Source organism: Cololabis saira, chromosome 21 (genome assembly GCF_033807715.1).
Source record: "Cololabis saira isolate AMF1-May2022 chromosome 21, fColSai1.1, whole genome shotgun sequence".
In the NCBI taxonomy this organism is placed as follows: Eukaryota; Metazoa; Chordata; class Actinopteri; order Beloniformes; family Belonidae; genus Cololabis; species Cololabis saira.
In genome coordinates, this window is record NC_084607.1 from 30,549,943 (window position 1) to 30,694,121 (window position 144,179).

General features: G+C 42.2%; 4 protein-coding genes across 8 annotated transcripts; 2 read left to right on the plus strand and 2 right to left on the minus strand.

Moving 5' to 3' along the window:
• Positions 1-8,996: 8,996 nt before the first annotated feature.
• On the minus strand, positions 8,997-23,050 carry mcoln1b (mucolipin TRP cation channel 1b). 2 transcript variants are annotated; one of them, XM_061711723.1, is made up of 13 exons: positions 22,896-23,050; positions 21,358-21,605; positions 20,174-20,335; positions 19,924-20,080; positions 18,621-18,702; positions 18,433-18,529; positions 15,016-15,115; positions 14,832-14,938; positions 14,483-14,632; positions 14,248-14,349; positions 13,179-13,301; positions 12,897-13,103; positions 8,997-10,532 (listed from the first exon to the last, which is right to left on the minus strand). In XM_061711723.1, exons 1-13 carry the CDS (start codon positions 22,942-22,944, stop codon positions 10,395-10,397), a joined length of 1,722 nt encoding a protein of 573 aa, XP_061567707.1. In that variant the 5' UTR covers positions 22,945-23,050; the 3' UTR covers positions 8,997-10,394. The 2 variants fall into 2 exon arrangements, with proteins under 2 accessions (XP_061567707.1, XP_061567708.1); XM_061711724.1 differs by having other exon boundaries at positions 21,358-21,600; positions 22,896-22,996.
• Positions 23,051-26,549: 3,499 nt separating this feature from the next.
• Positions 26,550-31,194, minus strand: LOC133421923 (trafficking protein particle complex subunit 5-like). The gene is made up of 3 exons (XM_061711725.1): positions 31,146-31,194; positions 29,172-29,444; positions 26,550-28,431 (listed from the first exon to the last, which is right to left on the minus strand). Exons 2-3 carry the CDS (start codon positions 29,439-29,441, stop codon positions 28,135-28,137), a joined length of 567 nt encoding a protein of 188 aa, XP_061567709.1. The 5' UTR covers positions 29,442-29,444; positions 31,146-31,194; the 3' UTR covers positions 26,550-28,134.
• Positions 31,195-32,719: 1,525 nt separating this feature from the next.
• Positions 32,720-39,038, plus strand: pglyrp6 (peptidoglycan recognition protein 6). The gene is made up of 5 exons (XM_061712319.1): positions 32,720-32,878; positions 34,657-35,484; positions 36,874-37,084; positions 37,822-38,116; positions 38,434-39,038. Exons 1-5 carry the CDS (start codon positions 32,812-32,814, stop codon positions 38,446-38,448), a joined length of 1,416 nt encoding a protein of 471 aa, XP_061568303.1. The 5' UTR covers positions 32,720-32,811; the 3' UTR covers positions 38,449-39,038.
• A 2,751-nt stretch (positions 39,039-41,789) lies between these two features.
• Positions 41,790-94,037, plus strand: wizb (WIZ zinc finger b). Of its 4 annotated transcripts, none has more exons than XM_061712315.1 (17): positions 41,791-42,077; positions 42,563-42,738; positions 43,041-43,200; positions 43,514-43,589; positions 45,029-45,177; positions 45,264-46,823; positions 47,767-48,183; positions 51,392-51,805; positions 56,276-56,410; positions 58,362-58,901; positions 60,072-60,506; positions 60,592-61,089; positions 63,825-64,400; positions 64,500-64,711; positions 84,699-84,939; positions 87,002-87,161; positions 89,346-94,037. In XM_061712315.1, exons 2-17 carry the CDS (start codon positions 42,631-42,633, stop codon positions 89,659-89,661), a joined length of 5,997 nt encoding a protein of 1,998 aa, XP_061568299.1. In that variant the 5' UTR covers positions 41,791-42,077; positions 42,563-42,630; the 3' UTR covers positions 89,662-94,037. The 4 variants fall into 4 exon arrangements, with proteins under 4 accessions (XP_061568301.1, XP_061568302.1, XP_061568299.1 ...); XM_061712316.1 differs by lacking the exon at positions 41,791-42,077 and adding an exon at positions 42,356-42,373; XM_061712317.1 differs by lacking the exons at positions 84,699-84,939; positions 87,002-87,161; positions 89,346-94,037 and having other exon boundaries at positions 41,790-42,077; positions 63,825-64,125; positions 64,352-64,400; positions 64,500-64,683.
• Positions 94,038-144,179: the final 50,142 nt, after the last annotated feature.

The following is a 144,179-nucleotide window of genomic DNA, read 5'->3' on the forward strand; positions in this document are numbered from 1 at the left end:
ACCACTACAGATGCTAATTATTATTATTATTACAGTTGCCATTGGAAAAGCTTAAAAATGTGAAATTTAAATACTTGCTTCTTTTGAAATTCCAGTCCAGACCAAAGAAATTTCAATTCAATTAAATTGTATTTATTTGTAGCAGAAGCTGTCTCTAGGATCTTTGCAGACAATTGGAAACACTATTGAATTGCATCAGAAATCATGAAATTGAACTAATTGAACTATTACTGGTAATGAGAGGAAATAGTTCAGCATTTTGGGAAAAAACATGCAGCATTTTGTTTCAAAAGTAAACTCCAGCATCTCCATTTCTAATTCTTTTCCGAACTAAGAAAAGTTGCAGTTCCTTGACTGACCACTAGGGGCATGAAATGTTAAACTGGTCTCCTTAGCTAGATTTCACATCCATGACAACTATACAAGGGGTGATTTTACTTTTTTGCTAAAATTATATCGAGCAATACATTTCTGTATAGTAAATAAGGGGAGTGGACTTTTGTTTGGCAGCTGGCCTAGCGCTATCATCACTTCGTCTTCAGTCATCATCATGCTGTGAAGCTTCACTAATCACCCAAATGCAATATGGCATGACCCAGTACAAGGAAAAGGAGCCTTCAAAACCTCTACTCAGAAAACCACACAGAGGTTTATCCAGTAATTATAGTCCATGTCTTCACCAGGTTAGCTTGGCATGAACAATGGAAAAACAGGTGACAGTTGGCCTTTCATCATGAAAAAGTAATAAAATTCAAGTGGTATATATTATTGTGTTATCAAAAAAGGCAAAAAAACATTTAGAAAAGGACAATTCCCGATACTTCATGAAGCTGCTACTATCTGTCATACTATTAAAGGTTCTTGTTAATGTTACAAATAGTTGATAACGTTTCAGAAACAGTAAGATTATATATTTATAATGAAAGGAAAGGTTCAGCTGAGGTTAGATGTGTTGTGATATTTTAACCAATAGTAAACTATTGATACTGTACATAACCAGGCAACTTTTTTTTAATATCAAAATTAAGCAAAAGAGGCAGACATATGAAATAACACCATCAGGCCTCAATTGACAAAGCTGAACCAGTGCAAAAGATCTGATTTGTATCTGCAGGAAAAGCAAATATAATAATGTTATAACATGGTATTTGTTTACAGTTCTGTTCAAGACTTTATGTATGTAATATGTAAGTATATAAATGAGCTTCTCTGGAAGTCTATTGGAAGCAGGACACATCAGCACCCACGGGTGGGAATATAATTAAACGGTCCCTGTTGTAGCTGTTTCTGAATAATCTGATCAGTTATTTCTGAGAACTGCAGTTTCACTTATTGCAACTGGAACATCCGCTGTTGGAATGTCTGTATTGAAAGTCAGAGAAACCTCACCTTTCTAAGTTACCATAACTATGCAGATGACACGCAACTCTACATCACAATGTCACCAGGTGACAATGACCCCATACGAGCGTTGAGTAGATGCACGGAACAAATCAATGAGTGGATGAGACATAATTTTCTTCAGTTGAACATGAAACAAAACTGAAGTAGTTGTTTCTGGCCCAAAAAGAAGACGGTTTAAGAGTCAGCACACAGCTTCAATTATTACATGTATAAACCACAGATAAGGCCTGAAATCTGGGTTTAGTCATTGATTCTGAGCTGGACTTTTAGAGAAACATTAAAAAACAATTCCAAAGTCGGCCTTTTTTATCACCTGAGGAACATCTCCAGGATCAAAGGACTAATGTCTCAGCAGGATCTGAAAAAACTCCTCCATGTGTTTCTCTTCAGTGGTATTGATTATTGTGACAGTGTCTTCACACGTCTGCTTAAACACGTCAGTCAGACAGCTGCAGCTGATCCAGGCTCCCTGTATCTCACAGAATACACTAATACTCCTGTTTGTTTAGAAACCGCTGAAGGGTTTAGGACCAAAATACATCAGAGACATGTTGTTGCCATGTCAACCATCCAGACGTCTCAGGCCTTCTGGTTCAGGTCTGCTTTGTGTCTCCAGAACCAGAACCAAACACAGAGAAACATCAGCTTTTATGCTGCACAGGAAACCGCAGGAACGCTGAAACCCTCAGGTGCTTTAACACCACGCGATTAAACAGTGTGATAAGACATCTTGAGCATCCTCATACTTTACTCTGAGAAACTAAAATAAGAAAAAAACACAATCTAACATGAAAAAGATGTTAAATCACAACATTTATTTTAAAAGCACATACAGACAATGGAATAGAATCATTCACAACAGCTCTCTCTTCCCCTAACGAGTTACGTTTTACTGTGAGTCCCTGAACGGGGCATTCACCAGACAGCGCGCCATGCTGAAAATTGAAAGGGGTGAATAGCGAATAGCAAAGGAACTCTTCTTTCTCTAGGAACAGCCAATCCCCTCCCTGGCTGGGGGATTATTCAAATTAAGGATGATGTCATCTCTTGCAAGTCACCCTACTCTCTTGTCCGAGTTTTCTACCAGTTGTCTGTTGCCCTCCCCCCAGGCCCCCCGCATCCCTTTCTCTCCACTGTTCAAACTCTTTTCTTCCATTCTCCACGCCTGACTACACACCCATACACTCACACTCACTTTAAAAGTGCACTAGCGTTGCCCTGCGTGCCACAAGTAGCAATAATACTGTTGCACCTCAGTGTCCATCAATGCATTTCAGACCTGTTGATTGTAAAATGAGGAATTAAAACTGTTTGGGTGTGACTGTTTAAGGTCTGCCGTCTTGAAAGTCACATTTCCACCTTCAAGACTGAAATCATGCACCTGTCTTCATTTCCAGTCCAACAGATCTCAACCTGCAAGATCCTAACTGTGAAATGAGCGTGCTTGCCAAGCAAGAGACAAAGACGGAAAAAATGAGCAGCACATTTACGTTGTGTCATAATTAGATGGAAAAGAGTGTTGTTTCAACGCTGCAAAAAGCTTTTGTCTCCGTGTGCAGCGTTCCTCTCCTCTCCAGAGCAGGAGCTTTTCACCAGAGACAGTCTGGGTGGGCACGCCGCCTGTCTGCCTGTCTGCCTGTGTGCCTGTCTGCCTGTCTGCTGCGCTGCATGCTCAGCTCCCAGCAGCCGCCCGCCCCTGCCTACATGAGCCAGGCTTTTGTGTGCTGCTCTGTTCTGGATGGGCTTCTTTTCATGTCAAATCTGTGGGGCACTCAAGTGCAGCACTGGGAAGAATTACATCTGTGTTTATTGTCGGAGCTCCAGTTTTGGACGGCTACTGCACAAATCTGGAAATGAACACCAAACCGTGCACCTGACTGAGGGGAATACTGAGGTCTTATCTGCTGCTCTTTCTTTATCTCCTTTGTCAGGTTTCCAGAGGAAGCTTTGTGTGCACACCCCCCCCAATCAGACTGACCTTACGCTGCCCAGCTAGTTTCCTGCACTGATAAACCTCAAATAATTGAGCCCCTTCTTGTTGCTAGGTGTTATCTGCCCTTGAAAATGAGCCTTGTCTTTTTTAAACCTTGTTAGAGGTTAGGTTATATCCAGTACTCGAGTTGTAAAAAGAAATCAGGGGGGATGGTGGATTTTATCATACGGGGACAGATAATTTGTGCTGATTACAAATAATATAATATATTACAAATAATAGCAGTGACCAAAACACCTGCAGAAATACTGCAGGAATGACATAGCAGCAGTTAAATGCAGCCTTCTGTAAGCTTTAAATATCCACTGGGCTTACATCAAATACATCAAAACACAACAATAAAAAACAGTTTTCTGAACTTATCAATATGACTCTGTCCTTCACAGGATAAGTAAAATGGATCACTGCAAAAACTCAAAATCTTAACAAGAATATTTGTCTTATTTCTAGTTAAAATGTCTCATTTTAGTAAAAATAATCTCATTTCACTTAAAACAAGACTCATCACTGGAAAAAACAACAATTTTCACCTGTTTCAAGTAGATTTTCACTTGAAATAAGTAGAAAAATCTGCATGTGGAACAAGATTTTATTGCATAAGATGATAAATCTTGTCCCACTGGCAGATGTTCCTACTTATTTCAAGTGAAAATGTATTTAAAAACAGGTGAAAATTGTCAAATAAGTTATTTTTCTGGTGTTATTTTTCTGGTGATGACTAAATGTTGAAATAGCAGTAAAACCACATTCATTGATGAAATGAAATAAGGGATGGAAAGGGGGGATGGCAGTTTTACAGGGGGGATGATTTGGACCGTTTTTATTTTAGGGGGGGATTCCATCCCCCCTCATCCCCCCTCAACTCCAGTACTGGTTATATCCATGGGCAGGAGAGGATGTTAAGATGGCTCCCAGAGAGCACATGTGCAGGTGTTTTTGCGGCTGAACAAAGGTGTTTTTCTGGGACATTCAAGGACCGCACACTTGAGGCTGATGGACGCACTGGCACGGTCAACAGGGCGCAACAAAGAGAGGAAGGCAGGTTTTTTTCTCACAGGCGGTGGTTAGCAGCAGCGGAGACAGGAAGGGGCAGGGCTGTGTACCCCAGCGCTCAGTTTCCGTGTTATTTATCTCATTGTTTTTTCCCTTCGGCTCGCAGTCCAGCTGGGGCAGCCGTGGCACAAAAGCACTGGCGCTCGCTCAATCCCCCAAAAACCCTGGCCTCCAGTCAGGAGTCTGCCACCTTTCACCAACTCTCGTACGAGCATTAGTGATCCAACCAGCAGCAGATACAGGCCCTGCGCTGCTTGTGTTTCATTTATACCAAACGAGGAGTCGGATTCCCCGCAGGCCTGACTCTAGGAGAGCTGGCAACTGGGAGACACGCCCTTCACGTCCAACACTGAGGCTGATTATCACGAGAGGCCGCACCACGTGCAGCACTTCACACTCAAATGGCTTGATTGTTATTGTATCAGAAATGGGGTGTGAGTGAGCTGCTAGCATGCAGATACAGGTTAGCATGTGCAGCTGCTGCTGCTGCTCTCGGCGAGCAGCGGGAGCTCCCCGAAGAACACAACATCCCAACACGGCATATCATTAGCATGCAGGATGCTTCTGCACTCCCTGAACAAGGAAGCCAGCAACAACCTCATTAATGGACCATAATCGTATATTAGAGTGTGTTACTCTGCAGTATGTGGGTCAAACGTGTTTTTCGCTGACTGTTATGATGATTTTAATGCAGATCATGAATCTTGTGGTATCAAAATCCAGATCCCAGCAGGTTTTTGTTCTGTCGGGGACTTCAAAGGCTGTTTCTGAACGTGCCAACTAGGAATGGGCGATATTTTACCGTTCACGATAAACCGTCACAAAAATTCCCCACAGTAAGAATTTGTCATCTCGCGTTTTTGACGTTTTTTTTGACGTTTTTGTGTAAAGCTGATTTATGGTTCTGCGTTAAATCGACGCAAATCGACGAAAGGAAGGAAGGAAGGGAAGAAGGAAGGAAGGAAGGAAGGAAGGAAGGAAGGAAGGGAAGAAGGAAGGAAGGAAGGAAGGAAGGAAGGAAGGAAGGAAGGAAGGAAGGAAGGAAGGAAGGAAGGAAGGAAGGAAGGAAGGAAGGAAGGAAGGAAGGAAGGAATGGAAGAAGGAAGGAAGGAGAGAGCAGGAGGAAAGAAGGAAGGAAGGAAGGAAGAAGGAAGGAAGCAAGGAAAGAAGGAAGGAAGGGAAGAAGGAAAGAAGGAAGGAAGGAAGGAAGGAAGGAAGGAAGGAAGGAAGGAAGGAAGGAAGGAAGGAAGGAAGGAAGGAAGGAAATGAGCTAGAAAGAAAGAAATATATGAGCCTGAAAGAAAGAAAGAAAGAAAGAAAGAAAGAAAGAAAGAAAGAAAGAAAGAAAGAAAGAAAGAAAGAAAGAAAGAAAGAAAGAAAGAAAGAAGGAAGGAAGGAAGGAAGGAAGGAAGGAAGGAAGGAAGGAAGGAAGGAAGGAAGGAAGGAAGAAAGAAAAGAAGGAAGGAAGGAAGGAAGGAAATGAGCTAGAAAGAAAGAAATATATGAGCCTGAAAGAAAGAAAGAAAGAAAGAAAGAAAGAAAGAAAGAAAGAAAGAAAGAAAGAAAGAAAGAAAGAAAGAAAGAAAGAAAGAAAGAAAGAAAGAAAGAAAGAAAGAAAGAAAGAAAGAAAGAAAGAAAGAAAGAAAGAAAGAAAGAAGGATAAATTCCCGTTGATGACGTTTTTGTGTGACAAACATGGCGGATCATTTCAGTTTTGCAGTACAGGTGTACTAACTTAATTGGTTTTTATTAATTCAATTTAATTGGTGTAGTTTAGTAGCATTTAGTATCTTTTAGAGCAGTGTTTTGGGGGCTCCAAAGACTGAATGTGGTGATAGATTTATAGTTACAAAGGTGGAGTTGAATTGGTATTTTTTTTATCGTAATTTTTATCGTTATCGGGATAAATGCCAGAAATGATCGTGATACATTTTTTAGTCCATACCGCCCATCCCTAGTGCCAACTGAATAATTGAAGTGTAATCCACACAATAAGTTTTCTCCTTGACTGTTGAATCAGCTTTAACCTGAAACATCAGACCGGCTGGTTCCTCTCACTTTAACAACTTCCCCGCTGTCTCTCGTAGCATCCGTCCTCCAGTGAATAATGCATGCAGGTTCTGAGTACGTTGGATGGTGATATTGCTCCAACTGATGAGTAAAGGACTGTACGCGCATCGGCCTTGATCTCCGTCGTCTTTGTGTCCACTTGCATAATCAGCATGTACTCCACTTCCACTTAGGTTGTGTTGAGTAGAAGGGCAGTGCTGGATAATGGCCCACCTGAAGGTCAAGCGCCGTGCTCAGGATGGTTAATCGTTAATGAGGGTCATATTTGACCCCATCTCCTCAAAGTGCATGTGTTTTTCCTCTCTTTCTCTCTCTCTCTCTTCTTCTTTGCTTTTCTTTGTATTGATTTCTTATGATTGGCTTCTTGAGGCAGCAGAGAGAGCATGCTCTCCCCATCTAGTGGCGTCAAATGGTACCAAAAATAATGCAGCAGGCGCATGAACAATAGAAAAACCAAAAACGAGTAACCGGTGCCACGTGAGATCAATCCTTTACCGTGCAGTTTAGAAAACACCTACTGCCAGCTCATCACTCACCCAGGAACGGAGATGAAACTCTGAAACATCGCTGGCTTATCACTTTATTTGATGGTGTTTTACACAGTTTATGATTATAAGCATGATATATTGTCCTTTAAAGATGACTAAAATGATAAAGGATGAGTCTTATTAACGAGAAACAACATGCGAGTCGTCACTTTTTGTGTCTGTGTTTCAAAGTTTATTTATATGACGATTACATTCATAAGAGAAAGAGAATCTGTACAGAAAAGAGGCTGAAAACCTGCAGGAACGCCAGACAAATTCATTCCCTTTGAGCTATTAATGGTTCCCTTTCAAAATAAGGTGTATATAATGTACTACTACCAGTACTATTCCTCAAACATCAATGTAATCCACTAGCGGTTACCCTTCTGCCTGCGGCCTCAGTTTCAGTGCAGCGACATCATCATGGATGCATTTCACATGTTAAATAAAACACAGATTTAACGTTCACAGCTGTCTATGGTGCTTAAGTGCAACCTAACAAGGCAGAATACAGATATGAACAAAACTGGACTTGATAATGACACAACTTTGTCCAAAAAGATAGTATAGTATGATATGAACTCTTTGGAAATAAATGTGATCTGATCACCACCTAAGTCACAAATAACTTAATAACTTAAAACCATAACTGCAGGGAAACGTAAGTGAGCCCTTGCAGGCTAAATCTGGTCCAGGCTCCTTCAGCAGCAGAGACGTCCGGATCCAGATCCAGATCCAAATCAGACCTCCCAAATAATTAAAACTTTTGTGTTTAATCGGTCCACAAAGGTGTGGCAAACTTCCGGCGAGCCTGAAGTTCTGTGAGAGCCGTGGCTTCCCCTGCCGTCGGTAGAGTCACCAACAGAGGCTTCTGCCAGTGTCAGCGACCTCTTAAGCCGCTGGCCGCTCCCCGCGGCTTCCTCCATCTCCTAGGGATTAACTCTGCCCTGTGTCTGGGGAGTGGACTTGGTCGGTTGCCCACTTCTACGTCTAAGAGTCGCCACTAAACACTAAACACTAAACACTCCAGCCTCATGCAAAAACGACCATCCTTGATCTGAGGAAGTCTCCTCCTCATGAGTCACGGTTCACATCAGCAGATGTTTCTTATTACTCCACTGTTCTACGGTATTATACCGATGAATGGTTCCTATTGCACGTGACTGCAGGCACAAAAAATAAACCTATGTGGTGTTAGTGCTTGTTTATGGGATGCAGAAGGAAAGGAAACCGTGAGATGCCGTTGACCCTGCGGCTGCGAGAGCTTTGAAAGATCGCTGCACTGCAAAAACTCAAAATCTTACCAGGAATATTTGTTAAAATTAGTTAAATTTTTTTTTTTTTTTTTTTTTCCCCCGCTTCCCAAGTGCATAATCTTTATGTTTTTTAAGTTTGGATGTTGGTGCCCATGCAAAAACAAAGATGTGGTATATAAAGACACATGCTGTTCAAGTAGGAGTGGGTACGGTGTGTATTTATGTGAATATGTGTCTATATGCGAGTAAGATGTGGAAACTAACTGAGCTGTCAAGATAAGTAAGGGTGTGGGTACATGTGTCTATGTGTGTATACTGTATTTATGCTGATTCTGATGTCTTATTAACACCCAGATCTCCCCCATGTTATATGTGTTGTGCCCAGTTGGCGCATGTATGTTGTTTTGTTTCAAAAGAAAAATGAATAAAAAGTAAATTACAAAAAAAAAAGAATTAGTTAAAATTATTAGTTAAAATGTCAAATATTTAGTAAAAAAAATCTCATTACACTTAAAACAAGAGTCATTACCAGAAAAATAACTTGTTATTTGACAATTTTCACCTGTAAATTTTCACTTGAAATAATCTTGTTCCACTGGCTGATTTTTCTACTTATTTCAAGTGAAAATCTACTTGAAACAGGTGAAAATTGTCAAATAACAAGTTCTTTTTCCAGTGATGAGTCTTGTTTTAAGTGTAATGAGATTTTTTTGACTAAAAATGAGACATTTTAACTAGAAATAAGACAAATATTCTTGTTAAGATTTTTAGTTTTTGCAGTGTGACCCTGTGCTGCAAGAGCTTTGAAAGATCGCTGGTCTCAGAGCAGAATTTCCTTCCTGGTTTTCAAAAACTCAGTGGAGCAGAAGATACTTTACTGAGCTAATGTTAACTGTGCTCTGCCTGGGATGCAGCTTGTTGTACGGCATTCATAAGATATGAAATGATAATGTTAAAAAAATAATGTTACACTGGCAGCAGGAAGCTACAGTAGCCTAACCTTAACAAGTCTGCTTCAAATCACATATTTCTGCCTCAAAAATCACATATTTAGGTGTGCATTAATAATTTTAACAAAATTACTAGTCTCAAATCAACAGGATAAAGAATATGATTAAATAATTGGCATAAAAACAAGCATCTACTCCTGGATTTACTGGCCTCGGCCATTTAAACGCGTCATTGTTGAGCAAAGTGTGCTTCTCTTAAAACGTCCCAGCCCTTCAAACGTCAGCTTACGTGATTCAGAGCTCGACTTTTCTCTGGAAACATAAAACCCTCCGTCTCCCAGTCACCTGACTCCTTAGAGCAGGAACAGTTCATACATATTGATGACCAACTGGTTGGCTCCGGGGCTCGTCCTTCCTCGTGCAGCCATCTTCTCCTTCCAGCCGCAGGAAGGCAGGAACAAAGGAGACGAGGAGCAGGAGCGAGCTAATTACCCTGAAGTGGAGGCGCTGCCGTGGATGGAGATGCTGATTAAGCTAATGCATTCAAACATCAAGATAATGGCTATGGTTTGGTTGTTTTTGTTCTCCATCCTGCCCGGCTGACTCTTGAGCCTTTTCCAACCACCGTCCAGGTCCTCCACACTGCATTATGGCAATTTAAATCATCAAGTGGCGCCAACGTCACCGAGGTGAACATGTGGACAATCGCAGCCTTGTGCAAGGTGCATCGTTCAAGTGAAGAGCTGCCTTCATTCCTCTCGGAGGAAGTGTTCACTGGCATTCTGCGCTTTAGTCATTTACGCCCTCACAATCCCCACATTTCAGGCGGAGACGATAAATTATTCATAGGGCACAAAAGCTGAGGCAGGTGATGTGGCTGGAGACCGCGCCGGGCCGTCCACCGCTCCACAAGACATTTTAAAATGCAAAATTTAAATGCGGGCACAGAGGACAAAGTGTTCCAAGGTCGGTGGGTTCAGTCTTCCGGCATTTACGGTGCCTGCTGAGTGGCTGCAAACAGTCAGTGGAGTGGAAATGTGCTGCTTTAAAGATAGAGGATCCAAAAAATAAATAAAAAGGAAAAAAACTTCAAAAGTGTCTTGATGTTGCACACACACATGCTGCACCCGCGACGTCGTCCTCAGCCGTCGCAGCAGCAGCAGAACAAGGAGCACGACGGCCCCTCGGGCCCCCGGAACTTGCCGGAGCTGGGCGTGTCCGTGCACTGGGCGATGAACGCGTGCAGGTCTGTGATGCGAACCTGCTCCTGCGTCTGGGCCTGTGGGAGGAGAACAAGGGTTACAGAGAAAACACGGCTTCTGTGCTGATCCGACAAAACCCAGAAATTACGTAAATGTGTCCAAGCTTTAGATTCCTAAATACAAAGTGTCATTATTGGATATATTAAAGGAGGTGTATTATACAGGTTGTTTTTTTTGCAGTTTTGTAATGTAAAGGGTTTTGAATACAGCCTAAAAAAATCCCCTCTCCCCTCACTGGAGGACTTGCACAACAACCGCTGTATTAAAAGGCAGAACAGACCACAAAGGACACTCTGTGAGTGCACCATGCCCTCAGGTAGACGGGACAGAGCAATAAAAACAAGAACAACCCGTTTTAGAGACAGTCTACAGCTGGAACAAAACAAACTATAAACTGATATGAGGGATTGTGTGCATGTGTAGGCTATTTTTTTTAAAGTATTTATGTGTTTTAATCAGTTATTTGTTTTATTTTGTGTTGTGTGAAAGGGGTTTATATACTATATTTATCTGTTCCTTTTTTAGCACTGACTGATGGCACTTTTAATTTCATTGTTATATAACAATGATCAATAAAGATCTAATCAAATCTAAGGTAGTTTTGAAGGTCTTAATGAAATGTTTGTGACATGCTTTGGTCAAATTAGAAAAAAGAAGATACAAGACAGAAACTCCCTTTTTAAGTGTGTCTTTACAGCTCTGTTCATCGTAAGATTCAGGGGGTGGAATCTCAACCCTTTTATGGTCTAGAATTAAGACGTAGCTACCGCTAGCATATTTAAATTTGTTTTGCAGGTACACCTCGCTGGAGCTCATGAATATGCTCAAATGTCTGTGGGAGCCAATCAGACCAGTCTATCCTTGTAGAGGAAGTCTCTGGGCGGGTTTAACACCGTTAAAGGGGAGTTTTTCCTTTCCACAGTCCCCTGGTGCTTGCTCAGCACGGGGGACTGTGTCGAATAAAAGTGTTGATGATATCTGTAAGAGCCAAAATGAATGTTTTGTATTTTGTTCAGTTGCTATAGTGACACAGGTGTTTGCATTTTCCTACACCTACAGTAATTGCTTCGGGGTGTGGTTGGATGTTATTAAACAGATATGGGAGTGCCTGACAGGTAATGGGGTGAGGGGTTTTTGCTAACTGTCCGTCTTTTTTTTCTTTATCATAGTCATTCATAACTACCGTCATTCGTCACCCGTAATGGCCGTAGTTAATTGTCATGAGTTTGGAAAATAAATACAAAAAGTGGGACTCATTGTGCCTTATTTAAGACGCGTCACAGTATAAAACCTACTCAGCCATCAGCGATTGTGTTGTGGGATCGAGGTCGCTACAATATCTGTTGCTTTACTTAGCAATTGTTGTTGTTATTTTATTGGCTTTGTATTAATTGGACTACTTTTGTACGAGTTGAACTGTATTGTTGCCATGAGATTACATTTGACAGAGAGGTGACGTAATCTGGATGGAAACAGTGTCGATGGCTGCAGCTGAGTGTTAATGGTCATTTCAATCAGCTTTGGCATCCACAAGTTAAAGATTCAGACCTTTTATTCACCGTCTCCCCTCGCTCTATCAAACTCTTCCCCACAACTCACTCTCACTCACTCTCCCGCTGACTCGCTTCCCGTGAATACGTCACCTTTCTTGTTGCTCTGACTGGTCGTAGCACTAATCACCTGCGTGCAAAGGCAGTTTGTTGCCGGCCATTGGATGGGAAGGCTTATTTCTAGTTAAAATGTCTAATTTTTAGTCAAAAAATCACATTACACTTAAAACAAGAGTCGTTACCAGAAAAATAACTTGTTATTTGACAATTTTCACTTGAAATAAGTAGAAAAATCTACAAGTGGGACAAGGTTTATCTTCTCATTACAAGCAAAGAAATCTTGTTCCACTGGCAGATTTTTCTACTTATTTTAAGTGAAAATCTACTTGAAACAGGGGAAAATTGTTGCTTTTTTAGTTTTTGAGTCATGTCTTAAGTGTAATGAGATTTTTTGACAAAAAATTAGACATTTTAACTAGAAATAAGACAAATATTCTTGTTAAGTTTTTGAGTTTTTGCAGTGTAAAGCTGTACTCACATCTGAGGTGCAGCAAATGCAGCTGGACGTGAAATTAAGTGGAGATAAAGATGGGGAAGCTGCTGCTGGATGATTTTATTCTGACAAGACTCTGTGATGTCACAGGACGGTTCAGTGAATGCTCTACTTTTACGTGGCCCCAAATAAAGACACAAGTTATGGATAGGTCTTGTCTGTGTTTGTGTCAACCACAAAATCGTATCTCCACTTTAAACGGTACTCCCAACCACTGGAGCTGGTGGGCCAACATACTATAAAGAGGTAAGGAAAACCAAGTGTAGGCTGAGACGTACCATGATGGTGTCGTAGGCCCCGGTGATGAGGGCGATGAAGAGCGACAGCACCATGTAGATGAAGAGAGAGATGAAGGTGTACAGGTACACCTGGCTGAAGGTCCACACCAGCGTGCCGCTCTGCTCCATCTCTGCAAACGTCACGAACATGTCGTCCCCGTTGATGAGGGAGAACAGGCACTCCGACACCTTGGACAGGGAGCGGAACTGCAGAGAGGGAGCCGTGTTACCCAGAGGACCTTCAGCCGGTTACTGTCACGTTACGTGAGAACGTTATGGTACCTTGGTGTGATACGGGCCCAGCACGATCCACCCGCAGAAGCAGTAGCCGAAATAAATAGCAGCCGCACAGCAGCAGAAACGGATGACGTTCGGAAAAGCAGCTCTGAGAGTCACAATCAAGATCTGTGGAGGGAAAGAAAAAGGAAATAACTGCAGCACACACGGGATCTCCTAAAGCCGGGGTCCGTCTGCAACCTTTATTATCAAAAGAGCCATTTTGCCCCCACTTCTACAAAAAATTAATTGTCGGGAGCCACAAGAAATAAGAGATTTTAAACGTTTTCATCTTTTATTTATTTTAGCTGTTACAACCCCTAAATATAACAACAGAAGTGGAGTGTGCATTTGTAGGCGTACTTTGAAATTCATTAAACTGTGAACTGTAGGACTATTTCAGTCTACAGGACTGTCTCAGAAAATTAGAATATTGTGATTTTCTCTAATGCAATTACTAAAATAAAAATGTCATACATTCTGGATTCATTACAAATCAACTGAAATATTGCAAGCCTTTTATTATTTTAATGTTGCTGATCATGGCTTACAGCTTAAGAAAACTAAAATATCCTATCTCAAAAAATTTGAATATTCTGGGAATCTTAATCTTAAACTGTAAACCATAATCAGCAAATAAAATAAAATAATAAAAGGCTTGCAATATTTCAGTTGATTTGTAATGAATCCAGAATGTATGACATTTTTGTTTTTTTAATTGCATGACAGAAAATAAAGAACTTTATCACAATATTCAAATTTTCTGAGACAGTCCTGTATATTTGTGTAAAAGTAAAATAAAAACTACCCAACTTTAATATAAATAAAAAATGTAGCTTAGCAGCTTAAAAAATAACTCAACTCAAACTCCAAGATAACTGCCCAACAAAATAAACTAATAATATGACTAAAAATTAATTCAGAAATATAATTTATTTTTGGGGCCAAATGGAGCCACCACAATGAGAATGAAGAGCCGCAGGTTGCAGACCCCTGTTCTAAAGATTCTTCTTTCCACAGAAAAATAAGTCAAAACAGGAGATCCACAGAGTGAATGTTGAATTTCTCCACTCACGTTGTACTTCTGAAAGAAGCTGAGGTAGCGGATGACGCCCACCCACACCAGCAGGGTGGAGGTTCCCAACAGGATGCCGCACAAGTCATACGACGACAAGCTCTGCATCACAACAGAGAGACATCCTTTTTCAAGCTGGAAGAGGGAACTGATCCGAGACTTTACAGTTTATCGCAGTCTGACGTTCCTGCTAAGGGCAGTGAACAATATCACCGGCCGGCTCCGCCGCCGTTACCTTGGACTCGATCCCAATCTTGATGAAGCTCCCGATGATGGTGAACAGGTCGCTGACGATGAGGAGGATGTACCAGCCGTTGATGAACTCCATCCTGTCCCCCCAGCTCACGCTGCGGCCCAGTGTGTGTTTGAAGAACTGCACGTACTCCTGCAGGAGGAGAAGGGGGGAAACTCACATCAAAGCTGCGTTTTCCAATTAGATCATCCCAGCAATGGTGTGACAAAGACCCTGTCATGAACAGGCAGTGATGAAACAGAGCAGATTTAGCTTTTGTGCACTTGAAATGACAAGATATCAGTCGTAAATGAAATGAAAAGGTGCAGAGGTGTTGGTGCAGCATCCTCACGTGCTGCAGGACGATGCCTCTGAGGATGGAGCGGCCGCACAGCAGCAGGGACAACAGGCACACGATGGCCACCGCCACGTCGAAGAACTCCCGCGCGTAGCTCTCCGCTGGAAAATAAATAAAAAAAGTCAGCTGAGGGATAACTGGGAGTGACATCCGGCCCACACACCCACCTGGGACTCACCGTGTCCGGACACGTTTGGATCTTTACACTCTTTAATGGAGGCCAGGTTCTGCAGACTGATCTTGACCTTGCCGCTGTGCGCCCTGTTGTCCATGACGATCTGACGGCACAAACGAGAATCAGTTCATCAAATAACCACTAGACATGCATCCGTCTATTCTCTTGATTAGGGATGGGAATCGAAAACTGGTTCTTGGTGAGAAACGGTTCTTGGTGAGAACCGGTTCTTGGTGAGAACCGGTTCCCAGTGTTTCAATTCCTTGGAATCGGTTGCCTTTTTTGCAAACGATTCCCTTATCAATTCCAGTGGGCGCGAATGACGTCACCAGCAGGAAAACATGGCGACAAAGCGGCATTAACGCTCGAAGGTTTGGTTACATTTCACCAAATCGGATGACAACAGGGCGACTTGTTGTTCTCCACAGCTGGAGACACCAGAAATCCAGAAAGATCGCGTATCCTTCCTGAAAAAGCAGATATGCTTATTTTTCTGCAAAAGAATTGTTAATTCTTCATAGTTGATGCACAGATCCATTGGACTTGAGTTGATTGTATTTGTCACTGGCTGACGTGGTTTTATTTTTGAGTGCTCAGCTCAGATATCCCTTTAAAAAGGACAATTTTAATTTCTATTAGAGAAAAATATTTATTTTATTATTATTATTTTAGATATTTTATCAAATAATTTTGTGGGGATCCCCTGGCACCATGGAGGAGCCCAAGGCTGGGGGCGTCTTAAGACCTGACTGTTGACCTCACTTGTATTTTTTTGTTCAAAGATATAAAACAAAGTTGATGCTAATCGACCTGTTTTTCTCCTTTTTTCCAAATGAGAATCGATAAGAGAATCGATAAAGAATCGAATCGTTAAACAGAATCGAAAATAGAATCGGAATTGGAAAAATCTTATCAATTCCCATCCCTGCTCTTGATATAATAACACCAGGTCGGTTTATGCAGCATCAGACAGCTGATTTTAAAACATTAAAATGTTAGTTTACCATTATTAACAACAAACTACCGGGTTGAAGCCCAGTTTTAATTCAGACTAGAGACGACAGTGAATCTATTTTTCTTTTTAAATACGTCTTTAAATAAATGTCAGTTAATCTTCTCTGGGTTTTGGTGCATTATTTCTTCTTTTTCTCTAGTGTGACATGTGTAACAACAGCAGCCTCAATGTTCTGGTTGATGATGAAAATGTTCCTCCAGCCTCTGGTGTGACCCGCTCTCATATCTTTCCCAGCAGGGTTTTGGGGCCAGAGCAGCAGCAGTTTTCCACGATCTGAACCCATGACCCTTTTCTGCACTTGGTTTCTAAAACAAATTCTAATTCTGCCATATACACAGATTATTTGGGGATGTATGAATACCATCAGCCGTAGATGGGTGTTACTTCCTGAAAGGATTTTGACTCCCTCTGCTCCCAGAAGGATTATTTTAATTACCTTGAAACCCTGATGGGAAAATGGAAAACAACAACAAACAAGACAGAAGATCATCCATCATTTAAGATAGGCTGTCTATTGTAAATTATTTAACTTCTAGTTAAGTATTTGCAGTACGTGACATTCGTTAAGGCCTCTGGTTCATCACTTGAGTCTTTTCTCATAAATATGTAGGCAGAGTTTTCTGTTTCTACGTTGGCGTCTGCACACGCTGAACAACTCTGAAACATTCACCAAAGACATCTGACACGACACTTGTGTCAACAGTTGCAGCTTCTGAAACGATCCGCATTGATGCTTATTGTTAAAACAGAGAACCCTACTGTATTTCTGACTTTAAGAGAATTAAAGTCGGGGCCCCCGTCCCAATTCTCCCCCTCGCCCTCGTTTTCTTCACTACCCCTACATTTTGCGCGTTCCCGTGAAGGTAGTGGTGCCAATTCCTCTTTTCACCAAGGGGGAGGGGGCATAACGAGGGCTAGGGGCTGAGAATAGCCCTTCACATCAAAGGATTTCACATGCTGACTTCGCGAGCGAGGGGGTATAAACATTTCCCAGAATGCTTTTTGTCGTCATTTGCGGACTGAATCCAAAAAAAAAACATGGCGGACATTTTCTTATTTTTTTGTGAATAAAATCAATATTTTGAGTTAGTTTCTGCATAAAAATGCGTTTTGATTACATTTCTAGCGAGAAATATATATTTTACTTTCATAATATTCACTCAGTGAATGTACATAATCCTTTTTTTGTCCGTTGTTCGCGAAGATCGCGCTGGAATAAAGGCTGTTAGGTTACGCCGTAGGCTACTTAAGCTACGCCGTGGGCTACGTAACCTACGCCGTAGGCTACGTAACCTACGCCGTAGGCTACGTAAGCTACGCCGTAGGCTACGTAACCTACGCCGTGGGCTACGTAACCTACGCCGTAGGCTACGTAACCTACGCCGTAGGCTACGTAAGCTACGCCGTAGGCTACGTAAGCTACGCCGTAGGCTCTGCGTCGATTTGACTTGCCGACCGAGGGCAAACAGGCAGACTCGTCTCAGATTGTGACCGAGGGAGCAAGCATTTTTTTGTGGGAAATAGAGTAATAGAGAAATAGAATAATCCTGTGACTCGTCCGATTTGTTTTGGATTTCTGATATAATAGTTTTCAGAAACCACAAAGCTGTTATCTGGGTGGCCCACGTCTGAAGGGAGACATTAAACGCAGCCTGACCACCCACTCTGTCTGACCTCAGTAGAAAACACTTACAAGAGATTTAAAGTAACCATGTTCAGGAAATTATAAAGTCCCTTAAAAATATATATGTTTATGCTCTGGGTTGTTTCTTTGAAATGTATCCATTTTAACATGAAGGTCTCAGACAAGACTGAAGCATACTGGTGTCACACAGACTGGAGATGAGACTTATCTCTGACGGACGAATAAGTTCTGAAGCCAAACTTTAATACTTTACAGAGTCCAAGTATATTCATTTCTCATGGGATTTGTGTGGGAGCCTTGGCCACTTGATTAAACCAAAACTGCTGAGAGCAGCAAAACAATAGCCTTGGCCGACTAAATGTACAGACTGGTAGTCTGCTCAAAAAAAGATTAACACTGATCTTAAAGATGTTTTTGTCTACTAGAATTGTAAGAATGAATCATCCTTTGTGCCTTAAAATCATTATGCTTGCTTTGTTTCATCATCATTCTGCATCGAGACACCTGATGTATGCTCTGACCCTTTTGCAGGCAACTGTTTCATTAAATCTACTGAAATTTGGATCATTTCTCAAGTCTTATTGTTGGTAACTTAGACACCCAGTTTCAGTCCAGTTATTCACCTAGTTGGAGTGTTTGATGGGTTTTTCCACAACAATTTGTTTCTTCGGTTTAGAGTTGTCGAGGAATGACCCAGGTTTGACTTTGTGAAGCCAAAACTAGAAAACATTTCTTTGTGTGCCGTACTGAACTGGCTTACTGTGATGGCGAAGGTGTAGCAGTCGGGGATCTCATTGTTTATGATGGTCTGGATGTTGATGGCCTTCAGCTGGAAGTCAATGGTCACATTGATCAGCCTGGAGGAGAGATTGGTGACACAGAGACACTGTCAGAGTCAGGTAAAAGCTTCCCTGTGTTTGGTCTGTAATGCTAAAACAGATGTCTGACTTGTAAAACTGGATGGTGAAATTCTTGTAGTCGCCGTGTCCTGACGCAGAACCGTACGTGGCCGGGTCCAGCCCGATGCAATCTGGAAAATTAAATCAGAAAATAGCCATGAAGGAACTGAAAGATGCCACGTGGGGAAGCCGTAAATGTTTCTTTCCACATCACATGGACCTGGTGTGACATTTCTGTACTTCCTCAAATCAGTTCAGCACAATTTCACCGACTCTGAGCCAAAAGTTAAGTTTAATTCACTTCACTTTAACCACAAGACTTGTCGTGCACTGCCGACGGACAATCTCTGCCAAATGGGCAGGTGCATGCAAATAATTCCTTTCCCATGAAGTTTGCTGCTACGTCTCACAGCTGGGTTTTTACTGATAGCGTACATTTCAAGCTTTTGACTAGGGCGCAGTTGCAGACAACTCCTGACATGCAGAGCAAAGGAACAGTCGTCCCCTGAAGGGCCAGATTAACACCGGAGGAATGAAAAGCTGCAGTTTAGTTGTGCAGGGAATCATCTCAGGCAGTACTGGAGTTGAGGGGGGATGAGGGGGGATGGCATCCCCCCTGAAATAAAAATTGTCAAAATCATCCCCCCTGTAAAACTGCCATCCCCCCTTTCCATCCCTTATGTCATTTCATCAATGAATGTGGTTTTACTGATATTTCAACATTTAGAGTCATCACCAGAAAAATAACACCAGAAAAATAACTTATTTGACAATTTTCACCTGTTTCAAGTAAATTTTCACTTGAAATAAATAGAAAAATCTGCCAGTGGGACAAGATTTATCTTCTTATTACAAGCAAAAAAATCTTGTTCCACTGGCAGATTTTTCTACTTATTTCAAGTGAAAATCTACTTGAAACAGGTGAAAAATTGTTGTTTTTTCCACTGATGAGTCTTGTTTTAAGTGTAATGAGATTTTTTTACTAAAATGAGACATTTTAACTAGAAATAAGACAAATATTCTTGTTAAGATTTAGAATTTTTGGCAGTGATCCATTTTACTTATTGTATATTGATAAGTTCAGAAAACTGTTTTTTATTGTTGTGTTTTGATGTATTTGATGTAAGCCCAGTGGATATTTAAAGCTTACAGAAGGCTGCATTTAACTGCTGCTATGTCATTCCTGCAGTATTTCTGCAGGTGTTTTGGTCAGTTCTACTATTTGTAATATATTATATTATTTGTAATCAGCACAAATTATCTGTCCCCATGTGATAAAATCCACCATCCCCCCTGATTTTCTTTTACAACTCGACTACTGATCTCAGGAGGGAAAGACAAGGTCCTCGTACCGGTCACAACGCGTGGGTCAATGTCAAACGTGTCATTGACGGGGTCGATGGTTCCCTTCCTGTAGTAGCGCTGGCAGAGAGAGAGCGCGCTCCCTCCCGTGCCGACGCCCATCACGTACGCGTACCGACCCAGTGCCATCTGGGGCAGAGCCAAGTACTGGAGAGGTGGAGATGAGAATCAGCAGGAGGGTTAAAGCGGAACAACTGATTTCAGATCTGACTGCACTTTAAACGGCGTAGTTGGTACTACCTGCTCGATGGCAAACTGGATGTGGCTGTACAGCTCCATCTGCGTGTGCACAGCCTGGGGGGCGTTGTCCTGGTAACCCTTCAGGAAGAGGTGCCTGAACGCTGCCGTGTTTTCCTCTTTGAATGTCACCACCATCTGGTTGCTCAGCCCGAACAGCACCAACTTAGAAAGCAGAGAGAACAAGTGAGCTGCAACATTCAGCTGCAACATTCAGGCAGCTCTGAGGCCCAAGCCACAATCACAAACCGAGACATTTTATACGCTAAGAAACCAAACAGAGTAATTCTTACACTCTTTTCCGTTCACATTTACTTGTAGATGGTGTTTAAAACTCAAGATATTGACTTTTTTTCCCTCTCCAATTTAGCACTTTAGGAATTTATGAAAGAAAAGAAAGATTTGAATTCAAACAGCTGCTGTCAACAGATCCTTGATGATTTAGTACTAAAGGAGCATCTATTTGTGACCCTTCTGCATTTTAAGCAGGAGGTGACGGATGCCTGGACCTCTCTTCTCATGCTGCTGCCCCCAAAACAAAGACTTGTGGAATTTGATGGATGAATTCATCGGTGAAAGGTTATCCATGAAATGCTGAGTCTTGGAGGAGCAAAGATGGACAGAGACTCTCCACTTTATTAACAAGTGCGTCATAAAAATCCTAGAAATGTTTAAAACCATGTTCCTCAAAGCAAAAGTGGAAGAAATTTTAAATTTGAATTTTCCCTTTACTGTTTATAATGTTAAAATCAAGGAATCTGGAGGAAATTGTTAAGGTATATAGGAGTTTTTCATGCATAAAAAGGTACAAGGACACAAATCGCTGGACACCAGGGATTTTCTGATCCCTGAGAAGGTGCCGCAGCAAAAAACACTCATGGCTGATATAATTTTACGGGATATCTTTGGGAATCCGTCCATCTACCTGTTATCTATACCTGATTCCTCCTCTACGGAGGAATGAGGGTTTAAGGTTTTATCCATGTTCTTGACAAAGGCCATCTGTGGTAGTGTATATCAACAGATGAAATTAAGTTGACGATAAAAAAAACTAAGATAATTTGTGTCTTTGTGGAATGCAAAGAATTTTACTGCAACTCAAAATAAATGTAAGAATCCCTGCATGGTCAGTGTGGAGATGGTACTGGTATGGTGCTGATGTGGACTGAATGGAAGTCGGTCTCCACCTGCACGGTGACGATGAGGATTTTGAGCAGCTGCAGGGCCAGTTTGAAGGGCTTGCGCCCCTTGGCGTGATATTTGTCACACGGGCTCATGAAGAAGTACTTGAGTTTCCTCCTCAGGGCCTCCTCCTCTTCCTCCTCCAGCTGCTGGTGCAGCTCGGCTCCCACCAGCTGGGTGGGACGTGGACCCCCGCCGCCGTGCACGCCCTGGGATCCATAGCTGGAGGTGGAGGAGAGCAGCCGGTCCTTCTCTGAGAAACGCAGACAGAACAGATGCACTCAAGGGAGGAAGAACTGTGTACGTTGATAAAAGTTCTTGTAATGTCCGTGTGTTGATGTACAGTACTGTCTCAGAAAATTAGAATATGCAATTACAAAAACAAAACCTTTATTATCAAAAGAGCCATTTTGCCCCCACTTCTACAAAAAATAAATTGTCGGGAGCCGCAAGAAATAACAGAGATTTAAAACGTTTTCAACTTTAATTTATTTTAGCTGTTACAACCCCTAAATATAACAACAGAAGTGTAGGATGCATTTGTAGGCGTACTTTGAAATAAATTAAACTGTGAACTGTAGGACTATTTCAGTCTACAGGACTGTCTCAGAAAATTTGAATATCGTGATTTTCTGTAATGCAATTAAAAAAACAAAAATGTCATACATTCTGGATTCATTACAAATCAACTGAAATATTGCAAGCCTATTATTATATTAATATTGCTGATTATGGGTTACACCTTAAGAAAACTATCTCAAAAAATTTGAATATTCTGGGAATCTTAATCTTAAACTGTAAGCCATAATCAGCAATATTAAAATAATAAAAGGCTTGCAATATTTCAGTTGATTTGTAATGAATTCATCGTGTATGTCATTTTTGTTTTTTTTAATTGCATTACAGAAAATAAAGAACTTTATCACAATATTCTAATTTTCTGAGACAGTCCTGTATGTGTGGAGGGTTGAATGTGTCTAGATATGTGTTTATTTTATTTTATTTGTTTTTATTTCATTTTATTTTTTTAAATTTATTTTTATATATGATGCACTGACTGGAGAGCACTTTTAATTTCGTTGTACCAGGTGAAAATGACAATAAAGATCTATTCTATTCTATTCTAACTGGACTTCAGTGAAGAGTCAGGTGGCACCAACAGCAGACTACATTTCCCATAATGCCCTCTGATCGTAACAAATATTTTCTTAATAAATGAAACACTTATGTTGGGGGGCTGAAAAAGTGATATTTCTAAATGGATCTGCAGCTGTTCGTTTATATTCTGGGATTTAATGTTTCATATTCTGACGCAGTGGAAAAATAAAAACAACAGCGCCGTCTTTTTAGGCTTTGATCCACCTGCACCTGCACCTGCGCATCCCAATAAACGAATGATCGGAGTCGCAGTAGACATGACGTTCATACTTTAAATCACAGCCTGGATGAACAGATGAAATCCACCAAATGAGAAGAGCCAGTAATAGAAAAGCTGCATTAGTTGAACAGAAACGGACACAAAGACAGGAGGAGACGGACCGACCTGTGGGGGGGATGCTGTCGGGGATGGAGGTGCGGGTGGAGGATGCCATGCTGACGGGAGGACCTCACCACGCCGGGGACAAGCCTCTTCACGGCGTGTTAGGGTTCATGGTGAACGGGCTGAAGGAAAGATGCTGGGAGTCGCCATGGATGAATGACACACTCAAGCCTGATTTATGGTTCAGCGTTACATCGACGCAGAGCCTACGCGGTGGGGTGCGCGTCGCCGCGTACCCTACGCCGTAGATTCTGCGTTGGTGTAACGCGGAACCATAAATCAGCCTTCATAGGTAAACACACCACAGCTTCCCCTCAACCACGTGACAGGTCACGTGACCGACCCGGGCCGAGCCTCTGCTGCTGGGAAGAGAAAACCAAAACAAAGGGCCCAGGCTTTCTGCTATTACTGTTTTATTTAATGTGATTGGTTAAATAAACTGTGAAATTAAGAGTAACACCATATCAGTAAGATATTTTAGTTCAACTGGGTCATAATCTCTATTTACAATTTAATGCAAAGTTTCTTTCTGAGGATATGAGGATGTGAAACCCCAGGTAAACCCACTCATTCAGGATTACAGGTGTCTCACATTATTGTGGAGAAATTACATCCTCTAAATGAATGAATGAATGAATGAATGAATGAATGAATGAATGAATGAATGAATTTTTATTTCGAATATTCACATATGTTCGAAAAAAAGGAGTAGGAAGAAGTATACACTTTTTGCTAGTTCCTACCCCTTTATAACTCGGATTTATAACTATGGATTTACATTATTGCTATTATTATATCTACACAATATCCATATAAATATAATCTATATAAATACTACGTAAACATGCCTATTATTACATAATTATCCATATAAGTATATAGAAAATACAAATATTATATAAATCTATATAAATATACACTATAAACTACATAAATATCCCTATAAATATATATGTGCTACATACCCAATAAATATATAACATATATTACATAATTATAACTATCCCTCTCAACAGATAATATATACTACATAAATATCCACATAAATATCTAAACATATGTTAAGCAAGTATAATATACAATTTTTCCCTATTTAATTTGATTCTCACACTCCTCATTAACCCATTTCCTCTTCCATATACCTGTTTATAAATAATCTTTTGTATTTCTTTTTAAACTGATTTATGGTATTACTTTGTTTCATTTCCTGCTCCAAACTGTTCCACATCCTCTAAATGTTCCATCGGTTTGTGTAAACAGTTTATTGATTTGTTTAAACTGCGACCAGAAGCTGTGCAAATCAGACTAAATTAAACCTGCTCGTACAAACAATTATACATTGATGTATGCAGAGCAAAAATACACTGCATATGTTCACACAAACATTACATATGCACATAAATATGCACAAACTCACACACTTTCTTGTTTGTTTAATGTCCTTCTTTAACTATTTTTTTAACATATTAATCAATATCATCAACAATTCTGATGAACTGATAATATGAATATGGTATTCATTATCTGTTATTCTTTTTTGCCGGGCCTCAGATCAGTGTTGGACTGTGGGGGTTCGGCTGACTCCCACTTTTTTTGTTCTTATCTACACTTTTTCATGAAGTCTAATAGGCGACTTTTCAAAACCTTTAGGAACATTTTGAAAGATGTATGACACCCTCTCACGTCTAGAGACTATGAGCCAGAGTTTTGCTAACATGGGGGACCTGGTGCACTGCAAAAACTCAAAATCTTAACAAGAATATTTGTCTTATTTCTAGTTAAAATGTCTCATTTTTAGTAAAAAAAAATCTCATTACACGTAAAACAAGACTCATCACTGGAAAAAAAAAACAAGAATTTTCACCTGTTTCAAGTAGATTTTCACTTAAAATAAGTAGAAAAATCTGCCAGTGGAACAAGAATTTTTTGCTTGTAATAAGAAGATAAATCTTTTTTTTCCTACTTATTTCAAGTGAAAATTTACTTGATAAAGGTTAAAATTGTCAAATTTTGTCAAAGTTATTTTTCTGGTAATGACTCTTGTTTTAAGTGTAATGAGATTTTTTGACTAAAAATTAGACATTTTAACTAGAAATAAGACAAATATTCCTGGTAAAATTTTGAGTTTTTGCAGTGTGGGGTCACTATTACGACAACCACAACCAGACTGCTGGATGAATCCAAGCACATCAACGCTGCTCACTGGCTACTCACACAAACTGAGAGGACACAGTTTGCATGAGACAGGCCTAAAGACTTGTGACAATATCAGACGAGTTTGTTTCTGTAATAACGCCAAGAAGCAGAGGAGACTACTTCAGATTTTCACACTTCACACCTCGGTTCACTTTCAAATGTTCTCATTTCGTTGGCATGAACTTTAATATTAAGATGCTAACTGAGGCCTGTGGATTGTGAGTCATAGCTCTCAGGGTTTCTGTGATTGATGTGATGTGATCTTTAGTTTGACCTTGCTGGGAAGTTCATCCGTGGAAACCCCTGCAGCTGTCTTAAACATTTTCCACTTGTGAATAATCTTTCTCGCTGAATGTTGGACCCAAAGTTGTTTGAAAACGGCCTTGAAACCCTTCTCAGATTGATGAATAGCAGCAAACGTTTTTGTTCAGGAACAATGCCGATGTCTTTCCTCATTGGAATTGTGTCAACATACACACGTGAGCGCTCCAGACCTGTTTTTATAGAGGTTTGTTCAGCGTGCTTGCTGAGGATCACGTGCATTTGTTTAGCAGCACCTTCTCAACTTCTCTAGAAAAAGTAAAAGACTACATAGTTTTCACACAATAGTTTTATATTTTGGCATAGTTTTTCTTTAATTAACAATGACACGGTTTATTATACCACTTGTTGTTTATCAGATGTTATATTTTCTTAAATTTATGGCTTGATGAAGACAAAATAATAGTGGACAATGAGATCCTAGAAAAAAAAAAGATTGTCTACTTTCTTTTTAGCGTCTGCATACGAAGCTTATGTGTTATATATAGGACAACATTTCCCATAAGTCCTCTTTTCTGGGGTCTTATGACATCACAGGTTTGGTTGCTATGTCAGCATTTAGTAAACTTTTAGGTATTTAAAGTTTTTCTTGTCTTTTTCAAACAAAAAAGGGTTCAAATAACATCCTCAGTGCTGACCTGCTTGTAAATCTTCACTAGAACCCTGATTTTGTTGGATCACATGGGAATGAGTGTTTTTATTGCTCATGTCAAGTCATCTTTGTTTGAGTTTGGTAAAATCACTTGCTTTCAGTCTTTACAGTAAACTAAACTAAAATTGGACAACTGCCAAACTTCAGTTGTCTGTTAGTTAACCACAACTCACTTCGGCAGTAGTGAAACTAAACACACAAAGTCATTGTACATTTCTTCATTCCCCTTTCTACTTCAAATTCAACATAATTCAGAGTTAAATAATACAATTTCCACATTTATCTGACAGCAGTAGCATCCAGTTACTTTACTATTGGATATTGGTTTACACAAAACATGTAAAACTTTACAAAGTTTTACATTTCACAAGAACTACGTGACAAAAAAGTTCAGATAAAATTATTTATTTAATAAAATCACTCTTATACAATTTAATTATGATTAGTTAGTTGAAAGTCAAATGGGCTCAAAATAAGCTAAATGTAAACAAAGAGAACCAATGACAACACTCCTTTTACATTAATCAATAAATAATCATCGTATAAGAGGTTGTTTTCTTCCATGAAGTAGAGTTGGAGCAATTTTTCATGGTAATAATGTGCTTGTTTGTAGGTAACTCTTATTTAAGGACTAATTTAAAGAATTTAGGGACTTTTGCAAAGAACAGAATTCTTGTGTCCAAAGAAATGTCTGTATGTTATATAACCAGCTATAATGACGCTCTTAAACTTTTTCAGTGAATAGACGGGACTGATCTAATCCAAAACTGCTGTCAGGGACAAAAACTGAAGCAGTTCCTGCTGTTTTTACCTTAAAGATGGACGATGTATAGACAGTATTTACCATTTTCCGCTGTTTTTTCACTTAGAAAAATAAAAAAAATCAATGCATCTTTGTAGGTTTTTGGCTATACTACAGCCTCATGTAACCATGCAGAGGACGTCAAAAACTAAAACAACATTTAATACAATACTCTGGATCCAAAACATGTCAGGCCGAAATTTTGAACAATATCCGTTCTTGTCTTGGGACGACTTTGATCCACCTGACCGTGTATAACTTCTATCAGAGAGCCAGGAAATGCCACAGAAGACCCGTGTGACACAGAATACAAAGAAGTGGGTATAAATAATAGATGGATGGATTGACGACAGAGGAGTTAGTATTACCAGGAGCTACGTATCAAAATTAAACTGGAAATGAGAAAGAAATGGACCGGCCCACTTTCATTTCCCTCCTGCTCAGTCTGCTGAGGTTTCACTGGGAGAGAGAAATTACTTTGATCCAATTAAAACAGTCATAACTTCTAAAACACAAGCCATTTATTTATTTTTCATTTGCAGATTGTAAACTTCAGTAAACGCTCCACATTCACATGACCCTGATGAAGAAATGTAATAATCATACACATGAACACGACCCAAACTCTTTACCCACAACATCAATGTAGTTTACAGAAATGACAGCTGTGGTTTAACTGGAATGTAACAGAAAAAAAAAAAGGTTTTGGACCTCTGAGACCTAATCTCTTATTAATTATGAGCATGAAGGCAGATTTTTCTTTTTTTTTTCAATTAACATTATTAAAACTTGAAATCAATTTTTTGTCAAAGACACCTTAGTGGACTGTTATTTTGCTTAGCTTCCAGTTTTATTGCAGTTTCATTAAGATTTAAGGTTTTTTTTTTATTAATTTGTTGTCAAAAACAGTATAAAATGGTGTAAAAAAAATCAGGTGAACTTTGAAGAAAAAAAAACAGTGTGGGCGGTCACATATATTTTATGTTTTATGAGCCGTGTCTGATGTAAATAGAAAGTAAAACAACTTCTAACCACTTGAGGAGGTATGAAAAGACAGATGCATACAACAAACTCGCTGAATATTTTTTTCCTCTACATGATGCTAAGCACAGCACGGTCATCCATGAACAGAACCCCCCCCCTCCCGTCCCCGTCTCATCAGTTCCACACACACAGATCCAGTCTCCGTCTCCTGCAGCAAACACCAGCCTGCACCGGGAAGACTTCTCCTCCCACGCTGATGCCCGCCATCGCTCTCTCCCTCTAGTCTCTTATCTCCCGTCCAGAGCCTTGTCCCGGGCTATCACCGACTCGTTGAACTTGATCATCAGCGTCGTGCCTTTATGCCAGTGGGCGGTGACCTTGGCGGGGAAGCCGCTGTGTGTGAGGATCGCCTCCACCACGCCGGCCGTGAAGGCGGCGCAGTTCAAGCTGCTGTTCTCTTTGGGCACGGAGATGTACGTGTTGATGAGCGGATCTTTTTCTATGATGTAATAAGTCTTGTCGTCGTCGTTGGCCTGCTCCAGCTTGTCCGCCTCCTTCCCAAATAAGGACTTCCACACATTAACCTGAAAGAAGTGAAACAAACCTGTCAGTTTCACTACAAAGTCAATACATTTTCTTTTTTTTTTTTAAATTTTCTTTATTATTATTATTATTATTATTATTATTATTATTATTATTATTATTATTATTATTATTATTATTATTATTATTATCCTCACATCTTACATTACACAGCTGGTGTACAATTGGTTTACAATTATTGTCAGGGAGAAAGAAAAACATCAGCATGTCAAAACATAGCTGTTGCCCTATAGTTGTGTAATGTTGAAAGAAAACCTGCGTACATTTATATTTTTTTAAGGAAAAACGAACAAACAGAACTAACTAAAAAAAAAAAGGAACAATGATGAATCAAAACGGGATGTATGGGCTTGTAACAGCGACTGCATTCAGTTGTAGGGACCAAACTACAATATTATAAGGGTTTGAATATACACACACATAAAATTATGTACGTATAAAACGCATAAAACCTGGCAGTCCTTCAAACCAACAGGGAAATGACCGAGAAAGTAAGTGGGTGGAGACAAGAAATTTAGTTTCTAGGTAATTGTGACTTTTGTATATAGGAGACCCATTTTGACCATGACCTTGTGATTTATCCATTTGTAGCCGAAGTGAGAAAGTAATCCTTTCCATTTTATATATTTCATTAACAATATCAGTCCATTCCTCTATTGTGGGGGAGTCAGGATGCAGCCAGTGACGTGAAAGTCAATACATTTTCAAAAAAGTTTCCCACCTTGATGAAGAGCAGCATGTTGAGCACTTTAGTCTCCCTCTTCCCGTTCTTCTCCCGCAGCACCAGCACGTCCAGCATGCTGGCGCCCACGCTCTGGCCCATCTCTGCCAGGCGCGTCTGCAGCTCGGAGACCGAGTACACGCGGCTCTGGCAGTACTGCACCATCTCCGAGAACAGCAGGGCGAAGGCGCTCACGCTCACCTCCGTCTTGGGCCGGGTCAGGGGTCGCTCCAGGATGGTGGACTTCCCTCGGGTGAACCGCGTGTCCATTTTCTGTTGGAGAGCAACGCCAGACACCGCTTTGCATCAGCAGACGCTCACAAGCATCACCACAGTTGATCTTGATCACTGGTCATTGGCATCATTATGCCCAGTACTGGAGTTGAGGGGGATGAGGGGGGATGAGGGGGGATGAGGGGGATAGCATCCCCCCCTGAAATAAAAATGGTCCAAATCTTCCCCCCTGTAAAACTGCCATCCCCCCTTTCCATCCTTTATGTCATTTCATCAATGAATGTGGTTTTACTGCTATTTCAACATTTGAGTCATCACTAGAAAAATAACTTATTTGACAATTTTCACCTGTTTCAAGTAAATTTTCACTTGAAATAAGTAGTAAAATCTGCCAGTGGGACAAGATTTATCTTCTCATTACAAGCAAAAAAATCTTGTTCCACTGGCAGATTGTTCTACTTATTTTAAGTGAAAATCTACTTGAAACAGGTGAAAATTGTTGTTTTTTCCAGTGATGAGTCTTGTTTTAAGTGTAATGAGATTTTTTTTTACTAAAATGAGACATTTTAACTAGAAATAAGACAAATATTCTTGTTAAGATTGTGAGTTTTTGCAGTGATCCATGTTACTTATCCTGTGAAAGACAGAGTCATATTGATAAGTTCAGAAAACTGTTTTTTATTGTTGTGTTTTGATGTATTTGATGTAAGCCCAGTGTATATTTAAAGCTTACAGAAGGCTGCATTTAACTGCTGCTATGTCATTCCTGCAGTATTTCTGCAGGTGTTTTGGTCAGTGCTATTATTTGTAATATATTATATTATTTGTAATCAGCACAAATTATCTGTCCCCATATGATAAAATCCACCATCCCCCCTGATTTCTTGCCCACATCACTCTGGTGACTTCAGCGCTTGATAAAGACGTAGCTGAAGCAGTCGCATCACCTCATATTTAACTGATATTGGTTTAAACTGATGATTGCAAGGATTTTTTGGCTGGAAGATGTGAACAGAGGAAACGTGGAAACTGGTAAAAAATAATCCTGGACCAGGACAGACTCCAGCTCCCAGCTACCTTCAAACTGAGTTTAATAAAGTCCCAACACTCTGATAGGAAACAAAAAACGTAACCTTTCTCAAACATAGGTTATGAAAAAACAAACATATGTTTTGGTGTGTGGTTGAGATTTCCAAGGAAGACGCGGTATATGAACGCAACAGTTTCTGATGATCTAATAAAAAACACGAATACTAAAGATAAAGGTTTTAAATATTGAATTAGATCACATTTTATAATAACATTAAACTTTTAAGAGCAAGCATTCATGTTGCAAACTGACGACCCAGTCGTAATGCACCACTAGTTTGATTTAAATCAATAAAACAATAAAACAAATTTCGTTAGACTCATTAAACGCTTCTTCCTGTTTCAAAATCAATGTATTTGATCACTTTTAACATCACTGCATTTTACATATTCGAATACGCCACGCTGTGGCAGATCCAGGAGATATTTGGAGCAGCTGATCGATTATTGTATGTTTTTATTCTCTGATCCAAACAGCTGATCGATGACAGCTGCTGCTAACGATGCTAAATGCTAAGCGGTGCCTTTAAAACAACTCTGCATGGAGGAATCTAGGACTATAATCATACACTTTAACAAACACGCACCAAACAACCTTTTGTACGACTTAATTCTGTTTGTTAATGTCATGTATTTGTGAAATGAACCAACCTGATCAGATTAAGCAGCTCCTGCGGTTCCTTCTCTTCCTCCTCAGGCAGAAACAACAGGGATTAAACTGCACTCCGCCCCCTGGTGGAAGGAGGCGGAATTAACGTCCGGGATTAAAGTGAACTCCGCCCCCTGGTGGACGGGAGGCGGAATTGACGTCCGGTATTCTGCCAATTTCTGCTACCTGCCGAGAAATGCTACTTTTTGGTTCTGCGCATGCGTACAGTGGATTTTCAGTTTGATTGGCACGTTCATGATTTCTTGCACGATGTAAAATTGATAATATGGGATGTTCAGTATTTGATCCTTCAAAATACACGACCCATGACATGAATTGCATTACACTTTGTGAACATTATACGATAAAGAGGGAAAAAAACAAGAATTGTTTCGCTTTATTTGATATTCATTCAGTCATTGGCCTTTATTTAACCAGGCAGGTCATTAAGAACATTCTTACAATGACGGCCTGGCAAGAGACAAGGACCACTTGTGGGGAAAGGAAGTGGTTTAGGGAATAAAACACAGTAAAATTGTAGCTCTACAAAGGTAGAAAACCATTAGCATTTTTTGGGAAAGGAGCAGAAATTGGCAGAACACCGGATCTTTTTAACTTATTTTGTATTTATTTTTTACTCTTGAGAAGTTTATTTGTCATTTTCATTTGGGATACATTTTTAACCATAGTAGCCTATATATTTAAAGAACATTATCAGAGTATACATTTGATGAGTACAACAGTTAAATGCCAGTTGAACTTTATAACCCCAACTGTGGCACCAATCCAACGTCCACTGTGACTATTTAACCCCTGTTTCTAAAAAGTCAGTATGTCAACTTCAATTTCCCCCAGCACTCCTTCCTCAAAAACAAAACATTTATTCTTTAAATGAGCTGTCAAACTGAACATTGCCTTATAATTCTGGTTCTTCCATTACTGATTACAGTAACCACATATTTGACATTAGTTATCTCTATTTAGACTCTGCTGTAAATTTTCCATCACCCAGAATACATCTGCTTCCTGTAATTCTCGTCAAGCAGCTGCTGCAAGAACCTATGTGGAACTTTTCCATTGCAGTGCAGGTATAGCTGTAACAGCAGTATCTGTGACAACACAGACCATAAATCTTGTCATCGTGTATTCTTTGTGAGTGTGGAACCCTCAGTGTGGGGATATACTTCTGTCACTGCTACCACAAACCCATGATTCATGGTTCTGGGACTTCCTCAGTTCTGCAGCCTGGCTTTATTTATTCCAATAATTAATCAGAACATATCTATTGCCTCAGCGAGGGCTGCCACTGATTTGTACAGTGCCAAACGGATTTCCACCGGGTCATATTTCCAGAAATTTGCTTTCACAAGTGCCGGATTTATTAAAGACAAAAATTACATGACAGCAATTTATTTCAGAACCTCTGAATTTCTCCAAAATGTCCAGGTTGGTCACATAGGAAGTCCTTGAGGACAGCACGCTGCTCATATTACAGGTGTTAGTTTCTCACGTGGCGTCGTTGGATACGCCAAGTGTTTAAATGCAGGCGCAGCCTATTCAAAGAGTATTTACAGCTGTTACTTAACCAAACACGGCGTCTATAAATGAGAAGGAGGGAAGACGGTGCACACATCTGAAGCTGGGATTGGTGTGCGTCTGCGGCTCAGGATGGAGACGGTCTGGTGGAAACTAACCCTGGCTCTGCTGATGCTGGCGGTCAGCACGCTTGCAAAAGGTAATCACGTCTGCTTTCTACAGGAGTGGGATGTGTTATCACTCAGGGCCATCTACGCCAGTGGTTCCCAACCTTTTTTCCTTGGGGCCCCCCTACTTGTGTCTAAGACCAGCCGGGCCCCACGACCCGTACGTACTAGCACCAATAGAGTAAAGTTATTCGTTACAAGCCTTTAATTGAAAAAATTAACATTAATTATGTTTTTTTGATACATTTCTCTTTGGTTTACCCTGTATACAGATGACTTTGTTTTTCTCACCTTCATTTTGTGTCACCAATGTATAAAATACGCACAAAAAATAATTGCAAGGACATAAAATAATTTCTGAAAAATGTCTCTTTTAATATGAGAGCAACATTTTTTTTACATTTTTCCTTTAACAACCTGTCGGAGTAGTAGTATGATTAAATGTTGAATAATGATATAATAATACGTTTTTATCCTGATAAATAACTTAGTATTTTAAAATTTAAAGTGGGTTTATACAGACTTGGATTACTGTATTCCATTAGGTGTGTTATTATGATTTTTTATTTATTTAACATGTGCAAATATAATTTTTACAACTGCATATCCTCAAAGCAGACAAAGTTTCACGCCCCCCCAGAGATCTCTGGCGCCCCCCCAGGGGGGAGGACCCCAGGTTGGGAAACACTGATCTACGCGTCCAGAGCAAATACAAACTTTTAAATGTGTTTTTTCTGTTGTGTGAAATCAGAAAACTACTTTAAAGACTGTTCTATTGGAAATTCACACAAACTCAGACAAGAGGCAGATTGGGCTGCTTACACAGGAAACCAGGATCTGCTGAATCAGATCAGTAACAAGAGCATTATTGTTCAGGGCCGTGTATCCCTCCACAACAGCTCTCCCTCTCTCCGACAGACACACCCATGAGCTCAGCCGCAGCAACGCTTCCGCCTCAGAGCTGTTGTAGACGCCGTCTTAGCAAGACCTTTGACCAAATGCGTCTCCAAAGCCTGCATCATGCATACAGCATACAGCATTACTGGTGCATCAACGTTGTGGAAGTGACCCACCTCATGTACATACCATCACAGCTGCAGGATTTGAATTTCTAAAGCAAACATTTAGATTGAGATGATTACGTCTGGGCGTTTTTCCAGGTCTTTATTATCTGTTGAGAACAAACACTGCGGCAAAAATTGTAGCGTAGCTCTGCCCCCTCATAGACATTTATTGTGTAGGAAGTTCATGAGAGAAGATCCAGTTAGGTGGAGTTTTGTTTTCTCAGAAAGACTAAGGTGACAGTTTCTAAATGTACCCATGCAGTGTGATTTACCAGAGAGAGAGATAATAGAGGAAAACATGTTCAGAATGTGTTGGTAAAGTTTAGGACATGTGGACTGTTTCCCAAGCTTAAAGGAGATATTATGAAACCAAGGTGTGAGCATACATGTATGTTTAGGTGTAACTGCACGATGTCGCTTCTTAGCAACCACACTCGACTCTGAAAACCTTTCATTCACCGACACGTTCAGATTTTCAGGGCTCTGTGACATCACAGACCCAGATCAAAGGATTATTCAGCTACTCCATCCTTAGATTCACCTAATTTCACCTTGTGCTGCACCTCTGAACTGGGTGGTTTGAAGTTGTTAGGCTGACTTTAAAAGCTGCACGCTCGTTTAACCTGCTGATATCAACAGAGGATGGTGTAAGAGGTTGCTTTGCTCCTGTATCTCTGCCGTCTGGGTTCTGGTAAAGGCGGGACTTGAGCTTGATGACTAAAGCTGTGTTTAACGTGTGTGTTCAGCCCCGCGGTCCTGCCACATGGAGGACTTCATCCAGGCAGTGAAGCAGGTGGAGGACGAGGAGTCTGGGTCTGGGTCGGAGCCGGCTGCCGTGTTGAGGAGGCTGCGCAGGGCGGCCGGCCTCAACGATGCCTTCATCCAGCACTTCCTCCCCGACGCTGCCCTCAGCCCTGACCTGGACGCTGACCTCCTAGGCTACGTCCGCACGGCCGTGCCCCACGGGCTGCTGGGAGAAACCCAGGAACAGGGGGTGGTCCTGACCCCCGACGGCACCACCGTGGCCCTGCAGCCTCTCCTCCTGGGCATGGAGGCCAGGCTGCTCTCCCGGACCCCGGGTCGCCCTCGGGGCCTCTACCAGCTCACTCTGGCCAGAGATCTGGGTGCCGCCCTGAGGCCCGGCTCTGCTGACGCGGGACGCTTCGGGCCCGACGGCTGCTGGGACAGTCTAACGTCTCCCCGGGTCTTCACCCTCTCGGGTCCGGCGTCTCCTTTCACCACGGCTCAGGCCAACGGAGCCATGGACGGGGTGGTGCTGGGGGCCGAGGCCTCGGGCCGGCCCGCCGGGCCACTCCGGCTCAGCAGCCTGCTGACCCAGTACTACTGCCGGGGGCTGGACGCCCGGGGGCTGGACGGAGCCCCGAGGCTAATCAGCCGGCGCCGCAGGGAGATCTTCCGAGGGATGATCCTCCCCCCGGCGCTGGCCAGACAGGTGTGGAGGGCCACGGACCTGCAGGAGAGGCTGGCGGGGCGGCCCAGGACGCAGGGGGGGAAGAAGAAGCAGCTGATGGTGGTGAAGGAAGGACTGAGGGAGTTCGTGCATATGTTCATGGGTGAGTACGGTGTCCAAATCAGGGACAGAACAACGTGATCCGTACCAGAGGGCAGGGCCGGTGTTCTGCCAATTTCTGCTACCTGCCGAGAAATGCTACTTTTTGGTTCTGCGCACGCGCACATTATGCATCATTTCTTGCATCATTTCTTGCACGATGTAAAATTGATGGGATGTTGAGTATTTGATCCTTCAAAATACACTTACCCATGATATGAATTGCATTACACTTTGTGAACATTATACGATAAAGAGAAAAAAAAAAACAATTCTATCGCTTTATTTGATATTCATTCAGTCGTTCGCCTTTATTTAACCAGGCAGGTCATTAAGAACATTCTTATTTACAATGACGGCTTTGTAAGAGACAAGGACCCCTTGGGGGGAAAGGAAGTGGTTTAGGGAGTAAAACACAGTAAAATTGTAGCTCTACAAAGGTAGAAAACCATTATTAGGGAGCATTTTTTGGCAAAACAGCAGAAACTGGCAGAACACCGGCCCAAGCCTCCATGTTCTTCCCTGTCATTACAAACACACTTGTAAAACTAGATGTAAGAACTTTTTGTTGTAGTTAGATTGTAATCCACAGTGATTTAGACCATGGAATCAGACAACAGATTAACAAACTTGCAGAAAAATCGTTCAATTCAAATTTATCAAAGTCAGCCCCTACTGGCCACACAGAGAAGCAACAGATAAAAGGTCAGAGAGCTGCACAGTTGCAGCAGAGATGTTTCCATCATCCTAGTGTCAGCCTGGCAGGTTTTTACCATCTATGGTTTTTAATCTGAAATGGAGCAAATTCAGCTACAAGAGCGGCCTGGGGTTGATTTACACTTAATATTTAAAGTGATATAGTACTAAGTGTGATACTGAGTGTCATCTACAGTGTAGGCCTACTAAAAGAAACAAAATAATCAAATAGATAATTTATAAACCTTTTACTGTAAACACAAAGGGGAACAACAATAATTAAGTGCAACAACAAAGTACTACAAAAACTAGAACTATAATTAAAATCACTTAACTTAGATAAAGTACCTCATCAATATGATCTCCATATAACAATAACTTCAAATGTACAAAAACAGACATTATTAAATAGAATAAACAAATAAAATCAAACAAATAGAGTCAGTAGTCAATATGGCAGCAGTATCTACTCTAGTCTGTTAACATAATATTGTTTACGTCATAATATTAATTATTGTGTTTTTGTACAATAACATACCTTTGATAATGTATGAATCATCATTCACACATAAAAAAATCATTGTATTTTATTTTAACTCTTGGGGGCCCCCTAGTGGTCACGGGCCCCTAAGCAGCCGCTTCGTTGGCTTATGCCTCTGGCAGAGGGAAACCTGCAGTGATGGTGAATGTGTTGCAGATTGCCCGCCCATCATCCCCCGCTGCGTGTGGGGTGCAGAGCCCTACAGAGGGACGCCCACCAAACTGTCCCTGCCGCTGTCCTTCCTGTTCATCCACCACACATCCACGCCCAGCCAGCCCTGCCTGACCCTCCAGCAGTGCTCGGCAGACATGCGCTCCATGCAGCGCTTCCACCAGGACGACCGAGGCTGGGACGACATCGGATACAGGTAAACCCGACCCCGAGCGGGTCGACTCCGCCCGCTGTAGGTGTCTTCACATCTGAGATCCCGTGTGTTTTTCAATTCAATTCAATTTTGTTTATATAGCGTCTATTACAACAGAAGTTGTCTCTAGGATCTTTCCAGAGACCCAGAACAATTATTACATAAACAATGGCAGGTAAAAACTCCCCTAGTGAGATAAAAACCTTAGGCCAAACAGTGGCAAGAAAAACTCCCCTTTAGGAGGATAGAAACCTAGGCTTTACTAAACAGAAAGGTTTGAAGTTTGGTTTTAAAGGTGGAGGTGGTGTCAACCTCCTTAACCCAGATTGGAAGTTGGTAATGGTGCCTGATAGCAGAACGTCCACATTTAGATACTCTAGGAACTACGAGTAAACCTGTATTCCGAGAACAGAGAGCTCTGCCAGGAACATAAGGCCCTATCAGGTCTTGCAAATATTGAGCAGTAATATTGAGAGCTAGGCCATTTTGGGTTTCATACACAAGTAATGACATTTTGAATTGGATTCTCAATTTTACAGCTAGCCAATGGAGTGAGGCTAACATTGGAGAAACATGGTCTCTCTTGCTGATTCCTGTCAGTACTTGTGCTGCTGCATTTTGAATCAGCTGGAGGATATTCAGTGAATTACTTGGACATCCTGCTAATACATTACAGTAATCTAGTCTAGAAGATACAAACGCATGAACTAGTTTTTCTGCATCACTCTGTGTCTCCACAGCTTCGTGGCCGGCTCCGACGGACACATCTACGAAGGCCGGGGGTGGCACTGGCAGGGGGCCCACACCCTGGGACACAACGCCGTGGGCTTCGGCGTCTCCTTCATCGGGGACTACAACGCCAGCCTGCCGACTCAGCACGCCATGGAGCTGGTGAGGGAGCGACTGGCGTCCTGCGCCGTGGGCGGAGGCCGACTGGTGTCCAACTTCACCCTGCAGGGCCACAGGCAGGTGGTGAACACGGCCTGTCCTGGAGACGCTCTCTACAGGGAGATCCAGGGGTGGGAGCACTTCGGAGTGAGTTGAAACACTGACACACAAGCTGGCGTTAAACCAGGATGAATGTTCAGCTGCACAGAAATCAGACTGAATATTCAGATCTCTGCAGCTCAGACTCGTCCCAGATTCTTCCTTCTGCATTCACACAGACAGAAACACAAGTTCACACGCTCCATGCCTTCTGTTTGATGATGTCTCAACAGCTAGACCGGAGTTCTAACATATAATAATAAAGTTTTTCACACCATTTGATGGCAGAACCCGTCCCGATGTTTGTTTGACCAGCTCCAACGCTCCAGTCGCATCATTCTGAAACCCTGTTTCTCTTCTTCTAGGAGGTCCAGAAATGAAAAGGATCCACTTCACAAGACGAGCTCTGGCTGAACGGAAACTGTGTAATAAATGTGTCTCTTGATCTCAGGTGCTTTTCATTCAATAAGTCTTCTCTGTGACTTCAATGTTCAGGTTTGCCACTGAACATTTGGATTTTCTGTACAGGAATATTTTTTTAAATGGTAAAGCAATAAAATGTCAATTTGGGCCTTTAGAGTAACTACTATTTGACTACAAGCAGATGACTATTTTTGCTCACAAAAAAAGAAATCAGCTTCTAGATTCAACTATTAAAATCTAGGCTTTGACCCGACTCTTGACCCCCTCGCCCCTTTTTGGAGCCATTTTTGGGTGGACTTACAGCTATTATCAGGATCATTATTCTGTTAAAGAAGCCACATATGGTTAGTGTTTTTTTTTAACTTTGGGACCTCTTCTTCCGCCTCCCTATATGCCGTCATATATCAGTGACAGCGAGCTGTGCATTTCCTGACGCAGCAATGCAACTCCAGACCATGAGACCGCCACCACCGTGCTTCAGAGTTACTAATGGTCTCCTTGTAAAATGCTGCAAACTGATTTTCTGATAAATGTCTGATTCATCAAACTACCCTTTACTGTCCTTTTGTACAAAAACATTTTTCTTGCCACATCTCCCACTCCGGTCAGTTTTTAGTTCTTCCTGAAAGCACATTGACGCCAACTGTTGCACGAGTTACCAGCAAATTCTGCGCTGAAATCTTTTCTGCATCAAACACTTCACATCCTGGGATGGTTGGAGCAAACCGGGGAAAAGCTGCAATCTAAACCACTTTTTTCTTTTTTTATTTATTTCTTTAGAAATCCTTTCCCAAAATCTAAATAAATCAATAAAGGTCTTTTGATCTTATGATCCTAGAGAGCTCCTCAGATTGTGGAATAATGAAACTGCACTCTTCAACAAAAATCTGCCAAACTTTCTAAAGTTTGGATGTAAAGTGGTGACAACGTGTATATCTATTAAATCACGTGAGTCAGCGTGATCTCCTGTGAAGACCAGCATCAACATGCAAATGAAAAAGGATTTATCTGGTTTTACGCACCACTGTTTGTGATTGTTTCCAGTAAAGATGGACGTCCACATGTAGCTCCAGTCTTATTGTAAATACTGATAACAAAAACTGAAATCAGGATCAAGTGAGTTGTTATTAAATGACAGATTTCAGTCCTTGTTGACATAAATTTCACTAGGAATTACATATATAGTACTCTTTTCATGACTTTGTTTATTTATTTACTTTATTTGCTATAGAGATGTAAAATATTGATATTAATTATACTTGACAAACAACCACATGATGACATTTTTGGTGATCCAAGAAGTCCCACTTAAACCGACTTGCCCTAAAAATGGACAATAAGTCTTGGAGGAGAATTAGGGGTTCATTTCAATTTAAAACACTTTTATTTTATTTTTTTTAAAGATTTTTTGGGGCTCTAGTGGCCCTTTATTCAAGTTTGCAGAAAGGAAGGTGGTAGAGAGAGAGAATGGGGAAGACATGCAGCAAAGGTGCGCAGGCCGGGATTGGAACCTGCGACCCCTGCAGGAGGAAGACATACAAATGTGAACGGCCAATGTTCACAAAAGGTAATAGTTCATAACGGCCTTCAGAGGGAAATGTGTGACTTTAAAGCCGATTGCCTGGGAGAAAGCAGAATGATGAAGACATGAGCTGAGATTCTTACTTCCTGCTTTACAGTCACATTTCTGTTACTTCAATGTGTTTTTCTTACTGTTACAACTTTATAACAGGACAAGAACGGGAAAATAAACATCAATGTTCAATCATAATAATAAAATCACAAAATCTTGGACAATGAGCAGGTGTGACTCAACATTACGCTTTGGTCTGTTTCTTGTGGCGTCACGATCCAAACTTCACCAAACCTGAAGCTGATCATCAGTTTCCTTTGGGAGCCCACCCCATTACATGAAGTGTGCAGCTAAAACTCACACGAAACATGAAATAATGAAATAATTTATCATCCATCCATCCATCCATCATATAAAAAGCCTATCCACTTCTTCTTATCCAACGTTCAAAAAGTAGCTGGTGCCTGAAGGCATTTAACTGTTGGTGCTGAATGTATGATGGGCCGTAAAGAACAAAATGCACTTTTAACTCTCACACGCACCTCTGAATTCATGCACATACTACTATAATCACTTGCAGATACACATAAAATCAACTGTCACATACCCACACGAGCAAAATCTGGCATATACACACACACATACATACAACACACTCTATATGCATTTGAGTCAGTAATAACAGTATTGTATGTGAGAGGTTTTATGTGTGTGTGTGAGCTGATCGGGTTATATATGTGTGAGGGCAGTTGTATAAATGAGAGGTTGTATACAGGATTCTCAAGTGTCACGCTTTGAGTGTGACACACACGCATTTCAACAAGTTCACATGCTCACATGGCATTTCGCACGCTGAGAAATGAACTTACGCCACAGAATTTCAGAAAGGTGTGTGCGAGTTATTATGGTATTATATGCATGGCTTCGGGGCGTGAAAGTTAAAGATGCATTTTGTCCTGTACGGCTCCTCATATTATTGCTATGCTTTGACACTGATGATTAAATTTTCCTGCTAGATGCAGAATTTGTTGCAGAAGATTTTAACGACAGTTAATAAATAAAAAAAAGATAAATACAAAAATCGAATTTAATCTTAAAAAAGGGCGTAGTACCACCGATGGCCAGTAGGTTTCGCCAAATATCCACCCAATAATCAGTAAAGAATGAATTATGGTTCCGCGTTAAATCGACGCAGAGCCTGTAGTGTACGGCGTAGCCTACAGCGTAGGCTCTGCGTTGGTGTAACGCGGAACCATAAATCAGCCTTAAGGCGTTTACCTTCAAGCTTTGCAGTATTTAAGAAAATATGTTCATTTAAATTAAGTGGAAAATAAAAGCAGCACATATTGTAACAAACAACTAGGGGTGTTATAACATACTAGTATGAAAATATTTAGAAACTTGCAACGTACAGGTTTAAATTGTGACCTTTTTTGACATAGACTGTAAACCTATAAGTGTATAGTTTGTATTTCCAGAAAATAGTATAATTTATAAATATGATCATATTCGTCCTCACAGCGCACAAAGTATTTTCACCCTAAAAAAAGTGCTGTTTTTTGACATGCACGATCTGCACCTAAAAAATGTCTTTGACTTTAACACGCGTGCGGTATTTAAATCAGACTGTAGGCGAGGCGGAGGTAAAAGTTATTAAACTTGCAGCGGTGTGAGCGCTCCCCGGCTCCCCGCTCCGCCGCCCCGCACCTCCGCTCCGCTCCGCGTCGACGTTACGTACGCCGCCGTGGCGTGCTGCTGCGAGACAGCAACATGGAGGCGTCCGCCTGGCAGCTCCCCGGGAGCCCCGCGGAACAGCGGCCGAGCCGCGCCTGAGAGAGCCGGAGCCTCCGCACCGGAGCCCCGCGGCAGAGCCTGCCGGAGCCCCGGTAGTCCCGCCCCGGTAGCCCCGCACCGGAGCGCCGCCGCTCCGCCTGCACCGCGTCCCGGGAGCATGGCGGAGGGCGCCTGAGCCGCCTGCCTTCCTCCTGCGACCCGCACACCAGGCCGACTCCTGTGAGTGATTGTCCTTAAGATTAAAGAGGTGGTGGGGAGAGAGAGCTGGAGCTGGAGCTGGAGCTGGAGCTTGCACGGACCCGTGCCTGCATGCTGTGGTGATCCGGTCAGCTGACACCGCCGGACCGGCAGCAGCGCGTCCTGCGACCCGGGGCCACCGCGCTGCGCCCGGGCATTTTCCTGCCCTCGCAGGGGCAGCAGGAGAGGACGCGGGCCTGGATGAAGAGCATACTTTTATGTAACCATCTGGGCGCCCCATTTAAATCCTAAACACCAGACATGCTAGGAAAAAATAGGTCAGGCAATTAAAAAAGAGAAGGAAAAAAAAAAAGAAAGACCTTGACAGATTCAGAAGATTATATAATTATTACCTGTTGTTGTTTTTTTTCTTTTCTTCCAAGTCTATTTCCAGCTGGGTGTTTTTATAGATGCATGGATAATTGTCCAGGAAGTTGTGGTGAAACTGAGATTGTGTGTGTGTGCAGAGGAAGAGGAGGCTGCACCATGTAGGAGCTGTTCCCCAGCGGGACTCCATACTGGGCTGTGGGGCAGCATGGAGCCGGAGGGGCCCCCCCCGGCCCCCGGGACCAGCCAGGGGCCTCCACCCTCAGGCTCAGCACAACCCCCCGACACCCCGGCCTTCCTTAACTGCACCTTAGAGGTATAGGACACACCTCGCTGCCGTCATTACCCATGATCAGGGGTGCACACAAGCCGGTACTCGAGGGCTAGTCTACTGCATGTTTTAGATGTTTCCCTGTCTTCAAAACACCTGATTCTAATCACTGGTCTTCATCAACATGTCATCAAGGTTTACACAACTCTGTTGGTGACACAGCCTTGTCTATCAGGGTTGTGTTGAGGCAGGGAAACATCTAAAACGTGCAGTAGACTGGCCCTCGAGTACCGGCTTGTGTGCACCCCTGCCCATGATCCATCACTGACAACGCGTGTTCTGTCTAGTCCTCAGGTTCTCCAGACCCGAGGCTGATGGAGGAGGAGGATGATGAGGGCCTTCGGTCCAGCGCCGAGCCGGGAAGGAGCGCACAGAGGAGGTTCAAGTCCTCAGCCTTTCCTTCCTCCCTGAGCTGGGACTCTGACTCCGAGAGAGAAACGCTGGATGGTAACGCGCTGCTTCATGTTTATTGGAAACCTGTTGTTGGCGTCCCCAGAGTAGCGCAACAAAGCCAGTCTGCAGGACGGGCCGGGAGTAGTTCAGAGCTGAGCTAATACGCTATAAAACGGATCGATGTACTTTTCACCGTTGTGTCCCTTAAAAGTTGTAAATGTTTTCCGGTCTGCTTGCAGTCGGAAGTCCACCACCTCTCTCTGTGCCAGCCGAGTACGAGAAGCAGGCTGAGCTGTGTTATCTTTGACTGTTGCTGTGCAGTGATGTCTCTGTGGTTGTGTGTTTTTTGTGCGCTGTGGTGCGTCAGAGGAGGACCTTCAGAACTTTGCTAACCCTCACGGTCTGGCTGCTCACAGCCCGGGATCTCCGTCGTCTGGAATCAGGTGAGGAGCAGGTGCAGGAGGGACGGCTAGGGGCATTTGAACGCTCTGCAGAGCCGTCCACCCCCACGTCTAGATAGAATCCTCCCAGACGGCACGAACCCAAGATATTTCCTGTTTGTTTGGTCACTTTCTGGTGTGCAACAGTGTGGGGTTGCCATGGGAACAGTTCAGGACTGCAGGCACCCGGGTTAACCCCAACCCTAACCCTAACCCTAACCCTAACCCTAACCCTAACCCAGTCCTGTACCTGTACCTCCTTGTTCAGGTCAGGTCGTGACCCAGGTCATGTTCTGGGTCTCTGGAAAGAGCCTAGAGACAACTTCTGTTGTAATAGACGCTATATAAATACAATTGAATTGAATTGTTCTCCTTCCTCAGCTGTGGATTTGGATTTATTTCCACACATTACCTGGAAAAGATGAACCGGTAGTCTTGAAGGTGTTTTTTTTGTTGAGGGCGCTGATACGACATCATCACAGATTCTGTTGGACTTGTTGATGACGGCCTTCGCACCCTCCTCTCCTTCGTTCTGCAGCATGCTGTGTTACATTACTTCCATTAAAAAAGGAAAGTTTGCACTAGCATCTGTGAATCGCAGCTAACGGTTCCCAGAGCGACTGATGAACAATGGTTCCTGATTGCGGTGCAGCCTGAGGGATGGCAGATCACCGGTGTGCAGTCTGGGCTCCACGCAGCGGCTAAAGAGAAACCTGAAAATCATTAAAAACATTGTTTTTAAACATTTCAGTGATTTTTATTTGTATTTTTCTCTCACATTTGTTGAAATAGTGGCGCTCACCTCATCTGTTTGCACCACAGAAATATGGAATATCTTGGGCTCGTTCTGTCTGCAAGGAAATAAACGTCCATCTTTTTTGAAATTCACCTGATTTGTGTTTTAGTTTTTGTCCACATCATCTGAGACCTACTTATTAGCTGTGCTGCCAAGCCTCAGCGAAGAATGAGAAATTCCTGCTCTTAGCATCAGCTCCACCAATAAAGAGTATAAATACCCAGAAGCAGCAACTGAGCATTTTAAACTGAAGGGGGACACAAGTAGTGTGCATTATCAGGGAAATTGTTCATTCTTTTGCCACATTAAAGCATGAAAACCTACTATAGGAGACCCAAGAATAAGATTACACAGCCATAAACATATGTGGGAATGGCTCTTTGACAAATATGCTGCATTAAAGCTGCTGTTTGGAAGTCCCAAATACTGTCCACAATACAGCATGTTTTGTGGATTCAGCTGACCTAAATACCTAAAGTAGTGAAATGTAGACAGTCTAAAGCTTGTATCTTTTTGCACAACGTGCACAACGTTATGTTTAAAAGTGCACTTAGTTTGCTTATATCCTGCAGGATCCTGGGTCCTGACAGCAATGCCTTTACTGTCTTCATAATTGCTATATAATGCTGTCCTTCCCCCGCCGCAGGCTTGATAGTGAAGATTACCAAGAACCTGAGAAACCGCAGCGCTTCGGCAGCACGAGGGACACATGCACCCCGGTGGACGGGCGCAGCGGCGTGGACGACAGCACAAAGACAGAGCAGCCAAAGACGCCTCGGCCCGGCCAGAGAGAACGTAAGCAGCATAAACCTGCCCTGCACACTCCATACCTCCCCTTTTTATCTTCCTCCTCACCCAGAATACTCCTGCTTTCTCCGCAGCGGCAGACAGCGACGTCTGGAATGTATCAGAGGGAGCTGAGCCATTTCTGTCCAAAGTAAAACCAAAGGAAGGCTGCCAAATGGAGGAGGGGGCAGACGGCAGCGAGGGAGAGACCATGCCTAAGGGGAGGGAAGCCAAGGAGCTGGAGAGAGATGTTTACACCTTCCCCGGAGACTCGGACCCGGAGAGCCCCCCCCCTGCTCCCTGGGCCCACTGCACTTTCATCCAGCGGTGCAGGAAGAAGAGGGTGCTGCTCCGGCCCTTCTCTGGACTCGGCACCGCAAAGCGCACAATAGCTGAGGCCGACGGGTCGGCAAAGCCGAGCCCTCGAAAGTCCCGAAACCCTGAAACGCAAGCCCTGAATCCAGGGGGAGGGGCGGAGGGGTTTGAAGAGGGAGCGATGGAGCTGGGAAACAAAGCTGGGAAAGGGGACGGAGAGGAAGACGGAGGTGGGATGGAGAACACGGAGATCTTCACCTGCGTGGAGTGCAGCATTTACTTCAGGAAGCAGGTCCACCTGCAGGAGCACATGGTCGAGCACTGCCAGGGCGGCGGCGGGGGCGGCAGGCGATCGGGGAAGGGCGGCCGCTTCCGCTGCGTCGAGTGTGGCTGGAGCCTGCCGAGCCGGGCCGCCCTGGCCGACCACAGCAGGAGCCACCAGGAGTCGCGCCAGAAGATCCTGGAGGAGATCGAGAAACTCAACGAGAACGGGAAGGGAAAAGAGACCCGGGCGCCGGACGGCGAAGCGGCTGTTACACAACACCCAGGCCTGGATCCAGCCAAGATATCAGACCCAGACACGGTCACATCTCCACCTCTATCCCCAACTTCAGTGTCAAGACCGGACCCAGACCCGGAGGTCGTTGAATTAAACACGACTCGGACCAACTCGGCTAGAATCCCAGCGCAGACCCGACTCGTCTCTTCCTATCGGCGCCGGTTTCTTTGCACCAAGTGCAGCTTCAGCGGAAGGACGTCGCAGGCTCTGGCAAACCACTCCAAGACCCACAACAGGAAGAAGGCCTCGTTCCAGCCCGACCCGGCCGCTCCTGGATCCCCTCCGAGCCTGGCACCGCTCTCCCTGGCCTGTGGTCACTGTGCCTTCCGGACCGCGAGTCTGACCAAGCTGAGGGAACACCAGGCGCTTGTTCACCTGGAGCAGGTGTCCGTCCCGGGGGAGCAGGGCGGTGAGACGGGGCAGTGTTCAGGGTCCAAGGTGGATGGACGAGTTTCAAAAACCTCCCCGACCCTCGACGGCCAGCCTGAACCCAGCTCTCCGGCCGACGGAGCTCAAAGCAGAAGCCAGAAGGGAATCACTGCCTCTGATGACGGCGCGGCTCCGGACGGTGCTGCCCGGCCCGCCGGCCGTCAATCCAATCAATCCAGTCAATCCAGCAGGAGATTCAGCTCGGGAGGGAAGGCCGACCTGGCCAAGCCCGATCCCCAGACGGGAGGAGACGTGCTCCCTGGGAGACCGGAGGACAATCAGGAGCTTTCCCAGGAAGAGGCCGACTCTCCTGCGGGAGGGAAGCCCCGCACCAGAGCACAGCCCGGCACCGGTGAGACGAGAACCAGCGGGACAGCTCACACTCGTGGACTTGTCACCACAGATTAACATGTTTAGGGAGTAAAACAAGTCAGAATCAGGTCAGGAGACTCAGCTAGTGACCAGCCGGTAAACACAACGCAGCATTCATCAACCAGAGAGTTAGATAATGTTGCTTTTGGAAGTGATGAAAGGGAAAAAGAAAGAGACGGCTGGCCAGTCCAGGTCTAGGCGTTCATAAAAACCATCACAGGAGTCCTGATGTAAAAACGCTAGATGTGCACTACTCTATGGTTTTCATTAGATGACGCGATGTGGTGAGGTCTGAATGACATGTTAGCGACATGCTTCGGAGATCGTACGGAGAAGCTCCCTTTGCTCATAGAAGCTGGTTCGAGGACTGTGTTTCACATAATCTTTCAGTCCTCGTTAAAACTACCAAATATGAAATATTTCTAGTATATTAACCATCAAAGTGCAAATTTTATTATTACTTTTCTTAAAAATAACAAACAAGCATATAAAATCACTATTTTTAATAAATATGCCAAAGATCAGTAACATTAGTGTCAGATTTAAAGGTTTCTACCCCCCGAGGGTCATTACAGGACCAAAAAAAGTCCCATTGAACCCATATTATTTAATCTGAGAGCCTTTTACACAATATGAACACTAGTTCTGCGTCGTCACGGTGATATTAGTAATTTCCAGTGTTTCCCTTCAGATTACAGTTTCTGCTGATTTGACCGATTTCATTTCTAACGGTTAAACAAATCAGTGACTGATCTGATAACTGAAGTATTCCACTTAACTCGTAATAGTTTTGTAAAGTCAAAGTTGAGCAGGATACTGCAGATAAGAAATGAGACAATGAAGAGATTATTTCCTCAAATGAAATTGATTAAATATTAACGGCAGTCCTTCCTAACGGTTGTATTTGTTTTATTCCTGAATAGACGGCTCTTCTCCGCAGCAGAACAGGAAAGGTGTGAAGGATGAAGACAGGCGTGATGTGGAGAAGGACGGGAAGGTTTTCTTCCTGAGGAGGAGCAGCCGGGTAACAGCCGTTCACGCTGACAGCAGCGACGAGGATGAAGACGAGATTGACGAGGAGAGCCTGCGACGCTTCCTGGCGGAGGCCGCCTCGGACGAGGACAAGGAGGCGCTGGACGAGGACTCCGAGGTGCTGAAGACCGTGGAGAGGAAGTGCCCCTACTGCCCCGACCGGTTTCATAACGGGATCGGGCTTGCCAATCACGTGAGGGGCCACCTGAACCGGGTGGGCGTCAGCTACAACGTACGCCACTTCATCTCCCCGGAGGAGGTCAACGCCATCGAGAGGAAGTTCTCTTACCAGAAGAAGAAGAAGAAAGGTTAGTGATTCATGAGTAGGGCTGGGGATCCATTCAAATGTCAAGAATCGATTCGATTCTTAAGATTCAGAATCGATTATCACAATTCGATCCGATTCGATTCCGATATTGATTTGGGTTACTGTTAATAAAACTGTTTTTTCAGCTGTTGCATGAATTATATGACTGTGTAGTTATGCAACATATTAATACTAGCATTATATTGAGATTCAACAGCAAGTATTGGCAGCTAATGATGCTGTAAGGACCAATCAGCTCCCAGAATGCTGATAGAACTGCTTTCAGAAACATAGTGTGGGGCAGAAACAGATCCAAACTGAGGCAGTATGAAATCGGTTTTATTTTTTCCCACTTTTGAGAATTTGGTTTTTGGCATTTTTGGCAAATGTAACCCAAGACACTAAATAAAGCAAAGAAATTTAGACAATGTATGCAATTATAACTGAAAACTGAAACTGAACTGAAAAATGTTTCATACCATTAAACATATTTAAAGGCAAAAACATTGTGTTCAACAAAACATTCCTTTTTAGGGCATAAACGAAAAAATACCAAAAGTTGTAATGTAATGATGGGAAAAAAAAGGATCTTTAGGAATAAATATGAGAATCAATTTAGAATCGGAAAATCGATTTATTTTTCAACACAGGCCTATTCATGAGGTGTTTCTTGTGGCTGTGCAGATGTTGGTCTCTCTTTGCCTAAACTCACTTAGAACAGCTGACATAAAACGAGGCGGTGCCAAGTCACAGCTGGGCTTAAAAGCGCGTGTCACAAAGTAGGTTTTGGTCCGTCTGCTTGGCCTCGCACCAGATTTCCTCACATCCAGCTGTTGGCCCGCTTCCTCAGCTCCTTTATGTGTCTGTGGTTCAAAGCATTCCGCCTCAAGTAATCAATCCAAGAAATCCATTTCTGTCGCTGTGATGTTTATGATGAGGCGGCCGCTGGTTAATATGCTTCAACAGGTTTATGTAATGATCCTGAAGCCGGTGGGGACGAAAAGGGAGGCCGGCTGCAGCCTCCACATCACGCTCATTAGCTTGATGAATTGCATCAGACAGGACCTGCTTTGACCATCTTGCATCGGGGGGCCCAGCTCTGACTTGTTACACAATGTCCTTCCACCTCTGGCATTAACCCGCGCGCCGAGTGATCCGATCGCCAGCGAGTGCGAGCGTGGAAACCCCCCAAGATGAAGCGGCCGGGTCCGAGCGCTGAGCCCGGGTTCGGAGGTCGTACGGGAAGCATGTGTCCACACTTCAGCCATGTTTCTCAACACTCCTCTGTATCTCGCTGAGATTTGGTCCAGGTCCAAGTCAGATTTAAGTTGGACACACGCTGGGCCAAAGTGCAGGAGCGCTTTCTTAACAGACAAGCCTTCCCTAAGATGAAAAAAACAGGAAAAAGGGAACAAAAATGTGTCCACGGGGAGTCATATGGTGCTTTTATCGTTGGCTTTGCTGGAGGCTCTTTAGAGTAGACATGTAATGCTCAGGTTTAGCCATTTAATTTTAATCTACGACGCTTCATAGGGAGGAAAGAATCCCTCGCCTGTGGCCTGAAGTGTGCATGTCATTCAGATTATAACACAAAATATGTGGCAAAACAGCAGTTTCTACTCAGTTGCATTCAGTCTGTGATCGTTGGGACCCTAAATTGAAATGATGATTAATAGAAAAAGGCCTGACTGGTAGACATGTTGAAGTTGGCCACGTGGCTTTTATTCTACCCTAAGTAAATGGGTATAATTCCACCAAGTACCTCCTACTTGAGCCTGAACCGATGGATGTGATCCCATTTGAAAGTTCACCACTGGGATTCTCATCGGGACGAGTAAAGTACCTTCGTTAAAACTTCATCACGACCAAGAGAAAGATCTGACTAAGACATTAAGCCATAAAGATGGCAGTGACACCAATATGTGCTATCATTGTTGTAAACGTAACAAAATAATAAAGGAATGAGTCATTACATTACATCTAATACGATTGTATTAGATGTGATTACTAATGGCATCTAATACGATCGAGCTCATGCTCGATAGATATAAAAGGAAAATAGGTGGCGAGAATTGGTGAACCAGTATGAGTTCATGAGCGATGCTGGGGTTTTGTTGTTTGTAGAGACTATACAATATTGATACTTGGCCCTCTCTGGGTATAGATGTGGGAAAATGACAACTTCTGAAGTTACCACAGAAGCCTGGAGAATATGACAACTCGACTCTCTATCACATCACATAGAGCTACTGTGAGAAAAAACCCTCCCGAATGAGGTGTTCTCAGCACCCTGAAAACCAAGTATTGTGTAAATTGGAATACTGCAACATAAATTTACCTCATTTCTTGAGCCTCAGATCATGTTTACAATCATGATCCATAATAATGACACTGTAGATAAGTCGGAAAATCTGAATATGTCCACTGTAATGCAACTGTAATTAAATACCTGGACTTTTTTTTTAGTTTTGAAACTTTTTCATGGTAAGTATTTCCACTGAACCAATGAAACCTGGATATTTTCCTGGTAGAGAAGTGAACGTCTGTCGTTACACTTGGTCATAGGAATTATACAAACACATTGGGATAAGTCCAGATCTAACTGAGGATATCCATCTGGTTTTATTGCGGATGCAGCATGCCAGGACTGACTGTTGGACTGCGTCTGGAAACACTGAATAGTTTTCTTGTACTGTAGATCGTCACTTTAAAAGCATTTGAATAGAGACCCAACACATTTAGAGCTGGCGCACCCAAATGTACGCTAATGCCTGAAGAAAACTGGATTTCTGACACTTAGTCTTTGCATTCAGTGTTTCATTTGAACTCTTACCAGCAAACTTCATACACACACAAACAGCTCTAAACCGTTCAATAAGGATTGATGATATTTATCCTCTGGCGAGGTTCAGGGGATTGTTCAGGTTTTCATCCTCTGGGAACCGAGACAGTCCCTAGTCTCACGGCAATTACCTGTTCAGTTGTTAGGATGGAAGTGCCGAGCCTACAGAATGACTGATGTATTAGCGTTGCCATCTCTTGTGTGACGTTTCTACGCCACAAACTCAACCTAAACTTTCTCCAAATGGAATATTACAACATGCATGACAAGTTTGAGCTACTGAAGGGATCAAATTGAAAAAAAAAACATTCTTTCAAACTGGCACAAAGCATCATTAAGTCTCCCTTTTCACCTCTTCTCTCCTTAGTTGCCAACTTTGACCCAGACACATTCAGCGTGATGCACTGTGAGTTCTGCAGCGCCGGCTTCGACACCCGGGCCGGCCTGTCCAGCCATGCCCGGGCGCACCTCCGCGACTTCGGCATCACTAACTGGGACGTCACCATCTCGCCGATACACATCCTGAGGGAGCTGTTCTCCAGCCGGCCAGACCTGGCCATCCCCACGGCTCCCCCCCGGAGTCTCGGCAGCTCTTCGGAGGACGAGGGAGAAAATGAGGAGGAGAAAAGGTGTGAGGGAGACGAGGAGGAGGAAGAGATTTTCCGGGTGAAGCTGGAAGGGGAGACGAGCAGAAGGACTGTGAATTCTACTGATCCAAATGCCGTGCCTTCAGCGTTTCGTCAGAGCTGGAAAGAGGAGGATGGTGTTGAAGACTGTGAAGGCAAGTTCCCTTTACTGATCCCTTCTTAGAAACAAATGAAGCAGAGACTTTTCAGTTGTTGGCTGTGTGTGCTGTTTGTTTCTTTCATTTTCTTTTGGTCGTTCTGATGTTGACTTGTTTGCTTTGGGTCTTTGTTGTGTTGTATAACATAATTACAACCAGGCTCGCGCTGCCGGACGGACGGCCATAACTGTCTCTAGAACACTTTGATATACAGACTAGACTGGTTGACTCTCCCGGTTCTGCGGCTGCTAAACAACCACAGATCATGGCCCCTCCACCCCCATGCTTGACAAGGTGCTGACATGATGTTTTGACACTGGAAATTGACATTAAGGCCAAAAAAAACCATTCTTTGGTCTCATTTATCGAAAACACTGCTCCAGGAGTTGTGTTTTTTGTCCACTTCCAGTTTTGTGAACCTCAGGGCATGCATATTCATTTTAGACTGAAGACACTAAATCCTGGCAACCTTTCAAAACTTGTTGTACTTGATTGGTCGTTTTCTGATTGAGCTGTCACAGACTTTAACATGTTCCCGGGGGCTTGTCGCTCCGAGATGAAGGCTGTCTCTTTATCTCTTTTCTCCCCTCTCAGGCATGGGGAAGTTTGAACCGGGGTTAAATTGTCTGGGTTGCGGAAAAGATTGTGTAAAACAATAAAGACAGTTGTCAATCATTCTTACTTGGGGAATGTCGAAGACTCACTTGTTAGAAAATGATTGTTTCCTGGATAGACGTGCACTAAACGACTGCATCTCTAAGACCATTGGTTATGTCGTTCCCCTTGGGCAATGTGTTAAGGCTGGATTATGGTTCTGCGCTACACCAACGCAGAGCCTACGCCGCTGTCGTGACGCCGTCGTGAACCTTTCAGACTTCTCTGTCACTCCATTTCGCCGCGGTGCAGTACCCCCCCCAGAGCGCTAGGGGGGTGCGATCTTTTACTGAATGGTTTATCCGACCTTTTCGGTCACAGTGAATCAAAGAGATAAGGACAACTATTGTGCAACAAAACAAAAAAAAATCACACATACACGAAGAAAGGACCGCTGAAAGTTCACGACTGCTTAAAACCGGAAATCCGTTGCTACCAAGCGAACCAATCACAGCCCTTTCCGTCTGCGTTGGGTCTGCGACCTCTTGACGCGTAGTTACAATTTTTGGGAGGTGCACGTCAGGCACGGTGTGGCCTGCGGCGTGGGGTACGCTCGGCGTTGATTTAACGCAGAACCATAATCCAGCCTTGAGACCATTGGTTATGTCGTTCCCTTTTGACAGTGTGTTAACCCTTGTACTGTCTTTGGGTCAAAATGACCTAATTATCCTATCCTTCCTTCCTTCCTTCCTTCCTTCCTTCCTTCCTTCCTTCCTTCCTTCCTTCCTTCCTTCTTTTTTCCCTTCCTTCCTTCCTTCTTTTTTCCCTCCCTTCCTTCCTTCCTTCCTTCCTTCCTTCCTTCCTTCCTTCCTTCCTTCCTTCCTTCCTTCCTTCCTTCCTTCCTTCCTTCCTTCCTTCCTTCCTTCCTTCCTTCCTTCCTTCCTTCCTTCTTTTTTCCCTCCCTTCCTTCCTTCTTTCCTCCTGCTCTCTCCTTCCTTCTTCCATTCCTCTTTTCTTCCTTCCTTCCTTCCTTCCTTCCTTCCTTCCTTCCTTCCTTCCTTCCTTCCTTCCTTCCTTCCTTCCTTCCTTCCTTCCTTCCTTCTTTCCTCCTGCTCTCTCCTTCCTTATTCCCTTCCTCTTTTCTTCTTCCCTTCCTTCCTTCCTTCTTTCTTCCCTTCCTCTTTTCTTCCTTCCTTCCTTCTTCCCTTCCTCTTTTCCCCCTTCCTTCCTTTTTCCCTTCCTTCCTTTTTCCCTTCCTTCCTTCCTTCCTTCCTTCCTTCCTTCCTTCCTTCCTTCCTTCCTTCCTTCCTTCCTTCCTTCCTTCCTTCCTTCCTTCCTTCCTTCCTTCCTTCCTTCCTTCCTTCCTTCCTTCCTTCCTTCCTTCCTTCCTTCCTTCCTTCCTTTCTCCCTTCTTCTCCTCCTTCCTTGACCTGAAGACAGCACAAGGGTTAACACAGATTTGAATTTTGTTGGTCTAGTAAACTGCTACTTTTTATAGAGGTCTGCACAACTTTTAATGATCCTTTTAATTATACTTTAATGATCCTTTCATAGGAGGCGATGAGCAATAACACCTGATTGCAGTTAGCCCTGTTAAATCTTATGGAAGAACTAAGAGTGTACTTGGGTTGTCTTGATCTTTTGATTTTATTTCTTTTGCTTCAGATTTGTTAAATGAATGATGTCACAATGACAAAAGTGATGGTCTATTGTTTTAACAATGGAATGCAGACTTTTGCACATGACACATGTATCTGGTGACCGAGTCAGTGTGTGCTGTTCAAACTTAGCAAGTGAGTAACTACGGCAGGAATGAGGGTGGTATTTGTTGGAAACAATAAAGAAGAAAGAAAGAGTGAGGGATCAGTGATCTGATCCGGAGGGATCTGCTCCGGGCAGAGCTCTGCTGGAGCCCCGGTAGTGGGGTCGGTGTGTGCGGGGCAGGTCCCCCCCACCCCCCTACCACAGCCTGGGTGTGCGTGTGTGCGTGTCCCCGGTGCCCGCGGTGGATGTGGCACTCTGTGGCGCGTGTCTCCCCCGAACCTCCGCCTCTGCTCGATTGGTCACGCCTTGCTCGGCGGTGCATATGGGGGCAAAATGGCTGCTTCCACCTCCCCGCAGACCCAAACAATAGCGGAGCGGCCGCCGGGCTCCAGGCAGCGGGACTCGGATGCGCTGCGGACCGGTGAGTATCCGCCGCCGGTAGCCGCCGCCGGAGCGAGCGGGGCGGGCGGTGCGGCGCCAGCGCGGGCGGCAGGCACCGCACCGCCCGCGCGGGCGGTGCGGTGCCTGCCGCCCGCGCGGCGCCGCCGCATCCCGGGCAGACAAACAGCAGCCATTAGGAAAGTATCCACCGTGCAGGTAGAGCCCGCGGCCAACGTGCCTTCCTTTCTGCCTGCGCGGGTTTATTGCCCCCCCTGCTCCTGCAACCTGAACTATGGGGGATTTTTATTTTCCGCAGTTGTTGCAAAAAAAAAAAAAATCTTCATCAAATTGTATCGAGGTGCTCCCGCCGCTGCGGGATCTCTAAAATTACACACAGACAGTAGTTGCCCAATCCTCGCCATTTTACTTTGCTTTGATTCTCCACGGAGGACACGCTGTGCTCTCTCCGTGCGCGCGGATGGGGATGTGATTACAACTTATCCGGATCGAAGTATCACTTTTACTCGCGCGCACACACACACACACACACACACACACACACACACACATACGCTCTTCCCCAGTAGAAAGTCCACGTCCAGCCCGGTGCGCGCCCCCGGCCCCGGGAGCGCGCCCCCCCCGAGGTGTCACTTGTGCGCTCTTTACAGTGGGAGATGAAGCGGCTGACGCGCACAGAGCCAGAGCCGCCCACCACACAGAACCATTGTCTGTCTACACGTCTCTCTTGATTTACTGATTTTGTCGCAGAAAATGGCACTTTTTGTCCGCGGCGTCTGCGCGCGGCCGAGCCTTCACGCCGGGGAGAGATGATCTGACACTGCAGGGATTATTATTATTATTAGTATTATTATTAGTATTATTATTATTATTATTATTATTATTATTATTATTATTATTATTAGTGTGTTTCCTAACAGCAGGCAGGTGAGCTGCAGGGATCAGTTGAAACAATGCTTTAAATGGGGCGACTTTTTTCTTTTTTATTCTTTAACCCTTGTGCTGTCTTCGGGTCAAGGAAGGAAGGAGGGGAAGAAGGAAGGGAGAAAATAAGGAAGGTAGGATGGGAGAAAAGAAGGAAGGAAGGGAGAAAACAAGGAAGGAAGGAAGGGAGAAAAGAGGAAGGGAAGAAGGAAGGAGAGAGCAGGAGGAAAGGAAGGGAGAGAAAAAAAGGAAGGAAGGGAGAAAATAAGGAAGGGAGGATGGGAGAAAAGGAAGGGAGAAAAGAAGGAAGGAAGGGAGAAAACAAGGAAGGAAGGAAGGGAGAAAACAAGGAAGGGAGAAAAGAAGGAAGGAAGGGAAAAAAGAAGGAAGGAAGGAAGGAAGGGAGAAAATAAGGATGGGAGAAAATAAGGAAAGAAGGAAGGAAGGGAAAAAAGAAGGAAGGAAGGAAGGGAGAAAATAAGGAAGGAAGAAAGGGAGAAAAGAGGAAGGGAAGAAGGAAGGAGAGAGCAGGAGGAAAGGAAGGGAGAAAAAAAGGAAGGAAGGAAGGGAGAAAACAAGGAAGGAAGGGAGAAAAGAGGAAGGGAAGAAGGAAGGAGAGAGCAGGAGGAAAAAGGAAGGGAAGAAGGAAGGAGAATTAGGTCATTTTGACCCGAAGACAGCACAAGGGTTAAATAAAGAAAAAAAAATGTTCTTTTTTCCGGTCCGTTTCTCTTTGTAGTGATTTATTAGCCTAATTACCATTTTCTGTGGATGATCCGTTTTTAGGCAACAATGAGGAGGCATCTGAGGAAGAGGACGAGGAGGATCTGCAGTTCCCGGCTCTGGACGGTCTGAGCTCTCGTCCTGGGAACAGCGGGAACGCCGGCAGCCTCTCGCCCTCGGAAGATGCAGACACCAAAGGTGAGTGGGATCAGCTCCGGCCGAGCCCCGTCATAGCGGTGGGAGGGAAGACTAAAACTGAGCTCAGGTCAGGGGTTCGGACCAGACCTGAGACCAGAGAGGGACAACCTGCCAGGTTTAGGAGCGGTTGAAACTATCCCAGTGTGAAGATGTACAGAAGTTGTTAGTCCCTTTTCATGTCTTAATGTCTCTGTAGAGCATTTTTACTCCCCTTGTTGTTGAATCGTGCTGTACAGATAAACTCACCTTTACTTTAATGTTATTCTAATGTGGGTAAAAACATGATGATAGTCATGGAATCGTTGTGGGTTTTAGTATCAGGCAAATTACACAACAAAATAACTTTCTCACTGCCGTTATTTATGTATCCAGCCAAACTGGTGCCAGGAGTTGTTAGTACTCGTCCCCCCCAGGTGTTTCCGTCGGGGCTCGGAGGGGGAGCTGCAGCCAGGTGCTGCTAACCGCCGTAGTAGACGGTGCTGATCAGCTCTTTATGAACCCCTCATAAACAGATGTGCAAACTTCTATAACAGCAGATGTTTTGGAAACCTGCAGGTGTGAAGTATTCAGCTGTGTACTGACAGAATGCCAAGGGGAAAAGATATAAGCAACAGTCTCAGAGAAGCAGTTCAGGTCAGCCCAGCATGGTTTATAAAGCCACTGAGCATGTTTCACGGCTCAACAAGTACGGCTTGTGTGGAAGTCAGATGAAGCTTCCTCTTGCGAGAAATGACATGACGGCAACACTTAAGTTCACTAAACTGGATCTGAACAAACCGCAAATCTCCTGGACCGATGTGTTGTGGACACACGAGCCCCTCTAGGGGGAGTTTGGTGTTAACGTACCGTGTTTGGTTAGAAACGAACACTGTAATAGCTCCTAACCCTGGCCAGACACGGGGGTGGAGAGGTGATGATTTGAGGTTGTTCTGCAGTCATTGAGTCAGCCATGAACCCGCTAAGATCAGGTGAGTTTCCTGATGCTTTTATAACAAGGAAAAGCATGTGACTGAAAGGGGCGGAGCTAACTTTTGTGTGTGATTCCAGGCCGTTAGGTCAAATGTTAAATAGCTTCTATGGCATCTTTGGGTTTTAAAAGAGGCTGTTGCTTTATACACACACACACACACACTAGGGCTGTTCGATTAATCGATTTTAAATCGTAATCGCGATTATGTAATTAGAGCGATGTTAAAACGTGAAACTCGTAAAATCGATTTTTCACTTTTTTTTTTTTTAACCTTGTCTGCACACACATTAATGATTGATTGATACCATATTAATGATTGATGGAAATACCTCTCAATACCTGCGACAAGTGCCCCATCGGAGAGGCTCTTTAGTGTAGGAGGGATGCCCGGTGGCATGTTACAACGGCCCGTTGTAACATGCCACCGGGCATCCCTCAAGCCAGATGCGCTAGACCGGCTCGTGTTCCTTGCAAAAAACTTGCAAATGTGAATAGCAAATGTAATGACTGACATTACACACCTCTACCTCCTTCATGGGTTGCATTATTATTTAGCATGCAAAGACCCAGTTTAGTTTAATTAGAAAATGTCTTGTTTTATTTAATTGGAAATATGACTTACTGTATGTTTGCAAGTGCTGATTTGCTGATTTTTTTTTTTTTTTCAGAGATAAAACTTTATATTTTATTATATTTTTTAAAACTTTTTTTCAACTTATTTTACAGAGTTTTGCACTTTATTCATTCATTTTTGGTTTAATAAGAGCAAAGTTTGCACTTAAAGCCCAATGGGGGAAATGTTCAATAAAAAAACAGCATATTTGAAATCATTTCTTTGCCTTTTGTCAATTCACAAAATAATCGTAATCGAAAATCGGATTTTGAGAGAAAAAAATCGAGATTTTATTTTCGGGCAAAATCGAACAGCCCTAACACACACACTTTCATATGAGGCTGATCATCCAGTTTCCTGTCTTGCAGTCCACAACCTGAAGTGTGAGGTGTGTGACACCCCGTTCGAGACCCGGCGGGGCTTGTCCAGCCACGCCCGCTCCCACCTGCGGCAGCTGGGCATCAGCGCGTCGGAGCGCAGCGGCGCCCCCATCGACCTCCTCTACCAAATAGCCAAGGAGCGCAAACCGGACGGCAAAATAAGCCCGTCTCTCCTGGAGCCGCTGGCGACGAAGTCTCCCCCCCCGATCACCCCGAAGGATGAGGAGCCCGACGAGATGGACATAGACCAGAAGCCCCTGCTCCCCCTCTCCCTCCTGGCCAAGGCGGCGCCGCTGCGCTCCTCCTCGCCCACGCCCACGTCGTCTCCGGGCGCCTCCCCGGCCCCGTCCCACTCCGGCTCCCCCTCCTCGGTGGTGAAGAAGGCCCCCATCTCCTCCCTGCTGCCCGTGTCCTCCCCGCTGCGCTCCCTGGAGGCCAAGGCCGGGGGCATGAAGGGCCTGAGCTCCGGCCTGGGAGCAGCCAAACCGCTGTGGGCGCCGCAGGAGAACGACGCCCCGCTCAACCTCGGTAAAGTCCCCGCGCCGCGCATCACTCAGCACGCAGCTGAATGTTTCATCATGTGTTTGTCCCCCCCCAGAGGGGTCAAAAGTATTCACATTCATTACTCAGGTAGAAGTATAGATACTAGAGTTTAAAAATACTCCTGTAGAAGTTGAAGTAGGGCTGTGCGATTAATCGATTTTAAATCTAAATCGGATTTATTAATCACAATCGATGTTAAAAAAAGGAAAATCGGAAAATCGATTTTCTTTTTTTGCAGCTGACAGAGCTCATCTAGTCATCTTTGTTTGGTCAAGAAAATTGTAAATGTTGTCACTTTACTAAACTCAAGGAGGATTTACAGTATCTTTCAATTGCACTTCATTCCCAATAGGGAAATTTGTTTAAAAATAAAGATAAAATATTTGAAACAATTTATTCCATTGTCTTTTGTAGTTTTACCCAAAAAATCGAAATCGAAATTGAAAATCGGGTTTTCAGAGAAAAAAAATCGGGATTTTATTTTTGTCCAAAATCGACAGCCCTAAGTTAAAGTATCATCTCAAGTTTTTTACTCAAGTAAAAGTATAAAAGTACTGGTTTCAAAACTACTTAAAGTATAAAAGTAAAAGTAATGTAAGGGGGAAAAAAGCCATTAAGGACAAAAGCCATTGAAAATGAATACGTCTTAGTATAATGCAAATATATTAAAGAACCATATATGTGTACTATTGAGCATTAACATGTGTTTCAGAGAGCAGGAGATATGATGACTAGTTGCCTATAAGTATTGTAATGGTGCAAAAAGTCAAACTTCAGAGGCATGTTATCATTTATCCTAACCTTTATTGGAATGTACATCCAAGTTTAGTTGCAGGAATCTGAGGGAACGGATGTAAGAACAAAACTGGACAAGAACATCTGAAACAACCACAACCAAATTCACTCTATCCGGATGGAGCAATTTAACTGGATAGTTTTTTTTTTAAAGGCCGAAATGAAATAGAGTAACGAGGCTGTTTTTAAAATGTAAGGAGTAAAAAGTACAGATAATTGTGTGAAAATGTAAGGAGTAAAAGTAAAAAGTCGTCTGAAAAATAATTACTCCAGTGAAGTATAGATAACCAAAATGTCTACTTAAGTAAGGTAAGGAAGTATTTGTACTTTGTTACTTGACACCTCTGCTACCCCCCGCAGCGCTGGAGGTGGACCCCAACAAGGACATCGTGTGCCAGCTGTGCGGCGCCTGGTTCGAGACCCGGAAGGGCCTGTCCAGCCACGCGCGGGCGCACCTGCGCCACTTCGGCGTGGAGTACTCCGAGTCCAAGGGCTCCCCCATTGACTTGCTGAACCAGCTCATTGACAACGAGGACTTTAAGCACAAAGCCGGCACGCCGGAGCCGGACGGCCTCTGCGCCGCGCCCCCCGTCACCCCCAAGCCGCCCCTGCTGGCGCTCTCCTCCTCGCCCAACACACTCCTCTACAAGGTGACCGCGGCCGGGGGTGAGTCCACATCCAAAGCTACCTCTTCCTCTGCCTCGTCTTTACTTGGCCCCCCTGCCAAGCGTCTAAAGACCTCTTCCATGCAGGTCTTCCGCCTTAGTAGTGGGGAGCTCATGGCCCTGCCTCACAGTAAGTCCCTCACTCACTCCGACGTCACGTTTATGCTCTTTTTTCTGTGCAAAGAGTCTAAATGTCTCCATCCTTTTGCCCTCAGGCGAACCCCCGAAGGAGATAGGTTGCGAGTTCTGCGGGGAGTACTTTGAGAACCGTAAAGGCCTCTCCAGCCACGCCCGCTCCCACCTGCGCCAGATGGGCATCACCGAGTGGTCGGTCAACGGCTCCCCCATCGACACGCTGCGGGAGATCATCACGCGGCGCGGCCTGCCTTGCGCCCTCCCCCTGAAAGCTCTGAAGACGCCGCCCCCGTCCTCCCCGGGCCCGCCCCGCTCCCCCGTGACGGCCTCCTCGTCCCCCTCGGCCTCCCTCTTCAGCCGCCTGCCCTTCGCCTTCGCCCGCCCCTCCAGCCCCCCCCACTCCCCGGCGTCCAAGTCCCTCCCCACGTCGCCCAACGGCCTGACGCTCAAGCTGAAGCCCGAACCGGTGCAGCTGGAGGTCACCGGCCCGGGGACCGTGGGCCGGTCCGCCGGCTTCTCCTCCGAAACGCTTCATTCCAGCTGGAGCAGCGCCGACAACGCGTTTCCTCTCAACCTGGGTAAATCAACTGCTTTTTAAACGTCGTTATTTAATAACTGTCAATGAAAGATAAGATGGGGTGATGTGGTCGCTGCTGATTTATTGGATCCACGTTCAAAGATGTAAATCTCCCATTTAGATTGTCAGATTGTGATGCTGTAACTGTTGAGGCTGTTGGAGTGAGTTAGCTCATCGATGCAACGTAGGACGTTATCCTGCTGGAAGTGGTTGTCAGTAACATTGTGGTCTTAAAAACATTTCTTCACCATCACATCATCATCACCAGCCTAAACAGTCAATTCTGACCCGAGTGTCTGACAATGGTACAGACGTCAGAACTCTTCAGACATCTATTGTACAGTTTCAGTGAGACCTTGTGGGCTTCCTGCTCGTGGCCCATGGGAGTGTGAATTTTAAAATGTTTTTTATTTAACCTTTATTTAAGCAGGTAAGTCAGTTGAGAACAGTTTCTCATTTACAATGACGACCTGGCCAAGAGGCAGCACAAAGAGTCAAGCACATACAATCACAGTGAAACTAACAATCAAACACGATATACAGGACTGTCTCAGAAAATTTGAATATTGTGATAAAGTTCTTTATTTTCTGTAATGCAATTTAAAAAAAAAAAAAAAAAAAAAAAAAAATGTCATACATTCTGGATTCATTACAAATCAACTGAAATATTGCAAGCCTTTTACTATTTTAATATTGCTGATTATGGTTTACAGTTTAAGATTAAGATTCCCAGAATATTCTAATATTTTGAGATAGGATATTTGAGTTTTATTAAGCTGTAAGCCATGATCAGCAATATTAAAATAATAAAAGGCTTGCAATATTTCAGTTGATTTGTAATGAATCCAGAATGTATGACATTTTTTGCATTACAGAAAAAAAGGACTTTATCACAATATTCAAATTTTCTGAGACAGTCCTGTATAAAAAACACACAACACACACAAAAAATATGAGTAAAAAGTAGTAGGGCTGGTCTGGAAGAGTTACAAACATGTGCAATGATCACAGATGTATTCTTGAAGGAGGAGAAAGGAGTGAATGTGTGAAGTTTAAGTGCAATTAAATGAATTATGGCCAAAAGGAGGTGCAGGCTTTTGGAATGACCAGGTTAATGTAACTGCTTTAATGTAAGGTCCCATTACTGATATTAAGTAGTGAGCCAAGATATGAAGGGCTGCTTCCAGTGATAGTTTTGTAGATGAAGTGATACCAGTGGATCAGTCTATGGGAGGGAAGTGAAGGCCTTGAGACGAGTGTGAGTGTGAAAATCCCGGCAGATGAAGAGTTTCTGATTAAATCAGACCAGCCTGTCTGGCAGCAACAACTGTGATGCTTTTAAAGTCACTTAAATCACATTCGGATGCTGGATGTGAACTAAGCTGAATGTTTGGTGCTGAGATGTGACTTGTATCTAACTACGTGTGAAATCATAGACTACGTTTACATGCAGTCAAATTCGGGTTAAGGTCAATATTCTGGTTACTGAAACATTAGGAATAATCTGTTTCCATGCGTTAGCAAACAGGGTTATCCCTGTTTACATGGTAATTAATCATTTGGGATATCTGGATCAAACCAGCGACGCACAGAGAACATCATGACGCAATTCCCGTCATTTCCGCTTCTTCTTCCTGTATCCAAATTCAAAACAATAACAGCAGCACGGCGGATGATCGGACCTGCTGGTACCGTTTTATTTCTTGTCCCTGTAGTTCGCCTTTTTCAGCGTCTTCCAGCGGTGCTTGATCTGCTCTGGCGTTCGTACAAACCCTGCCTTGCGCAACTTTTCGCTCACCTTTTTGTAAATCTCGCTATCCCGGTACTTTCTACCGTCTACAAATGCCAAAATGTTCATATCAATTCAATTCAATTCAGAGTTTATTACAAATAATTTGAAAAACGCAAATACAGATAACAATCAATCAATTGGTTTGTAAAATGGGACTCCCCAGAAGCTACTGTAGCTTATGAATATGGGCCCAGTCACACAGCAAAACAACTATAAATTACACGTATATTACATATAATAACCTTATAACCTAAAGAAAAAACACACAATAAAACCCTGACACCTCCTCAGATTTCCTAGATACAAAGATATTTTTGTAAAAATAATACATCAGGTATTGGTACATAAACATAATTTAATAAGAAGAGACATAATTTAATAACAATTTTTGTTTTAGTCTCTTTTTTTAAAATTGAGAGAGATCCAGACTTTTATAGCACTATCAATCTCATTCCAAATTTTTGGACCTTTGCAGGTTACACTGAAACTTGTACATTTCAGTTTCCTTTTCTTTCCCTTTGTTGTTTTCCCCTGTTGTGCTATATCTTTCATTACATTTATGAAGTGATTAGTCTCCTCCTGGTCTTGCGTTTTTCCATGTTTATAAGAACTTCCTGGACTCAAATGATCAAGATTCCTTGCAAAAAAACATGCACAGAAAACAAATTCCTGTTCCTTTTGATTGGAATATTCCGTTAGGCTTTACATGACCAAATATTCAGGTTAGAAAAGGAGTAACCCAGGGGTCATATCCGGGTTTTTAAAAACCGGAATATGAGCAAATTCCGGTTATTTAAAGGGGTTATTGGTGTTATTGCTAATATTCCGGTTAGAAAAGGGTTATTGATGCATGTAAACGTAGTCATAGAATAACAACTGTATAACTCTTCTGTTCCTCACCTCCCTTACTGACGTCGGGCATCTCTCTTGTCTCCTCTCTGCAGCCAGAGGCCACGAAGTGGAGCCCACCAGGGACATCCGCTGCGAGTTCTGCGGGGAGTACTTTGAGAACCGTAAAGGCCTGTCCAGCCACGCCCGCTCTCACCTGCGGCAGATGGGCATCACGGAGTGGTCGGTCAACGGCTCCCCCATAGACACCCTGAGGGAGGTCATGCACAAGAGGGGGGTGGGCGGCTCCTCCCGCCCCGACGACGGGGTGAAGAAGGAGGCGGGCCGCGGGACCAGCAGCCCGTCGTGGGAGAAGGCGGGCGGCGCCGGCGGCTCGGAGGGTTTTGGTGTTTCCGGGTACCAGTCCTCCAAATACCGTAAATCTCCTCACAGTTTGCTGCAGTCGCCATCCCGGTTTCATAAGCAGGGCGTGGGGTCTGTGGACTCCGCGGGTGCCCCACTGGCTGGGAAGTTTTTTAGGATGTCCCCACTGGCGAAAAGGCCTTTGTCTGAGGAGGCCCAGTCAGTGGAGACCACCCACTCATCACCACACCGGCTTAAGAGTTTCTCATCCCTTCCACAGGAGTTCTCCTTCAAAAGAAAACCCTCCCCAGAAAAGCCTGGGAACCGCGGTGAGTCGCCGTCGCTCCGTTGCCCGGCGATCCCAGAGCTCCGTCTCCGTCGTTTGGTCGTTTAAAACGCTCCCACCTGCTCTTCCCCGTCTTTTTCAGACCCCAGTTGTGAGCTGTGTGGTTTCTACTTTGAGAACAGAAAGGCTTTAGCTAGCCACGCGAGAGCCCACCTGAGGCAGTTTGGCGTGACCGAGTGGTGTGTAAACGGATCGCCCATCGAGACGCTGAGCGCTTGGATGCGCAGCAGGCCCCAGAAGGTGCTGGAGATGCAACGTAGCTACATGCAGGGTAACCGATCCAACCTCAAGAAGGTGAGTGAACTTGGAAAACCACTCCCGTTTCCCTTATCTATGCTCTTTTACCCCCCGTAGCAGAATCTGTGTGAATAAAATCAGAACGATAATGGGAAGAGCTTAAAGATCAAACGCCCCCCGGGCTCCTCTGGAGGAGGAGGAGGAGGAGCGGTGTGAGGTTCACCAGACATTTTGTGTCGCGCTGAGCGCTCAGACGTGCCGTCTGGCAGCGTCAAAGCCAGACTACTGTCGATACTGTCTTTTGCACTCAGTGGAAAATGACAGCGGAGACAGATGCCAGAAGAAGTCGGCTATTGACTTGATAGTTGCCATAGCAACCGGGGTGCCTGGCAGGCTTATGTTTCATCTTCAGATAAATTACGGCGAGCCGCTGTAAGAAGAAAAATGTATGTTGTTCCGTCTTCTTTCATATTCTCCTCCCCGGGAATTAGTTTTCTGGTGCATTTGCGTCACCGTCGCACCTTTTTCCCCGAGCTGTTATGTGACACACATGCAGAGCAGAACATCTTCTGAACGTCCTTGTAATTTTAATTTAGAGTAAACGCTATCCTGCAGCAGGAAGCCCGACTGAGGCGAGGGTTTGGGACTCAAAGCTCCCCCGTATCTAAGGACCAACGGCAGTACTGAGCAACCCATCGACTCTCTCTTCAAGCAATTTATTTAGTTTAACTGCTAAATAACGTAAAATATGAGAGATTTACTAAAGTACCTCTGATTTCCTTTGGCCTTGTAGCACCCTATAATGTAATAACGCCTGAAAATGTAATAAAATTTGCACTTAACTCAATCGAAAATGTAATAAAATCCAATAATGTAATAACTTCACCAATAATGTAATAAAATATCCAAACTGATATTGTAATAACATTTTTACCAATAATTATTATTACATTATTGGGAATTTATTACATTTTCAGGTGGGTCTTTTTTTTCTCCAAAACTGATAATGTAATATTTGACAAATAATGTAATATATATGTTAATTTTCAGTCCAGAATTCTACATTTTGTGTTTTAAGTATCTAAGAATGTTATATACGCTGGATTTGAAACACCAGAAAGACTATTGGGTTAAATCGCAGACTTTGAGTACCATGTAATAAATTCCCAATAATGTAATAAGGTATTACATTATCGGTAAAAATGTTATTACAATATCCGTCAGGTAGGGCTGGGCGATTTTGGACAAAAATAAAATCCTGATTTTTTTTCTCTGAAAACCCGATTTTCGATTTCGATTTGATTTTTTTGGTAAAACTACAAAAGAAAAAGACAATTAAACAAAATTGTTTACAATATTTTATCTTTATTTTTAAAGAAAAATAGCAAACAAATTTCCCTATTGGGAATGAAGTGCAATTGAAAGATACTGTAAATCCTCCTTGAGTTTAGTAAAGTGACAACATTTACAATTTTCTTGACCAAACAAAGATGACTAGACGAGCTCTGTCTGTAATGCAGCCAGCTGCAAAAAAGGAAAATCGATTTTCCGATTTTCCTTTTTTAACATCGATTTTGATTAATAAATCCCATTTAGATTTAAAATCGATTAATCGCACAGCCCTACCGTCAGGATATTTTATTACATTATTGGTGAAGTTATTACATTATTGGGTTTTATTACATTTTCTATTGAGTTAAGTGCAAATTTTATTACATTTTCAGGCGTTATTACATTTTCAGGAAATTATTACATCCTAGGGTGCTACAGGCCTTGTGAAGAAAAACCTTCCAGAAGTAGTTGTATACAGTCATAGTTGAGCTGTTTGTATTTATATGGTTACTGATCACAACTGTGTGTAATGTTTGACACAAGCAGAAAGAGTTAAACTTTAAAAGTTCCCTGGAGGCGACGAGGCCGTGCGTCGACTGAGTCGACCTCAGAAGCCGAGACATTCCTGGAAGCCCCGCGCGCGCAGACTCAAGGGTGGTTGTTTTCCAGCTGATTAGCCGTCTGCTCGGGGTGTACTCGTGTGGACCGCTGCTGGGAAGAGTGTGATGTCACCTCTCTATTAATAGGAATGATAACATTCACTTGCGAGCGGCAGAGAGCCTCGCACTCATTAGCGAGGACGAGGAGTGAAGGCTAAGTCTGCCGTGACCGGTTCGCTCGTTTCCTGCCGCTCAGCCTCTGGTGACGGTTGCTGGATGTTACATTTAAAACCATGTCTCCCTGTCTGAAGGAGTGGGGATTTAAGACGGAGATAAATAGTGATAACCAGCATTGGTGCTACATTATAAAGCTTTGTAGCTCGCTTTATAATTAGCTGAAAAATCCCACAGAATCAGAGATATTTTGCCTATAAAACATGGTGGACTTTAAGGCATTGTATGTTTTTAATCAGTGTCTCGTACTGTACCCGACACATATTGGCATTAACGCTGGTTTCATCGCGTAAGCGCGAGCCCGACTCCAAAAGAGTGAGGTCACTCTGTAAACAATCATTTTCAATTAAGTGATTTGCAAATCTCATTAACCGATTATTTTATTCCCAATAGAACATAAACATCATATCAGATGATGAACCTGAGACATTTTGTCATTTTATGGAGAATATTAGCTCTTTATGAAGTTGATGGCAGCAACTCATCATAAAAAGGTTGGAACAGGAGCCCCAAAGGCTGGAAAAGTCCAAATCAACTAAATGAGCCTTGACAACTAATTAGGTTAACTGGGAACAGGTCAGTAGCATGACTGGGTATGAGAGGAGCACGGCAGAGAGACTGAGGCTCTCGGGTGTAAAGATGGGGAGAGGATCATAAATCTGGGACAAACCAAGTTAAAATGGCAAAGACTTAAAAGATTCCAACATTTTCAAATCATAATATCATCAGAAGATTCAGAGAATCAGGAGGAATCTCTGTGTTCTGGGGACAACGGCAAAAGTTAAACGTGGATGTTGGTGATCTTTGGGCTATGGGGCGGCCCTGCGTTAAAACAGGCCTGATTCTGGTCTGCATGGACTCCAGGGATCACGGCCCGTGAACACGGGTCACCGTGTGATCCACAGATGCAGCGTCTGGTTCTGTCCTGCAAAGCAGATGCCGTATCTGAACCATTCAGAGACGCTGCCGTTCTCTCTGGGCCAGAGCTCTTTAAAATGGTCTGTTCTGTGGTCGGATTAATCGACATTGGATGCTTATCTAGAACGATGTAGGTCTGACCCGTAGTTCCCCCCGGGTCCAAGACGCGGTTGCTCATCAAACTACTACCGTCAGCGCTACAACCGATCAGAGCAGCGAAAGAGGGGACTCATTCAGAGCAACAGAAACGATTCAACGGTAGAGAGTGTTGTGTAAAATCATAAATTACACAAAGGGGTGATTTAAGCGCCATATTTGTTCCGTTTTTAAAGGAGCATGAGGCTCCTTTTAAGAAATGAGACTCTCTAGCGCCACCCTTCACCATGACGGCCGTTGGGGGTACTGCAGCCAACAGTGAAGCCGGCATGGGAGAACGGGGAGAACGCACATGCAGCGTCATGTGACGTCACATCTACAGGACAGCGCGGGAAATTCGGGACCGAATTGCAGCACATTTTGCAGCACACAGCCTGTTCAAGGCAACGGAAAGATACACTAGAGGGCTCATTCTTTTGGGTTTGGAACGCTTCATCTGACATTATTACTAGAAAACTTAAAATGTATACGAATTATTTTCATAAATCCTGCCTCAATCCTGCCTCAAGCTCCTTTAAAGGAAAAAATCTGAATCTTTTGCTGTTGATACCTTTGCTGTCTCAAACGGCTGTAAATCCTCAGCTGCAGCTGATAGACTTATTTGATTGGCTCCCTGTGACTTTTGATCATAGTTAATGAGCTCCAACGGTGGATAGCTAGACGTTCCTGCAAGGCACATTTACATTTGTTGGCACTATGTCTAGATTTCAAGGCTATTGGACGCCATCTCCTTCAGTAGACAGAGGAGAGGGACATCCAGCTTGTAATCAGTGTGTACTTCAAAAGCCTGAATCTCTGATGGAACTGGGTTGCATTAGTGCTAGTTTTGTGGACAGCTTACACATCTGGAAAGGCATCCTCAATGCTGAATAGTACCAGACGATGTGACTCTTGTCCAGACAACGTCTCTTTCAGCGAAGGCCTCGCATATTTCAGCAAGACGATGCTAACCCACCTACCGCATCCATCACTACAGCACGGCTTCGCAGGAGTCGGCCGGCTCAGAGTCGAGACATTCCACCAATAGAAAATACTTTTGCGCATCTTGAAATGAAAAATCTGGCAATGAAGGTCCAAGAATGTTGAGCAGCTAGAATCCTGCATCAGACAAGAATGAGATTACATTCCTGCTCAAAAGCTCCAGCGACTGACTGGTCTCCTCACTCCCCAGACGTCTGCAGACACTCGTGTAGAGAAGAGAGGCTGTTACACGAGATGTGCTGCTGTCGTCTAAGTCACACTGATATTTTGAAATGTCCTTGTTCAGATGATCAAAAAATATGGGTTTGAGATTTGCACATTGTTGCATTCTTGGTACATTTTGAGATAAAGGGTCAACAGAGGCTGCAAAATGTGACGCCAAATGGAATGTACTAATGCAGTGAAATTGATGTTGCTGCTGTGTTTTGTTAAATCCAAGACTCATAATCCTTTTGTTGTTCTTTTTAAATAAAGGAAATGTTATGATGTGTTAAAGCTGACATTTAAAAGGCTAAAGTCAAGGAAATGATTGAATATTAGGTAGTTTTGAGCAGAGCTGACGTGGTTTAAGAGAAACGAATATTGATGCATGTTGACTTTATAGCAGGTTTTTTTGAGCGTGTACAGTTTTGGCTCGAGGGTGCAAAGAGTCTCAGTGTGAACCAGACTCGTAAGAGTAACTGGCGTTATATTAAAAACAACATGTCATAAAAGAAACTACAGAAACTGAATGCTGTAAGCTGTAATTCAGCCGTAATGATCACCCAATCAAAAAAGAAAAAGGCCAAAAACATGCAAAAATAGGTCCCCTAGTACACAACTAATATGTTTTATTGATGGCTCATGCTGGAGGGCTGGGGGGGGTCAGCAGACCTGGGTCCTTTCTTGGTGGAGTATGCACGTCCTCTCGGTGCTTGTGGGTTTGTGTGGTTCCTCCCACAGTCCACGTACGTACAGCAGGTTCACTGGAGACACCAAAACTAACAGCTGTGTTCAAGTACGTGCTTGTTCGTCTCTGTCCAGGCTAGAACCGGCTCTCGCTCTGACTCCAGCTCCCCTGCAACCCTGACTACCATCATGTGGGTATTAAACTAATTATAACCTGGGCTGTTGGAGTTATTATCAGGGCTGTAATCAACCAAAATAACTCTTGCTCGACTGAAGCCGTCAAATTTCCACAAAAATTTGGCTATTTTGGGCCGTCGATTTGCAGCACAAAGGTGGATCAGAGTGAGAGGCTAAACCTCCAGGGTGGTCCGGGTGTGTTGGTGGAGGGAATGTGTGCACGTGAAAAACAAGCCTTGCATCTAGGGCTGGGCGATATGGCCTTTTATTAATATCTCGATATTTTTAGGCCATGTCACGATACACAATATATATCTTGATATTTTGCCTTAGCCTTGAATTAACACTTTGATGCTACAATCACACCAGTATGATGATTCTATATGTCTACATTAAAACATTCTTGTTCATACTGCATTAATATATGCTCATTTTAACTAACTTTCATGCAAAAAGGGGGAATAAGTCAAATTTATCAAAACTGAATTTATTAAACAGTTACTAAGCAGTGAGTGGCACAGACATAAAAAGTGTCATTTCAAAACAGAAAGTGCACGTTGCATCTCTGACTCCCGTCTGAAGAAAATCTGCTAAGAACATGTTCTGGTCCCAGTTTTACCTGGTTTTACCTGGTTTTACCAGGTTTGACCTGGTTTTACCAGGATGAGCTGCTCTGAGCAGGAGGGCCTTTAGAGCACCTTTATATTCAGACTAATGTAGGTGTAGGGACTGCAATGTTTCATCCTCTCCTCCTTTACTTTGCATCACTTTCACTTACTTTTAGAAATATGACGTCATATAGTCTTGTTTGACTTTGTTTCGATGTTAGTGATTGATTTCATGTGGCCACATTTAAGCAACACTAGGTGACGTTTCTCAGCTCTGGAAGAGAAAGGCTCGGCTGCGCGCGGACGCGTGTCGCACTGAGCGGCTCCTCGGCTCTCCGGAGAGCCGTGTGAGGAGAAAACATCCCCTCCCGTCTTTACTAAACCGTCCCGGTTTGCTTTGAAAAGAGTCTGTCGTGCGTAGCAACCGCTCGGATGAGCTCACGGCGTAAACAGGCCGAGTTTGGGAAAGTTAAAGTTAAAGCGAGGTGGAACTGACCGTCGGTCCCGGACAGCAGCGCCGACACCAGCAGCTGGTCGTATAACGATGGACACACAACAGCACGTGACTGACGTATCTAACAGGGTGCGCTTGTTTTATATCTCAGAGAAGACGAGACGAGAGAGTGAGAAAAGCCTGTAATTTAATGCCCGCGGCTAAAAGCAAATGCGTGATAATGTATACTTGAATATTCACGATAGTCATTTTGTACATCGCACAGAGTAGAAGCCGAGATAGATCGACTATACTCGATATATCGCCCAGCCCAGGGATCGGCAAATGTTTGACTTTTTTTTTTCTTTTTTTCCTTCTTTTCTTATTTTTTCCTTTTTTTCTATTTTTTTTCTTCCTTTTGCCTTTCCTTTTTAATCTCGACATTTTGACTTTTTTCTCTAAATTTGGACTTTTTTCTCTAAATTTTGACCTTTTTCTCGACATTTCATCTTTTTTCTCGAGATTGTACTACAACATTAATCTCGACATTTTGACTTTTTTCTCAACATTTCGACTTTTTTCTCAAAGTGCATAATGAAAAAATCTTCCCCCATATATAGCTAATATAGATACATGCAGCATGTGTTGCCTTCATTATAAGGCTTACATAAGACTTTTCATTTTTTGCGGCTCCAGACATATTTGTTTTTGGTGTTTTTGGTTCAATATGGCTCTTTCAACATTTTGGGTTGCAGACCCCTGGCCCAGCCCTACTTGCATCAGGGCGTCTCGGGGTTCCACAAACTATTTTCTGATATTTTCTGAACACCTCATTGTGTTTCTAGAAGATTATTGATGCTGCCTAACTAAACCTCTGTTGATTAGCTTTTCTAAGTGTATAAGCTGCACAAGACATTGTGAGGAAGTGTGTCATTTTTTTTTCCCCTCTCTGAGGCATTTCAGCGGTGTAGAAACACTGTACGTTCAGATTACAGTGCATAACAATGTCATTAGTCCACGTCGATATGGAGTTTTTACACTACCATAGTACTTTAAATACCTTTACTCAGTCCAACAAAAGCTCAGTTTTTAAGTGTCTGTACTGTTTACTGCTGGCATCATTGAGGTCATAGCAGTTTTGCAGCTTGTGAAGATGATAAACCACTGGATATTAAGATAAATCGCGCTCTTGTAGCTGTTTTAATCCCACGGCGTCGGCGTGTCATAAACGCTTGGTTTGGGACAAATGGACTGCACATCTGCAGGACACAGACATGACTGAAGAGTCTCAGTCAGAAGCTTCTTCGGCTTCATTAGAGATCATTTCTGCCCACAGACTGTTTACTGAAAAAACAGCGTATCATTTTAAATAACCGCCTGCAACAATATAATTTTCCCTTCAGGGATTCATCTGAATTGATCAGATAATAAGATACCAGTAGAGGTATTTAACTCCCCTGCTGCTTCAGCTGTCGTCAGGATGGTTTGTTTTCATAAACGCATTTAAAACCCAGAAATGAACACATTCTGACCAGTTTCCAGTTTCTGGTCACCGTGAATAATATCCTTCAAAAATAATTCCTGGTCACCATAATGAGCGAGCGCTGACTGACACACCTTTCAGAGGTATTTTGTTCCCATGTAAGAGTCTCTCTGTCTGAATTTCTATCTTTCTTGCACCTAAATTGGTTGGGAGGCATGTCTGGCCGCGCTGCAACCCTCAGGATGTCAGATTTATTACGTGATGTTCAGGTCAGGGGATTGCGAAGGAAGGCCTCCTCTAAAACCGCAGCTTGTATTTCCAGCTGCAGATGCCAGCGTCTTCTCAGAGACGCCTGCGCCAGATCTTGTTATTCACTTCTCCCAGAACGCCTCTGAAAACAATGATGCAATTATGAGGAAAACTTGAGACTGGAAGTTGAGTAAGACTAGATGAGAAGCCGTCTTCATTACGGAGGGAGTGAGGCGTCGTGTTTACTCCTCTCGGCCCCACAAGTCAGCAGGATAATCAGTCAACGGACGCCCAAACTTAGTAACTGCAAGGCGATGACAAATGGCCACTTAGCTTAGCTTAGCTGCTTTTTATGGGATTTATGTGCCAGAACCTTTCTTAGCCAGCAGCTGCCACATAAACACACTCACACACACTCTCACTCACACTCTCACTCACACACTACCAGCACATCTCAGGTAAAGTTTCTTACAGCTTCTCCATATTTCTCCCCTCAGAGTTCACTTGCCTTCCACAGTGTTTTCAAATGTCACGGTCCTCATTAGCATAAAGAAAGGAGACTTTTTACTATCTTTAGCTGCGTAATATTTGCATGAATGTCATCTGATGGTCATGTGATGCAGTTGCATTTGGGTCGACCGACAACCTTATGATACCTTATGATACAGTTGAAAACCACCAAGTGAACGCTCCCTCTCTCCCTCCATATATGCATACAGTGCCTTGCCAAAGTATTTGGCCCTCCTTTGAACTTTGTGACCTTTTGCCACATTTCAGGCTTCAAGCATAAAGATATAAAACTGTAATTTTTTTGTGAAGAATCAACAAGTGGGACACAATCATGAAGTGGAACGAAATTTATTGGATATTTCAAACTTTTTTAACAAATAAAAAACTGAAAAAGTGGGCGTGCAAAATTATTCAGCCCCTTTACTTTCAGTGCAGCAAACTCGGTCCGTGTACTTCGCGGCCATCCGTTTTTTGTTTTGAAATGACAAAATTAAAATAGAGAAATAATCCAAAATAATCTGTTTCCCATCTTTTGTTTTGATAATAAAAAACGGAAAACGGATCGTTATCCATTATCCGTTATCCGATTTCATTGATGTGTTTGAAAGTCGAAATTGGGAATTAAAACAGCGAGTGGAAAACTCTTTTCTCTATTTCCTATTCGTTTCCAAACGGGGGGGGGGGGGGCAGTATGGGTCCGTGTATCTTTTGGTCATTGGATTTTTCCGTCATGAGTGGGAATCAAAAAACAAAAAACGATTGGTTTATTTGATTTTCCTTTTAAAACAAAAAACAAATATTGAATTACACTGCATTTTTTCTTTTTCTGTGTTAATATGATTTAACAAAGATTCAAAATACGCTTTTATTTTCGTTTTCTATTTCATATAAGAAAAATGAAATCCCTAGTCAACAGGAAGGAAAAAACGAACCAAAAACAACCGTTTATTCATATTCGTGCACCGGAAGCTGGCATTTACAACCGAGTGAACTTAGTTCTGGATATTTAACAGGCATTCCTGTGACAATTCTCTCCAGGGGAAGTTTGATTTTAATATTTTATTGGTCGGGTTTACGTGACTCGGAAATGGCTCTGTATGCTGCAGTTCGGGTAACCATGGCAACCATAGCGGCGCTGAAACAACAGATTAAGGATTATTTTTTAAAGATTGATTAAGGACTTGTTCCACAGCGGTTTGACGCACAAACACATTTCCTGCACGTTGCAGCAGATGTGTCTCCTGCAATGCTCAGAAATGAGCGTCAGAAGATTCTGTGCTCGGCATCATCTGAGGAGAAAAAGACGCAGAGCTGGAGAGCGCTTTGATTCAATCTATTTATGAGGTTTTTATTCAGATGTCCACAGTATATTGCAAATATACACACTGCATGCGACGCGAGCGAGAGTCAGCGTCAAAAACAGTTCCATTGCTTTATTTTTTATTGCACTGTCTATACTGGTTGCGAGCGACGCAGCGTCGTTTTGAGCTGGACTTTTGTCGCACGCCCTGCTTCTATTTTCTTCCCGTCGCTCGCGTTGAAAGCCGGTTGAAAGTTGAAAAAAAAGTGTAAAGCGCTGTAGGAAACAGTCATTTCAATACAAGAACTTCAATAAAGTGGCAGCTGCTGGAGGGAGATCGCCAGGCTGGAAGGTTCTGATAAGATAATAAGATATAATAAGAATCTTATCTTAATCTTATTAGGGCTTAATTTGTCCCGGATCCTGCCGGATTGATCGTGTCCTCTGCTTTTTCCCCACATCCCAGTAATGATCTGACATGCTGACATGTTTGCACCGCACGCCGGTCACTCCAGCTGTTCGCTGTTTGATTGCGTAATCACACGCCGTTATTAATTGTTCGGTTTTTTCCCCACTTATTCCACCGAATAATAAGCTTGTTTTCTGTTTAGAAAGTACAAACGTAGGGAGATTAGAAGTAATCACCCATCTTTTACTTGTCCCTTTACTCTTTTAGGAGTCGGCTAATGTTAGGAGTTTCTTTCAGGAGCGCACGGGCGGGTGAATAAAGGCTGATTTATGGTTCCGCGTACAATCGACGGCGTAGCCTACAGCGACGCGCACCGTTCGGTGACCGCGCCGCATACCCTACGCCGTAAGGTCTGCTTTGGTGTAACGCGGAACCATAAATCAGCCTTCTAAAAGGCGAGTCTCAGCTGTCAATCAAAAGAACGTGGTAGAACGTGGGGCCGATAACGCGTTCAGAGCGGGTCCGATGCCACGCAGTGTGACGCGACGGTCGGACGCTCGCATGCAGTTAGGACAGGCTGTTAGGGAGCCGTAGCCTAATTTTTGTTGACAGCTTTGTACTGAACACTGATCACCCCGATCACGTTTGCAGTGTACACGTTTAAAACCCATTAAGCATGTCGGAAGGCCGTTGTGGCTGAGTTTTGTCATTAAACGCCATAAAACTTCTGTCGGACTCAGCGTAGCCTACTTCTCTGTCAGCAGCGCGTCATGCAAATATACAGGACCTAACAATAAACTCTCAAGCGGCTCTTAAAAGTACAGGAAAGCCGCAATACCGGCTATCTGTCTTCACTGGGGGTGCTTGCTGGAGAAGGTCGGGTTGGAAGAACCTGAGAGAGCTCCATCAGCCATACCATGAATTCCGGCGTCAGGTAAAGTTTGTGCTGCAGTGCAATTAATACATATAATGATAATCACGTGGATACCTCACGCGTGGGACTAAATTAATTATTCCAACCCGACCTTCTCCAGCATGCACCCCCAGTGAAGCCAGATAGCCGGTCATTCGGCCATGATGAATCAAAGCGCTCTCCAGCTCTGCGTAGCCTTTTTCTCCTCAGATGATGCCGAGCACAGAATCTTCTGACGCTCATTTCTGAGCATTGCAGGAGACACATCTGCTGCAACGTGCAGGAAATGTGTTTGTGCGTCAAACCGCTGTGGAACAAGTCCTTAATCAATCTTTAAAAAATAATCCTTAATCTGTTGTTTCAGCGCCGCTATGGTTGCCATGGTTACCCGAACTGCAGCATACAGAGCCATTTCCAAGTCACGTAAACCCGACCAATAAAATATTAAAATCAAACTTCCCCTGGAGAGAATTGTCACAGGAATGCCTGTTAAATATCCAGAACTAAGTTCACTCGGTTGTAAATGCCAGCTTCCGGTGCACGAATATGAATAAACGGTTGTTTTTGGTTCGTTTTTTCCTTCCTGTTGACTAGGGATTTCATTTTTCTTATATGAAATAGAAAACGAAAATAAAAGCGTATTTTGAATCTTTGTTAAATCATATTAACACAGAAAAAGAAAAAATGCAGTGTAATTCAATATTTGTTTTTTGTTTTAGAAGGAAAATCAAATAAACCAATCGTTTTTTGTTTTTTGATTCCCACTCATGACGGAAAAATCCAATGACCAAAAGATACACGGACCAGTATGTTAGACAGAGCCGTCTGGGAGATTTGCGAGGCCCTGTGCGAAATGGTTTGGGGGGGGCCCTCGCGCGTGAGCGAAATTTTTGGGTTTTTTGGGTCGGATTGGGTGTCTAGTCTATATGCGCAATTTTAACTCTCCAATTAGCAAAATACTGGATACCTTCCCCTGCCTCATCATCATTTGACTTGCCTCGACGGGGGGCCCCACGGCTGCTTGAGACCCGGTCGGATTGGTGATTTTTCTAACAAATTTATCAAACGAGCCTTTCAGAGAGGCATTAAACTCTTCCATTTTCTTTAGTTTTTTTCTTTGTTCATCCCCTGATGGAAATTTCCTGAATCTGTCTCGTTCTCTCGACATTGTGTGACAGTTTGTTCCAACTCCACCCGTCTGGATCAGAGCAGCTTGTGTCTGCGCTTGGTCTGACGCAGTTGTGTTGAACAACAGACACGCGCATCATTGCACTTATATTTATTGATATGCACAGACTAGTACACATTTAGGTCTGTAATGGAACGTGACTGTTGATATTTATAAGGGAAAAAACGGGGAAAAAAAACGAAAAACGGCCCATAGCGCGAGGCCCCTTGGGGCACGAGGCCCCGTGCGGTCGCACGGTTCGCACACCCCTTGCGGCGGCTCTGATGTTAGAGTTCAATTTATGTTATTTGATTGGACGCTGCTTTTTTTTTTGGACGCTGCAGCTGAACGGACTGACACAACATCACTGCAGTTTCATGACGGAGTGAAGACAGATTACAGAACTCATGTTTCACTCCCAGGTTTCATATTTGATTTATTTTCTGTTTCAACATTAAAAAAATCTAAAACTGTTAATTTTCAATCTGACGAACAAAAGAACCAGAAACAACTTTCTTCATTTATTACTGCGCATGTGCAATCCCCCCATTTGTCCAATCCTTGTTTTCAGTATCCTTGGAAACGAATAGGAAATAGAGAAAAGAGTTTTCCACTCGCTGTTTTAATTCCCAATTTCGATTTTCAAACACATCAATGAATATTTCTCTATTTTTATTTTGTCATTTCAAAACAAAAAACGGATGGCCGCGAAGTACACGGACCAATCTCTGTCCAGAAGTCCAGTGAGGATCTCTGAATGATCCAGTGTTGACCTAAATCAGAGGTTTTCAACCATTATAACCAAGAAGCAACTCGGGGACCACTGCTTTTGGGGATGTTTGTTTCATTTTGCACCTTGCTTTTAAATAAGAGTATGGGCCTATATAGGCTATTTATTTGCATCAGTGTATATTTGTATTTGCACCTTTTGCTATAAAAAAACCACCAGAGGGCCGCAGTCCACCGGTTGACAATCCCTGACCTAAATGACTAATGATGATAAATGGAATCCACCTGTGTGTAATCACGTCCCTGTATAAATGCACCTGCACCGTGATCGTCTCAGAGGTCCGTTTAAAGCGCAGAGAGCATCATGAAAAACAAGGAACACACCAGGCAGGTCCGAGATTCTGTTGTGGAGAAATTTAAAGCTGGATTTGGATACAAAAAGATTTCTCAAGCTTTAAACATCGCAAGAAGCACTGTGCAAGCGATAATATTGAAATGGAAGGAGCATCAGACCACTGCAAATCTACCAAGATCTGGCCGTCCCTCTACACTTTCATCTCATACAAGGAGAAGACTGATCAGAGATGCAGCCAAGAGGCCCATGATCACTCTGGATGAACTGCAGAGCTCTACAGCTGAGGTGGGAGACTCTGTCCATACGACAACAATCAGTCTAGGGCTGTCCCCGACGCAGGAGTTAGCTGGTCGACTCAAGTCGGGGAGTTTAATTTCGTTCCACTTCATGATTGTGTCCCACTTGTTGTTGATTCTTCACAAAAAAATACAGTTTTATATCTTTATGTTTGAAGCCTGAAATGTGGCAAAAGGTCACAAAGTTCAAGGGGGCCAAATACTTTTGCAAGGCACTGTATATGAGCGAATGCTCACGTGCTCGTGTGTCTCTGCTCACCAGAGCTGCAAGATGTGCCTGGGATGCCAGCATTCATACCATTCTAACTTTTTCTCTGAGTAAAACTGAGTGTACTCCAAAAAATTTACTTTATTTATATAGCCCTTTTACAGCCACCTCTAGGTGAGCCAAAGCGCTTTACAGAAATACAACATACAATCATAAGACAGAGCGAAAAATAAATAGAATAAAAGAACGAGTAAAAAGTGTCACCACACTACTGGGTATTAAAGGTATAGTCCCTGGTTTTGGAGCGCTAGCAAGATTTGAAAGTGGCACCACCTCTAAGCCCCTCCCCCTCCCGTCAGCGCTCCGTCCAAAGCGACGCCCCCACAAACTTTGGGGAACGCGCATTTGCAGGAGTCGAGGTTTCCCGGACATTTTGGACAGCACATTGTCAACAAAACTACCCCATGTCTCATTCACCTGTAAGCAAGGCCGGTTTTAGGGGGGGGGGCAGGGATGGGCTGTGCCCACCCCAACGTGCATCCTGCCCACCCAATCAAAGTTATGGGGATCCTTTTTATTTTTTTATTCTAATTACATTTTTTTATAAATATAAAAAAATATCACAGAATATCTGTACTTTTTCTGATTGAGTGTCATTTTTAGACACAACAATGAACACACACCGCAAAAGTTGTGTCTCGGCTGAGGGACCCGACGTCCCAGCAAAATGAGCACAACAGAGAAGAGAGAGCACACACTGCAGGCTGATTTATGGTTCCGCGTTACACCAACGCAGAATGGTGCGCGTCGCTGCGTACCCTACGCCGTAGGCTACGCCATACCCTACGGCTTAGCCGTGCCTCCAGAGCCTGCAGGGCACCGCAGCCACCGCCACCCGCACCGGCGCTCCGCTACTGGGGGTCTGCCCCACGGACCCCAATGGTTACACTGGGACAGTCTGAGCCGAGGAGGACCCGTGGGAAGTGGACACGGGGGCTGGAAGCATAGAGACGTGACGAGTGCGCGCATGGGACAGAGGGGGGCGTGGGCGGGAGTTAAAATGAAGGCATCTTATTGGTTCTTTCCCCCCTGCCAATCCTCTGGTCCTCTGACCAATCCGTGCCATTCGGAGCGCAAATAACAGATTGGTTAGAGTTTTTACAGGATTAAAGCTGTCAGAGAGGTCGGATTTTTTTCTTTCCTTTTTCTGCACACATTATTCACTGGCTACTCTCAGGATGGAAGGACCATTTCACCCAGTATAACAATACATGTTTTTGAATACGATTACAGACTATACCTTTTAAAAGCCATTGTAAATAGATGGCTTTTAAGCCTTGATTTAAAAAGGTCCAGGTCAGTGATTGACTACGTTTACATGCAGTCAAAATTCAGGTTTTTGCTAATATTCTGGTTACTGAAACATTCGGAATATTCCGTTTACATACGTGAGCAAACAGCGTTATCCCCGTATCCATGGTGATTAATCATTTGGGATATCTGGATCAAACCAGCGACGCACGGAGAACGTCATGACGCAATTCCCGTCATTTCCGCTTCTTCTTCCTGTATCCAAATTCAAAACAAATGCTGCTTTGCGCAACTTTTCACTCACCTTCTTGTAAATCTCGCTATCCCGGTACTTTCTACCGTCTACAAATGCCAAAATGTTCATATCCTTCATTACATTTATAAAATGATTAGTCTCCTCACTCCAAAAGTGTGGTGTGGTCTTGCGTTTCTCCATGTTTATAAAAACTTCCTGGACTCAAAAGACCAAGATTACTTGCGAACATGTTCTGTTTGATGGGGATATTCAGTTTAGCGTTTACATGACCAAATATTCGGGTTAGAAAAGGAGTAACCCAGGGGTCATATTCAAGTTTTTAAAAACCGGAATATGAGCAAATTCCGGTTATTCAAAGGGGTTATTGGTGTTTACATGGCCTTGCAAAACCGGGTTATTGCTAATATTCGGGTTTTAAAAGGGTTATTGAGTGCATTGTTCCAGAGCCCGGGGGCGACAATTGAAAAGTCTCGGTCACCCCAGCGCTTGAACTTTGACCTGGGCACCTCCAACAACAGTTGGTTTGAGGATCTCAGCCCTGCCATGCTCACGCACTGTTAAAAGCTCCCATAAATAGGGCGGGGCAAGGCCGTTGAGGGCTTTAAAAACAAACATTAAAAGTTTAAAATCAATTCTAAAGAAATGTGCCTAGACATTATTTTTGGCACATTCATAAAGTTGTACGTATCTTTTGTGAGTCTTAATCATTGTAAAAGGTTGTGCACATGCAGAAGCCTGATCACTGAGTTTTTAGCCTGGAAAGGATATGGACACGCCCCTATTTTATTTGCATGTGCTGTTTGCGTCAATCTTAAAGGGGACCTATTATGGCATCTAATCCCTATTTTAAACACGCCTTGAATGTCTTAAAAACAAGCTTTTGATTGTTTTTGCTAAATAAATTAGAAATTCAGCCTCTAAACCATGTCTTTATCATCCCAGTCTCTAACCTCATTATCTATGCAGGATTCTGAGTGGGCGGGGCTATGATAATGATGCTCCGCTACGAACACCGCTATGAAAAAATGGCGGAAGCTCCGGCCGGCGGAGTTAAGCCTGAATTATGGTTCTGCGTTAAATCGCCGCAGACCCTACGGCGTAGGGTACGCGCCGTAGGGTCTTCTCACCGTGTCATAATTGCATGCGATGCGAGCGAGCGTCAACGACAAAATCAATTCCATTGCTTTATTTTCTATTGGACTGTCCTAACTGGCCGCAGCGACGCAGCGCGCCGTTTTGAGCTGAACATTTGTCGGACGCCCTGCTTCTATTTTCTTCCTGCCGCTCTCGTTGAAAGCCGGTTTAAACCGCTGTAGGAAACGGTCACGGATGAGGAACGGCTGATCCAGTTAGTTGAAATGAGAAGTTATCTCTATGATTCCTCCTCATTTCACTACAGAAACCTCAATAAAGTGGCAGCTGCTGGAGGGAGATGGACAGAGAGCGTCTGATGTCACGCAGTGCTACGATAGTCGGACGCTCACATGCAGTTACACGGTTTTATAGTTGTGGGCGCGGTTTGCATTTTGGTTATGTAACGAAAATCATCAGAATCTGAACGGCTCGTAGATCCACTTCACACTGGACGGCTCATCCGGGCGGCTGTACAGACACTGCAGAATTTGGTTGCTTTCCTCCTTCTCTGAGTTGGCAGGCTGAGGGGAGACCACTTTATACAGTGGGGAGAACAAGTATTTGATACACTGCCGATTTTGCAGGTTTTCCCACTTGCAAAGCATGTAGAAGTCTGTAATTTTTATCATAGGTACTCTTCAACTGTGAGTGACAGAATCTAAAAAAAAATCCAGAAAATCACATTGTATGATTTTTAAGTACCGTAATTAATTTGCATTTTATTGCATGACATAAATATTTGATCACCTGTCAACCAGTAAGACTTCCGGCTCTCACAGACCTGTTAGTTCTTCTTTAAGAAGCCCTCCTGTTCTCCACTCATTACCTGTATTAACTGCACCTGTTTGAACTCGTTACCTGTATAAAAGACACCTGTCCACACACTCAATCAAACAAACTCCAACCTCTCCACAATGGCCAAGACCAGAGAGCTGTGTAAGGACATCAGGGATAGAATTGTGGACCTGCACAAGGCTGGGATGGGCTACAGGACAATAGGCAAGCAGCTTGGTGAGAAGGCAACAACTGTTGGCGCAATTATTCGAAAATGGAAGAAGTTCAAGACGACGGTCAATCTCCCTCGGTCTGGGGCTCCATGCAAAATCTCACCTGGTGGGGCATCAATGATCATGAGGAAGGTGAGGGATCAGCCCAGAACTACACGGCAGGACCTGGTCAATGACCTGAAGAGAGCTGGGACCACAGTCTCAAAGAAAAACATTAGTAACACACTACGCCGTCATGGATTAAAATCCTGCAGCGCACGCAAGGTCCCCCTGCTCAAGCCAGTGCATGTCAAGGCTAGGGATCGATTCAAATGTCAAGAATCGATTCGATTCCGATTTTTAAGATTCAGAATCGATTATCACGATCCGATTCGATCCGATATTGATTTGGGTTACTGTTAATAAAACTGTTTTTTCAGCTGTTGCATGAATTACCGTATTGACCTGAATATAAGACGGGGTTTTTTGCATTGAAATAAGACTGAAAAAGTGGGGGTCGTCTTACATTCGGGGTCTAGACGTTATACCCATTTACACCACTAGATGGCGCCAGATATCTTTAAAGCGAATACTGAACTAAACTCCCCAGGCCAAAGCCAACCCCTGTCACGAAGAAGAAAAATAGTATAAGAAAGAAAAGATAAGAAAATAAGAGAAGAGATAAGAGAAAGTGGAGAAACGTAGCGACAATCTGGAGAAAAGTGTGCGGAAGTTCGGCAGGTGAACCGGCAGCTGAGGAGAAGTTATGATGCAAACTTCAAGATAATGATTTCAATGAGGCAAAATAACAGGCTTTTTCTCTCCAATATATTGTTATAATCATTTGTTTCAGATGTACTGTCATTATTTTCTGTATAAAAATTGAATTTGGTGTTCAAAAAGTCTTTCTTCAAACTTGAGTCTTGTAAAATCGTCTTATAATCAGGGTCGTCTTATATTCGGGACAATACGGTATACGACTGTCTAGTTATGCAACATATTAATACTAGTATTATATTGAGATTCAACAGCAAGTATTGGCAGCTTATGATGCTGTAAGGACCAATCAGCTCCCAGAATGCTGATAGAACTGCTTTCAGAAACATCGTGGGGCAGAATTATCAAACAGATCCAGGGAGGAAACAGAGACGGATGAAATCGCTTTTATTTTTTCCCCATGTGTCCAAAAAAAATATTCCTTTTTTGGGCATAAACAAAAAAGTACCAAAAGTTGTAATGTAATGATAGGAAAAAAAATAAATAAATAAAAATTATGGATTTTTTTTTTTTTTTTTTTTAAATCGATCTTTAGACATATGAATCGATTTTTAGGAATTAATATGAGAATCAATTTAAAATCGGAGAATCGATTTTTTTTCAACACAGGCCTAGTCAAGGCCCGTCTGAAGTTTGCCAATGACCATCTGGATGATCCAGAGGAGGAATGGGAGAAGGTCATGTGGTCTGATGAGACTAAAATAGAGCTTTTTGGTCTAAACTCCATTCGCCGTGTTTGGAGGAAGAAGAAGGATGAGTACAACCCCAAGAACACCATCCCAACCGTGAAGCATGGAGGTGGAAACATCATTCTTTGGGGATGCTTTTCTGCAAAGGGGACAGGACGACTGCACCGTATTGAGGGGAGGATGGATGGGGCCATGTATCGCCAGATCTTGGCCAACAACCTCCTTTGTAAGAGCATTGAAGATGGGTCGTGGCTGGGTCTTCCAGCATGACAACGACCCGAAACACACAGCCAGGGCAACTAAGGAGTGGCTCCGTAAGAAGCATTTCAAGGTCCTGGAGTGGCCTAGCCAGTCTCCAGACCTGAACCCAATAGAAAATCTTTGGAGTGAGCTGAAAGTCCGTATTGCCCAGCGACAGCCCCAAAACCTGAAGGATCTGGAGAAGATCTGTATGGAGGAGTGGGCCAAAATCCCTGCAGTGTGTGCAAACCTGGTCAAGAACTACAGGAAACGTCTGATCTCTGTAATTGCAAACAAAGGTTTCTGTACCAAATATTAAGTTCTGTTTTTCTGATGTATCAAATACTTATGTCATGCAATAAAATGCAAATTAATTACTTAAAAATCATACAATGTGATTTTCTGGATTTTTTTTTTTAGATTCCGTCACTCACAGTTGAAGAGTAGCCTACCTATGATAAAAATTACAGACTTCTACATGCTTTTCAAGTGGGAAAACCTGCAAAATCGGCAGTGTATCAAATACTTGTTCTCCCCACTGTATATGTTAAAGCAAGAGAAAACCTGTTTTTCATAATAGGTCCCCTTTAACTATACGTGACAGTGAAGACATTTCAGCCAGGAAAAAGAGTTTTAGTTCATTTTAAATGTTCAGCTCTCAGTCAGCCGACGGGTTCTGATCACGTCCCTCCGATCTCCCCACAGAAAGCCCCCTCCTCATCTTCGTCCTCTTCCTCGTGGTCGTCTTCTCTGGCCGTCAGCCTGGTCCGGCCCGTGAGCCGCGAGGCCGGCCGCGGCGCTTCCAAAGCGGCGGAGGAGGACGCCGGTACAAGCTTCCAGGACGGCCCGGCCCGGCCCGGCCACAGCAGCCCCAGCGCGTCGCGGCTCTCCAGAGGCCTCTCGGCCCAGGTGGCTCGCAGCGAGCTCAACGTCCGGCTGCCCAGAGGTAGGTGGCGCTGTCTGCACTGCACCGTCCTGCACTGCACCTGCAGATCTGACTATCTAGGGGGGGATTTGGCAATGTGATGCCTGCAAGGTTCACTTTTATAGGGTTGTTATTCTAAAAACATCAATATACAGTATTTAACCACGGCAGCAGCTCCACTCACCAACGTTCCCTTGAAATGTGTGATTGTTGCTCGATGACGGTTGTGATCTTGTAAGCAAAACCTGGCATCATCAAATGTTTTTGATTTATGACTAAAAAAAGCTGTGAAACGAATAAGAAGTAGATTGTACGTAAGGAAGAGAGCTGCAGGACCAGGCCAGCCTCTTTTAGGGCCCGATGAAATCCATTTTATTTTTCCCCAAATTACGTTTTTGACGTTTTTTCTTTTTAGGCAATTCCATTTTATTCCAATTTTTACCTTTTTTACTCTTATTTTGCCATCAATAAAATTTGTTTTTAATGTTAATGAATTAAATTAAAGACTACTTCGATGGAAATTAACACATTTATTGGTGCAACATACCGTAATATTGCACACTTTACCTCGATAGTTTGAACTGGAAAGCTTCTGAGCATTTTCAGTAAAAACAAATAACATTACATACAAAAAAAAATAAAGTGCTCAATTAGCTTTTTCTACAATAAAAAAATAAAGGACTTTATAAACAAAAGTAACACTCAACTTCAGACTACTGTATATATTGCTACAAAGTAGATATTAGTACAATCTAAAAACAATACACTCGAATGCAGTAAACTTAAGTTGTCTTTACAAAAACAAATTACTTTTACTACTTTAAAATTTTAAACATATTTTAAATTTTTAGGAAAACCTGGTCTAGGTTTCCCAGAAACATCACCAATAAAGTACATGTAGGCGTCAGCGTCGTGTTCCTTAATTGTTTCGCCGACAAAGGCTGATTATTTTGAAGTCACTTCACCATGCTCACATGTTTGGAACAAAAGGGGGCGCGGGGAAATTTCAGCGCTGTGTCACGCAGATTAGCGTCCCTCCGCTAAAATTCCCCTTGGGTTTTACGGTCCTCTTCCCCATGATAACAGCATTTCAGTCAAATTAAGTAATTTTCCACGATATTCCGCATTAAAAAGTACATTCCGTTTTTATTGCTCAATTCCGCGATTCTGTCCACAATTCCGTGATTGCGGAAACCATAGGTCCCTACTCTCTCAGTGGTGTTTCTCACTTTAACCTAAAGATGAACCCATTGGAGGTGGAGCAGGTGATGCCTGGAAAATGTGCATGCATGATATTTTTGCAAAAATCAGTAGGTCCTCAGTCTTGATGAAAAACCGCACAAACAGGCACCTGGGTGGAGCAATAAGTGCCGTTATTATGAGGGTGGGGGTGTTGACGTTATCCACCTGTAGCTATAGAGTCCTGGATCTAGTGGGGATCATTCAAGCCCGTTTCAGCTTCAAAAACCTGGCGCAGCAGCGTGCAGCGTGCAGCGCAGCAGCGTGCAGCGTGCAGCGCTGCAGCGTGCAGCGCTGCAGCGTGCAGCGCTGCAGACACAGGCTGAAGCTTGGAGAGGCTGTGTGGGCTGAAGGATGAGAAGGCTTTGCTCGCGTGTCGTCCAAGTGAGAAGGGCTTAACCGCCTCAGTCTGCTGGAACAAATCGTTAAACCTCCTGAACCGCGTGTAATGTGTGAGAAATACCAGCAATGTGACCACGGTGGGATCAGTGTGCAGCCCCTCTGCTCCCATCGAGGAAGCCACTCCCATGTAGTAGTGTCCGGTCTTCCCTCTGTTATTCAGGCCAAATACGTGACCAGGGATTGGTTGTTTTTACTGCTAAAGAGCCTTATTCAGTCATTTATGATAGAAAAATAAAGATTGAAGCTTTTATTAATGTTTCTAAAAGATTTGACAGTTGAAAATGTTGATAGCTCATTAAAAAAACAGAGAAAAGGGTTGAATCTAATGCTAATATTTATCCTACTACACTTGCAAACAAAAAATGAGTAACCCTTAGTTTAATCACCAACTAAAGACTGATATTTCTCTAAACCTGAGCCTCCTGATTGTCCTCCTGCTAAGGTTGTGAGCGCCGGCCGTTGAAGCACCCGTCCTGTCCAGACGGGACGGACAGGGACACTCCCAACCCTCCACGCACAGGCACCGTCCCCGCGCTGGTGCCCAAACCCCCCTCCTACCCGCTGGTCAAGCTGGAGGGCAAGTTCTACACCCTGAAGTGCCGGTGAGTGACGGCTCCACACGGGGGGGGGGCTCTGATGCAACTGTGGTGCAGATGTTTCCTAACCGCTTCAGATTGGGATTTACAGTGGATATAACAAGTTTAAACACCCCTGTTCAAATACCAGGTTTTCCTGATGTAAAATTATGACAGCAAGACGAATAATGTACGGAAGAGTATAATACTAATAATAAAAGTACAATTCTGAGAAAAATGTTGAGAAAAAAGTCAAAATGTCGAGATTAATGTTTAAGTACAATTTCGAGAAAAAAGTTGAAATGTTGAGAAAAAAGGCGAAATTTTGACTTTATTCACGAAGTTTCGACTTTATTATTGAAATTGTATTTCAACATCAATCTCGACATTTTCAACTTTTTTCCTCAAAGTGCACTATAAAAAAAAAAATCTTCCCCTCTCAAATATTTTTTCTCCTGCATGGCCCTAATACTCTTCCGTAAGACTTATAACCTGTACAACACAATTGAAAAACAAACTGAAACCTTTAAAGGGGAAAAATATAACATAAAAACGTAAAATAACGTGTTTGTATAAATATGCACACTCTTAAACTAAAACTTGTTGCAGTACCTTTGGCTTTTATTACAGCACTCAGTCTTTTTGGGTAGGAGCCTATCAGCGTGGCACATCTTGATCTTCTTTGCAAAACCGCTCCAAATCTGACAGACTTCTCCTGTGCACAGCCCTCGTCAGCTCACCCCACCGATGTTGATGGGATTCAGGCCATATTCCAAAGCCTTAATGTTATTCCAGTGAAGCCATTCTGGGGTTGATTTAGATGTGAGCTTTGGGTCATTGTCGTGCTGAAAGATGAAGTTCCTCTTCATCTTCAGCTTTCTGACCTACGGCTGACGGTTTTGTGCCGACACTGACTGGTATTTGGAACTGTTCATAATTCCCTCCTCCTGACTAAGGCCCCAGTTCCAGCTGAGGAAAAACAGGACCAAAGCGCATGGTGCTTCCACCACCACCGTGCTTCACTGTGGGTATGGTGTTCTTATGGTGATGAGCAGTGTTGTTTTTGCTCCAAATACCTTTTGGAGTTATGCCCAAAAAGTTCAACCTTGGTTTAATCAGACCATAAAACATTTTCCCACATGCGTTTGGGAGATTTCAAATGTCTTTTTGCTAAGTTTAGCCGGGCTTTGATGTTTTTCTTTATAAGATAAGGCTTTAGTCCTGCCACCCTAGAAGATGGGAGATTGTTTTGTAGCCTTCACCTGACTGATATCTTTGAATAATGAGATGATGCTTTGGAAGCTCTCTGCGGACCATGGCTTGTGCTGGAAGATGTGGCTACAAAAATGTCAGGAAAAGCCTCCTAGAACAGCTGAACTTTATTCAGGGTTGATCAGAATTACTTTATTTGGTGACTAGTGTGTGCTGGCTCCAATTTAACATGAGTTTGAATGTAATTGGTTACATTTGAACACGGCCACATCCCCAATTATAAAAGGGTGTGCACACTTATGCAACCACATTATCTCAGTTGTTTATTTTTACCTCCCTGAAAGGTTTCAGTTTGTTTTTCAATTGCATTGCACAGGTTAAAGGTCACATTAAAGGTGGAAAAATAATTTGTCTTTTATGTTTTTATGTTATTTTTCCCCTTTAAAGGTTTCAGTTTGTTTCTAAATTGTGTTGTACAGGTTATAAGTCTTACAGAAGAGTATTAGGGCCATGGAGGAGAAAAAATATTTAAGAGGGGAAGATTTTTTTTTCTTGTGCACTTCGAGAAAAAAGTCGAAATGTCGAGAAAAAAGTCAAAATGTCGAGATTAATGTTGAAATACAATTTCAAGAATAAAGTCGAAATTTTGCCTTTTATCTCAACATTTCGACTTTTTTCTTGAAATTGTACTTCAACATTAATCTCGACATTTCAACTTTTTTCTCAAAATTGTACTTCTCAAAGTGCATAATGAAAAAAAAAAATCTTCCTCCTCCTAAAATATTTGTATTTTTCTCCAGCCTGGCCCTAATACTCCTCCGTACATTAAAGGTGGAAAAAGTTGTGAAATAATTTGTCTTGCTGTCATTCTTTTACATCAGGAAAACCTGGCACTTGAACAGGGGTGTGTAGACTTTTTATATCCACTGTGTCTTTGCTGCAGCCTGGATTGATGCTGTGATCATTTCAGCAGCTAAAAGTGTTTTTTTCCTCCGTCAGGTTTTGTGAGGTGGAGTTTCACGGTCCGTTGTCGGTGCAGGAGGACTGGATCAGACACCTCCAGCAGCACATCCTCAAGATGAACTACAGCAAGCCTGCTGCCCCCAAAGCAGCCCCCGCCGACGCCCCGGCCCCGGCCCCGGCCTCCACCTCTACCTCCAGAACCACCTCCACCCCCACCCGGCCCGCGGCGCCCGAGAGCCCCTTCCCCTCGCCTCCCGCCAAGTGCGCTCCCGCCGCCGAGAGAGTAGCGGTGTCGGAGGAGCAGCCCGCCCTGATTCCAGCCCCCGTCCCCGTCCCCACCCAGCCCGTGTAAGCTGACGCCCGTCGCCCAACTGTCCCCTCCCGCACCTTTTGGTTTTACTCCCCCGTTCACATTTGTCCGCCCGTTTCTTTCCCCCCGGCCTTCACCAAGTGTTGTTTAGGAGGAGCGTTCTCCCTCTGAACAGCCCTCGGAGCCCCCAAGCACCTTTTTGAAGCAGCTCCAGACTGTTACTGAACCCCGTTGCCATGGGAACGCAGCTTCCCCTGGCTCGCCTGTGGATGGAGGATGGGTGATTTATGGGAACTGTCCAAGGTCACGAGGAGAGATGAACCAATGTTTTGTGTTTGCCTTCTTTATACTGAATGTTGTTTATTACTGTACGAGTTACGAGTCCCGTCGACGCGGGAGACGTGGGGGTTCCACGCGGTACCGGTCCAGCTCCAGACCCCGCCGCTCCGCTACGGTCTTCCCCTCCACACGTCTCCTCGCGAAGCTCTCCGCGTTTCTAAGACTTAAACGATACCGTCTCTGTTCCTGCCAGCGCGCTGGCGGTTTTGGCTTCAGCTTCTCACTTTAAAAAGGTCCTGACTGAGATTAAAATGACATTTCTAATCATGCCAGTCTTGTGTTCGAGACTATAAATATGTGGTAACACTTGGTGTTAAGAGGAAAAAAAACAAAAGGCACTTTTAAAGTTGTCATTCAGCACTTACAGGAAAGCTTATTTTTCAAGCGGGCCAACGTGGGTCGGCAGGGTCCAGGTTGATTCGGAGCAGAGTGGAAGCACACCCAAGAAGGGACAAAAAGGCCCTTCGAGTACAAACACAATCTCAAAACAGTTGGGACTCTGTACAATGTAAATAAAAACAATGTGATGATTCACAAGTCTCACAATAGGAAACAGAAATCGTTTCAGATGTTAAAACTGAGGAAAGTTACAAGAACCAAAGGTCATTTTGGGTTTGATGGCAGAGGTTGGGGTGGGCTGAGGTTCGTCTCCTGGTTAAACAGCTCCAGCAACAGCTGGAGGTTTCAGCTTCTCAGTAATCCCGGCTCATCGTGTGCCAGATGTTTTCAGCTGCTGAAAGCAGGCGCTCCACTATAGCTCCTGGACTCCCCGGCAACCACGGGGGCGTAGCTGGAAGATGCAGGGCCTTCTCTTAGAACGGGGGTCGGCAACCCGCGGCTCTAGAGCCTCATGTGGCTCTTAAGCGCCGCCCTAGTGGCTCCATGGAGCTTTTTCAGAAATGTTTGACCCTTTTTTTTTTTCTCCTTTCTCTTTTTTTTCTTCTTTTTCCTTTTTTCTCTTTTTTTCTTTTTTCTCTTTTTTTTCTTTTTTCCTTTTTTTATTTCGACTTTTTTCTCGACATTTCGACTTTTTTCTCCAAATTCTGACTATTTCCTCAACATTTCGACTTTTTTCTCGACATTTCGCCTTTCGCCATTTGCCTTCATGCTAATACAAGACTTTTCTTTTTTTGCAGCTCCAGACATATTTGTTTTTTGTATTTTTGGTCCAATATGGCCTTTCAACATTTTGGGTTGCCGACCCCTGCCTTACAACTACATCATGGATGGGTGCACGTGTTGCTCTGAATCCTGTATACAGCAATTCCAAAAAGAACCCGTGAAGTAGCAACCTTTTCTTTTTTCTTTTTTTCTTTTTCAAATTGCGGAGATCAGCACCGTCCCACCGCGACCCGAGTAATTAGATTTGAACAGGAAAATCAGTGCAGAAGGTTTTGTCGACATTATGGGTTTTGGAGAAAATTTGCAAACTTAAATTTGGCAAGCTGTTTTACGTACATGTACATATTAAACCGTAACGTTATTGACACACAGGAAGTGAAGAAGCGGGGAGACTGTTTAGCCAATCAGAATGCAGAACACAATGCAAATCTGTGAAGCAGCGAGACCTTGAAAGGTGAACCGCGTTACTTCAAGTTGAAGCTAGAAACACTGCAGTCATGTGACTGTTGCACAAAGGAGCACATGGCGTGAAGATTACCCTGAAGACTTGAACAATCCGCTTCTTGTTGGCATAAAGAGTCCAGAGTGTGCCGTTGTTCCTTCTGATCTGAGCCTCGTTCTTCTTCCTCCATGTTAATCGATTGGGGGTCACTTTGCAGCCAGATCACACCGAGCTGTGCCGCTCAGTGGGATCGGGGCTCCTACCCAAGTCTGCACCGAGCTCAGGTCTCCTCCTTACCTGAGAACCAGATCAACGTTCCTCCACCCCGTCAGTCCGGAGGGTTCGTGGTTTCAGGCCGGTTTCAGTCCATTTTACCTGAGCTTTAGTCTCGTCTTCAGCCTCGTCCTGCACACAGAGACTCCCCCAGATTCTGGGGGGGTCACGTACTACAGATGAAGCGGGCGTCTGCTTTATTCTGAGCGTGTTTTTTTTAAAGTTGTACGTGCAGTTTGGGGAGCCTCTTTTCACGCCCAGCTCTGCTTCTGACTGGTTGCTAATGAACAGAATAATCTGCAGGTATTTCCTGCTTTTCCAGCCCTTTCCAGCCTTTTAAGGAAGTGTTTCTGCCATCAAATTCAAAATGAGCCAATATTTTTCATAAAATGGGAAAATGAGACCTTATATTAAATAAATGATGAATTTACGAGGTTTGTAAATCATTACATTTAATTTTTTACACGCCGTTCCAACTTTTTGGGATTAATGATTGTAACAGCCCCCTCCCCTCCAAAAAAAACAAACATTTAGCCTGAATGTAACTCAAAGCACCTACTTCTAACTTATATGCACACACTCATACACAATCACGTGGCCCTGGCTGCGACGGCGTTCGTAGTCTTTACGTGTGCCCTCCACAGCCTGCTGTCCCAGCAGACGAAGCTGCTCTTGTGTGGAGGGCATTAACCCCCCCCCCCCCTAAACCCCCCTTGACCTTTGAGAGTTGGGAAACACGGAGCCATGAGCCATAAAGCTTGGCGTTCCACATTTCAGTGTCTCCGTTCCGTGTTGCCATTTTTCTTCCTGCCATTTTTCAATGTGACCCAAATAATTTATTTATTGTTTCTGCATCTGAATGTGGTGAGTTAGGTCATTTCAAAAGGTCAAGTAAGACCTTTTTCTAATGTTTTGAAGGTAAGTCCCCAGTGTGGTGTGTGTTTGCGTGAGCGCGCGTGTATGTGTGTGTGTGTGTGTTTTGCATACGTACTAAAGTGTGCATGTATTTCCCCGTTTGTAAGAGAAAGACTGAAGTAACTTTTGCCTGATAGGAAGACGTCTCCTTTGCTCAAAAACGAGCTCATATTTGATCCCGTCTATCGTTGTCCGATCTGGACTTCACTTGCATCCGCCGCCGCGTGAGGATGTGCCAAAGAGTCTGTTTACTTCCCTGTGTCGCCTCTGTACAAGCTGTTTACATCGGACCTGAGGGTGCAAAGCTACGGCAGAACAACGGACTGAACCGGCGGGGTTTCTGGGCCCGCGCGGAGCTCCCCGGGGCTCGTGGGCCGGGCCTCCCGGGACTGACATTACTGTAGGATTCCTTTAGTCCAACTCGACATGAACACAAACCAAACCAGAGTCTACGTAGGGCTTTTGAGGACGGACACACATCTGATGTTGGGTTGATTGTCTTATCTTTTGATTTTCTTCTTCTTTTTTTTTTGTTTTTCATATCCATCTACGAGTCATATGTTAAGTAAAGGGTCCATGTAGGTTTGGCAGCCTTTTCTAAGTTTGTTCCGGCGTTGCTCATGCTTGAAATATGACTGTTTGATCCAAACGCTAGCCCAACCATGTTATGGAGTATAGATACTAACTATATTACTACATATACTTAAACAACTGCTGGTGCTGATAGAGCTATCAGCAGTTCTGTTAGCAGGGTAGTTAAAAATAAGTGATCTTACTTCCTTTTATTGTGATTTGAGTTCAAATTTTGATGCTATGTATTTGAATTGCTCTGTGCATTTCTGTATTTGCAGTCCTGCAAGGTGAATCTTTAGAGTATTTTTTATTTCCTTTGTAAGTTTCTCCGAGCTGAAACTTTGGTGCTGGTGAGAACGCTGCAGCCGTGGCTCTGGCGAGTGACCGGGAAAAACACGAGGAGGGTTCCGGCGACGCGGCGGTCACATCCTGGTACACTAAAGACTGGAGTGAGGAGGGCTGAAAGGGGACCAATGGAGAAGCTGGGACGACTTCTCCCCCTCTGCACTCGGTATTCAAGGCTGCGCGTGCGCGGATGTCCTGCAGACTGTACCGGCTCCGGCCCGGGCGGGTGCACTGGCCGGGCGGGCCGTGGGAGTGTCTGTGTGTGAACGAGTGTGTAGGAATACAGTCAGACGACAGTGAGAGGGAAACAAAAGAAGATGCATTTGGGGAATAAAATGTACTGTACACAAAGGGTTAAGTTTTAAGTAAATCAACTCCAGAAAGGAAAATAAATGTGATTTCAATTTCAGATGCTGTTTGGGTGTCTTTATTGCAGATTTACAGAACTTTACAGAGCCAGACGTGTTCAGGACCAACATGCAGCAGGTGGAGAACCCGCTCATGTGCAGACCTTCTGGTTCAAGTTTAAGTTCAGGTTTTTTTTTTTTTTATTCTTTATTTAGGTATAGCCAGTACTGGAGTTGAGGGGGGGATGGAATCCCCCCGAAATAAAAACGGTCAAAATCATCCCCCCTGTAAAACTGCCATCCCCCCTTTCAATCCCTTATGTCATTTCATCAATGAATGTGGTTTTACTGCTATTTCAACATTTAGAGTCATCACCAGAAAAATAATGTGAGAGTGGGGCGCTACAATAACACCAGAAAAATAACTTATTTGACATTTTTCACCTGTTTCAAGTACATTTTCACTTGAAATAAGTAGAAAAATCTGCCAGTGGGACAAGATTTATCTTCTCATTACATGCAAAAAAATCTTGTTCCACTGGCAGATTTTTCTACTTATTTTAAGTGAAAATCTACTTGAAACAGGTGAAAATTGTTGTTTTTTCCAGTGATGAGTCTTGTTTTAAGTGTAATAAGATTTTTTTTTACTAAAATGAGACATTTTAACTAGAAATAAGACAAATATTCTTGTAAAGATTTTGAGTTTTTGCAGTGATCCATTTTACTTATCCTGTGAAGGACAGAGTCATATTGATAAGTTCAGAAAACTGTTTTTTATTGTTGTGTTTTGATGTATTTGATGTAAGTCCAGTGGATATTTAAAGCTTACAGAAGGCTGCATTTAACTGCTGCTATGTCATTCCTGCAGTATTTCTGCAGGTGTTTTGGTCACTGCTATTATTTGTAATATATTATATTATTTGTAATCAGCACAAATTATCTGTCCCCATATGATAAAATCCACCATCCCCCCTGATTGTTTTTTTTTATAACTCGAGTACTGGGTATAGCAGTACAAATCACAAAGTAAAAGCAGATATATTCTTATCCGCCATCCAGTTTTTTTCATTTTAAGTAAAAATATTGAGAGAAGAAAAGGAGAAAAGAAAGAAAAAACAAAAACTACAAAGAACTCTCAAAGAACATTCTGGGAGAGACAGACTATAAACATAAAACCTGCATACAGAAGAAAAATAACATGATTCTCAGTTGGGTGGAGAGGGTGGAGAATGAGCTAATAAGGATAATGATATTATAATATTAGTGTCTGTCTTCAGATCATTCAAGAATGTGAGGGGGAAGGAGGAGAAAAACAAAAGTTTTATCTATTCAAGTTCAGGTTTATTTATAAAGCACTTTAAAAAACAGCTGACCAAAGTGCTGGACAAGTGAAAGAAAATATAAAAAACAAAACAGGACAACGTGAAACATAAAACACTTAAATGAAATACAACAATCATGGCGAGTTAAATGCTGGTGAGTAAGAATGAGTTTTAAGATGAGATTTAAGGTTGTGTTTGGTTTTGGCCACTAGAGGGAGGTAAAACACAAAACTTAGTTTCATGGTAAATTCAACGACTTGGCGAGTTTCTAAACTAACATGCTTGGGAAAATGACTTGTTTAGTCTGCTCCTGACACGGAAAATGATTTTAGTTTGACAACAAATGTGACAAAGGAAGAGTAAAACAAGCCAGACTCATAATCAAGAACAGCCGTCAGGACAAAGGTAGGACTTTGTTTATGATGGAGGGATAACTCAATGTGAAAAAGCTGTGAAAAAGTTTCACATGTGGAATTGTTTCATTTTTAATTTTCTATTCTCTTCAGATGGTTTGAAAGTTGTTTAATATTATAATAGTACACATTTTCAATAGCTGTGCTGGTCCACAGCTGAAAGTCCACTAGTTTTGTAATGAAGAGTACAATAATAAATAAAAGAAATTGTCTGGTGCAGATCCAATAAACACACGAAGATGACTGTGTTAAGAAAACAAGCAAACGTGCAGAGTCTTGATGGAGGTTCTTGTTGCAGAGCAGCGCTGCAGGAGACCGTCCACCCAGAAACATCTACAGCCACTCTTACTCTTACCAGAGACTTGCATCATGACTGCTGCAGCCACAGATCTGCCCTCAGGGATCAATGAACGACATCTGAACTGAATTTGAATTGAATTGCAACATAAAACAGGGTCAAAACAATGAAAGAAGAGATGTACTCAATGACATGGACAGGAGGTGGTCAAAAACAATAATGATTAAAGCTGTAAGCAGTATTGATCAGACATTCAAATAAATATTATATGAAGAAAAGTCGATGGAAACAAAAACAAAGTATGCATGAACAAACAAAAATATATCTGTCAAATTACTCAAAAGACAAACTAACTTACTATATTTTCTGGACTATAAGCCTCTACTTTTTTCATAGGTTTTCAACCATGCGGCTTATACAAAGGTTTCTATTCTGTGGATTTTTCTTCCACCGCTCGGGGCGCTCTAACCAGAATTAGAATCAAAACTAAGATAAAATAAATGCAAAGAAGAATACGCTACTTCTTCTTTAGCAGATAGAAGTAGAAGCAGATTTCAAACAGATAAATAGATAAATAAATACCGGTTATTTTCTCTTGGTTCTGTCCCGTTTTAATCAGTAAAATTGCTGCCGTGTTAAAAGACACTGTTAGGAAAGGATCTATTTAGGTACAAACATGTACATCATTTACAGTTCTAAATCCTTCTGTACATGTACTAAATATCTAATCTAACAACATAAATATCTGCGGCTTGCATATCTTCTTTTTTTTTAAATAGAGCGGATGCAGCTTATATGCAGGTGCGGCTTATAGTCCAGAAAATACGGTACCTCATCAGTTAAATGATATGAAACCATAGATGTGCAGGATTAGGAGCTTGTGTAGTTTAGGTTTATACATCTGCAGTGCTGTTTGTGATGGTAAGTGTCTGGTATTGTTACCTTAAGGATGATTTGGCTTTTTGTGCTCTCATTTGTATTAAAAGACCACCAGGACCAGCTCAGGGTCCCTGGGGAGAAGAGGAGAACCTGCTCCAGCTGAGCTGAACTACACCGGAGCAGCCGGAGCAGCCACTTCTGTCCCCGCCTGAAGGAGCTGGGTCCAACCCCGCTGGCTCTGAGGTCTCCTGAGGTCTTAGATTTTTCTCAAGTAAAAGTACTGTTACTTCAGAATAATATGACTCAAGTAGAAGTAAAAAGTATTCATCCAAATAATTACTTGAGTAAAAGTAAAAAAGTACTTGGTGAAAAAACTACTCAGGTACTGAGTAACTGTTGAGTAACGCCTGATTTATTTTTTTAACACAACCATTCAAACAGACAAAAGTACAAAATAATCATCTTCAGGCAAATTAAATCAATAAAATAATAAAATAAATTAAAATGAATAAAACATAGCTGAAATTTAAATAATCTTAAAGTAAATTCAAGTACTTTAATAAATAAAATAATAACAGAATAAAAAAATAAATTAAGCACAAGTAGCACAAAATTTCAAGCCTTTGTACTTTTCTTTTTTAACCAGGCAGAACTAGAACAAGCCCATGAACTCATAGAAACTCTGTGTGTGTTTGAGTCTGTATATGTGACAAAACATGCAAAAACAAACATTTTTCCCAAAGAATCACCCAGTGATGTCATGAGATTGATGCGTACGTGGATAAAAGGGATAAAATAAAAGTAACAGGTCAACATAGCCTAATGTAGCGGAGTAAGAGAAACAGTTTCTTCTTCACAAATCTACTCAAGTAAAAGTAAAAAGTATAGTGACTCAAAACTACTCCTAAAAGTACAACATTTCCCAAAACGTACTCAAGTAAATGTAACGGAGTAAATGTAACTTGTTACTACCCACCTCTGCCTGAGGTCTCCTGAGGTTTCCTGAGGTCACCTTTTTATATCCTTTATTTAACCAGGTAAAAAACTCATTGAGATTAAAACCTCTTTTCCAAGAGTGACCTGGCCAAAATGGCAGCATAAAAACAATAAAACAATACATACAAACACAGACAGTCAGTCACACATTCCGGGGAAACAATAGTCAAATTTACACAACGGGGCAGTCACAAGAACCGAGAGAGCTAATTTCTCTGTCTTTTAAAATGTATTTGAATTTACCCAAGGATACTAGATCAACCAATTTCAAGTCCTTCTGCGCATCATTCCAGGTTGACGGGGCAGAAAACTTGAACGCCTTTTTACCCAGTTCAGTTCTGGCTCTCGGGACCTGCATTTGAATAAAGTTCTGTGAGCGCAGGTTCATAATGGCTGACGTTTCTACACATGTGCACGCACAAATATGTAGGGAGACGTCCCAAAATGGATTTATAAATAAAGGTCAGCCAGTGGGAGAGTCTACGGACAGGCAAAGAAGGACAAGTGGCAGCAGCAACAAAAAACAGTGATGTACCTGAAAGCTGCAACCGGTGATAAAACGCAAAGCACAATGATACACAGTACCTAATTTCTTTAAATACTGCTCAGGAGCGTTCATAAAAAGCCACCTGAGGTCATCTAAGGTCTCCTGAGGTCTCCTGAGCTAAGGTGAACATGTTTCAACAGGCTGCCACAGATGTTCCTTCTGCCTGGAATCCCCTTCCATTAATCTGCATCAACCTGAGCTCCAAAACCTAAACGATCACACAGTCAACACTAATTCATTAGGAGTAGCAGTGCAGAGGTGTCTTCAGTATTCACATTCATTACTCAGGTAGAAGTATAGATACTAGAGTTTAAAAATACTCCTGTAGAAGTTGAAGTATCAACTCAAGTTTTTTACTCAAGTAAAAGTATAAAAGTACTGGTTTCAAAACTACTTAAAGTATAAAAGTAAAAGTAATGTAAGGGGAAAAAGCCATTAAGGTCAAAAGCTATTGAAATGAATGCTTCTTAGTATAATGCAAATATATTAAAGAAGCATATATGTGTACTATTGAGCATTAACATGTGTTTCAGAGAGCAGGAGATATGATGACTAGTTGCCTATAAGTATTGTAATGGTGCAAAAAGTCAAACTTCAGAGGCATGTTATCATTTATCCTAACCTTTATTGGAATGTACATCCAAGTTTAGTTGCAGGAATCTGAGGGAACGGATGTAAGAACAAAACTGGACAAGAACATCTGAAACAACCACAACCAAATTCACTCTATCCGGATGGAGCAATTTAACTGGATAGTTTTTTTTTAAAGGCCGAAATGAAATAGAGTAACGAGGCTGTTTTTAAAATGTAACGAGTAAAAAGTACAGATAATTGTGTGAAAATGTAAGGAGTAAAAGTAAAAAGTCGTCTGAAAAATAATTACTCCAGTGAAGTATAGATAACCAAAATTTCTACTTAAGTAAGGTAACGAAGTATTTGTACTTTGTTACTTGACACCTGTGGAGCAGTGCAAGTGAATTGTTCTGTAACATGGGCATTAATTCTTTTCATGCACTCCTGACAAAACTTGATGTACAGATTTATGAGTCGTTTGGACGAGTCTCAAAACTCTATTATCAAACTGCTGGCTAACCCCGGCCTCAGTGCAACAAGAACATATCAGTCTCCATTCTGGAGACACTGGTAGAGTGTCTCTTGTTGTAGCTGTTGTTTTTTTTATGTATTTATGTTCTCTTAGTGTTTCTATGTGTCTGTATGTTTTTTAATGGACCTTGAAGTCTGCACAAATAAAGTTGATGATGATTACTACGTGACTGGTTATTACCAGCTGGCCGCTGAGCAGACCTTAAGCTGAGTTTTCTCTCCTTTGTCTGTTAATAAATAACGGCTCATTCTGGTGTCCGAAGACAGTTGTTCAGTGACAAATCTGTGGCTGCTGAACGACACAGGTCATCTGCAGGATTATCAACCCACAAACGGAGAAGGGAAGTTATAAATGACACCACTAACCGTTGCCTGAGTTATTAACGACACACTATAATTACTAAAATCCTATTTGACGATTAAAACCTCTCCTCCACACTTTTGCTTAATCTAAGAATCTAAGAACCTATTGTAACTCCGAGGGCGAACGCAACCAGAGTTACAAAAAGATGAGTCTGGAGAGGAGATTTCACTGTGCAGTTCATAGCCACAGCTATCAGATGTACATTTAGGTTTCGTTATTGGGCTCAGGCCAGAAAACAGTAATCAAACAGTGTTTCAAACCAAATGTTCTTATTTACCAAAAACTAGAGATTTGGATTCCTTTGATATAATCATTAGCAGTGTTGTGCCTGAACGCGTTCAATGAACGATCGTTCATGAACTCGTTCATATTTTGGATGAACGTGAACTGAACGTACTGTAATTCCGCTTGATGAACGTGAACGCGAACGCGTTCATTCTGGTGTGTGTGAACGGCGTTCTTTCACAGTATAAAGCCTGAATTATGCTTCTGCGTCAAAACGACGCCGTGTCTACGGCGTGTGGTTTTTGTACACGCAGAGGACACGCCGTCACATGCGCCGTCAGTGACGTGCACGTCCCGAAAATTGTAACTACGCGTCGAGGAGACGCAGACCACACGCAGACAGAGAGGGCTGTGATTGGTTCGTTTGAAAGCGAAGCATTTCCGGTTTCCGGTTTGAATCAGTAGTGAACTTCCAGGGCTTTTTTCTTCGTTTATATGGGATTATTTTTGTTTTTGTTTTTTGCACAATAGTTGTCCTTATTTCTTTGATTTACTGTGACCGGAAAAAGTCGGATAAACCATTCAGAAAAAGATCGCTAACTAGTGGCCGCGGGGGGTACTGCACCGCGACCAAATGGAGAGACGGAGAACTCTGAACGATTCGTGACGGTGTCACGGGTGCGCCGTGTGCTCTGCGTGTGTGTGACGCAGAAGTATACCCGCACCTTAAAGGGCTGAGTATGGTTCTGCGTCACACACACGCAGAGCACACGGCGCACCCGTGACACCGTCACGAACTGTTCAGACTTCTCTGTCTCTCCATTTGGTCGCGGTGCAGTACCCCCCGCGGCCACTAGTTAGCGATCTTTTTCTGAATGGTTTATCCGACTTTTTCCGGTCACAGTAAATCAAAGAAATAAGGACAACTATTGTGCAAAAAACAAAAACAAAAAAAATCACACATAAACGAAGAAAAAAGCCCTGGAAGTTCACTACTGCTTCAAACCGGAAACCGGAAATGCTTCGCTTTCAAACGAACCAATCACAGCCCTCTCTGTCTGCGTGTGGACGGCGTCTCCTCGACGCGTAGTTACAATTTTCGGGAGGTGCACGTCACTGACGGCGCATGTGACGGCGTGTCCTCTGCGTGTACAAAAACCACACGCCGTAGACACGGCGTCGTTTTGACGCAGAAGCATAATTCAGCCTTAACTTCATTCAAGAGGTTGCCAGATTTCCTTAGAGCCTTCCAGGTGGAAACCCAGCTAAAACTCGCCGTAAACAGCCTTAATATGTAGCGGAATAACCACCCAATCTGGCAACCACTGTTATACCTGTCGCGCTGACAAATACGTCATCAGACACGGAGCAGCGGGAGCATGGACTTTGTTGTTAACAGTATACTGCAGTTTATAATGGTCTCCTTTGTATTTGTATGCCTGGTATATTCTTCCAGTATTGTTTTCTTTAGGTTTCTTTTTAGTATGACTGAAATGGAATTAGATGTGAATTGTTTACAGGTTTGGAAAAGTAAAACAATTTCACCTTAAGGACTACAGTCCTGTTTTTATTTTCATAATAAAGACCATTCAAGCAGCAAGTTTTTCCTCGTGTTTTTGATAATATACTGTAGGGGTGAAAGCTGCAGCTGCTAGTGTGGACTGAATAGGTGGCAACAAAGTGTTCCTGGTTGTATAAGGATTCAAAATTTGATAAGAAGATGAATCTGACACATAGTTTCAATGTTAAAACTGATAAAATAATTACTGTCTCTGGTTTTCTATGGGCTGTGAAAATAATTGACAAATACTAGCTCACAGCAACGTATTGGGGAAAAAAAGAACTATGAACTAGTTCATTTTTGGAACCATGAACTTAGTTCAAAATTTTGAATTATGAACTATGAACTGAACTAGTTCATTTTAAAATTTGTGAACTGAACTTTGAACTAGTTCATCTTTAAAGTGAACTTTCCCAACACTGATCATTAGTCATATTCCGAGTTATTGAGGAGTGTATGACGGGAACTCTGAAACCACAAACACATTATAGTGCCAGCGGGCCTGGAGAATGTGAGTATACATGATAGATGAGAGTTTTTCTCCTTTAAATGAGATGGAGTGATTGTAATCAGTACACACTGCTCCAGGTGTCTGAACTACCTCCCCAAGGGTCAGCACATTAATGGGAATTACTGTTTTTATATTTATAGATGTATATTTGTGGAAGTTACGGTATGTCTGACAGAGCATCATCAGGCATTAATAAAAAAACAGCTGTTTTTGCATTGTTTTTGATTTTAAATAAAGGATCTGAACCTGTGAGTAACATTTGGTGACATGATTATGTTTGTGAACAGCTTTTACTCTTCCTGCACAACCAACCAGATAACTGACAATATTCCCTGTATTTCTCCAAGCATGTCGTTGTTTATATGAAATATTTGATTGGGGGAGTTCATTTACAGATTCTCCCCAGCTGCAACCACATTTAAACTAATAACTTAAACTAATTAATAAACTGTTTTGAAAAAAGAAAAAAGCTGCTCTAATAAGTGAGGTGATGTGTGTTGGACCTGTGTTGACACGTCAGGCCTCCAGACGTCGGGAACGTTTGCTGCACGAACTCCACCCTACAGGGCGTCCTCTCTCCAGAAGATTGCATCAGCAGCATCAGCAGCACGGAGCAGATCTGGAATCCAGCCCCACGAAGCTCAAGTCCTGAGGTCAACAAACCACCGGACCCTAAAGAATCTCAAGCAAAGGGAAAAGAACAAATCCACCCGCAGATATGTGCTTTTCTTGTCTGCGGGAGACTGATTCACATCGGGGACTGTCGTACCGCGACAGAGAGCGACACCGAGAGCCTGATGTTCCTGATGTTCCTGATGTTCCTGGTGTGCTTGGAAAGGGGCAGCTCGGTGGTCGGGATCGCAGCCTTGCAGAGAGAAGGTCTAGCTGGAGACAACTGTGTGTGTGGAGTCAGCTTGTTCTCCCCGGAGCTTCTTCCCACATCGGTTAAGGCCATAGTGACTTTTATTGACAATATTTATACAGGATATGGGGGCAGAGAGAGAGAGAGGGAGGAAAACATGCAGTTAAGGGACAAGTCATTGAACAGGTACAATCTGTACTGGAGTTGAGGGGGGATGAGGGGGGATGAGGGGGGATGGCATCCCCCCCTGAAATAAAAACGGTCCAAATCATCCCCCTGTAAAACTGCCATCCCCCCTTTCCATCCCTTATGTCATTTCATCAATGAATGTGGTTTTACTGCTATTTCAACATTTAGAGTCATCACCAGAAAAATAACACCAGAAAAATAACTTATTTGACAATTTTCACCTGTTTCAATACATTTTCACTTGAAATAAGTAGGAAAATCTGATTTATCCTCTCTTTACAAGCAAAAAAATCTTGTTCCACTGGCAGATTTTTCTACTTATTTCAAGTAAAAATTTACTTGAAACAGGTGAAAATTGTCAAACAACAAGTTATTCTTCAGTTAATGATTCTTGTTTTAAGTGTAATGAGATTTTTTGACTAAAAATTAGACATTTTAACTAGAAATAAGACAAATATTCCTGGTAAGATTTTGAGTTTTTGCAGTGCATGCTGCTCTGTAGCTTCATTTCCCAGCACTGGAAGTCATTCTTTTCACTAAGTTTTGACATTTTTATTAACAAACACCACTTATCACACTATTTCCCTAACTCGAATATGCTAGGAATCTCTTAAATATTCAACACTAACAGATAAGCCATACAGCATCTATCAAAGGGCAACATTGCATCATTTGGGGCGCTGTGTAGATCAACATGGTGGTCCAAGTTTGAGTCCTGACCTGCAACACTTTTCTAAAATGATACATTTTAACTAGAAATGAGACAAATATTCTTGTTCAGATTTTGAGTTTTTGCAGTGTATCTGTTAGTGTTGAATATTTAAGAGATTCCTAGCATATTCAAGTTAGGGAAATAGTGTGATAAGTGGTGTTTGTTAATAAAAATGTCAAAACTTAGTGAAAAGAATGACTTCCAGAGCTGGAAGATGAAGCTACAGAGCAGCATGACGAACCTGACGGGCTATGCAATGTCTCCATTTATGAGCGATGGGAAGCTGGAACTAAGTTGGCTAGTAAAATACAGGATCCCAGTGACATCCTGTTAGAACACATCAGTCCTATTGTGAGGGAACTGTCTGAGCTGAACTGTGTTTATGAGAAGTACTTGTGCTGCAGACACCGGCCGAGCGGCAGGGCTGCAGAAACCTGAGGCTGCACTCAAAAAACTCAAAATCTTACCTGGAATATTTGTCTTATTTCTAGTTAAAATGTCTCATTTTTAGTCAGGAAATCTCATTACGCTTAAAACAAGACTCATCACTGGAAAAATAACTTGTTTTTTGACAATTTTCACCTGTTTCAAGTATATTTTTACTTGAAATAAGTAGAAAAATCTGCCAGTGGGACAAAATTTATCTTCTCATTACAAGCAAAAAAATCTTGTTCCACTGGCAGATTTTTCTACTTATTTCAAGTGAAAATCTACTTGAAACAGGTGAAAATTGTTGTTCTTTCCAGTGATGAGTCTTGTTTTAAGTGTAATGAGATTTTTTTTGACTAAAAATGAGACATTTTAACTAGAAATAAGACATTTTAACTAGAAATAAGACAAATATTCTTGTTAAGATTTTGAGTTTTTGCAGTGTATCATTTGCCACTTTGTCACTTTGCTCTTGTTTTTATTTATTTAATGTAATCCCCTGTGGTGTTGTAACTTTTATATTCTGCACCTAAAGGTAAGGATTGGCATCATATTTCTATCCCAGAACCATCTCTGTTGACTCTGTCTGCCTTTTCATCATTGACAAAACATCTGATAAGAATACATGACTGTCTCAGAAAATTAGAATATTGTGATAAAGTTCTTTATTTTCTGTAATGCAATTTAAAAAAACAAAAATGTCATACATTCTGGATTCATTACAAATCAACTGAAATATTGCAAGCCATTTATTATTTTAATATTGCTGATTATGGCTTACAGTTTAAGATTAAGATTCCCAGAATATAATTTTCTGAGATAGGATATTTGAGTTACTCGCAGCACGAGGAGAAACTGCTGCATTCACTGATCCGCCTCGAGAGAGCAAAAGACGACTGAACATAAATGATGAAGGAAAAACAAGAAGCTGCTCTCTGAAGGAGACAGAAAGCCCAGAATGTTGAAAGAAGATGATTCATTAAGCGTTTGTAAGAGCTTAAAAGGTCACATGCAGCGAGAGCAAGGCTTCGAGTGTGCAATGAAAATGAACTTCATCCATCATGAGCAGAACCGCTTTATTCTGAAATATCTGAACTGGATCAAGGGGTTCAAGAACAGTCTGGGAAACTGCTCTAACGACAAGAAGTGAGTCTGGGTTGAGCTGATGAAGGTCCGCCGACAGGTTACCCACCACCTTCACTGGGGATCCACTGAACTGACTCAGAGCAAAGATATTCCAGCAGCATAAAAAAAATGTTCTTTCTCCAAAAATATGTGGGAGGAGCAGCGAGAGAGCCGATAGAGGGGCCTGTTTCTTCCTGGATCAGAGGGATCCTGTGAGACTTCGTGGGCTCCGCTTCACGAGCGGCACGGTGAACCGTTCGTAATAGCAAAGGCATTCCAGGACAAGTCACACGCCTGGCTAAAGACCTCAGACCAAAGCTCAGGTTTGAGCTGATTTGTGGATCTGTGTGAATGTTCTCGGTGATGCAACGGAGAGAATCAGAAAACTACTGGATTGGTTAAGCACCACACGCAACAGAAAGACCCCCAACTGGAACAGAGACGCGTTCAAAGGTTCAGCTCTTTTGTAACATCGCTTGCAACCACCTAAACTCTGGCGGGGCTCTGCATCCAAATCAGTCAAATATGAGCAAAAATAAAGCAACGAAACTTTGCATCCTACTAAAACCATCTTCTCACATACTGGATTGTACAATTTTTCACAAACAGCGGTCTGGCAAAGACAGCGAATGCTGCGATGATTCATACCAGCGGTTGATAAGCAGCTTTTACTGACTGTACTCGGCCTCTGCCAAGGGCTCTATGTGCAGTCCATTAAAGTGCAGTGAACACACACGACACAGCTCGGAGGTCGTCTCAATGTGAGCCGCGTGTTAGGTTTACTGCCAAACACAAGAAACTGTTAAGTATTTGAGCAAAACAGTTGGTTTAAATACATGTCAGCCTGCGTTGCATGTTTAGAATATCGACAGAAAAGCATGTAGCGGAAAATAGTCGCGTGTTTCAAATCATCTCACTTCTGACCAGCAGACGTTGCTGTTTTTTTTTACAACAACAAACTCTCACTTCATCTGAGTAATGTGCACCGAACAAAATTGGGACGTGGCATGCATGTATGACTGTATTTATATCATTTTTCTGTTGATTTTTGGCTAATTAGCACCAATTCATTTGTTAAAATGTCCGAGGTTCAGCTGCTTCTACGTCGGTCAGCCAGACTGAGATTATCAATATGACCCTTATAATTGCAACACTACTTAACTTTGCACAATGTGGAAGAGATTATTTTCCTTTTTTTTCTCCATTTCATTTGTTTATTCTTGTTCCGGTAAAATATCTCTCTCAGATGTCCACAAATCTCTTTCTTTGCAAAGTGTTTCGGACGTCTTTAAATCACAACGCAATCCAAACAAAGTCCAACCCACTCATTTCAACGGATGAATAACAATTTTTGACAAACATCAAACTGAATTTGTGATGTGAGTGTAAAACTTGCATCAAATGATGATAAAGAAACAAAGTGGGAGGTCCTCAGAAGACACTTTACGGTCAACGGCCGAGCTTTCTCTTCAGTTCACATCCATTTTTGGTGCAAGAGAGGGAGATGATCCCACCTCTCAACCCGAGTGCATTGCCCCAGGCCGGGCGGTTAAAGTGTGCACACCCACGCGTATACATATTTTAATCTATTAAACTCTGTAAAGACACACTTTGGCCTCACTGAGCATGCATCCTCTTGCTGCTCCTCCTTGACGTTTGTTGTGAACGTTCAGAGAGACTAATTGAGGAGGGAAACAGGAAAGGCTGTTATCTCATGGGATAAAATCTTTAGCCCTCTGAGGTGCCGCGTCAATTTCCCAACCAGACCTATTGTTAGCCCCAGGAGTAGAACCAAGCTGTGTGCCCGCGGGCACACAAATTAAAGCAAAAGCAGGAAACACCTGTTTTCTTTTCGCTGAAAGTTTGGAAAAAAGGTTAAAATTAAACATAGTGAGTAAACACAACATCTACAAGCTTCCAGAAAAACAAACAAACGAACAAAAACAACATAACTCTGGGCTAGTTTGATAAATGTATCTCATCATGTACCCAGTACTCGAGTTGTAAAAAAAAATGTATCATATGGGGACAGATAATTTGTGCTGATTACAAATAATATAATATATTACAAATAATAGCAGTGACCAAAACACCTGCAGAAATACTGCAGGAATGACATAGCAGCAGTTAAATGCAGCCTTCTGTAAGCTTTAAATATCCACTGGGCTTACATCTAATACATCAAAACACAAAAATAAAAAACACTTTTCTGAACTTATCAATATGACTCTGTCCTTCACAGGATAAGTAAAATGGATCACTGCAAAAACTCAAAATCTTAACAAGAATATTTGTCTTATTTCTAGTTAAAATGTCTCATTTTAGTAAAAATAATCTCATTACACTTAAAACAAGACTCATCACTGGAAAAAACAACAATTTTCACCTGTTTCAAGTAGATTTTCGCTTAAAATAAGTAGAAAAATCTGCAAGTGGAACAAGATTTTTTTGCTTGTAATGAGAAGATAAATCTTGTCTGGCAGATTTTTCTACTTATTTCAAGTGAAATTTACTTGAAACAGGTGAAAATTGTCAAATAAGTTATTTTTCTGGTGTTGACTTTAAATGTTGAAATAGCAGTAAAACCACATTCATTGATGAAATTTTGACCGTTATTATTTCAGGGGGGATGCCATCCCCCCTCATCCCCCCTCAACTCCAGTACTGCACGTACCCTGACAGAAAAGCCCGGTCCTGTTTACGAGCATCACCCCGTTCTCGACTACAGTTAACTCAGAGCTGGTTGTACACAACACATAATCTGACAGCAGTCAAGCTTCATCCTTCGCACTAGAACGCTCGTCTGCCTGCGTATCTGTGTTGTTTCTGGCTTCATGAAAGTAATTCATCAGGTGTGACACCAAACCTCAACGCTTTGATGCAGACTGACCAACGTCAGCGACTGTTGGGAGGCGTCAGCACAGGAGCTCGTCCTCGGACCGGAGGAAAAAAATCCAACTGCCAGTAGCAGAAACATAATAAATCTCCCACCTATTTTTAATACAACTTGTGCTGCCCGTAGCAGAAACATAATAAATCAACCACTTATTTTTAATACAACTTGTGCAGCACAAAGTACTTTACAGGATTAAAATAATACAATTTACAGGAACAGTATTACAACCTTCTGACCTCTTCCAATCAGGGATGATGACTTACGGTATATTCACGTGCATACCAGTGGAAATGGTGGAAACACTGATGCACCGTTGCAGGCTGTGTCATCACGACTTGTACTAAGAGCTGAAGTCCTGCAGTTTTTTTTTTCTTCTAAAATACAAAAAACTACAATATGTGGCTTCAAAGAGATTTGTCCCTATTAGGAGGAATTCTTCTGGGTAAAGCAGACGGTATCTCTAGATTAGCATGCAGAGTCGTGCAGTTTTGACAGCAGTCCCGCTCAAACACCCCCACACAAACACAGGGTGGGGGAGACTGGCACAGTCACCAAAACTATTATCTATCGAGCTATATAAAAAATGGGGGTGAAATGCTAAGATAGTATAAGACATGAAGAGATCTAACTGCACCTAAAAGCTTAGTACTCTCAGTGCTGAGGCGGTCAATGGATTATTTGACAGATAGATATATGGAGGAGTCAACAACTGAACGGGGAGCACTTCATCTTTTTTTTTTTTTATTATTATCTTTGGAGGTATTGTCATGTACTTGCTTGCTTACTTGCTCTCATGGTGCGTCTCTCTCCCTCTAGTTGTATTGTGTTTGTAAAATAAGAATGGAAATGAGGATTTGTGAAAATATGGATTTTAGTGAATACATAAACGATAGTGAAGTGTAAGGGATGTATAGGGGAGGGAGGTAACAGGGGGTTAGAAGGTATTCAAAGGCATGTTATGCCTCTTTTTGTTTTGTTCTTGTTTGTTGTTGTTGTTTAGATATGTCCTTTTAATATTTTTTTCCTTTTTGTGTATATGTTGAGGTTGGTGTCTGTCTTATGTCTATATGTATTTTAGTTGTTTTTTTGTTTTTGTTATATTGAACGTCACTATGATGTGGCACATTATAGAAAAATAAAGTAAAAAAAAAACAACAAAACACTATTATCTAGGAACCGCGAGGATGTGTAACGATGCAAAAAGAAACATGACCGCATTGAGGTGTGCTGATATTTGACTGAAACTGTTAATGCCAACAACAGACAAACAACACAGCTAAGTTTTTATGTGAGTTTTGAGGCCAGTCCAGCTTTGTACTGTCGAAGGTTTGTCCAGTTCAGCCTGGTGGGAGCAAACCACTGGGTTTTTATCCACTGTAGCCACAACAATTCCTTTAAAAGTGAAGTTCAGTTCAATTAAGTAAAAAATGCTTTATTAATCCCCAAAGGAACTCACGACCCGCCAGTGCAGAGTCTGATTAACTCAACTAAGACGAAGTCATGTGTATCTTTCATCTGCAAAGGGTGTACTGGGGTGTGTCCTGGGCCCTCATCTCTTTCCGGGCATTTGGCCTTGAGTGCCCAGCTCCTACGGGAACACGAGCAGTGGAAAAGTACAGGCATTTTCTATCACATTGGTTAGTTACTTATTTAGTTAAGCTCAATCAACAGGGATCTTTGGTTGCAGGAAATGCAATCTTGCAATCTATTGGCCCGTACAGCCAACAACTAAGGACTTCCGGCGCCTTCCAGTTTTTCAACAAATCTTTGAACTGTTGTTCACGAAGACAACTCTGCGTCTGATCTTTGGAGTCGTTCAGCTCTGTTCAGCCGGGCCACAGCTGTCCAAATAAAGAAATTCTGCCTTGGAAAGTTATTGGCTATTTCAATAAATGTCAGGGATTATGGTTTTGGGTTTGGATTGGTGTTGTCCTCTCTCTTTATGTTGGACTGTGACCATTAGATCCTGGTCCTGCATCTTGGTGGGCATGGCAGCATGTGGTCCATGTATCCCATCATTCTCATCTGTGATCATCCGGTGCATAAAATCTCCAGTCTTCTCCCCGCTCATCGCCAGGATTGTTCTACCATGCGGTACAACTCTGGCCGAGTCTCTTGCACATTCATGGAAAATCGCCACTGAGTGTTCGTGATAGTTGTTCTTGGCTGGCTAGGAAGTCTGCACCGGCACTTCCAGCCGGGTATCAACCAGCCCATGTCGGGACGGCTGCTCTGCTCCACCACGGCCCCTGCCACCTCTTGGATTAACCCACGACAATCAAGCCAGAGGAATGTCTGGCCAACACCCCACATCACCAGCTCACTACAACCCACGCCAGTCACAAGAACTAAGAAGAACCTTTACTTTCTGTTATCTAGACATGCATTCCTAACTGTGAATAAATCAGTTTCCATTTCATTTTGCCGTCAATCCTCTGTTGGATCCCATCTGAAAAGTTAAAGATATCTTAACAATAAATGCCTGGTGTGATGTAGAGACAGGGCCAAACTCTGAACAGCTCTTTTTGACTGATCGTCAGGACTGGAGCAGCAAACCCAACACAGACTGAGCAGATGTTCTCACAGTCTGGTAGGTGATCAAACTTTTACGCTCAAGCCTTTAAAAAGTGAATTTTCCATAATCTGTACTCCTTACATAGTTGATTTTGTTGGTGGCATTCAGATATGTTCTTATGGGCTGTCTTGGCAAGCCAGGTAGAGGAAGAAAAATAAGATAAAGAACAGAGATGGGAGGCACAAATGTAAAGTATATTAGTGATAATTATCTTTTAGCTGAAGAACTAATGGCACTTTTCCACTAGTACCTAGTCACTCTACTCAACTCAGCTCGGCTCGGCTCAACTTGGCCAAGTTTCTTTTCCATAACAATCAGCACCTGGAGCAGAAGTAGGAGGTTGGAGTGAAGCTGCTGTGACGTATTTGATTGTGTGATCTAAACGAAGAAGACAACAACACTAAAGATGTAGAACCTGGAGGAGATGATGGATGTGCTGCTGGGTCTGTGGCTTGTGTTCCATATCAAGTTAAAAAATGAGAGTGAGAGAAACTTCAAGCGGCGACGCTTTTTAATTTAGTTTGATTGTCACGGCGCTGCAGAAAAGTCGGCTGGAGCTGCGAGCAGCTATGAAGTGACAGAGCTCCTGGTAGATCTGGTCGTTCCTTATCGCCCGTCTAGATCCCTTTTTAATTCTCTCCTCAGCCACCAGGTTTATGAACATCTGCATCTCAGAGTTGGATCACCAAACTGGAGGCTCTGGCCTACAAATATGTACAGAAGAGAAAAAGAAGGTGCAGCACAACAAAGTACAGGAACAATGATGGTTATGGGATACTTGTCAGGAGGGGGGGGCAAACAAGCACGACAAACTACAAAAACAATGGAGAACAATGATGGTGATGAGATACTTCTAATTAATAACTGAGAAAGGAAAGAAAAGGAGGAGTGATGGGCACCACTCAGTGGATCATGTTGGTGTCTCCCTGCAGTGTAGCTCTACAGCAGCATATCTAGGATTAAGCTGTTTCAGACGAGCTGCTCTAGTCTGGTCCTGCAGCTGCAGCTACGACTACTGACTAACACACTAGAATTTACACTAACTAGAGCCTTTACTAAACATAAACGTTTTAAGTTTGGTTTTAAAGTGGAGGTGGTGTCAGTCTCCTTAACTTGAGACGTGCATGGCTGCTACGCAGGATCCAGATCAGCACAAATGCAATAGAGGTAGTTTTATTGTTGTGTAATACAGAATTCCATTTTCATAGTCACGCTCCTCCAGCCTGCAGCTGCCACAGTCATAAAAGAGGTGATGATTAGGAGAGTGAATGCAGCCGCTCCACTCTGCTGCCACGATCACCAGAACTGCTGCTGTTTATACAACAAATCCTGATCCAAAATAACACCAAGGTTTCGCACAGTAGTACTGGAGGCCAACGCGAAATCAGCAAATCTGTTCCTAAGGCGTTTGAGCTTCATAGACAAATACAGCTGCGTATCATCAGCATAGCAATGGAAATGTATGTCATGTTTCTAGATAATACTTCCCTGGGGCTGCATGTATAGACATTACAGGGTTGGCCCAAGCACTGAACCCTGTGGGACACCACAACAGACCCGTGTCGGTGCAGAAGAAACCTCATTAACATGAATGACTTGGAAGCTGTCAGATAGATATGATTTTAACCAGCCTCTTATGGCCCTTTTCCACTAGTCCCGCTTCTCCTCGGTTCTACCCGCCACGGCCCCGTCTTGCGCTTTTGCACTAGGGCTGAGATGGGTAGAACCGCTCCAAGCCGATACTATTTCTGTAACCATTCTAGCGAGGTTCTATCCGGGCTGAGCAGGGACTATTTCCGACGTCACCACCCTCCACGCCTCTGATTGGTCGGGGGGCGGGGCCGTCAGACGTTTGAATCAGGAAGCGGGAGTCAGCGCGAGAGCGACTCGCGGCTCGCAGCGATTTTATTATAAAGCGCAAAACGTCTGTTTGGTGATCCAACTCTGAGGTGCAGATGTTCATAAACCTGGTGGCTGAGGAGATAATTAAAAAAGGGATGTAGACGGGCTGTTTTACTCTCAGCCGCTCGCGGATCCAGCTGATTTCTCATCAGCGCCGACATGAACAAAGTGGTTGCGCAATCGAGTACGTCACAGCAGCTTCACCCCAACCTGCCCACTTCTCACCTGGCAGTGCGAAAACACACGGGGACAAAACAGGTAGAGGCGTGACGAGCCGAGTCAGGCCGAGTAAGGACTAGTCCAAAAGGGCCAATACTGTTCCTTTAATCTCAAAACATGCTCTAATCTGTGCCGTAAAATGCTGATCTACAGTAGTAAAAGCAGCACTGAGGGCCAGCAGAACTAGTTTGGACACTAATCCATTGTCTGAGGCCTTAAAGGAGACATATTATGGCATTTAATGTATATTTTAAACAGGCCTTGAATGTCTTAACAACAATCTAAAGCTTGTTTTTTCTACCTAAATCAGAAATTCAGCCTCTGGGCCATGTCTATAGTTTTACAGATAATAAAGCCTTTTTCTGTGGCTCATTTTCAGGGCGGTGGGGGCTATGATAATGAGGCTCTGCGCTGATTGGCTGCTTGAATGACGTGTAGCAGGGTATACCAACTTTGATGAGTAAAATTGACCTTGAGCGGTAATTTTGACCTCAAATCATTGAAATAACACCAGAATCAGATTCTACGATCCAGAAAACACATAAAAAGTGGTATCATTTATGATTCTAGGCCTTTCCGTTTTTTGGGGGGTGGCAGCCATATTGGATTGTGCAATATGGCCGCACCATGGGGCGCCAATCTTGGCACCCATCTTAAAATGATTAAGTATGGTATGGACAACATCTGTGCCAAATTTGGCGAATTTGCGAGAATCTGAACCAAAATATCCCCGGGGCCCCAGACTAGGGGAGGAGACAAAGCGTCGCTGCGTAGCAAAGCGTGTCCACGGTTCTGCGTTAAATCGACGCGTACCCTACGCCGTAGGCTCTGCGTTGGTGTAACGCGGAACATAAATCAGCCTTTAGTCACCTCGTCTTCACACAGGAAGATTGAATTTAATTCTAAACAGGTACACCACAGTTCTTTACTCCGATTCCTCATCATTTCACTTCTTATGTTACAAGACAAATGAATCATGTAACTGTAAAGAAATCACAAGACTGAATTTTCACAAATGGCAACTTTATTGTTAAAATATATAAATAACATTTATGAAGGGGATCGTGAACACTAACTGAAAACACCAACTGAAGGTCTAAAGGAGCAAAACAGTCAGGACCTGAGGAATGGACTGAAGCTGTGATGTAATGTAATACTCACAGCTGTTGGGTGGGCCTGGATTTCTTCTCTAATTTTGATCATTTTACTGCTAAAGAAGCTCATAAAGTCTTCACTGCAAGGAGATCCAACTCCACTGTCTCCCTCACGAGATCCAAGGTCAGCCCTGAAGTTGGTGAAGTGCAGCACTGGTTATTAAAATCAGGTCATTGTCTGTACACCATTCAACAAGATGTTGGATCTCCTGCCTTTAGATAGACTCAATATTGTCTGAGATGAGTCCCACCACTGTGGTGTTGTCTGCAAATGTTAGTCTGGTGTTGGAGGAGCGTGTGGCGGTACAGTCCAGTGTAAAGAGAGTGAAGAGGGCTGGACTCAGAGGTGGGTAGAGTAGCCAAAAATTGTACTCAAGTAAAAGTACTGTTACTTCAGTACTGACTAACTGTTGAGTAACGTCTGATTTACTTTTTAACACAACCATTCAAACAGACAAAAGTACAAAATAATCATCTTCAATAAAATAATAAAATAAATTAAAATAATACAAAATAGCTTAAATTAAAATAATCTTAAAGTAAATTCAAGTACTTTAATACATAATAAAATAAATAAAATAATAACAGAATAAAAAAATAAATTAAGCACAAGTAGCACAACATTTCAAGCCTTTGTACTTTTCTTTTTTAACCAGGCAGAACTAGAACAAACATGAACTCATAGAAACTCTGTGTGTGTTTGAGTCTGTGTAAATGTGACGCGTACGCAGAGGGGATAAAAGAAAAGTAACAGCTCAACGTAACCTAATGTAGCGGAGTAAGAGTAACAGTTTCTTCTTCCCAAATCTACTCAAGTAAAAGTAAAAAGTATAGTTATTCAAAACTACTCCTAAAAGTACAAAATTTCCCAAAACTTACTCAAGTAAATGTAACAGAGTAAATGTAACTCGTTACTACCCACCTCTGGCACACAACCCTGTGGCATGTCTGTTTTCAACATGAAGGAAACCAGACATCTTATGGTTGAAAATGTCTGTTTTCCTGACATGTTGTGGTCTTTTCATGAGGAAACCATAACCTATGCACGGAGAGTGGTGGGCAGTACGAGGTTCGTGAGTTTGTTGATCAGCTTGTGAGGGATGACAGTATTGAAGGCTGAGGGATTCTCATTACGACTTACCTTGATGCTTTCATTCACTATGATAGTGTCTGTGAAGGTCTTTATGTAACAAGAAAACGCCTGTAGACACCTCCAGGTCCTGGTGCTCAAGAATGTCCCCTCTGCAGGTCCTGCAGGTCCAGGACTGCTTTATAAAAACCAGCTGGGATATTTCTGAGCATGAGGACCTTCAGGTGTTTACAGCCATAATCTGGAAAGACCACAGTAAACTCCTTACGGAAGGTAGTCACACGTAACAAGTCCAGGGGGCGGGACGTGGCCACCGTCTCTGTGTTAGTCCATTTGTTATGGAAATACACAGTCTCCCTCCACTGCTCTTACTGGGGTTGCTAGTCGTGTCATGTACCCTAGAACCGTCTAAAATAGATAAATGCAGCCGGGTCTCAGTGACTAATCATGGTTTGCCTGGCTAAATACGCTGCACTGCTCTCTCTGCAGCCTTACTTTTTTTCCCTCTCCATCTGCTGCTTCTGCATTATTCTGGCAGGTCCAGGGACCTCTTGCTCCAAACTTTTATCTTTAACAGACAATGTCAGCCATAGATGCCGTTTGCTCAACAGAAAGTTGCAATGAATCTAAAATGACATGAACTGCAATTGAATTGCAACTGAAATCACTGACTTACATGCATGCATGTCACCATCTTGGATCAGGTCATCCATCACCTTCGTGTTATATTATGCCTCTAACTTATTCCAAATTATGACATGAACCTCCAGTGCTATGTGTTCATTTCTCTTTAGAAGTCTTCAAGTCTTCAACTGACAGCATGATGCATTGCCAGTTTTGGAAAAGGCTGCCTGTCCAAGAATTTCAGGTTTGATATACAGGACTGTCTCAGAATAATGTAATGCAAAAATGTCATAAATTCTGGATTCATTACAAATCAACTGAAATATTACAAGCCTTTTATTATTTTAATATTGCTGATTATGGCTTACAGTTTAAGAAAACTCAAATATCCTATCTCAAAAAATTTGAATATTCTGGTAATCTTAAACTGTAAGCCATAATCAGTAATATTAAAATAATGAAGGGCTTGCAATATTTCAGTTGATTTGTAATGAATCCAGAATGTATGACATTTTTGTTTTTTTTTAATTGCATTACAGAAAATAAAGAACTTTATCACAATATTCTAATTTTCTGAGACAGTCCTGTATAAAACAGCTAGTAATTAATGATAATTATCAATCAATAAATAAATAATAATATGAAATTGAAGAAACTTAAATCCCAAATAAAGAGCTATGCCTGTTATGAGTTGAAAGGCGCAGGACCCGAATGCAGGACACTGAGGTGGCAGGCGTTCCACACAAAAGTATTTTATTAAACAAAAAGCGCTGCAAAGACAGGAAACAAAACAAAGAAAACTCAAAAACCAACCGGGCAGAGAACCAAACAGACGGACAACAACAGGCAGACACAGAGGATGAAACACAGTCCGGTAGGAACACAGGCAGAAACAGTACAGACCAGCAGGGAGGAATGGAAACAGAGGACAAGATACACTCACAGGGCGGATGAGCCACAGGCAGAGGTGGGTAGTAACAAGTTACATTTACTCCGTTACATTTACTTGAGTAACTTTTGGGAAATTTTTTACGTTTAGGAGTAGTTTTGAATCACTATACTTTTTACTTTTACTTGAGTAGATTTGTGAAGAATAAACTGTTTCTCTTACTCCGCTACATTAGGCTACGTTGAGCTGTTACTTTTCTTTTATCCCTTTTATCCGCGTACGTGTCAATCTCATGACATCACTGAGTGATTCTTTGGGAAAAATGTTTGTTTTTGCATGTTTTGTCACATATAAACAGACTCAAACACACACATAGTTTCTATGAGTTCATGGGCTTGTTCTAGTTCTGCCTGGTTAAAAAAGAAAAGTACAAAGGCTGGAGATTTTGTGCTACTTGTGCTTAATTTATTTTATTTATTCTGTTATTATTTTATTATTTATTAAAGTACTTTAATTTAATTTAAGATTATTTTAATTTAAGCTATTTTTTATTAATTTGAATTTATTGTATTATTTTATTCATTTAATTTTCCTGAAGATGATTATTTTGTACTTTTGTCTGTTTGAATGGTTGTGTTAAAACAATAAATCAGACGTTACTCAACAGTTACTCAGTACTTAAGTAGTTTTTTCTTTTACTCAAGTAATTATTTGGATGACTACTTTTTACTTCTACTTGAGTCATATTATTCTGAAGTAACAGTACTTTTACTTGAGTACAATTTTTGGCTACTCTACCTCTCTGGCCAGAGGGGCAAACAATCCGGGAGAAAAGGCCAAGGAAACAAGAAAAAAATGACAAGACAAGGACAGACCTTCAGAGTAAAACAGGAAGGGAAGTTAAAAGAAACTGAAGGGACAGAGGCAACAAAACAAGAGCCGGGAACACCAACATTAAACCGAACCCTGATATAAAACAGCAAGAACCAAGTATGACAAAAGTATTTTAACTCAAAACCCAACCACAATATCCCTACACCACAGTCATATTGACTTCATTTAGTAGTTTATCACGATTTGCATTAATTCTGAGGCTGTGAAGATATAAAAAAAAAAAGTTTTTTTTTTCCTGTGAAAATATTAATGTAAAATAAAATAATCCCTGTCGTATTTGTTTCTTTGTGATATAAAAATTTGGCTCACGCTTGCATGCTTTGAAGTGGTTTGGAAATAGCTGTCAAGTAGAAAAATACAGACATCTTGGAAGTAAACCAGTTTCTCACAGATTTATAAGACTGGCTCTAAATTTGCTTACTTTCCCTCTTTAAAAGGACAGCAGGAATTTTGATATATAAGCAGGAAATGCAGAGGTGTAAGCTATTAATGATTATATAATATTTGGATGAGTTCTTGGCGTAGACAAGATATGTCCCAGCCAAGAAACATTCCTAAAAATAACAGATTACATAAGAAACCTATGTCTAAATCAACACAATGCGAGCGCGTAGGCTTTTTCAAATCCGACACTGTTATTGTAACAAATCAAGATTTCACCAGTAGCTTATCTTACATTGACCTGCTAATAAAGCAGACAAACGTTCATCCCGGAGGAAACCTATTTTTGGTCTTTGCCTTTGGAGTTATCCGTCAACTGTCAATTTTATGGCGTCATAGGATCGAGAGACACTTAGAAGAAACAAGCTTTGGTGGTTCATCCATCACCAGGGGATATGTGAGTGGGCTGGCCAGCACACGTCAGCTATCCATGTGGCCTAACCGGCTGCAGACTCAAGGCCCCTTCACGCAAAACCAACAAAAATCATGGGACAGTTTAGATCACGATTCCTGTTTAGACACATATGTAACACCAATTCCAAATAAATTGGGATATTTGATATGACCTTTTTGTTCTATTGTGAGTAAAATCTAGATTTATGTGCTTTTTAGGCCACGTTTGCACATAGTATTTACAAAAACGGATATTTCCCCATCTATGTTTGAAAAAATACCATCATTTATACACATAAATACGCTGTTAAGGTGCTATGAGCAGCCAAACCTACAGGGGGCAGTGTAACGAGAAGATAAAGTCATGCTAGCCAATCAGAATCCTGGAAAAAAACGTTAACAAATGACATGAGAGTCTTTCGTTTGGAGTGACAGAGAAGTGGATTTACTTTTAAGTGTGACTTTAGAATATAAAACAGGTAAAATACAAGAAAATATTGACGGTGGCCAAACAAATTGTAAACACAGGTCGCACACATGACGCTGCACTGCAAAACTCAAAATCTTACCAGGAATATTTGTCTTATTTCTAGTTAAAATGTCATATTTTTAGTCAAAAAATCTCATTACACTTAAAGGGAAAGTTCGTTTTTTTACAACCTGGACCTTATTTCTGGCATTTTTTATGGTCGTATACTCACCCAGGCAAGTTTGGTGTCATTTGGAGTCCTTCGGAAGATATTAGGGGGTTTTTTGCGAGCCGCTTCTCCATATAACGGTAGTGAACGGGGCACAGCGGGACACAGACGATGCAGCGTCTAAATAACACATGATTGCCGCGAAACTCGTCATTTCTTTTATGAATCACTAGATCTGCTTCCAGGACCTGTTGTCTACATCCGGGGCTGTGTGTGTAATAAATAAATCAGTTTGTAAACAAGACCTCTGAACTCATGACGTCATCTCTGTGCGCGCACTCTGTCCTCCGTTCAGTGAGCTCTTCAGCCGTATACTCTGGCTCAAAACGGTAAGGACGTCCATCATATTCAAAGTCGTCGTCCACAACCTCAGAATTTGACAAATATTCAGACATGTTTCAAATAACTAACAGTAAACTAACAGTAGCGAACTCCAGCTGTACACGGAGCTGTGTCTGCGATGCGCGCACAGAGATGACGTCATGAAAAAGTCAATGAATCACAGTATTAGTGTACTTTATGTTATTTTATATAGAGAAAATATAATAACACTGACACAAACTCAAAACGTGATGAAAAAAGATATATCACGTTATGCAGACATGAATTATGGGTAATATGTGTATGCTGCATGTCGAGTCGACCAATCAGGATTGATCATGTGACAAGACGAGATTAACCGGCGGGAAATTCCGAAATTTGAAATGTAAACATAGAGCGGAGCGAGAGACGAGAGCGAAACAGACAGAAAGAGTGATAGGGCCCGTACATCGGTCTTGCACTGGGGCCCGTAGACATAACGTTCCGCCACTGCCCCGGATGTAGACAACAGGTCCTGGAAGCAGATCTAGTGATTTATAAAATAAATGAACGAGTTTCGCGGCAATCATGTGTTATTTAGACGCTGCATCGTCTGTGTCCCGCTGTGCCCCGTTCACTACCGTTATATGGAGAAGTGGCTCACAAAAAAACCCCTAATATCTTCCGAAGGACTCCAAATGACACCAAACTTGCCTGGGTGAGTATACGACCATAAAAAATGCCAGAAATAAGGTCCAGGTTGTAAAAAACCGAACTTTCCCTTTAAAACAAGAGTCATCACCAGATAAAAAACTTAATTGACAATTTTCACCTGTTTCAAGTACATTTTCACTTTTTTCCAGTGATGAGTCTTGTTTTAAGTGTAATAATTTTTTTTTAATAAAAATTAAACATTTTAAATAAGACAAATATTCTTGTTTTGAGATTTTGAGTTTTTGCAGTGTGGTGTTTCTGTAGCATAATGTGACGTTCTTTAGCCGAACTGTCCGTTTCCCTCCGTTTACAAGCGAACGTGAAGACGGAGTTTTTTGCAAATCTCCACTTTGGCCGGAGTTTTCAGAAATGATGGTTTTTGGTGACTTTGAGATTCGTTTTTGTGTAAACGAACGGCCAAAACGCATGAAAACTCCACAGTTTTTGCTACATGTAAACGGGGCCTTAGTTTATAGTGTTCTGTTTATATTTCACGTTTACACAGTTTCACGTCTTTCTCAGTAATTTAGCCATTTTTAGTATTCTTATTTACTGCGTTAGATTATACACAGTCCTGCATCGGCGTATAGCGTTGCGGGCTTTGTTCCAAGCTGTAACAGCGACTGCTGCTGAAAACACCACTTTTGTTCACACAGCAACAAACCACTGTGAAATGTTTAGCTTTTCTCTGCCTTTGGAATAGATATGTTTACACTTGATGCCTAAACAGACGTGACAGTGAAAACAGCCCCAGATTTCCACAGAGAGCTGTGGACCACGCAGGCCGGTCCAGAGCGTGTACGAGTGCGTGAGTCAGGGCCGGATCTGATGCTGCAGGTGCCCAGATCTCGTCTCACACTCCCGGGAGACGCCATGCGGAAATTAGATTTGATGGGAAAAACTTGAACTGTATTTAGAACAGCATCAAACCACTATTATGTGAACCCATTGATCCTGTTTGTGATGGCTTGTATGACTTTACTGAGCAACGAAAAAAGTTCTCACCTTTTTTTGTTTAGTCTTGTGTTGGAAGTTGTTTATCTGGATAACATCAGCTGTCATAACTACTTACTCTGCAAAAATACAGTAGTGTGGAAGTCGTGAAAATAGACGAGCCGACAACTTCTCACGGTGCGGACACAGAAGCGTGTGTCCCTTTATTAAATCCACCAGTTAACTGAAACTAAACGTTAAGAAGCTCGCGCTTCCCATCACAGAACTAACTGACTCCAAAAACGTCACCGTACTTAGAGGGACCGTAACACATTAAACACATAGACCAAAACACTAGTAACAACATAAATTATAACCTGAATAAACGCTGTATGGTGTGACTAACATCTCTATGCAGGTGAATTATGTACACATCACTATGAATGATAAAGACACTACAGTAGTTTTTTTTAATACATCCCTTATTTAGACCATATAAAGGGAAGTAGGTGTCTCCACAAACCATCAAGTGCCAACAATTTAATTTTCTGCAAGAAATAAAGCAATACATTTATTTATTAGTATTGGGCGTAGACTTTTGATTGGCAGTTGGCTCAGCCAATGGCTAGCCATCATCACTTCCTCATCTGTCACTTTCATGCTATGAAACTTAAAGAAGCCATCAGGAGTTTGTACTAGCCCTGCATCAACTAAACACAGTGGTTGTCTCTGGTTTTGCTGCTGAAACGACACCTGAAATGGGATTTACCGCTGCACTGTAAAACCTGATAAGTTAGTTGAACTCAAACTGTTTGAGGAAACCGATTGCCTAAAACCATTTAAGTTTATTAACTCAAACAATTTAATTGTAAAAAATATTCCATTGAGGTTCAAGTAACTCAAATATTTATTGTTAAGGTAACTTGGTTAAATACATTTGACAGTACCCTTTCATTCAGTAAACTGAACTTAAAACTAATACGTATTATACACTCATATGTAGTATTTCCGTCAGACTTATTTAAAGTGTTGATTGTATTAATTTGCATCAAGCCGGACTACCTTAATTGAATCTTCTTTACATACATTTTAGCACTTAAGTTCAAGTTACTCAGTTTTATTCCTCTAAATTAAATTATCACGTTCTAGTGGTCACAACTTCTAGCTCCTCAATTCATTTTAGGAAACCGATTGCCTTAAACCATTTTAGTTGTCATAACTTAAACAACTCAACTTTAAGTTGCTTTAACACAATACAAACACAGACATCTTATACCAGCTTCAAACATCTATTTAATTCATTTTTGAGTTATCTTAACTGATGGCAATGAGTGACCACAACTTTTTCCAAAGTTATTTCAACTTACTTCTGTTATTAAGATGTACTGTTAGGTTTTACAGTGTGCAAACAGCTGGCAGCAACTCCACAGCTTCTCCGATGCGGATCGACTGAAGGAGCTACTAGCCATGGCTAAGTGTGATGACATTTGCCGGGTTTGCTCCAGTCCACTTCCCAGGGATGTTTGTTTCACCCACTTGAAACCAGTGCTGTGCATGAACGCGTTCAAGTGAAGATGTTCATTGAACATGTTCATTTCTGTGAGAACTCTGAACTGAACGCAACATATGTTTGCAAATAAAGAACTTGAACTTGTTCATTCTGCAGATCATGAACTGGAATTTGAACTGTTCAGATTGTGTGAGTTTCAGCTTCACTGTTTAGGTCCAATTATTACGGAATAATCCTCCTTCTCATTTCATCAGCAAGCAGCGCACACATTTAAAATACTCGACGACACGACGACTTTACACTACATTACCTACAATGCAGTGCATACTAGCATAGCAACGGGCACCAGCTCCATGGCAACGGTGGTCCGAGCCCGGTTCAGTCTTCACTAATGACAGATGAGGAGAGAGATGTTGCAGACACAGCGTCAGCGAACCGTCAGATGATGATCCGCTTATCATTATCTGCGGGAATTTTACACGTCGTCTCCCAAAGAGTCTGACAGTAGAAATCTAACCTTTCTGTGCAAATTATGTCCACCTGCACTGAGAAAACAAGTCCAAACTTCTGCCTCGTCAACTTCACATTTGAAACGTCATGTGGAGTTAAAGCATCCATTTAGTGTGTGAAAATATCTGCAAGTCCTTGACAATCAAAAAAGTTCCCAGAAAGACCAAGAAGACCCAACAGCCCCAAACAACCCCAGTCACTGCTGCTCCTTCAGGGGGAGGATTTACCTGCAACAGGAAGACAAACTGATAATGCAGTACATTGTTGGAGATTTACAACCTCTGAGGAAAGTTGAGAAGCCACTAGGAAATACATGATTGTAAACAGCAGAGTCTTCAACCCTGGTCCTCTGGACCCCTGTCCTGCATGTTTTAGATGTTTCCTTGCATCATCACACCTGATTCTAATTAATGGTCATCATCAGTTTGTCATCCAGGTCTGCACAAGTCTGTTAATGACAGTCATTTATATCAGGGGGCTGAGGGGAAACATCTAAAACATGCAGGACATTAGGGTTCTGAGGACCAGGTTTGAAGACCACTACAACAGTTTTAGGATAGGGTGGTGTTTCATTCGTACTTCTCACCTAAAAAATATTGAAATGAACTGAATTTGAACTAGTTCAAAATGAAAATGGTGAACTATGAACGTGAACTGTTCATTTTTAAACTATGTGAACTGAACTTTGAACTAGTTCACGAGAAGTATGAACTTGCACAACACTGCTTGCAACATAGCGCGGTACGAACCGCTCTTTAGAAAACCTTTGGAAAACATCACAGATCTGCCCACTGATTATACAGATATATATGTACTAGAATCTCATTGTTTCATATTTTTCCAAGACTCCTGTCCAACACATTGTAGTGTTAGAGGGAATGCGGAGATAGGAACCTAGGAAGGATCATTGTGCAGGGTGGGGGAGTGTTCAAACTGACAGAGGAGAGGTGTCATCTGCACGTCATGACGGCCAACTGAACACACACCATATGAACACACATGCAAGTTAAAAAAAAGTAATAGATTGGCGTTCAAATGAAGCTCATGATCTTAAGTTACGGAAAGTGCAAACTAAAGAACATATACATTTATTTTAACCAAAACCTGAGGATTAAGGTGGCCACTGTGACATCACCTATCCCAGGTGCAGAGCAGGGATGGATGGATGGATGGATGGATGGATGGATGGATGGATGGATGGATGAATGGATGGATGGATGGATGGATGGATGGATGTTTTGGAGTCAACATCTTCCAAATGTGAACATACTTTTTCCTCCTTCCTCCAAAAGACAGACAAACATACATAAATGTAGATAAAAGCTATTGTACAGCCCTGTGAAATCATGCAGGCCTTCATGGGATGAAGCATTTTTGATGAAATGGCTGGTAAGCTGAGCTCATGTTTTAATTAAATCAGATAATGTGGAGCTCTTTGTCTGCTTTAACTGTGGAAATATTGTCTGTGAGAAAAAAATGCTGCCCACAACTGATTTCTGTCAACAAAGCTGTAGCGCGGTAGTTGATAAGTCGGCTCACCACGGGCCTCTTGTTAGTTCAGGATGAGGTTTACTTGCCCAAAACCATAAACAAAACATGCATCATTATGATTTGTGTTTTTTTATCAGATTAATAATCTTTACTATATGTAATAATTAGGGCTATTCAAGTTAACGCGTTAACGACGCGTTAACTTAACGTCCTCTTAACGGCGACAATTCTTTTATCACATGATTAAAAAAAGAAAGGCGCAACATTTCTGGCGCTGGTCGGCACCCGTAGCCTGAGGAAAAGTATGGTGAACTGAAAGATGGAGAATGAAAAGGGACTTTTGAACGGCTAGTTCACTTTCAAAAAGATGCAGAGGGTTTGCTGGACAAGACTAAAGTTATTTGCATGTCGATTTGAGCTTGCAGCTTGCAAAAAAGGACCAGTCAAATCAAATCAAACTTTATTTGTTAAGCGCTTTTCTTACAAAATAAAAAATGCAACGCAAAGCGCTTTACATAAAACATAAAACTCAATAATGCCGCCCCCCCCACACACACACACGCGCACAGATGGGCGCATGCACACTGCGATTCTCACGAGTTTATGGTTGAGGACTGAAGATCCAGGTGAGGAAACGGCTGCACTTTATAGGTTGAGTTACACTCCCTGCTGTTACATGTGCACTTTATTGGTTTGTAATTTAGTTTTTGTATCCCCCTGTTTTGATGCCGCTTAGGAGAAGGGGATATTTTTTTAGCCTTTTATTTTCCTCCATATAAGGTTAGACATAATTACATGGAAAATTTAACTGACTAATGCACTTTTTGTACAATGTTTATGATGCATATGGTTCATTGTTTTACATTGAACTGCTTAAAAAAAACAAGGAATCTTAAGTTAGTCTTTACAAGTGTAAAGTTGGGGGTCCGAGGAATACCATCTCGGAAGATCTGCATCACCAGAGTTAGCGTAGTTCCTGCAGTTACAGCTTGTGGCAAAGCATTTCTGATGTTTACTTCACCCTACATTGAGCTGCTTAAAAAAAACAAGGAATCTTAAGTTAGTCTTTACAAGTGTAAAGTTGGGGACTACATTGTGTTTTTATTTCAACCTGATCTCACAAAAATCCGTGAAATGCCCACGACCTCTCACCACTATTTTCCGTGGTACCAACACGGAAACTGGTAAAATTACGTGTGGGCACCACGGATATTGTACCATGCAAAGTCAATGGGATCCGTGGTCGTGATATATACACGGATTATGACATTATTATTATTTATATATTATTCTTTGTTATAGTGGCTAAATTATGCGTTTTTGTCGCGCAAGGTACGGTTTTTTACTGTCAGTTTGTAAAAACATGTTTTTAACGCTGTTTTAGCAGTGTTTTAATGAGGTTTTAATCTGAGCACCACGGATATAGTACTATGCAAAGTCAATGGGGGCGTGGTCGTGATATATACACGAATTATGACATTATTATTATTTATATATTATTCTTTGTTATAGTGGCTAAATTATGCGTTTTTGTCGCGCAACGTACTGTTTTTTAATGTCAGTTTGTAAAAGCCCGTTTTTAACGCTGTTTTAGCAGTGTTTTAATGAGGTTTTAATCTGAGCACCACGGATATAGTACTATGCAAAGTCAATGGGGGCGTGGTCGTGATATATACACGAATTATGACATTATTATTATTTATATATTATTCTTTGTTATAGTGGCTAAATTATGCGTTTTTGTCGCGCAACGTACTGTTTTTTAATGTCAGTTTGTAAAAGCCCGTTTTTAACGCTGTTTTAGCAGTGTTTTAATGAGGTTTTAATCTGAGCACCACGGATATAGTACTATGCAAAGTCAATGGGGGCGTGGTCGTGATATATACACGAATTATGACATTATTATTATTTATATATTATTCTTTGTTATAGTGGCTAAATTATGCGTTTTTGTCGCGCAACGTACTGTTTTTTAATGTCAGTTTGTAAAAGCCCGTTTTTAACGCTGTTTTAGCAGTGTTTTTATGAGGTTTTAATCTGACCACCACGGATATAGTACTATGCAAAGTCAATGGGGGCGTGGTCGTGATATATACACGAATTATGACATTATTATTATTTATATATTATTCTTTGTTATAGTGGCTAAATTATGCGTTTTTGTCGCGCAACGTACTGTTTTTTAATGTCAGTTTGTAAAAGCCCGTTTTTAACGCTGTTTTAGCAGTGTTTTTATGAGGTTTTAATCTGACCACCACGGATATAGTAGCCTACTATGCAAAGCAACCTGATCTCACAAAAGTCTGGGAAATGCCCACGACCTATTTCCGTGGTACCAACACGGAAAGTGGTATAATTCCGTGTGACCACCACGATATAGTACTATGCAAAGTCAATGGGATCCATGGTCGTGATATACACACGGATAATGCCCACGACCTATTTTCCGTGGTACCAACACGGAAAGTGCTATAATTCCGTGTGACCAACACGGATATAGTACTGTGCAAAGTCAATGGGATCCGTGGTCGTGATATACACACGTTTTTTGACATTATTATTATTTATATATTATTCTTTGTTAAAGTGGCTAAATTATGCGTTTTTGTTGCGCAAGGTACGGTTTTTTACTGTCAGTTTGTAAAAACATGTTTTTAACGCTGTTTTAGCAGTGTTTTAATGAGGTTTTAATCTGACCACCACGGATATAGTACTATGCAAAGTCAATGGGAGGCGTGGTCGTGATATATACACGTTTTATGACATTATTATTATTTATATATTATTCTTTGTTATAGTGGCTAAATTATGCGTTTTTGGCGCGCAAGGTACGGTTTTTACTGCCAGTTTGTAAAAACATGTTTTTAACGCTGTTTTAAGAAGAGACAGGCGATATTTAAAGTTTCTCCCATTTCGTCAACCACAGGGGATTCCCTGGGCGTCCCCTCTACGTCATAGAGTGACGCTAGTACCCCTCGCTGCAGCACCGCGGAAGGGGGCGGGGCGTCGGACATCACAGGGGCGGGGCGTCGGACATCACAGGGGCGGGGCGTCGGACATCACAGGGGCGGGGCGTCGGACATCACAGGGGATGGATGGATTGTTTTTTTAAATGTTTTTTAAATGTTAAAACATTTTAAAAACTCTGTGGAAAGTGTGTGGGGAGCTTTTGGGCGGAAAAGTTGCAACTGAACTGAAGTCCTGCTACTGAATTCACTGTGAGCCACTGGTATAAATGGAGTCATCTCTTGAGTTTTCCAACTCTCTGGGCAGCGTCTCCTCACTGCTGACTCGCTGAATGAATAAACACATTAACACAAAACACCTGCTTTTGTTGTCCTTGTCCCTCTTTTGTTTGTTGAAAAAATGTAATTTGTATATATGGAATCATTACTACCAATGATTTTTAGTGCTAGCCTACTCATCACACTCAATACCCAATGACAATCTATATATTTTTATTATAATTATGTAATATTAAACATAATAATTATATTACAAGTATGTTTTATAATCTTATATAATATCTATCTTTGCATATTATGAGTATATATATATTAGTGTCACCTTTTGAGTTTAATTACTGAAACAAATTAACTTTTGCACGGTATTCTTATTTTCGGAGATTCATCTGTATAATGATGACTTTGAATATAAATTTGCATTTGTAATTCTTGGAAATGGTCACCAGATGGTGCTGTGTCATTTTGATATCACGCCCCGCCCCTGTGATGTCCGACGCCCCGCCCCCTTCCGCGGTGCTGCAGCGAGGGGTACTAGGTTCAGTTGCAACTTTTCCGCCCAAAAGCTCCCCACACACTTTCCACAGAGTTTTTAAAATGTTTTAACATTTAAAAAACATTTAAAAAACAATCCATCCATCCCCTGTGATGTCCTACGCCCCGCCCCTGTGATGTCCGACGCCCCGCCCCTGTGATGTCCGACGCCCCGCCCCCTTCCGCGGTGCTGCAGCGAGGACCTTCTCGAGTGACGAGGGGGGATCCTGATCACGTGACGGATCCCCCCGAATAATAATGATAATGCTAATGATAATAGTAATATTAATAATAATAATAATAATAATAATAAGAAGAAGAAGAAGAAGAAGAAGAAGAAGAAGAAGAAGAAGAAGAAGAAGAAGAAGAATGATAATAATAATAAGAATGATGATAATAATAATGATAATGATACTAATAATAATAATAACAATGATGATAATAATAATAATAATAATAATAATAATAATAATAATAATGCAGAAATTAATTAATTATTTATATTAATCATAATATTAATATTTAGTATAATAATAAATACACCTGTAGCACAAACCAGTGTTTATAGCAAACATTCAGAGACATTATCAGACAATGATTAATGACGCAACACAGTCTCACTCCGGAGGCATGTGCTTGTGCTCTTACAACGCCATATTAAAACAAATTATAAACCACATTAACACTTCATAAAAACAAAGATCGAGGGATGAGGTCTGAAAGATCTGTTTTGAAACGTGGCTTAATACGTTACGCCACTGAACGCAACCCTTCCTGTCGCCGAGATAGGCAGCAGGACAAAACGTTAAAATAGCACTAATAAATGCATATATTGATCTTGTCCATCACATACATCTACTCACGATATAAATATACATTTTATGGTCACACTTTGTCTGTTGAAAAATGAGCGGATATATTATTTCGGAACCCTAATGTCAACATCTGTTATGAGATTCTGTTATAGTGGGAGGCCCCGCCCCCTCCGGTGTTGTCATGGTAACGTTTTGCCCCGACTGTTAAACAGGAAGTGCTGTACAGCTGATGTCTCGAACGTTAACCGTTGAACGTTAATTAAAGCAGAGACGTTCAATAAACTGTATAGCGTATCTTTGATTAAAGTACTGCTGAAGTGATAGAAACGCTCCATGTCTCCTCTCCATTTATTGAACACAAACAACATCTTAACCCTAAACCGGAAGGAGGTTACCAGAATTTTTGAACTTTTTTTAAAAACATTTTTTAAGATGTGTTTGCATAACTTAAACACACAGAAATGTATTAGCACTATGATATATTATACATTTGATCATCCTTGATCATCCAGGATCATCCTGTCAGACTGGGGAAGCGGTTAAAGGGTCTCTAAATAGCCATGTTAAGTTAATGGGAAAATTTCAAAAGGTGAAACAATCAGTATTTAAAGGGGAAAATAAACTCAGAACTGGTCCAAATTGAATAGTATGACTGTGTATAATACTATCATCGATATCTTAAAGAAATCTGGCCACAAAATACTCGTTAAAAGATTTTGACTGATTGTTTCCAGCTCAGCCCCTTAAAGAGGTCTCTGAATATACAAGTCAAACATCCATGATCTGTACCAACAAGAAAATCAAACTTTGTCGTAGGACAACAGTGAAGACATCGTTGGAAAGGTCTTAACCTCAGGAGCAACATATGTCAATATGAGATTTGTGGGCAATTCCTGCTCCCCAGGTGTGCCCTTTGAACCTTGTACCTGTGACACTTTTGAAGGCCTATAATTCAACAACAAAATATGCTAGAGACATGGGGTCAACAGTTTTGGAAAGCTCTGCACCTTTACTATCATGCCCGACAGTAGTCCAATAGGGGGCGCCACTGAATAGGGTCAAAACCTATAAAAAACATGATTTCACCCTCTTACCAATACAAAAGTCAAAATCAGACCGAACAGGCGTGCTTCCCACCCTTAAAAACATATAATAAGCTTGCAAAGTTCGTGATCACAGTTTTATATAAGCGCTAATTCATTGGAACTACAAAAGCTATGACTTAGCACAATGCTGTGTATTGTAACTTGGCGCAAATTGTAGTTCTGTAACCTCTTCCGGTTTAGGGTTAAGATGTTGACATTAGGGTTCCGAAATAATATATCCGCTCATTTTTCAACAGACAAAGTGTGACCATAAAATGTATATTTATATCGTGAGTAGATGTATGTGATGGAAAAGATCAATATATGCATTTATTAGTGCTATTTTAACGTTTTGTCCTGCTGCCTATCTCGGCGACAGGAAGGGTTGCGTTCAGTGGCGTAACGTATTAAACAACGTTTCAAGACCTCATCCCTCGATCTTTGTTTCTATGAAGTGTTAATGTGGTTTAGAATTTGTTTTAATATGGCGTTGTAAGAGCACAAGCTGTTAAAAATAAGGGCAGTAGAATACAGCAGGTAAGTATTTAATTTAGGAGTGTCATCAAACCACACTTTTAAATTGAAGTACTGCTCTGATCGTCACATATAGACGGGATTACATTGGAAGTGTCATACAATTTGGTGTATTCTATTTGTGTCTGAAAATTTCTCGCTAGAAATGTCATCAAACCATCTTTTAAATTGAAGTATATGCATTTAAAAAAAAAAAGAGGAATGGGGAAGCCGCTCGCGGTGATCACCTGCTCCGAGCGTCAAATCTAGCCGCAGACGGGATTACATTGCAGCCAATAGGAGCCTATTTGCGCCTCCGGAGTGAGACTGTGTTGCGTCATTAATCATTGTCTGATAATGTCTCTGAATGTTTGCTATAAACACTGGTTTGTGCTACAGGTGTATTTATTATTATACTAAATATTAATATTATGATTAATATAAATAATTAATTAATTTCTGCATTATTATTATTATTATTATTATTATTATTATTATTATTATTATTATTATTATTATTATTATCATCATTGTTATTATTATTATTAGTATCATTATCATTATTATTATCATCATTCTTATTATTATTATCATTCTTCTTCTTCTTCTTCTTCTTCTTCTTCTTCTTCTTCTTCTTCTTCTTCTTCTTCTTCTTCTTCTTCTTCTTATTATTATTATTATTATTATTAATATTACTATTATCATTAGCATTATCATTATTATTCGGGGGGATCCGTCACGTGATCAGGATCCCCCCTCGTCACTCTATGACGTAGAGGGGACGCCCAGGGAATCCCCTGTGGTTGACGAAATGGGAGAAACTTTAAATATCGCCTGTCTCTTCTTAAAACAGCGTTAAAAACATGTTTTTACAAACTGGCAGTAAAAACCGTACCTTGCGCGCCAAAAACGCATAATTTAGCCACTATAACAAAGAATAATATATAAATAATAATAATGTCATAAAACGTGTATATATCACGACCACGCCTCCCATTGACTTTGCATAGTACTATATCCGTGGTGGTCAGATTAAAACCTCATTAAAACACTGCTAAAACAGCGTTAAAAACATGTTTTTACAAACTGACAGTAAAAAACCGTACCTTGCGCAACAAAAACGCATAATTTAGCCACTTTAACAAAGAATAATATATAAATAATAATAATGTCAAAAAACGTGTATATATCACGACCACGGATCCCATTGACTTTGCACAGTACTATATCCGTGTTGGTCACACGGAATTATAGCACTTTCCGTGTTGGTACCACGGAAAATAGGTTGTGGGCATTATCCGTGTGTATATCACGACCATGGATCCCATTGACTTTGCATAGTACTATATCGTGGTGGTCACACGGAATTATACCACTTTCCGTGTTGGTACCACGGAAATAGGTCGTGGGCATTTCCCAGACTTTTGTGAGATCAGGTTGCTTTGCATAGTAGGCTACTATATCCGTGGTGGTCAGATTAAAACCTCATAAAAACACTGCTAAAACAGCGTTAAAAACGGGCTTTTACAAACTGACATTAAAAAACAGTACGTTGCGCGACAAAAACGCATAATTTAGCCACTATAACAAAGAATAATATATAAATAATAATAATGTCATAATTCGTGTATATATCACGACCACGCCCCCATTGACTTTGCATAGTACTATATCCGTGGTGCTCAGATTAAAACCTCATAAAAACACTGCTAAAACAGCGTTAAAAACGGGCTTTTACAAACTGACATTAAAAAACAGTACGTTGCGCGACAAAAACGCATAATTTAGCCACTATAACAAAGAATAATATATAAATAATAATAATGTCATAATTCGTGTATATATCACGACCACGCCCCCATTGACTTTGCATAGTACTATATCCGTGGTGCTCAGATTAAAACCTCATTAAAACACTGCTAAAACAGCGTTAAAAACGGGCTTTTACAAACTGACATTAAAAAACAGTACGTTGCGCGACAAAAACGCATAATTTAGCCACTATAACAAAGAATAATATATAAATAATAATAATGTCATAATTCGTGTATATATCACGACCACGCCCCCATTGACTTTGCATAGTACTATATCCGTGGTGCTCAGATTAAAACCTCATTAAAACACTGCTAAAACAGCGTTAAAAACGGGCTTTTACAAACTGACATTAAAAAACAGTACGTTGCGCGACAAAAACGCATAATTTAGCCACTATAACAAAGAATAATATATAAATAATAATAATGTCATAATTCGTGTATATATCACGACCACGCCCCCATTGACTTTGCATAGTACTATATCCGTGGTGCTCAGATTAAAACCTCATTAAAACACTGCTAAAACAGCGTTAAAAACGGGCTTTTACAAACTGACATTAAAAAACAGTACGTTGCGCGACAAAAACGCATAATTTAGCCACTATAACAAAGAATAATATATAAATAATAATAATGTCATAATTCGTGTATATATCACGACCACGCCCCCATTGACTTTGCATAGTACTATATCCGTGGTGCTCAGATTAAAACCTCATTAAAACACTGCTAAAACAGCGTTAAAAACGGGCTTTTACAAACTGACATTAAAAAACAGTACGTTGCGCGCCAAAAACGCATAATTTAGCCACTATAACAAAGAATAATATATAAATAATAATAATGTCATAATCCGTGTATATATCACGACCACGGATCCCATTGACTTTGCATGGTACAATATCCGTGGTGCCCACACGTAATTTTACCAGTTTCCGTGTTGGTACCACGGAAAATAGTGGTGAGAGGTCGTGGGCATTTCACAGATTTTTGTGAGATCAGGTTGTTTTATTTATGAAGGAATGTTACATTCAGGTCAAAAGCTTTTTTTGTGCAAAGTTGAATAAACATTGGGATAAAGCAGCATATTTGCCCTTTCTCAGGATGTTAACAGTATTAAAAACATAAAAAAAAATACCTTGAGGTAATTTAGAACAGCACAAAATGTGTGAAGTTGAGCTCATAGGACTAGATGGTACAATCCCTTAGATCAATCAGCACTTGGTAGTGAGTGGGTGGGGGGGTAAGGGTAAAGGGGTAAAGGGGGTAAACGCTTCATTGGGGTCTTCAGGTGGGCACCCCCCTTCACCGGTGTTTCGTTGATCAGCCCACGACACCTCAGGAGGGCTCAACGGCAACACCTGGCGTCCCAGGTGTGCCCCCCTCTGCTTTTACCCCTAGGGACATTTTGCAGCCCAGGTGGGGTCCTTTCTCTTGATCCATATCCATCTGCTGCTTCGTTCGGCAGCCTCTGATAGCAATTTGACGGCTCGTCGGAAGGCCTGCCCTCGCACTCCCATTCCCTTCAGAAGCTTGGTTGTGGACGTGGCAACGAAGCCTCTACACCCGACCTCAACCGGAAGCACCCGGGCACGCCAGCCGTGTTGCTCTGCCTCAGCTGCTATGTCCGCATACTTCAGTCGTTTGCGCTCATATGCTTCACCAACTGCTGCCTCCCATGGTACAGTTAGCTCAACAATGAACACAGCCTTCTGGGAGGTTGACCACAAGACCAGGTCCGGCCTGAGGCTAGTTGTAATGATCTCAGGCGGGAAGATGAGTTTCTGGTCTAGGTCAACCTGCATCCTCCAGTCCCGGGCCGAGTCCAACAGGGTTTTCTCCAATCTTGCAGGTGGTTTTGCTGGGAGTTGTCCTGCTCTTACAAACGGGGTGGTGTTTGAGCGTCTAGGCATTGGGGGAGGGAGGGCATTGTTGGTGGTCCTCCTTCCTTCCAGAATGATGGCCAGTTGTCTTAGGACCTGGTTGTGTCTCCAGGTGTAGCGGCCTTGGGACAAACTGGTTTTGCAGCCGGTGAGGATGTGACTCAGTGTTGCAGGGGTTTGACAGAGTGCACAAGAAGGATCTTCTCCAAACCATTGGTTTAGATTCTTGGGTGTGGGAAGAACATCGTAGGTGGCTTTGATGATGAAGCTAATTTGGCTTCCTTCCATTTCCCAAAGATCCTTCCATGTGAGCTTACGATGCTCCAGGTTTTCCCAGCAAGTCCACTGTCCCTGTTTGGACTGTGCCACTGCTGTCGCGCATCTCTTTGCCTCCTCTTGTTGCCGAATCTGAGCAACCACCAGCTTTCTCCTCTGGGTTGAAGTTGCCTTGTGCCATGTGGGTCGGCCTGTCCCAAGTCCAAACCCACCTCTTCCATGCTGCACCTGTCCCACAATGTCTCCATGCCTGAGAGCAGATTTAGCTTGCTCAACAGCCTCCGATGGGATCCATTTCCTCCCAGTTGCCAGTCTGGGAGCAGCCGCTTGGATCACTTCATCTTGAGACTCAGTCAAGGTCATGTTCAGCCTCACCTTGGTGCATTTAAACTCCTCTGTGAGGCTAGAGATGGGCAGTTCCAGAGCACCATGTCCATACAAGCCAATGTTGCTGAGGCAACGCGGGAGGCCAAGCCACTTCTTGATGTAAGAACTGACTGTTCTCTCCAGCTTCTCGATTTTGGTCATGGGGATCTCGTACACTGTTAGAGGCCACATCAGGCGGGGGAGCAATCCAAACTGCAGGCACCACAGTTTCAACTTGCCAGGAAGCAAGGTCTTGTCTATGCTGACAAGGCCTTTTATGGTTTCTTCCCTCAGCTGATCACTCTGGTCTGAGTCTTTGAGACGTGCGTTGTACAATCGCCCTAGACTCTTGACTGGCAGTTCTGACACCAACGGGATTGGTGTATCCTCGATGTGGAACCTCTGGTCTGTGAGTTTCCCCTTGACGATGGATATGCTTCTGGATTTGCTTGGTTTGAACTTCATCCGTGCCCATGTAATGTTGGCATGAAGCTTTCCTAGCAGATGTTTGGTGCATGCAATGGTTGAGGTCAAGGTGGTCATGTCATCCATGTAGGCGCGAATGGGTGGTAGACGCTGACCACACTTCAGACGTTCTCCACCCACAACCCATTTGGAAGCCCGAATGATCACTTCCATTGCCATGGTGAAGGCTAGTGGGGAGATGGTACATCCCGCCATTATTCCCACTTCCACAGATTGCCATGATGTTGTGTACTCTGTTGTTTTGACACAGAATTGCAGGTCTCGGAAGTAGTTTCTCACCAGGTTTGTGATGGTATTTGGGATGTGAAAGAAGTTGAAGGCTGTCCAGATGAGAGAATGAGGGACGGATCCAAAAGCGTTGGCCAGGTCTAGAAATAAGACATGCAGGTCTCTTCCTTCCCTTTTGGCAGATTGGATTTGGTGCCATATCATGCTTGTATGCTCCAAGCACCCTGAGAAACCAGGAATTCCAGCTTTCTGCACGGATGTATCAATCAAGTTGTTTTGCTTCAGGTATGTCGTCATCCTTTTAGCAACGATGCTAAAGAAGACCTTCCCTTCAACGTTCAACAGGTTGATCTGCCGGAATTGATCGATGTTCAAGGCATCCTTCTCCTTGGGGATTACCACTCCCCCAGCTCTTCGCCATGCTTTTGGGATGGTTTGCTTTGTCCACATCACCTTCATTTGCCTCCACAGAAAGCGTAAGATGTTTGGGGAGTTTTTATACAGCCGATACGGAACTCCATTTGGTCCTGGCGCAGAAGCTGCCCTTGCTTTCCTCACAGTTTCCTGAACCTCGCTCCACCTTGGAGGACTGTCATCCAGCTGGTGTTCTGGTTGAGGAATTGGTGGCATGTCTGATGGTATCTCCCTCTGTTCGTATCTTTGGCTGTCTGTGTGAGTGGTTTTCAGGTGGTCTTCCAACTCCCTCTTTGGCACCTTAAGTGACCCGCTCTTTTCCTTTGTGAAAAGTCCTTTCACAAATCTGAAGGGGTCCTTGTAGAACGATGTTCTCGCCCTTTCCTTCCTCTTGCGTCGAGTCCTGAGGTTTTCAGCTCTCCGCAGTCTTCCCAAACGTTCCTTCAGGTCTGATTGCAGGAGGTCAATGCCCACTCTTTCCTCCAGTGAGGCTTTCTTCCATTGTTTCCTCAATTCCCTTCTCTCTTTGACCAGGCGTTCGATTTCTTTCTGCCTTCTGGACTTGGGAGGGGTTGTTGGTGGCATATCCTTTTTCCCTGTCTCTTTTGTTCCAAATCTTTCTGCTCCATAGGAGTAGATCAGATCTCCCATTCTCTCCAGTTTCTTCTCCACTGTTCCTTTGAGTCCGTCCAGGATCTTGATCAGGTCTGCATCAATTGTTGCCCACTCTTTTTTGTTGCTGGACTTTGGCCACTTCACGTGAGGTCTGTGGCCTTGCATGTTCTTCTCCACAGCAGGTTGCAAGTGGCTTGGTTCCAAGTTCTCTGATGATGTGCTTGAATTGCTTTCAGCCTCTGGGGTACTGATACTCGGTGGACTGTGGGTTAAATCCTGCCACTGAGCTTCACTCGCCTGACTTGACCTTTGAATAAATTAATCGCAATTAATTGCATAGTTAATTACAGAAATCATGGATTAATTAAGATTAAAAATTTTAATCGTTGGCCACTAGTAATAATCAACATTAGATTATTTTAATAAAGATACAAGCGATTAATACTTGCTGGGTCTACCATATGAACTGAAGTGACCTTTACTTCAGCGGACAGTCAGAAGCGTCAGATTCCTGAAATGTTTCCAGAAGCCTAGCATCGGTCGTTCAGTGCTTTTGGAAAGAGCCAATGTCACATTTTCAGCTCATTTCAGCTCCATTTTGCCACAGCAGTAACAGTAGCCGCACCTGTCAGCACAAGACATAAATCAGCCCAGAATTTGATCACAGCGGCGCCGGATCTGGCAGCAGACCCGACTACAGCCATCACCGTGTTTCAGCAACAGTAAAGAGAGAGTGCAAAAGCATCTGCATCTTCCACATGCCTTACATTTATTGACGAAGTGGAGATTCTCCGGCGTTTCTGCTCTTCACACACTTTCATGGAAGTTACTTTTGTACCTGCCTGGAATAAAATTATGATTTTATCAGCACTGTGTCGAAGGCCTAAAATTCATAATTTATGTATATTAAAAAAATGAAAAGAAATTGGTGAGCTAACACATGACATATCTTGGACTTAATTGTCTATGAAAAAAAGAAAAAGAAAAGCCGAGTCAAAGGAATGTAGAACTCACAATTATCTTATTTGAATTGTCTCCATATTTTCCAACATTTTTTTTTTTTTTTTACCAATAATCTGTTACGAGCCACTAAGGCGTCTCGGATCAAGATGACCCAAGACTGAGCCAAGGACCTCAGTTCCTCAGAGGGCTTGCCCATCATTCAGCGCCTTGCAAGGGTTAATTTTCCGAATTATACAGCAGTTTTAAGAACTGAAACCACAAGGATGATCATCTTTAGAAAAATGATAATAGTGAAAATCCTGCAGCGGTCGACCAGGCACATAAAGAAACAATTTGGTTCTTAAGTTAAATTTGGCCGTCTCGACCAGGTTGCTGAGGTAAACCGCATCATCTGGAGAGATAGAGGCTGATTGATTTCAGCCTATAAACATCCAAACTCTGTGATCCCCAGAGCAAGCTTGTGAGGAAGCACTTTAATATCTCATTAGTGGCTTTAATTGCCAGTCGCTCCGCAGAGAGCACTGAAGGTTGCACCATTTTCTCGTAACTGTTAGTCACCGCGTGACCCCGGCTCCTGACGAAATCATTTCCAGGATCATCACCAGCGTCTGCTGATGTCACATCTTCAGCAGATATAATAGAGCCTACGCTGGAGACACGTCTCTATTGTTTCTGTGTCCAGAGGTGTCTTCAGTATTCACATTCATTACTCAGGTAGAAGTATAGATACTAGAGTTTAAAAATACTCCTGTAGAAGTTGAAGTATCAACTCAAGTTTTTTACTCAAGTAAAAGTATAAAAGTACTGGTTTCAAAACTACTTAAAGTATAAAAGTAAAAGTAATGTAAGGGGGAAAAAACCCATTAAGGACAAAAGCCATTGAAAATGAATGCATCTTAGTATAATACAAATATATTAAAGAACCATATATGTGTACTATTGAGCATTAACATGTGTTTCAGAGAGCAGGAGATATGATGACTAGTTGCCTATAAGTATTGTAATGGTGCAAAAAGTCAAACTTCAGAGGAATGTTATCATTTATCCTAACCTTTATTGGAATGTACATCCAAGTTTAGTTGCAGGAATCTGAGGGAACGGATGTAAGAACAAAACTGGACAAGAACATCTGAAACAACCACAACCAAATTCACTCTATCCGGATGGAGCAATTTAACTGGATAGTTTTTTTTTAAAGGCCGAAATGAAATAGAGTAACGAGGCTGTTTTTAAAATGTAAGGAGTAAAAAGTACAGATAATTGCGTGAAAATGTAAGGAGTAAAAGTAAAAAGTCGTCTGAAAAAGAATGACTCCAGTGAAGTATAGATAACCAAAATTTCTACTTAAGTAAGGTAAGGAAGTATTTGTACTTCGTTACTTGACACCTCTGTCTGTGTCTGTTTGCTGAACTGATAATTGTAATAAAAATCCTGTTGACCAGAGTCAAGTGAGTCACGCTGTGATTATGGATGTTGTGTTTTGCAGCAGTGGGTCAACAGGGTTGCATTAATTCAGTCTTGGAGAGGCAGCAGATTGGGTTTTATCTTTTATCTGGATCCACAAGTGCAGAGATTGATCTTGAGGGTTGAATTGAAAAAATCCAGACGACAAGCAAATAAACATAGAAAGAGTACATTTCTCATCTATTCTTTCCAGAGAAATTCTGTGGAAGAACATTCTTCTCTGTTATTATTGAAATTCACTGGTATTATATTCTCCATCAAGCATTTAGTACTTCAAAAGTTTCAACCTTATAAGGCATCGTAGCGTGAACAAATAAGGTCCAAGGTCCATCTACAACTAGCTACACTTACATGAATGGGGGCTATTTGCGTTTTCTTTGCACGTCTGAGCTTAAAAACAGGCTTTCAAGCCTGCAGGCCCGTATTGATCTGTGTGGATGTTTTCTGAGGTCTGAGGATGCATTAGGATGATGAGTGGCCAAAGCCACTCCAGGGATGGAAACCAAATGCATTGAAAACCACCAGAAGAAAGCAAGGAAGCGTTGTTGATTATGATTAGCCCGTGGCGTTAGGAAAGAGGCGACAAAAAATAAAATAAATTGTAAACTATAAAATAAGTGTCTAAACAAAGAAAGAGTACTTTTCTCATCTATTCTTTCCAGAGAAATTCTGTGGAAGAACATTCTTCTCTGTTATTATTGAAATTCATTGGTATTATATTATGCTGAAGATACAACTAAGGGCAAGACTTGACATGAGCATTTTTAACAAATAGTCTTTGTTCAGCTCGTCTTATCATGCAACAGTAAAGCATCAGATTACAGTCATATGCAAACGTTACTACCCTTTCTTTTAATCCTGTTTTGTCTAAAAACATAAAGAGCATTTGGTCATAAAGGCTTTTTATCCTTTATAGTATAAAAATTATTAAAAATTTTAAATTATTAGACCTTTTTACTTGTAATTGCATTTTTTTGTTTTTGTTTTTATGTATTGAAACTTGTAATATTGTATAGGCCTGGGAAATAGTTAATTTTAGGTAAATACATTATATATCAAAATCAGAATCAGAATCAGAAATAGGTTTATTGCCAAGATTGTTAAACACGCACAAGGAATTTGTTGTGGTGATTGGTGCAGTACCAAGAGCAAATATATAATGAAAAGAGAAAATGTACAACATGAGGTTTTAAAGTGCCGGATATGAGTCTGTGCAAAGGTGACCTAGGATGTGCGTTAATGTAACGCATAAGGTCAGGATTGGAGTCTTTACGTTAATGTAACGTAGAGTGGGATGGGGGGGCAGTCCATGGTAGACGGGGGAGAGGGGGGACCGGGGCCTTGTTGATGAATATATACAGGACTGTTAATATGCTTTGCCAGAATATTGTGATAAAGTTCTTTATTTTCTGTAATGCAATTAAAAAAAACTAAAATGTCATACATTCTGGATTCATTACAAATCAACTGAAATATTGCAAGACTTTTATTATTTTAATATTGCTGATTATGGCTTACAGGTTAATATTAAGATTCCCAGAATATTCAAATTTTTTGAGATAGGATATTTGAGTTTTCTTAAGCTGTAAGCCATGATCAGCAATATTAAAATAATAAAAGGCTTGCAATATTTCAGTTGATTTGTAATGAATCCAGAATGTATGACATTTTTGTTTTTGTAATTACATTACAGAAAATCACAATATTCAAATTTTCTGAGACAGTCCTGTTTATAAATACATTTTTTTATATAACAAAAAGATAATAATCTAGGCACAATTAGGTTCCCCCTTACCTGCTTTTTGAGACAGTAAATTGCATCCAGGTGTTGCCAGGCCTCGGCCGTGATGATTTGATCATCAGCAGGTGTGCAGACCACCTGAATAAGCACCGCTTGTTTGAAAGGTTACCAACAGAAAACAAAAACCTGCATCATAACAAACCACCGACTTCTGCAACAAACCAAAACAACCGAAGTTGAGTTGTCTGGATTTAATTTCGCGTGCCACGCTTTCCAGAAACCAGACACCGAATTTCAACAGAAACAGCTCATAACCGGGGTCAAACATGGCTTAAAGGCAGCTTTGAGGTTGTTTTTCAGTCGCTGAGTCGACTATCAACCCCTCCGTACACCGGAATATTCCCGAGTAAGAACGTCTGTTGAAATGAAGTCATGAAACAGCACTATTATGAAACAAATCTGCAGCATAACGTCTGAAAATGAGAAGAATTCAGGATTTTTTAGGGGAAGAGTCAGAGTCCAGACCTCAGCCCCCCCGGCTGGTGTTGCAGGACCTCCAGAGAGCTGCGTGGAAGTGAATTCCCCCAAACCGCAAAGATCGTTAGTAATGTTGGAAACTTTTCCTTTTGGAATTATTTTTGGTAAATAGATAAAGATAAATAGACATGTTGTATATCTGAGGTTGCATCCAAATACTAAGACCCACAACGATAAAATTATTTTTATTATATTTTCAACTACATGTTCAACTCTACTCACTTTTCCATGACTTGTATGACTTTTTTTTGCTGTTTGCATTATTATTATTCATTCTTTTTCTTATTGTATTTGTATTGTTGGTTTAATATTTGTTTCCAAAACAGCTGCGATGCTTATGTCTCCGCCAGAGCAAAGGGAATGTTCCAGCGCTCTGGAAGACCGCCAGCCTTGTTTCAAAACCAAAAAATCTCATCTATCTGCCCTCAGTGATTATAAATCACTTCCCCCGACATCCCACAGCATGAAAATCCTGCTCCGACCGCACTGGAACTTACTCATCACTTTGGGGTCGGCGCAGAAGATGCCATTGTCCACCTCCTTCGGCGAATCCACTCTAAATCAGACAAAAACAGGTGTTGTTACTACTGTCTTTGATTCCTGTGGTACGAAATTAAACATGCGCTACTAGATTGAGGAATAAACTCCAGAAAAACACAGGAAAAGTGATCATCGACCAGCAGCACAAGATCACCACAGAAGACTTTGACTATTTGCCGGTACCAGAGGTGTCAAGTAACGAAATACAAATACTTCATTACCTTACTAGAAATTTTGGTTATCTATACTTCACTGGAGTAATTATTTTTCAGACGACTTTTTACTTTTACTCCTTACATTTTCACGCAATTATCTGTACTTTTTACTCCTTACATTTTAAAAACAGCCTCGTCACTCTATTTCATTTCGGCCTTTAAAAAAAACTATCCAGTTAAATTGCTCCATCCGGATAGAGTGAATTTGGTTGTGGTTGTTTCAGATGTTTTGTCCAGTTTTGTTCTTACATCCGTTCCCTCAGATTCCTGCAACTAAACTTGGATGTACATTCCAATAAAGGTTAGGATAAATGATAACATGCCTCTGAAGTTTGACTTTTTGCACCATTACAATACTTAGGAGGGAAGGAAGGAAGGAAGGAAGGAAGGAAGGAAGGAAGGAAGGAAGGAAGGAAGGAAGGAAGGAAGGAAGGAAGGAAGGAAGGAAGGGAGGGAGGGAGGGAGGGAGGGAGGGAAGGAGGGAGAGAGGGAGAGAGGGAGGGAGGGAGGAAGGAAGGAAGGAAGGAAGGAAGGAAGGAAGGAAGGAATTCATTTTCAATGGCTTTTTTCCTTAATGGCTTTTTTCCCTATTTGATTACTTTTACTTTTATACTTTAAGTAGTTTTGCTTCTACCTGAGTAATGAATGTGAATACTTTTGACACCTCTGGCCGGTACTGTAGTGAAGGTGGACGGGGGCTTCAGGTACCACAGTGCTCACCTGGACAACAGAGCGGACTAAAATACATAACTGGGGTGGTCTGTGAGAAAGGAATGAACAGACCTACTGAAGAAGCTCTGGTCCTGCAGCGTCTGCAGAAAGATGTTTCATCTTCTATGAGTCTAGGGAGGACAGTTTCATGAATCTGCAGGCGACGCAGCGGCATCAGAGCCAGCGACTCAACCTACATGAATAAACCCATAAAGGAGACTGGATCTGTGCCGGGGAATGCTCTGGGGCCGCTGGAGCTGAAAAAATAAACACTGCACATCCTCTGCACAATATACTGATGAAACAATAGACCGTGTTTCCTCTTGTTGAAGGGTTCGTCTCCCCAGTAATAAGGACTCAAACAGGACGTTATTTCTGACCATTAAAGCAGACTAAACACACTCCTGGTTGAATCGTACGATCCAGCGGCCTCTTTATTTGTTCTTGTGTGAATATGAAGAAGAATTCAGACAGATTTTTGTGCTATCATGTAGGTGTCTCTGAAAACTTTAAATATTCCATCCATCTTCTCCTGACTGTAGAGCTGTAGCCTTAATATCCCACATCAGGGTAAGCACTAAGAAAACAAGCACCTTCCAGGACCTACTGCAGTTTACTGATCATGGTGGGGTTGGAGTTGACGATACCATCTTACACCTGCTTAACCCCCAGTCATCTGGACAGAGCAGGCAGTACTGTGAGGATCATTCTTCAAGGTCTCCAGTGGATTTAACACCATCTAGTCTGCATTACTACACCAGAAACCCCAGAAGACAAAGATAGACGCCTCCACAATCACCTGGATTACTGACTACCTGACAAACAGACCACAGTTTCTGAGCAGTTGTGTGTCTGACCGGGCGGTCAGCAGCACAGGAGCACCACAGGGGACGGTACTATCACCACTCCACTTCACTGCACACCTCAGACGCCCTGTCATCTCACCTGTCATATGACTGCAGTTCAGTGATGGACAAGAGACTGAG

Excerpts from the sequence above, each read along its gene's own strand:
- mcoln1b (XM_061711723.1), bottom strand. The coding sequence starts at position 22,944 with ATGGCATCCTCCACCCGCACCTCCATCCCCGACAGCATCCCCCCCACA. Across the intron at positions 18,703-19,923 it reads TGACCCACGCGTTGTGACCG|ATTGCATCGGGCTGGACCCG; the intron begins GTACGAGGACCT and ends TTAATTTTCCAG. Across the intron at positions 18,530-18,620 it reads TTCACCATCCAGTTTTACAA|GCTGATCAATGTGACCATTG; the intron begins GTCAGACATCTG and ends TCTCTCCTCCAG.
- LOC133421923 (XM_061711725.1), bottom strand. The coding sequence starts at position 29,441 with ATGGACACGCGGTTCACCCGAGGGAAGTCCACCATCCTGGAGCGACCC. Across the intron at positions 28,432-29,171 it reads ACATGCTGCTCTTCATCAAG|GTTAATGTGTGGAAGTCCTT; the intron begins GTGGGAAACTTT and ends CACTTCTTTCAG.
- pglyrp6 (XM_061712319.1), top strand. The coding sequence starts at position 32,812 with ATGGAGACGGTCTGGTGGAAACTAACCCTGGCTCTGCTGATGCTGGCG. Across the intron at positions 32,879-34,656 it reads GGTCAGCACGCTTGCAAAAG|CCCCGCGGTCCTGCCACATG; the intron begins GTAATCACGTCT and ends GTGTGTGTTCAG. Across the intron at positions 35,485-36,873 it reads GTTCGTGCATATGTTCATGG|ATTGCCCGCCCATCATCCCC; the intron begins GTGAGTACGGTG and ends AATGTGTTGCAG.
- wizb (XM_061712315.1), top strand. The coding sequence starts at position 42,631 with ATGGAGCCGGAGGGGCCCCCCCCGGCCCCCGGGACCAGCCAGGGGCCT. Across the intron at positions 43,590-45,028 it reads TCTCCGTCGTCTGGAATCAG|GCTTGATAGTGAAGATTACC; the intron begins GTGAGGAGCAGG and ends CCCCCGCCGCAG. Across the intron at positions 60,507-60,591 it reads GCTCATGGCCCTGCCTCACA|GCGAACCCCCGAAGGAGATA; the intron begins GTAAGTCCCTCA and ends TTTTGCCCTCAG.